This window comes from Lissotriton helveticus, chromosome 5_1 (assembly GCF_964261635.1).
Source record: "Lissotriton helveticus chromosome 5_1, aLisHel1.1, whole genome shotgun sequence".
Taxonomy (NCBI): domain Eukaryota; kingdom Metazoa; phylum Chordata; class Amphibia; order Caudata; family Salamandridae; genus Lissotriton; species Lissotriton helveticus.
In genome coordinates this window covers 783,199,935-783,344,113 of record NC_136065.1, presented here as the reverse complement: position 1 = coordinate 783,344,113, position 144,179 = coordinate 783,199,935, and positions in this window count along the sequence as shown.

The following is a 144,179-nucleotide window of genomic DNA, read 5'->3' as shown; positions in this document are numbered from 1 at the left end:
AAAGAAAAAAGGAATCTTTTATTTGGCAATTTTTCACTTATCCTGAAGAACAAAAGAAAGTAAATGCGCCAAAAGTTACCTGCACGATATGCAATTCGGTTCTCTCAAGAGGAAATCCAAGAAAAAAATATTCCTTTTCCATACATACCATGGTGCGGCATGTCAAACAAGTGCACCCTGTGGAATTTGCACAGGCATCGACAAGAGCCCTGGCCACGCTATTACCATCAGAGGTGGCCAGCACATCTTCTGGTGGACGACCTGTATCTCCATCGAGTGCTGTGATGGACTTGAGACCATATCTTGCAAAGGTGCACATGAAATGCAACGAGTGTGGAGAAATTCTTCTGTACGGAGAGCAGAGCCTCATTCTTACTAAACTAAAAATTGAGAGTCATAAATGCCCCGAGAAAAGATAAATTTCTTCATTTCATTTTGATCCTGTGTCACACATGAAAATGTTGTTGCAAGTTTAAAAAATCAAAAACAACATAACACTTGTTTTAAAAAAAAAAAAAAAGTTCTTTTCAGAACTAACTCATTCTACCAAAAATAGCTCCAGGAGCATATTATAAAAGGGGTTTATCTCCGCTTTTTTGGCTTTCGTTCGTGCGCGACCGTGTGCGCGCACCCGCCTATATATTTCATGAAAACTTTGCAATTGCAACTTATTAAATTTCTTCATAGACCCATCAAAGAACTTATACTACGTCAAAGACACTAAACCTAGGCTTCTTTTTTATTATTATGAAAATTTTCATTAAATGGAGCCGAATGTCTTTTTAAACGTTCGTGCGTGACCGAATGTACACACATTGGTATTTTAAAAAAAAAATATAAAAGGTTTCATACTTTAACAATTGTATGCTTGAATCGAGCTCAGAAGATATATTAAATCCGGATGTATTTGGATTTACTCCTTTTCACGTTTTGAAACTTCGCTGAATTAGACCGCTACTTCCAAATGGCGTACGTGACCAGATACTATCACTGCGTACACGTCCTGAGACGCGCATGTGAAGTCATGTGACTTGAAAACAACACTTCCAATTGGTTCTTAGTAGTTTCTATTCTGCAATTTACACGGAGCACTCCACCCACTTCTCTCACTATCTTTTCTACTCTCAAAAGAGAACAACGTTCAACATCTTTCGAAAGACTTTCTTTTCACGCGATAATGTGAAATACTGAGATTGTTACAGGATTTTCTATCAGATATGTGTTCCCATATCTGTTGAAGCACTAACACCGTGGAAAATTCCACCGATAGCAGTGATATTTTTAACGCCGAGCACCGGCGATTTTTATCACTTAGAAGCCTTCCTATTATGAAGGTTTATCTCCTAATTCTCTGATTCTCAAACTGTGCAACGCGGCTCCCCTGTGTGCCGTAATAAGGTGCTAGGGGCGCCGCGCACACTCTAGTGTGACTAACCATCCATAAATTCCACGGACATCTCTACCCTGTTATCTGCAATTGTGAACATCAAAAGGAGCTGCGCTACGCCCCTGTAAGAGGCCTCACTCCCACTGCTGCAACGGCTTGGCAGTCCTCCAGATGCAGAGGAACAGCCCCTCCGATCCATTGAAGTTCTGTGTGGGTCTCAATACCACTTACGAAATGAAAATAAGCACTGAAGAATATTTATGCTGTAGCAGGAGGAGTACTACATGCTTGCAGAATGCATTCTATTACCTATAAAAAAGTGAAACACCCACGCTACAATCATATAGAATACTTCCTCTAAAGAAGCCTGTGAATAACTTTAAAACATCAGGTTAACCTTTTTTACTCTCTCATCATTGTTAAAGATAAGTATTTACAATACTATATTAAACAATGCCATGGTTGTTGCTTTTTAATTTAAAAAATCTTGCAATCTTTCACAAACCCAATACTCATGGCCTCTTTTTCGTGACAAAAATATTGCAATATTACATACCTACATAGAATAACAGAAAAAACAGAAAACTACAAAGGCCAAACAGTCTACTAAACGCGGATTTGTAACCTATGGGGCAGATTTATGTTAACTACTTCATACCCAGATATGCACCAGTTAATGTGCACCACAGTATGCTAGTGCTCCGTTACCCATGGTGTGCCACATTTGAAATGTGGCGCACCATGGTACAAAAACACCATACATGCGTAACACATCTGTGCTGAAAAAGTAATACATTGCTAGAGTTGCATCGCAACTGTGATGCAGCTCCAGCAAGGCTCACCAATGCACTATATTCACAATGCTGCGTCAATACCTACGCCTGCTTCAAGCACATGCACAGTTTTGAAACAGCATGGGCCTGAAAGTCACTGAGTGAAATAGCATACATTACAGTCAGCCACTTTCAAGACGCATTCCTTCAGAGGAACACTTACCGTTTATTAGAGGTAGATCGTCCGACTCCACCGGAGGACACCCCTAATAAAAAAGACATATATATAAAATGCGGACTAGCCGCTGTATCGTGCTAGCAAACTTTAACTTAAAAATCGTTAGAAAAAACAAAAGGAATCGAGCAAAATCAGTAGGCCACTGATAGGATCTCTTTTTGACCTCGCTAAAATAGAAACATTAGGAACAACTCCTCATGAGAAATATGAAACTAGTGAGAGAAACCGAGCTCGACGCCATGATGGCTGCAAGATAGCTCGGCTCCGCCGCGCACCCCGCCCAAAATAACGACAAACCCTATGCAAATATTATAAATAAATACAACACACCAGCAAAGTAACAGGGTAAAACGTTTTATTAAATAACTATTTACATGGCAGCCTGCTGCAACATGAAAACAACACTTCCAATTGGTTCTTACTAGTTTCTATTCTGGAATTTACACGCAACACTCCACCCACTTCTCTCACTATCTTTTCTACTCTCAAGAGAGAACAACGTCCTACATTTTCGGAAGACTTTGGTGAAATGGCAACCGTATCTCATTCATCTTCCGAATCTGAACAAAATGATCGACTACCTTTAAGAAGAAAAAAAGAATCTTTCATCTGGCAATTTTTCACTTATCCTGAAGATCAAAAGAAAGTAAATGCACCAAAAGTAACCTGCACGATATGTGACTCGTTTCTCTTGAGAGGAAATCCAACAAAAAAATATTCCTTTTCCACACATACCATGGTGCGGCATGTCAAACAAGTGCACCCTGTGCAATTTGCAGAGGCATCGACAAAAGCCCTGGCCACGCTATTACCATTAGAGGTGGCCAGCACATTTTCTGATCGACGACCTGTATCTCCATCGAGTGCAGAGATGGACTTGAGATATTTAACTATATATGGTCTATAACCTATGGTTTTTTCAGTGAATTTTCAAGGTTTTGTAAATGCTAATTCCTAACTATATATGGTCTATAACCTATGGTTTTTCCAGTGAATTTGCTCCGCCGCCCACATGGAGTGGGAGTGAAAAAACCATAACTGTCATTTGAGATGTCATCAGTGATGTCATCAGTGATGTCACTGACCATGTCATGAATGATGTAATATGTGACATCATCAGCAGTGGATTGCGGGTGCGCGATATATAGTTAGTGCAACTAACTATATATGGAATTTCAATGGTTTTGTGTGAGTAAAATAAGGTTTTCTAAATGCTAATTCCTAACTATATATGGTCTATAACCCATGGTTTTTTCAGTGAATTTTCAAGGTTTTGAAAATGCTAATTCCTAACTATATATGGTCTATAACCTATGGTTTTTTCAGTGAATTTCATTGGTTTTTTAAAAGCTAATATCTATAGCTGTAAAATGTATTCTTCTTTAAATCAAAAAATATATTTTATATGTTTATTAATAATTTTTTTTATTATTATGTTTTGGTTCGCTCCCGGTTCGCGAACCGGGTAGCTTTCCGTTAGCTCAATTTGGTGCCGCGACTTGGTACGCGAACCGGTAAACGTTCCGTTTGCGCAACTGCCGCGTTAGAAATCAACATCGTGACGCGTCGCGGAAGCGCGACGTATCGCGTTGTCGCGTAATGCGTCTTATGACGCGCCGCGTTAGCGCACCCGGAAGTGCTCCGGTACGCGAACCGAGGCGCGAAGCACAGCTCCCCGGAAGCGATCCGGTGCGCGGCGCGCAGCGCGTAACGTAAGCGTATCAGGTCATGTGACTTGTTAATAAAACTTTTCATTGGTTCATTTCACTTTTGGTTTCCTAATGATGTAAGGCTAGGTCATGTGACCTAAAAATAACACTTTTCATTGGTTTAGAACTATTTTTTTTCCAAAATGATGAAAGCCCCCACCTTTTTTCTCACTCTGACTTTCAACTTTGAGAAAGGAAGACCTATTTTGCTGAGTAGAAAATGGCTTCAGTAGTAGCTGCAGCTGGTGGACCCCCACCACCACCACCACCACCAAGGAAGAGAGGACCACCTCCACAGTTCATTCCCAACACAGAGGAGGAAGAGGATGAAGAACAGGAAGAGGAATTACAGCCAACACAGTTTTTACGTGAGGAGCCCCGGGTATCTCACCACAAAAATAGTTTCATTTGGCAGTTTTTTTCTTTTCCTGAAGGACAAAAAAAAGTGAATGCTCGCTATGTGACATGCCTAATATGCAAAGAAGATTTATCAAGAGGCACAGATAAGAAGTATAGTTACGGCAACTATACTATGCATCGTCATATGCAGAGGTGGCATCCACTAAATTACAGCAGGGCAGAGATGCGTGACCTCCAAGACAACCCACCAACTCCTGTGGCCAGGACATTGGCACAGGTAACTCTGTCGGGGCCAGAGGCATGGGAAACAGTGCCAAACATTCAAGAAAACTTTGTGCACATGAAGATAGTGTGTATATATTGCGGTAACCTACTCTCATGTGCCAATATGAGTATTAATTTGATAAACAGAGCATATGAAAACCACAAGTGCTCTAAACGCCCCAAAAAATAATTTTTTTTTGCTCCTGTTGAGCCCTTTGTAATGCCTGTTTTTCGTTGTTTCCTCCCCAAAAAAACCAAAAAAACCATAAAATTGTTCAAAAAATCCAAAAAAAACAAAAAATGTTCATAAAAATAAAAAAAATATATAAAACAACAAAAACATTAAAAAAAAGTTCTTTTCAGAGCTACCTCCCCTTTATAAAAAAATTGCTAGAATGTTTAGCACTCTGGCAACCTCTATTTCTTTTGGTTCGCTTCCCCGTTTGCTCCCCGGTACGCGAACCGGGAGCGAACCAAAATTTTTTTTTTTAAAAAAAGAAGAGTAAGTATAAGGGAAGTAAACAGAGAGTAATGTTAAAAGAAAGACAGCTATAGGGAGTAAACCAGAGATACTGTTTAATAGATTTATTTACCGAAGAAAAGATGGAAGAGTGTATAATTGTGAAAAACAAAACAGATAAGGAAGTGAAAGAAAAAAAGGAGAGTAGAAGAATAACAAAGAAGAGTTTCTTAGAGAATATGAGTGAATGTTCAAAATAAGATTAAAACATGTGGAATAACAGAGAGAAAAAACAGAAAGCAGAAAAGAAGAAGTAACAGAAAAAGAATAATTGAAACAGCAAAGAAATCTAAATAACATAGGGGCATATTATCAACATAGGCAATAAAAGTTTTGCAGCTTTTATCAGCAGAAATGTGTCGCTAAAGCCGCTTTTGCGGCAGAAAACTGCCGCTAAAACCGCTTTTGCAGCAGTTTTCTGCCGATAAAAACAGCAATAATTTTATTGGCTGTGTTCATAATATGCCCCTTAGTGTGCTTCAACTACACAGAAAAAGCATAATGAACAAGTAGTGAAAGAGTGATCAGTCAAAGACACTAAGAGTAATAGAGACGGAGTGAGTGAACAAGAGTGAGGAACTATGAGAAGAGAGGGACTGAGAAAAGGAGTGGAAGGAGTAGAGTAAGTAAGTAATAGAGAAAGGAATGAGGGAAGTAGCAAAGGCAGGAAAGTGAGGGTTAAAGAAATGAAGCAGTGGAACTAATAGTAGTTAAATGTGATAGAAATGTAATGAAAAGAGTACAAAACATTTACCTTATAATTGTCGTTAACTTAGTCACTTGTTATTTTTATACTTTCAATCTGTGAAAGAGAGAACAAACATTTGAAAAATATTAAAACATGTATTTAAAAATTAGAAAAGACAAGGGAAAAGATTGAAGGTTAAACAGTTTTTCAACAACTTTGACACTTACAGAAGCTTCTGCTTCTCCAGGCCCCCTACACAGTCCTAAAGATATACATTTTAAACTAACAGTATCTTGATGCAGATGAAGTGAGGCCTATCTTGGAACATGGTGCATCTTTTGCACTGCTGTTGTCTCACAAAAGTGACGCAATGGCAGCGCAAAAGAGGTGCACAATCATCATAAAACTGTTAATAACATTTTAAATGATTGTTTCAGGATGGCAATAAGGTGTGTCCTATCCAGACGTTTGTTTCAGGTGAGGCCTACTCAGGGTTGCAGATCAAATTTAGGCTTGTTGAAGAGTACAGAGGAGATAATACATGTGCAGGCCAACCAATAAAGTTCAGACTTCCTCTGTTTCCCTGGACAGGCCTAAACTTCATCTGCACAATGTGATTCGTAATGTTAGGAAACACAGGTAATGTATTTGAAAAACGTGCAATTTCTTTTGCTCATTTCACAATCACATCACTTGTGTTTCCTTTGGTTAGGTATCTCATTGTGCAGATGTAGTCCAGCATATGAAAGAGTACGCACTGCATGCAACAACTTTGACACTTACTGAAGCCTCAGCTTCTCCATACCCCCTACACAGTCCTAATTATATACATTTTAAACTGATGGTATCGTGCTGGAAATGAACTGAGGCCTATCTTGCAACATGGTGCATCTTTTACACAAAAGTGACGGAACAGCGGCGTAAAAGAGGCACACAGCCTTCATAAAACTGCCCTTAACATTTTAAATGATTGTTTCTAGATGCTGATAAGGTGTAACCTATCCACAGATTTGTTTCAGGTAAGTCCTACTCAGGGTTGCAGATGAAATTTAGGCTTGTTGAAGAGTATAGAGGAGATAATACATGTGCAGGCCTACCAACGAAGTGAGTCATGTCCACTGCACTCTTGAACAAATGTCAGACCTCCTCTGTCACCTGGAACAGGCCTAAACCTCATCTACACAATGTGATGTGTAATGTTAGGAAACACAGGTAATATAATTGAAAAACGTGCAATTTTTTTTGCTCATTCCACAATCACATCACCTGTGTTTCCTTTGCTTAGGTATCTCATTGTGGAAATGTAGTCTATCATATGAAAGACTACGTAGAATGTGAGCACTGTATGCAACAACTTTGACACTTACAGAAGCCTCACCTTCTCCATACCTCCTACACAGTTCTAAATGTACATCATGAATACAAACAGTACAGAATTAATTATACATGTTAAATGGTTTATTTTTGCTGTTCTCAGAATGTATCAAATTTCACTAAAAACAGTGACTTGAAGGTATTCATCATATAACAGCGGGGAAAAAAAAACACAATCAAAATGATTGTGTTTAAAAAACCCATATAACATAACCAATCAGAAATCAGAACTCCTCAAAAGTAACTTACTTTCCATGACGTCGAAGGATGTCCTATGAACAGCTTACACTAGGTTGTGCTGTTTTTATTTTCAGCCCGCCACTTTCTGAAAGAAAACCTCCATCGTTTTGAAAAATATGTTACATACAATAAATGACTTCTCACTCTCTACCACACGTTTCCACAAGGCCAAATCATGTAAGAGCCATTTATAACTCTTGGAATTCTTGTAAGCAAATCCCGTCATTTTCTATTTCCGCAACTTTCAGAAAGAAAACGTTCAAGATCACTTTCACAATCCTGGACTAGTAATATCTTACCCTTCTTGCTCACTCATGTTCTACATTTCCTATGACACTGATACTGCTTACTATGAAGCAGACTTACACTACCTCTATGACTATTACAATTATTTAATTCTCTACATCACTTTTAATCATAAAGCAATATAAAACAGTAGATACAATTATATCAACCCCTAGAATCATTATACGCCAGTTACCTACCCTAAATTCTCTTTTCTGAAAACAGAAAGTAAGAATATTTTTTTTTTGTTTTTTTTTTTGGTAAGACTTTATTGGGATTTGTCAAACTGACAGTAATTGTTCATCACAGTGGAAGGAAGTAGTTCTCGATCAGTCATGGTTTCACATTGTGACACAGCTATTCAGCCGACAACCTTCCGGTCCGGCAGCGAATGTTTGACACATTATATAAGGCAATCATGATACATCAATAGTTGGCAAGACGTCTTACTGTTTTGTGCTTTTTATAACAAACAACCCAAACTTTAGACTCATGCCAATAAGGACAGTCACATTGAATCCTCCCACGCATCCCCATTGTCACTTGTTAGGACCAGGTTCCTATGCTACCACCTCTCCCCTTCCCCACGCCCGCTCCACTGGTATCCCTGGCACTCGATCCCTGACCTTCCCAGTCTGTCCACCCTCTCCCTCTAATCTAGTCTTCCAGGTCTTCATCCTCGTCTGAGCTATCGCCCTCATCCTCCGGAAGCGGATCGCATAGGTCCCCCCTATACTTATTCCATGCCACCCAAATTGCATTCCACTTGCGCGGGTTAGCTCTCATTCTGTACACAGCACGTTCAATAATCATCAGTTTGTCCATCGTTCTACACCATAATGCCAGCGTAGGTAGTTCCGCTACACCCCACCTCTGCGCAATGTCACGTTTGGCCACCATAGTCCCAATAGTGACCCACTGCTGTCTCCGGTGTGGCAGGTCAACCCCCTCCCACACATTCAGAAGGCACAGACGTGGGTCTGGCGGTATTGAAGTGTCAAGGGTCTGAGAAATAGTGCGCATGATTTGCCGCCAGTAATTCGAGATAATAGGACATTCCCAAAGCGTGTGTAGCAATGTTCCTTCCCCCCCACACTCTCTAAGGCAATACGGGGTTTCCGCCCTATGCATTTTGTGTAGTGAGGTCCTGGTGTAATATACCCTGTGTAGTATTTTGAGCTGTATCAGTCTGAACCGGGCTGACACACCCGCCTCCCGCGGCGATGCCAGTGCGGCATTCCATTCTGTCTCATCCATGGATCCTAACTCAGATTCCCACCTTTCCTTCAACTTCTGCAAGGGATCAGGCAAATTATTCAATAACTTACGGTATGTGAGTGAGGTGGCGCGTGTTGGCATGAATTCTGTGAGAAGTCGGTCCTCCAGAGGTGAGGAGTCCGGGAGTTTAGTGCCCGGTTCAATGACCGCCATGAGTGCATGCCGTATCTGTACATATCTGTAAGTCTCATTGGGGCCTAATGCATATTGTCGTTGCAGGTGTGGAAAAGGGACCATTCCCGTAGAAGTCCATAGGTCTCCCACTGTCGATATGCCGATAGTGTCCCACTGAGTAAAGCCTTTACTTGACCTAAGACAGCCCAATTGTTTAGTGTCCCACAGTGGAGTAAGTTTGGTTATGACTCCCTTCCACTCAAGCCGTGTCAGTGCCTTGTGCCATATAGCGACTGTGTGTTTGGTTGGACCGAATAGTTTCTTCGCGAGGCTAGGAGTATAAAGCGGGGCCAGCAAACTGTGTGTTCCCAATTGTGTTCTATCTGAGAAGTATGCCGGGTCATTCTGGGGGATGTGTAACCAGTGATTAATAACTTTGAGTTGTGATGCCCAGTAGTAGAGCTCAATATTTGGTAAGGCTATCCCTCCGTCGTACCATCCACGGTTAAGCTTCGCGTGTGCAATTCTGGGTGGACGTTCTCCCCATAGCAACTCGGTTATCAGCGCCGTCACTTTACGGAAATAGGATGGCGGAACCAGGATCGGGGTGTTTTCTAGCACGTACAGGAGGCGCGGTAATGCCATCATTTTAAACAGCGCCGCGCGTCCCAGCAGCGTAAGGGGCAAGGTTTTCCAGTGTCGCACATCCGCCGCAGACGGGTAAGAGGGGGCGCCAAGTTTAAAACATAGAACATATCCGCGTCACTAGTGACCTGGACGCCCAAGTATTTAAACGAGGTATCAGCTATAACCAGCGGGCAGTTGTTGGGAAGGAGTGGCGCCGGACCTTTCAGTACGTAAATGACTGACTTCGCCCAGTTAATCATGTATCCGGAGTGTAATCCATGCGCATCGCAGATTGCCAGCAAATTCGGGATGCCCGTTTCCGGGCGAGATAGGTAAATCAGCATGTCGTCGGCATACAGGGATACCCTGTCCTCCCAGGCGTCCCCCCACGTTAGACCTTTTAGCAGTGGAGTGGTCCTAATGACAGTAGCCAGCGGTTCCAGCACCAGGGCGAACAGCAAGGGGGACAGTGGACACCCCTGACGCGTCCCTCTAGCCAGGGGGATCGCTCGAGAGATGTAGCCATTGGCTGCCACGTGTGCCACCGGATCCGTGTATAGTAGTTTGACCCACGAAACAAACTTGGGACCAAAGCCCATACGAGTCAAGACCGCAAATAAGTATTGCCATTCCACCATATCAAAAGCCATTCTGGCGTCTAGTGACAGAATGGCCGCCGGTTCTAGCAGTAAGTGGGCTCGCGCCAGCACCCCGTGTACACGTCGGAGGTTTAGTGCCGTGCTTCTGTGTGGCATGAAGCCCGATTGATCCGGGTGGACCAGACAATGCAGGTGTGGGGTCAGTCTGTTCGCAATGAGTTTCGCCAGAATTTTAGCTTCAGCATTAAGCAGTGAAATCGGGCGGTATGACGCACATTCCGTGGGTGATCTACCTGGTTTTGGGACAGTCACTATGGTCGCTACCCGTTGATCCAGGGGCAGAACCCCCGTTTCTCTGCACTCCGCGAACATGGCCAGTAGTGGCGAGCTCAAGGTGTCAGAGACTGTCTGATACCACTCAACTGGAATCCCGTTAGGGCCGAGCGCCTTGCCCGTACGTAATGCACCAATGGCCGCTCGGAGCTCTTCCTCCGTCAGATCCGCCTCCAATTCAGCCATTGCTTCCGAAGGCAAAGTTGCGACTGGTATGGTTTGCAGCGTTACTGCCGCCGCTTCCGCTGTGACCACCTCCAGTGGGGTGTAGACCGTCTGATAGTGTTCAGCCAGTATCTCGATAATCTCGGAGGGACGCGTATGGGACGTTCCCTTCGGATCCTTTAATTGTAGAATGTGTCTGCTGCCCTCGTTCTTCCTATCTAGCCAAGCCAGTAGTTTGTTGGCTTTGTCTCCCACATCATAGACTCTTTGCGCAGTCGTTTCAATGTTTTCCACTGTTCGCTTTCTGAGGAGATCGTTATGTAACTGTTGGCGGAGGTGGAGTGTGTGGCATGTGTCTTCCGACGGGAGCGCCATATGGGCCGCATTAGCTTGCTCCATTTGTAGCTCCAGAGCCAGCAGTTCTGCTTTCTGCTCACATTTATGTCGCGTTATCGCTGCAATCGCCTGGCCCCTGAACACTGTTTTATATGCTTCCCACAAAGTCATTGGGGAGGACACTGTGCCTAAGTTTTCCGCGAAGTATAGCTTGGTCGTTTTCTTCAAGTCTTTACGGACTTGAGGTATCTTGAGATACCCGGGGTAAATGGGGTAGATTCTCTTACGAGCGATCTCTGTGCAGGACAGGGACATAGTCAGGGGGGAGTGATCAGAAATACCTCGAGGTCTAATGCATACATCCTCCACCGTGAGTCAACCACCCCCCAGTGTAAGGAAGTAATCAATGCGGGATAGGCAGTCGTGTGTAGCAGAATAATAAGAGTACTGGTGATCTTCGGGGTGCAGGTGTCGCCATATGTCTACCAACCCTTGTGCCTCAATAAATTCACTAAATCTGGACAAGCCAGGTGTCTGCGTCCGGGTCGGGAACCTATCTTTCGTAGCATGGGCCAACGCGTTAAAATCTCCTCCCACCACTAGGTCTCCGTCCGGGAGTTCTACAAGGAACTTTCCCAGGTCCGGAAGTGCAGCCGCATGTAATGCCGGGGGGATATATACAGACACCACATTAAGGGAGACTCCCTCCCACTGCCCACAGGCTGCTGCAAAGCGCCCAGAACTATCAATCTTGGTAGCCTGTACAATAAATCTAGATGCTTTCTTCAGTAAGATGCCAGTCCCACGGGACCCTGTAGTGAAGTCCGAGTGTGCGATCATGCGGTATCCCCGCCTGTCCAGAGCCCTACTAGCTGCACCCACTAAGTGTGTCTCTTGAAGGAGGACCAGGTCGCAGTGGAACCGCCTAATATGTTGAAGAACCAACCCTCTCTTCACCTTATCCCCCAGACCTCTCACATTCCAGGACATAATCTGTAGCGGAGGCACAGGCCCCACTCCAGGAGCATCTGTCACGTTACTTGGTTGGGACAGTCCTGCCATTGTAAAGCTGTATGCATAAACCCAGGACCTGAAGGGCTTGGTAGTGTCGTGTCTGATGTGCACCTAGTCCCAGGGCGTTCCTCCTGTGCGAGCAGTGGCCGGCCCGGCGTCTTCGAGGCAACACCAGGCCATTCGGTGTGCGTAGTCAGGCCCAACGCGACAAATGTGGATACCAATGTAATCAGCAGAGTCAAACAATACAAACCATTAAACCGCAACAACCCTCCCTTACCCAAAACTCCCCTCCTCCCTGCTTCCCTGCCACACGGACTCAAAACTGCCCGCCACCCCAACTTAGCAGAGTGCTTTAACCCACCCAAGTAAAAGTACAAAGTTACTTGCTCGTCGGGGGTGAGGAGTACTCCAAAGTCAGCGACCCCTCATACCCTCTGCAGGGCCCTCAGTCCAGTGCTCACGGCAGCACAGGCAGCAGCCATAATATCGAAATAGTCTCATACCTGCCGGGTCACTAAATATCGACCTCCAGATCAGCATCAGCATTGTCTCTCAGCGGCGAACTACTTCCGGCTTCCAAGCCGTCACCTTGATTCTCGCCCTGATCCACCAGAAGTCGGCCCTTTCTATTTCGCCCCTGACGGCGGGGTTGTGAGGCTGGCCTCCATCCGTCCAGCAAGTCCCGGGAAATCTCCGGATTGTCAAAGAACCAAGTTCTGTTGTCTGCTACCACCCGCAGTTTAGCCGGAAAGACCATGGAGTATTGGATCTCCCTCCTCCTAAGCTCCTTTTTTACGTCCATGAACGTTTTCCTCCTCCTGGCCACCTCTGCAGTATAGTCCGGGAAAAATGCCACGGTGGAGTTCTGGACCTTCACGGGTGGGGACACCCGCGCAGCTTGTAGGACGGCATCCCTATCTCGGAAGTTAAATAGTCGTGCCAGGATTGGTCTAGGGGATGCTCCCGGTTTAGGCTGACCGCCAGGTACTCTATGCGCCCTCTCGACCGAAAAGAACGTTGACAATCCCCTCGGTTGGAGCTGCGATTTGATGAGGTCTTCCACAAAAAGGTCAGTCGCTCTAGTACCTTCCGACTCTGGAACTCCAAGAATGCGGATGTTGTTCCGCCTGGAGCGTCCTTCCTGGTCGTCCAGTTTGTCCTTCAGCACTTTATTCTCAGCCACGACTGCCTCCATTGCCGTCTGGAGCTCCGAGACATCCTCCACCAGTGATTTTGTGACTATCTCCAGTGATCCCACTTTTTCGGCCATTTTGTGGAGGTCTGCTCGGATGAGGGTAATTTCTGTCGAGATCGAACCCACCGTAGTTTGGACTTGCGTGAGAGCCCGCATTACGTCATCCAGGGTTGCCTTCTTCGACCCCGCAATGTCCGCCGTTCTCGTAGATACATTCCGTCCTTCCGCTGGAGGGGAGGTCGTTTTATCACTGGTGTATCTCTCGATACGTGTCTGGGTCGTGCCGCCCTTGGCGCCTTTTCCTGCCATGACGTCCACTGTAGAGCGCAGCAGGTCAGTTGGCGGGACGGATCAGGAGAGAGGAGGTCAGCCACGGGCCCGGCCCCACTTGCAACACAGCTAGGGCAGACAGTCGGACGTAAAAGGGGGATCAGGATCGCGTCCCCAATGATGGTGGAGATTCAGTCACAGTTCGCCTGTCTCGCCAGGTGTTCCGCCCTCCCTGGTCGCCTCAACCCGCTCACGTTTTGTAGGGTCACAGCTGTGCCACAGTGCGAGGTCCTACTATGGCTCCGGAGTGTCACTGAGAGCGCCTCGTGTCTATTGTGGCCCCGGGCGCTACCATGGGCCCATGCTATGTAATGTGGTAGGCAGCCACGAGTCCACCGGTCGTGTCCCTCAGTACTGGAGCTGCGCAGCCTCACGTCGTAGGCTCAGTGTTTGGTGCTGCTTCACGGCTAAATGCGCGCGGGCGGTGGAGATGGGGGGGGGAGAGCTCCCAGGCACTCCGCAACCCCCGCGGATCTTGCCCACTCCGGCGGCGGTCACGGATGGCTCCTCACCGTAGCGTCACAGCTCCCTCCTCACGGCGCCTCGGTCCTCGACAGTTCCTCCGTCCCTCCAGCAGCGCAGAATCACGTGTGCGCTTCACCGGTAGAGCCAGTGTAGGCAAGGAAGGTCGCTGAGCCTTTCGTGGGGTTCCCTTCCAGTCCCGGCCACTTCCGGTCTGCTACCGCCGGGCCGATCACACTTCCGGTCGGGTGCGCTGGCGACTGGTTTCCCCGGTCTCAGGCCTGCGTTCTGGGCTCGCTGATCCTCGGCCGTAACTCAGCCTCCCGGCACCTGATTTCCGCCCGGTTGCTTGCCGCCTGCACCGCCCGGCTCCGGGCCTTCGGTGCCTCCGCCTGAGGCACAATTCAGCAACGGATTAGTAGTCGGATAGCTAGAGAGGCCGCTTCGTGTTCGGAGCTAGTCCTCTACGCTGCCGCCATGTTCGGCCGCTAGCCACGCCCCCAAGTAAGAATATTTTTAAGTAAAAAGGCAACATTGTATCGTAGTCAAATGGGAATAATTTCCGAAACAGCACATTTTTTTACATTTTCAATAAGCTGTGTAATAAGAGGATCTTGTCAAATGACCATCATGCCATATAATAGCTGCAGTTACAAATGTTCTTCCTAAAATCAACGACTGTGTAGCCACAACATTTGTAATTAAAGTTGAAGACTTACTTTCATCAGGTTTATATAGTTGGATTTTTAAAATGACATTATAATCAAAAGTTTGGACCAATAATCTAGACAGCATTGCAGACTTACATTCCCTCTACTCCATGTTTTGATTGGCTGCTTGAATTAGCTTATAAAAAGAAACAGTTTTTCTGAACTCATTCAAAGTGCAGTTATTTTTCCATGACGTCAAGTGTTATGGTAAGAACACCGTTTGCTTTGGGAAATACTCTGTTGTCCTTCAACTAATCTCTGCCCACCACTTTCTGTAAGAAAATCTTCTTTTTTTCCAGGAACTATTTAAAACTCAAAAATAACTTTTGACTCTGTACTACACTTATCCTCAAGGCCAAATCGTGTAGGAGCCATTAGAACCTCTTGAAATTCCTCAGAGCAAATCCCGAGATTCCTTCTCTAAAATTTTGGTTTTAAAAACACCAGGTAAGAATTTTTAAGGTCAAAAGGCAATTTTTTTTTAAAAATTAAAACAGAATCGTTGCAGAATGACCAGCCATTTCCAGACTTCAAATAAGCTGTGTAATGTCCTGATGTTATTGAAGGACCATCATGATATATAATTGCTGCAGTTACAAAAGTCCTTCCTGATATTGACAACTGCGAAGCCACAAAAATTTTAATTAAAGTTGTCAATTTTGTTCCATCAGGCCTACATCGTTGGAACATTAAAATGACATACTGGCCATATGTTTGTATAAATAATGTTGACATCATTTCAGATTTACATTGGCTACACTCCATGTTGTGATCAGCTGCTTTTACTAGCTTATTGAAGGAGACTGATTTACTGTCTGGCAAAGTTAAATATATAAATCTTTCTGAGTCTACACTAGTAGTACTTGATACCCTACAGTTCTCGCAGTCATGCTGCCATTGATAAGAAAGCCCAAACAGGTGATCTACATCTACACCTTCAGCATGCAATACATCAAGCATATACATTAAAAACTCCTGACAATCTTGCTGAATATTTTGAGAGAATTGTGTTTGACCTGAACATCTGTCTAACAGATTTCGAATTTCAGACACTCTTTCTATTTTTGTTCTATCAGTGCTACATTTCTCTAACACAGAATTTAACAAACTGCAAAATCTTTGATCAGAATTTACCACAATCTCTTCTTTTACATTTTCTAGAGAAAACAAAACATTAACCACTACATTAGCATAGCAGTTGACACCAGAACTGTTTTCAAATTGAAAACCAACAACATCTTCAACAGAATCCTTTTTCTTTCTGCTTATAATTTCAGGTTCATCGACTTTTCATCTTTTTGCTACAACCTCCCTAGTATTGGTCACATTTCTTCGTTTCCGGCCTACCACACGTTTCTCAAACAAAGGATATTGAGGCAAATGTGGCGCATACTCTCTTCTTAACCTATTGTATTCCTTAACACAATCTAGATCCGCACAAATGTTTGTGACATCACACTCAATCAAGTACAATCCCGATAAAGTTCTAACTCGTGACAATGCCACATATGCCATACCCTCCTTGAACACAGAACTGCAAATATTCACCAATGCACTGTCTACACTTAAACCTTTTCGATTTATGGATTGTCACCGCATATGCCAAGCAAACAGGAAACTGCTTACGGCGATCATATAAGTCTTTTACAAGCAAAAATCTAGCAGAACAACGACCAATTAGCTGTACTTCCTCAATGCCATCAAATTTAATTTTTAAAAATTCAATTCCATCTCTATTTCTGTATTTCACAAAATCAACAACATTACCCATTGATCCATTTACCAGACCTCTTTCAACATGTAAATTCCTTCTTAAAATTATACGGCAGTTTAAGCACACATTCAGAGTCTTTTCAAAACCTGCAGTTTTAGATATAGTCTTCTCTAATGAATCCAATTTTGTTTTCAAATTCTCAGACAAAATAATTGTTGATCCCATATGCTCTACTCTGTCAATAGCTTCCAGTTTCACAATCTCTTGGTTTTCTAAATGCAACATTTTGTTGTTGAAGATGGCACATTCTGCAAGAGTTGGCATCAAACATATTCCAGATTTCTTCTCAGTAATTTTCTGAAAAATATTCTCAGGCACAACGTCTTGTTCTGGATATAAATTTGACAGTAATCGTGCATGTAAAGCTTCTTTCCCATGCTCGGTCACTTTTCCAATTCTAACATCTTGTAGAATATTCTTGTAATCTTCATCCTTCGCCTGACGCATATTTTCATGCAGTTCAGCATAATTGAAGTTTAACCATATATTGACGTTGCCAATGCTCCCTAGGCACTTCCTGGTATCTTCATGCGTGAGCATTTTGAACACAGGTTGTCCTTTCACTGGTGTCAGCTGCAGAAGATCTCCGAAAACAATGATGTGTTTGCCACCAAATAACACATCATACTCTGTTTTAAGAACTTCTTGCATTCTCAAATGCACAAAGGCAAGCATGACATTGGAAACCATGCTTACTTCGTCAATGATAAGAAGTTTCATTTTCCTCAAGACTCTTGAAACTTCACAACAAGCATCTCCAGATAACTTGTGGTATTGTAATTTGTTGTCATGCTCCACTGGCAGCATCAGTAGACGATGCAAAGTAATACCTTTAATGTTATGTGCTGCCAGTCCAGTTGGAGCGGTGACAACACAAGACAGCGATGACTCAGTCCTTTCCTGCAAATAACATGAAATTGCTTTAATGAGGAAACTTTTTCCAGTTCCCGCTTCTCCACTCACGTACAGTCGGACAGGCTTCAACGACGTACATGAGCACTCTTTCTTCTTATGACTTAATCCATGATCAATTTGCTTGGTAACTTCGTCATATATTTTCCTCTGCTCAACGTTGAGTTGTCTTTCCAAGTCTTCTAAGTTAACCGCATCCTCCTGAGCATGTGCCATGGCTCTTTCCACTTCATTCATGGCAGTGGCAGCTTCATTTTCGATAACAGTTCCTCCTAGTGGATCCTGACTCAATGAAACAGAACTCTGACTGTCCTGAGAACTGTCTCTGGCAATCTCGGCTGCAATCGTTGCTTCCTGCTCGATTTCCGCATTCAACATTTCTAGATATTTGGGAAAAGCAGGACATTCTATGGTCTCCTTGGCGGCAGTGAAAGAGTCTTTGTAACAGAGGAAATCTCCAAGCAGTTCCTCTTCTGCACGCCAAGGCTTGAAAAGTTGCAAAAGTGCTAAATAGAAAAACTCCTTTTTTTCAGGAGATTCGCCACTCAATTTTCGATGGTTTACCAAGTGGCATTTTCTTTGCTTGACCAGACATCCCTCACTTCCAATTACAGCATACACTCCTTTTTCAATATCTTCTTTGATGTTCCTCTTGAATATGTAATTTTGTAGAACCTCATACAGACAAACATTCTCGAGGTGACTGCTTCGATTTGGATAATATGTATCCAACATGTTGGTCTTCAAAATATCGGTACTGTTCGGCTCCTTTTCCGCCAAATACTCAATTTCCCGCACAGGTTTCAGAACTCGATTACGCGTTGCAGCAAGACCAAGACTCGCCCAAACGATACTCCTGGATTTGGCATAGAGACTTGCTGAAGACAACCGGTCAGAACATTCGTAAGCTCCAATTTCTCGATGTGACAACATCTTCAGACTGAAACTGTACAACTTCTTGCTGAGGCTCTTTTCATGGGAAATGTCCTCCCACATATCCTTCAATTCTGTCTTTTCTTTTTTGGTGATGTAAGATGTCACATACCGAGCCACAGCCATACAGTTATCAGCCACAAACTGTATATCCATGTTAGCATTCCACATGGACAAAATCACTGGGTTGTAGTCGTTGATGTACTTGGACTCTTCGTTCCTTTTCAAATTGTATGTGTTTTTAGGTGATTTCTTCATCACATTATGTCGCAGCGAAGACATCAAACTGTTTACTCTTCCTTTAGAAATCACCGGTCGTGGAAAGCCGAAACGACATTTGGTGTAGAACTTGTCCTTGTTTCTGAATTTACGACGACAGTACTTTCCACAACGATGGCTTTGGAAACGTAGAACTTGTTCTCTTAGGCTTTTCTTCTCCTTTGCGTTTGGAACAGCACACGTAGAATACTGTTGTATGAAACTCATCACTAACTCTTCTGGATCTGTTCCAAATTTAGGTGCATCCTTGATCCACAGCAGCATATGTATATGAGGAGCACCTCTTGCTTGGTACTCCTTTCTCCAGAAGAAATCCAACACCTCTCCAAGAGGTGGATTCTTCTTATTCATGATGAAAGACATCATAGCTTCAAATCTATGATTGAAGTACCTGCATACATTCACTGGATCAAAAGAGCACAGTTCTCCGGGTGTCTTGAATTCGATATTTTCAATGTTTCCATTTGCCTCTCGTAGAAATTCAAGTAAGTCTTCCCAGCCATACTCGGCACAGCTCAGAGTGAGGAACCATGTGGGAGTTCCTACGTTCCTCAGCATACATTTTAAATCACCATGACGACGGTACCAGTACTCATTAGTACCACGCTGACACGCCATGAGATTAATCAGGTGACAATCCAAAATACTGTCTTGCACATTGACTTTATCCATAAAGTCACTTCTAGAGATGTTTTGCATCTGTATACCACTTTTCAAGATGTGGTTCACTGCATATGACAGTCCAGACAGATCGCTTTCAAACAGGAGATGAAACAAATAGGGAATGCATTGTCGAAACCTAGCATCTTCTGCATACAATCGTAAAGTCCGGTATTCAGAAGCAGGAATTTGATGAGGTCGCTCATCATATCTTCCTCCTTGACCTGTTGGAAATAGCTGTGGGAAACACCGAGCTTCCAAACTTTCCTCCCAAACACTAATGGGACTCCCTTTGGCTTGTTTCATTTGAAACAACTCAATAGCATTCCCCATGACTTCCTTGGAATGCAAAGGATGAACACTATAATGTTCATATATTTCTTCACTTTTAGAGGGTTCTACTTTCTCAATTTGATCAGCACACAAATTGCTATCCTCTTCTTCACTTACTTCCTCTTCTGCAATATATACATTCTTATAGTACTTATTATTTTTTTTCAAATACAATGTTGCCTTTTTGACTTTCCTAACATCCACTAAATCTTGCCATATTTTCTTACTCTTTGTCGGAACCCCATTAACTAAGATAACCAGAGGTTCCTCTTCCACTTTTTCTACTCCAATTGTATTAATGTTTTTCTTCAAATCTAGAGGCAAATAAACAACTCTTCCCTTTAATCCTCTCTGTAAATCTGATGGAGGCAATTTCCCTGTCTTTGGCTCCATTCTTACAATAGCCTGAAAGGGATGGATACTTTGAATCAAAATAGATTCATAAGTATTTAAATCCTTCAATTCAGAAGGAATCTCAACCAATTCCAGATTATTATGAACCGCTCTAGCAGGCATCTGGTTTTGATTTAATTTGTTACAACAATAAGTACACACACGTTGATCTGATCCCAAATCAAAACAATTTTCTACCATCAAGTATGTTGCAAAATCCTTCCATTCACTATTATTTTCCCTTTCACTTTTTGCATATAAATCCACTAACTTAGTCTGATTCTTATAATAAGTGCGTCGACAACACACACAAGTGAAATTAGACCTCTCACTTGATTTCACCTGAAACGTGGCAATTTCCTTCTGAAAATTATCTGTACTGGAAACCTGTACACTGTCTTCTAAATTACCCTCTTCTTCTGGGTCAATTTCAACATTCTCCTCTTTACTTCCAAAGTAACAAAACTCAATTTCTTCACAAATATTCTTCACATCTATTTCAGAACCATGCAAAAGAGCAGCGTATAATTGTTTAAGCATAATTGCTGGACTCTTAGCATAATACAACATTCTAACTAATTTCCTCACTTTATTATGATGCACTGCTAGCATCCTGAAATGATGAAAAACACTCTGGCATACTCTCCTGGAAAGACAAGCCAGTGAATGACCATGCAAACCCGTCACTTCTCTCACTCTGCAAGGATCTAATTCTTGCAACAACATCATTTTCTGCTTCAAACTTTTCTTATTAAATGTCCGTACAAAATCACAAAGCAAATTGATGGAATCCTGTTGTACACTGCAAATACTACTACACTTTCAGGTGTACACAGGACCCTTAGGACGTCTTCCTAAAACCTCATTACCTAACACCTCTTCTGTCTCTGTTGTCACAAGTTTTTCTTTTTCAACTGGACAACCATCTTTCACCTCATAAGCTCGACCACTGGTGTCAACTGCATGTACCGAATCATTATCCTGGAAATAACTCTCCTCATTAAAAAATGCCTCACAACTTGAACTATGCATCCATTCTCCGGAAAAAACTTCACAAAAATTACTACGATTAACTATTCTCTTCCATCTACTATTTCTTTTGAAATCATAAATTGCCTTGTTTAGCTTCCTAATTCTATTGATTATCAAAATAAATAACTTTCGTTTAATTTCAAATGCCTGATCAATAACTTTCTCAACTTTTTTTTTTCTCTTATAAAAAACCACTTTCTGTTGACCTTTCTTAATATTTTTTAACAACTTGCCAATTATCCTGTTGCGGAACATTCGTTTACGAATGTCCCTAAACTGTTGTTTCCTTCTACTATCATGCACAGAGTTATCTCTTGCTCTAGCAGTAAAAAATTTTTGGGCCTTTCCTTTCCGTTTAAAATGCTTCTCTTTTTCTGGACTGAAACGTTTTCTGTAGTAATACTTTTTGTTCTACAAATGTTTCTTATGAATGATTTAGTTGTCTTACCCGGTGCTTTCTTGGTGACTTGACGATTTTTTTTTGTAGAGGACTGCTGCAAAAATCTGTGAACCTGCTGTCTTTGACGTTTTGTAGCCTTTCTGATTCTATCCTTAGTCGGCATTCTCTACTTTTGAAATGATCTGCAGTTGAATCTGTGGTAAAATATAATAAAAAATGTTATTAACCACTATTACCAAACAGTAAATCAATAACAGTCGTCAAAAACTTAACACACTACTTGTCATTTTCACTTAGAATAAATTTTAGTGCATAAGCAAATTCAGTATTCACAAATAGTAGCAAAGAAATGGAATGCTTCTACATTTTACCTGTGCTGTTTTATATGTGAATCTGATCTAATTTTATGAGCATATTATACTATTTTATTAAAGACACTACACATAACCTGTTTTTGAAGTTGTGTTTAATTTTAAATGAAACGGTTTACATTTTTACTTTTTATTTCCGTTAAATGTTAAAAATAAATGTTTATAGTTCCATAGGCTCAAGCAGGTCAGCTTCCCACCCTATGTCATACAATTCTGACAAATCGGTATCCTCATCATGTTCTTCATCATCCTCAGGATTTAAATCATCTAAGGGATCTACTTCCACTGACGTTTCAATGACAAGTTCAACGATAAGATCGAGATCAACTGATTGCTCATTATCACTCATGCTTGATGTTGTTGTTATCTTTAAAAAAAAGAGAACAACAATGAGATGTTGCAGAGTAAGACACAAATCTCAGAGACTATAATAGTAAATTTGTTTAACAAGAGTAACATTTTGCAGCTATTATTTAGCCATGTCCAGCGATGCTGAGGAGGTGAGGCCTATGTCCAAGTTTTCAGTGAACAGGACTCATCTCTTCTTAACCTTGGATAAGCCTCACCGACTCTGTGTCCCCTGCACATACTTAAATGTAAAGGGGCAGATTTATGTTAACTGGCACATCCCCAGGGATGCACCAGTTAACGTGCACCGCTGCTCTGCCACCCATGGTGTGCCGCATTTACAATGTGGAGCACCATTGAGTAAAAACAGCACAGATGCGTCACGCATCTGTGCCGCAAAAGCAGCACATTGCAGGAATCACGTCATAAGCACGACATGTCTACTGCAATGCACAGGAGGAAGCCACACATTGCATGGTGCATCACTCCTTAGGCTATTTCAAACAGGCATAAGGATTTGATTCAGCAATGCTATAAAGCTGACTCAGTGAAATCTTCTAAATTTCACTGTGTTAGTTTTACAGGGCTTTCATGCAAATGAATGCCCACCCTGCAACAAAACACCTATATGAAACCTGACGCAGGTTTCATGTGGCACAGGACTTTACAGCATGACACATCTGCCTAGATGCATCAAGTTTTAAATATGTCGCCACATAGCAAATCTTTTGCACCGCCGCTGCATCACAAAAGTGACGCACAGCGGCACAAAAGAGGCACACACCTATCATAAATCTGTCCCTAACATTTTAAATGATTGATTCAGGATGACGATAAGGTGTAGCCTATCCAGAGGTTTGTTTGAGGTGAGGCCTACTCAGGGTTGCAGATGAAATTTAGGGTTGTTGAAGAATACAGAAGAGATAATACATGTGCAGGCCTACCAATGAAGTGAGTCATATCCACTTCACTCTTGAACAAAGGCCAGACCTCTTCTGTGTCCGTGGACAGACCTAAACCTCATCTGCACAATGTCATTCGTAAACTTAGGAAACACAGGTGATGTAATTGAAAAATGTGGAGTTTCTTTTCCTCATTTCACAATCACAACACCTGTGTTTCCTTTGCTTAGGTATCTCGTAGTGCAGATGGAGTCTAGCATATCAAAGAGTACACAGAAGTTCAGCAGTGTATACAACAATTTTGACATTTACAGAAAATTCAGCTTCTTATCTTGTTGGAGATGAAGTGAGGCCTGTCTTGCAACATGGTGCATCTTTTGCATCACTGCTGCATCGGTTTCATGTGGCACGGGACTTTACAGCATGACACATCTGCTTAGATGCATCAAGTTGTAAATATGTCGCCACATAGCAAATCTTTTCCACCGCCGCTGCGTCACAAAAGTGACGCACAGAGACGCAAAAGAGGCACACACCTATCATAAATCTGTCCCTAACATTTTAAATGATTGATTCAGGATGACAATAAGGTGTGGCCTATCCAGAGGTTTGTTTAAGGTGAGGCCTACTCAGGGTTGCACATGAAATTTACGCTTGTTGAAGAGTACAGAGGAGATAATATATGTGAAGGCCTACCAATGAAGTAAGTCATATCCACTTCACTCTTGAACAAAGGCCAGACCTCTTCCGTGTCCGTGGACAGACCTAAACCTCATCTGCACAATGTCATTCGTAAACTTAGGAAACACAGGTGATGTAATTGAAAAATGTGGAGTTTCTTTTCCTCATTTCACAATCACATCACCTGTGTTTCCTTTGCTTAGGTATCTCATAGTGCAGATGGAGTCTAGCATATCAAAGAGTACACAGAAGTTCAGCAGTGTATACAACAATTTTGACATTTACAGAAGATTCAGCTTCTTATCTTGTTGGAGATGAAGTGAGGCCTGTCTTGCAACATGGTGCATCTTTTCCATCACTGCTGCATCGGTTTCATGTGGCACAGGACTTTACAGCATGACACATCTGCCTAGATGCATCAAGTTGTAAATATGTCGCCACATAGCAAATCTTTTGCACCGCCGCTGCGTCACAAAAATGACGCACAGCGGCACAAAAGAGGCACACACCTATCATAAATCTGTCCCTAACATTTTAAATGATTGATTCAGGATGACGATAAGGTGTAGCCTATCCAGAGGTTTGTTTGAGGTGAGGCCTACTCAGGGTTGCAGATGAAATTTAGGGTTTCTTTTCCTCATTTCACAATCACATCACCTGTGTTTCCTTTGCTTAGGTATCTCATAGTGCAGATGGAGTCTAGCATATCAAAGACTACGCAGAAGGTGAGAACTGTATGGAACATGGCTATGTAAGTCAAATAATCAAAATCTAAATTTGCCAAGCACACATGGGGGTGTATTTACAAGGACCTTCCACCACGAGGAAATGTCTTTAATTAAAATGAGAAAAATAACATCAAAGGGACTCAAATGCCTTTTAAATATACCCCAAGCAACCTATGAAACTGTAGCACTACATATCAAGAAACCGAATTGATTTCAAAAATCGTTTTTAAACACCTCATCTAAATCAATTATATACCTACATTCAAGGGGAAATGACTTAAAATGGCCTAAGACACATGAAAGCGTTTTTTTAAGGCCCTTGCACCATTTTTGGGTCACTTTTAACATGGCTATGTTAGTCAAAGAATTAAAATCTAAATTTGCCAAGCACAGATGGGGGCATATTTACAAGGACCTTGCACCACGGGGAAAGGTCTTAAATTAAAATGGGAAAAATAACATCAGAGAGACTCAAATGCCTTATAAATATGCCCCAAGCAACCTATGAAACTCTAGCACTACATATCCAGAAACCTAATTGATGTCCAAAAACGTTTTAAAACACATCATCTAAATCAATTATATACCTACATTCATCAGGAAGTGACTTAAAATGCCCTAAGACACATGAAAGCGTTTTTTTAAACCCTTGCTCCATTTTTAGATCACTTTTAACATGGCTATTTAAGTCAAATAATCAAGATCTAAATTTGCCAAGCACAGATGGGGACGTATTTACAAGGACCTTGCACCACAGGGAAAAGTCTTAAATTAAAATGGTAAAAATAACATCAGAGAGACTCAAAGGCCTTATAAATATGCCCCAAGCAACCTATGAAGCTCTAGCAGTACATATCAAGAAACCTAATTGTTTTCATAAATCGTTTTTAAACACATCATCTAAATCAATTATATACCTACATTCAAGGGGAAATGACTTAAAATGGCCTAAGACACATGAAAGCGTTTTTTTTAAGGCCCTTGCAACATTTTTGGGTCACTTTTAACATGGCTATGTTAGTCAAAGAATTAAAATCTAAATTTGCCAAGCACAAATGGGGGCATATTTACAAGGAGCTTGCACCACAGGGAAAGGTCTTAAATTAAATTGGGAAAAATAACATCAAAGGAACTCAAAAGCCTTGAAAATATGCCCCAAGCAACCTATGAAACTCTAGCAGTACATATCAAGAAACCTAATTGATTTCAAAAAACGTTTTTAAACACATCTTGTAAACAAATTATAATCATACATTCATGGGGAAGTGAGTTAAAATACCCTAAGACACATGAAAGCATTTTTGTAAGACCCTTGCACTATTTTTGCGTCACTTTTAACATGGCTATGTAACACAAAGAAACAAAATCTATTTGTAAAACACTTGACACAAAGCAACATTTTAAATACACAACTTTCTTCATAATTTTCTCCCTAAAGCATACTATTCTCTATCTAAATTAAATGAATCTTTTCTCACCTTAGCAAATACTTTATGAGTTTCAAAACAGTCTCAGAAACACACCAATTTGTCTTTAGCAGAGCAAAAGGTATGCACTCCAGAGTCTGCAGCCATAAAAAGCACAGAAATGCTGTAATTCATCACACATATCTCTCATGTCACCCAATCAAAACTCTTCCCTCACTTTTTTCAAATCAACACCCTTCCCCCCTCTGCCCTTTCTGCCTTTTTTGCATAGCAACCACCTCCTGAAAGACCTCTGATGTTTGCAAGTTCACACAACAATGTTTCAATTGAACTCTGAACTCTCAGTGCACCTGCATATCCAGTGCAATCTTTCATAAAATGATTTTTTCTTGACCATTCAAATTACATCTTTCAAAGAACTCATCCATGCACCCTAACTTTCTGTTTTCAGCAATCAAAATCCACCAATCACTGCTACTGCTTCCTTAACACAGAAACTCACCAGTTTTTTTCATTTTAAACTCTTATTTTTTCAACTGCCATTTCATTGCCACACTTCATCTGACTGCAGCAGAACCTTCTCTCACCATGTTTTCTGTCTGGATTGTTGGACATAGTTACATCTACTGGGCTCAGAGGTATGCTGATAACAGAAATTTACCTAACCTCAATTTACAAAATGTGGAAATTAAGTGGATTGGCAACAGAGGATTAAAATGTCACCAATTGATACCATTGGTGAAAACCTTTATGCATTTGCCTAAACCTGACCTGTTAATTTTGCACTGTGGAGGTAATGACTTGGGCACTTTGACTGGGGTAGGTCTGGAAATGCTTTTAAAGGACACCTTTGAGCAATTGATGGCACTTTTTCCTCAAACTGCCTTGGTATATTCAAATATATGCCAAAGACAGAAATGGAGGTGGTCAAACCAATTTTGTCCACAAATTGAGAAATCGAGGAAGCATGTAAACAAATCTGTTTCAGCTTACATGAGAGACCATGGAATGGGCTCCATGTACAACAATAACTTGCGTTACTACATACAAGATATCTACAGAGGAGATGGAGTTCACTTCTCAGATGAAGGGAACAGAGTTTTCATTCTGAATTTAAGACTGTGCATTGGTACCTACTTATAAGTACCTAAATGTACCATAAACCCAAAAGCTCTTCTCAGAGCTACCCTACATCTGATCACTCACAATTATTATTTTACTCTAACTTTTTTCACTAATTTTCAACAAAGTACGCTCCCCGGAGCGCTACCCGGTACGCGAACCGGAAGCTAACCGCGCGAATTTTTTTTTAAAAATGTTTTTTTTCGCACATATGGGCCTCCTCAGCCATCCTCAGAAAACCTAGGGGGTCAAAATACGTCTACCATGTCCCCTTCTACCCATTCTGAACATTATTTGCCCTCCATCTTGTATCTTAATTCGACCGAAACACAAAATGGTGGACTCCCGTAACGCTGCAGGTTCGCGTACCGGGGCGCTCACCGGGAAGCGCTCCATTAAAAAAGGTGGGAAAGTAATTTACAGAAGAAACCCTGGAGACACTTTCACCAAATATAGATTTGCTCATACTACATACCAATCCCTACCATTTTCACAAATTTGGTTGGAATTCCATTTAGCCATTTAGCCTGTAGACCTCTCTAAATACCCTGAGGTAAATTACTTCACAAAACACATCTGAAGTGTTGGAATTGACAACCAATTAAAATGTTACTTTCATTTTCTACTTTTTTTACCTGACATTTGATTGGTTATGTACCTGAATATATGTAAAAAAAAGAGAGAGAAACACAGCCATTTTGACTACTACTTCCTGAACTACATTGCAAGATCATTTTCACTCACAACTTAAACTTGTTTTTAAAAGGTAAGATATTATTTCATAAATTTGAAAACTTTTTCAGATAGTTATATACTATCCCTCTGTAAGAGTTAGACATTGAGAAAGGCTTGTTTATTTTAATTATGGATTGATTTAGGTTTCTGTGGTATAATTATGAATTTACATAGGCTTTCTCACAGGCACTTTTTAATAGTACTACTTCATGCCTCAAAAGTACCTGTCTGAACTTAAACCCAACAGTGCCCTATCTCTACTGATATATTTATTTTTTATTCAAATTTCAGCACAAAAATGCAAGGAGAACAGAACGTTTCCTTTGAAATTGTCCTAGACATGAATAATGAGGAAATAATTGAACCCATTGACTTGGAATTCATGGATGAATCACGAGACCATGAACTTCTACAATGTGTAGAATCTGTGGATTATTTACTTCATTATGATGACGGTCAAATGTGGGAAGTTATGTTCACTCAACAAGAGGACATATCGGACAGTCAAATGTTAGACGTTCTATTAAATTTTGAAAAAGAATCAGAAAAATAAAATTATATTTAATATTAAAAAATTGTTTGAGTCTTTAATCATTTTTATATGTAATTCATAAACTAGTACCAAATTGATTATAATGTAAAGTCAGACTTATAGTATACTGTGCACAATTCCAAAAATACATTTATATTTAATAATCATTAATACTGCTACTTAAATTAAAAAAAATAAAAAACAACAAAAAGAACAATCAATAAACATACAATATTTCAAAATATCATAGTCTATCATTCTTTTTTCCTTATAGTACGCTCCCCGGACCGCTTCCCGGTGCGCGAACCGGGCGCTCCCCACGCAAAAAAAAAAATATATACATTTTTTTTTTTTGCCCTGCGGGGCCCTTTTAAAACCTCCACATCAAACCTAGGGGGTCAGGGAGGATCTACTATGCCCCCTTATGGTCATTTCCCCCTTTGTTTTGGCCTCCTCTTGTCTCTCGATCCTACCGAGAGACAAGATGGCGGCCGCTCCGGACTGTTTAGAATGTTGACAGGCACCGGAGAGCCAATCAGCTTCGCTTCGCGAAGTTCCGTTACGCGTCAGGTACGCGAACCGGGGCGCTGCCCGGAGCGCGCTTACAGATATATATATTTTTTTGAACGTTAATTTCTCAAAATCCACTGAAGCACATATATTGAGACCTAGCAAAGGCACATCGGGCTAACAGTCCCTACAATTTTGCCAAGTTTCGTGCAAATCCATTCAGCCGTTCGGGCTAAAAGTGAGGCCAACCGCCCTATGGAAATTAACATGGGAAAAACGCGTTTTGGGACCCCCCTTTTTTCTCGGCCCCCCCTTGACGAACCCCCCCAAATTTTCAGTGGCTGCTCAGAAACAAAATGTTCCATTTTCCTGAAAATTTCAGCCAATTCCGTCCACAAACGCCAAAGTTATTAGACATAGAATTTTCACAAATCCCATAGAGAAAAATTCCTAACTATATATACCTACTGGCGACCGCCAGTAGGTAATATATATATATATATATATATATATATATATATATATATATATATATATTCACTGAAAAAACCATAGGTTTCAGGCCTTATATAGTTAGGTATTAGCATTTAAAAAACCTTTAAAATTCACTCAAAAAACTATAAGTTTTAGGGGTGTTATAGTTAGCTGGACATTTCACTCATACAAAACCATTGAAATTGCTCCTATATAGTTAGTTGTACTAACTATATTTCGCGCACCCGCAATCCACTGCTGATGATGTCACATATTACATCATTCATGACATGGTCAGTGACATCATGTTTTTGATTTTGTTTTTGAAGGTGTTTTGGGTGGAAAGGGTTAAATGTGGCAGTTTCCACTATCATCGCATTAGTCGGTGAGGTGCCGATACACGGCAAGATCATCTTACTTCTCACCGACAGGGATGTAATTCCCATTTAGGGATTAGAATCATTGAGATGAAAAAACTAACATTGAATCCCATGTGATTGATCGAAACTGCACACTCTTTTGTTTTGTTTGGTATTTAAGCAGTACGGGCCGTAATAACTCAAAGCATCGATTTGAGTAGAATGATGATTACTCACAACTGTGGTTTAAAATTGTCGGTGAAAGGCCGATACACGGCAAGATTCTGTCTAGATACACCGACAAGAACACAAAATGAATTTGTTCGAGGCACTTCTTAAACAAATTGTAATATTAAGAAATGGCCGCCACATTTGTTGTTTGAGGAATGTCCCTTTTTACTTTCATTACGTTAACAGGAAGTGATGTTTTGTATATATTGTGCAAGGAAAGCACTGGGATGTAAACACTGACAAAGGACACCTGGTCCGAAACGCGTCTGTTTGTCTGTCCGTGGCTGAATTAAACACCCGTTGCATTTACCCCCGTGAGTGCGTTATCGTTTGTGAGCGAAAGGGAGAACAATTGAAGCTGCCATATATATATATATATATATATATATATATATATACACACACTCCTGGTCGATATTCTCCATGAAAAACCAGAGTCGGAGCCCAAATATTTTACGGTGCTGTCAGTTTATTTCAGCAGAGAAACCCAACAGATGTCAACAGTGATGTCACTGACCATGTCATGAATGATGTAATATGTGACATCATCAGCAGTGGATTGCGGGTGCCCAAAATATAGTTAGTACAACTAACTATATAGGAGCAATTTCAATGGTTTTGTATGAGTGAAATTTTTTTCAGTGAATTTGCAAGGTTTTTTAAATGCTAATTCCTAACTATATAAGGCCTGAAACCTATGGTTTTTTCAGTGAATTTCAAAGGTTTTTTAATGCTAATTCCTAACTATATAAGACCTGAAAGCCCACCAGGAATCTCCAGTATGCGCCAAGGGACTGCATTGCAGAGAGGTGTAATGAAGCCACGCCCCTTTTTACACCTCTCTGCAACGCAGCCCCGGGCGTGTTTGCAGAGGGAAACTAATTCCCCTTGCATACTGGGGATCCCTGGGGGCCAACTAGCCCACCTTGAACCTGCAGTATGCGCCAGGGGGCTGCATTGCAGAGAGGTGTAAGAGGCCAAACCCTTTTTTACACCTCTCTGTAACGCAGCCTCGTGCATGTTTGAAGAGGGGGAACTAATTCCCCTTGCATACTGGGGGCCCCTGGGGGCCAACTAGCCCACTTGGAACCTCCAGTATGCACCAGGGGGCTGCATTGCACAGAGGTGAAATGAGGCTATGCCCCTTGTTACACCTCTCTGCAACGCAGCCCCCTGGAGCGTTTGCAGAGGGGGAACTAATCCCCTTGCATACTGGGGGTCCCTGGGGGCCAACTAGCCCAGCAGGAGCCTCCAGTATGCGCCAGGGGGCTGCATTGCGGAGAGGTGTAATGAGGCCACACCCTTTTTTACACCTCTCTGCAACTCAGCCCCCGTGCATGTTTGAAGAGGGGGAACTAATTCCCCTTGCATACTGGGGGTCCCTGGGGGCCAACTAGCCCACCAGGAGCCTCCAGTATGCGCCAGGGGTCTGTGTTGCTTTGCCCCGGAGGGCGGTGGTCTTCGGGGCAATGTGGGGGGATTGGGCACCCCCCACACTTCTTTATCACTATGCCCCCGCGATTTGGTCCCCCAGGGGGGTAATTTTAAAAAAAACATACCGGGTTAAAAAAAAAAAAGAAATTGGCCTTGAGGGTCTTTGTGGGACCACCTTAACAGGCCTAGGGGGTCAGGGTGTTTCTACCCTCTCCCCTTTTTGTGTTCTGCACGTTTGTTTTTCTGCTTTCTTCTGCCTCAGTCTACCGAGGCACAAGATGGCTGCCAACAATTTCTGTTTTGGAGTGTTGACAGACATTGGCAGCCAAGCAGCATGCAGCTCGCGCACACGAAGGTCCGCGCACGTATATATAAATATATATATATTATAGTTAGCTGGACATTTTACTCATACAAAACCATTGAACTTCCCCCATTATAGTTAGTGGTACTCACTATAACTTGCGCGCCCGCAATCCACTGCTGATGTGGTTTGGTGGGGGGTGTGTGATTGCCAAAAAATGTGTGAATAGTTCATTCAGTAGGTATATGAGGTTAAGACTACATGTTATAACAGGGAAGTCTGCTGCTGGTATTCAAAGTGCATGTTTCAGTCTGCATGTCAGAATTTTTTAATGAAAGAGAAGAGGATTTGAGAAGTCACTCAAAATGTGCCCTAATTTTTCTTTCTGCAGCACTAATCATACTTTCTATGGCAAAATATACCCTCTCATTTTGTTCCTTTTTAAATTAAATGTTTTAAGAGTTACCACTTTATTACAATCAAGATGGCTTCAGGTGTGCCATACCTTTGTAATAAGTGGGACTGTTAGCGCTCTAGGAGGCTGCAGTAGAACACAAAGGAATCAACTGACAGTCTCTGTCGTTGTTGGATGTACATGTTTTACTGAGAATGTCAGACTTCATTCTCACATGACTGAGAAAGATAATGTGAATTTACAGAAAATATGCTTTCAGTTTAGCTTATAGATCCCCTTCCAAACCACTGTGGGAAAAGCATTAGATAATAGTTTTCTTTCAAACGTGATTCATGACATCCCAGCAGAAGGCTTTTTCACATGGTAAAATCTCCTTAGAACACACCACAATTCCTAAAATGAATATGGTACCATCAACAAATGGTTTATAATGTAACTAAAGCCCTAAAACCTTCTATTACTGCAATGCTTTTAAATGAGGTGCTATCATGTATATTGGTCCCAAGATGGCTGCCAACACTCAGATCTCACGATGAGATGTGTGGTTAGGCTCCGTCCAGATATATACATTTTTTTCCTTTTAATTTTCTCAGGAACTACTGGAGGGATTTACACCATTTAAGCAAAAGCGTGACCCCCCTTTTTTCTCAGCCCCCATTTGACGAATCCCCCCAAAACTTTCAGGAAAGGAGCGGAGCGGAGCGGGCCATCGTCTTTGAGAAATTCGCGAAGATTCATCAACCGGCGCCAAAGTTATTCCCAATAGAATGTTGCGGATTTCCTATGGAAACTAGGTCCTAACTATATATCCCTACTAGCGACCGCCAGTAGGACATATATATATATATATATATATATATATATATATATATATATATATATATACACATATATTGTAGCTCAGACTCTATCTCTTTCACCATGAAACAGAGTTCAGCACTCCCAGAGTACAGGCAAGTATTTCTTTATTTCGCCATTAGCCGTAGACAGAGATAGAGTCTGAGCTACAATTTTAAACGCGTGTACCATCGCGTCTGAAGCACCCGCTCACGAGTGACCCGTGATTTATGGTACAACAGGAGCGTTGATATATATATATATATATATATATATATATATATATATATATATATATATATATATATATATATATATATATATATATATATATATATTATTGCTCCATTCTTCACGCATTTCCACAGGCACAAAGAAAAGCACTCTCGGGGGCAAGTCCAAACGATTTTATTGCGGACTCACGGTAACCAGACGCGTTTCGGCAGTCGCCTTTCTCGATGGTGATGCGGCCCTCTTTTATGTCTATTACTTTGGTTGACATGGAGAACGGCATTGCAACCGAGATTGGCAGACATATTGGAATGTGCAAATTCATTACCACAATACTTCTTAAATGGACAACATATATTTATATTATCCTTGTTATCAATATAACATCCAAATCCATTGTTTATTACGAAGTCCCCTTAGGACCACAAATAGTTCCATGGTTATAGACAACATCGTCCGGCGAGCCTACGAGAACTAGAGTTCCCAGGACACTCGCGTGACCGCAAAACAAAGCTCACGTTTGTACATCAAGCCCTCCAAAGGGCCATCACTTTTAGTGCTTTTTCTGCTTTTCTTATCTAGCCCTGTATGGGCTTAAATTGTGGCAAATTCTGAATACACATAACCACAGTAAAGTGCCTTCCCCATATCCACCAAAAACATTCTACCATTTTAATTCCAATTATACTAAAACCACAGAAAAACGAAAAAGACTAAACAGTTTGTGCTATCCTCATAGTTTCAAAATTTGCAAAATGCAAAAGTTCATCAATCTCAGATCCGAAGACATAAATGAAATTTCATGAAAGTTCATATTTTAGGCAAACACTTACAGCGTTGTTTTACACAGTAAACCTTCTTAGTTCTATGGAGAGCCCTCCGTTCCTATATCGTATGCAGTTATTCTCCTAAATGTACAGCTAATTCCTCATGGGAATTCAGACCTCCCCCGGTGTTTTCGTCTGTAAATCGATGATATATCTTGATTCTAGTTGCCTCAGACTAATCAACCGATCACCCCCTCGTGGGTTCAATGGTACATGGTCTAAAATAAAAAATCTTAGCTGTGTTCTGTCCCCTCTGTGTTCTACCTTAAAATGGCTAGCAACCGGGTACGTCATATCACCATTCATGATCGCTCTCGAGTGTTCCAGTACCCGTACCTTTGTCTGGTGAATCGTACTCCCAATATATTTGAGCCTGCAGGTACAGACAAGACAGTAAGTGACATCACTGATGTCATCAGTGATGTCACTGACCATGTCATGAATGATGTAATATGTGACATCATCAGCAGTGGATTGCGGGTGCGCGAAATATAGTTAGTACAACTAACTATATAGGAGCAATTTCAATGTTTTTTAAATGCTAATTCCTAACTATATATGACCTGAAACCTATGTTTTTTCAGTGAATTTGCAAAGTTTTTTAAATGCTAATTCCTAACTATATAAGGACTGAAACCAATGTTTTTTCAGTGAATTTCAAAGGTTTTTTAAATGCTAATTCCTAACTATAAAAGGCCTGAAACCTATGGTTTTTTCACTGAATTTCAAAAGGTTTTTTAAATGCTAATTCCTAACTATATAAGGCCTGAAACCTATGTTTTTTTCAGTGAATTTGCAAGGTTTTTTAAATGCTAATTCCTAACTAAATAAGGCCTGAAACCTATGTTTTTTTCAGTGAATTTGCAAGGTTTTTAAAATGCTAATTCTATTAGCGGATAACGTTTAAATATGTTAATATCCTTGTGGGACCACCTGAGCAGCCCTAGGGATCCGATTTTTTTACCGGAGCAAGATGCTCTCCGATTTTGCCGTATTTCTTGCCTCCTACCCCCCTGATTGTGCCGTATTTCTTGCTTCTGCCCCCCTGATTGTGCCATATTTCTTGGCTTCTGCCCCCCTGATTGTGCCGTATTTCTTGCCTTCTGCACCCTGATTTTGCCATATGTCTTGCCTTCTGCACCCTGATTGTGCCGTATTTCTTGCCTTCTGCTCCCTGATTGGTGCCGTATTTGTTGCCTTCTGCCCACTAATTGTGCAGTTTTTTCTTGCCTCTGCCCCCTGATTGTGCCGTTTGTCGGGCCTTCTGTCCCCTGATTGTGCCGTTTTTCGTGCCCCTGCCCCCCTGATTGTATTATCTTTGCCAGTGTTTGTTCGCTGGTGGTATTGCCTTTGCCTGTGTTTCTTTGCTTCCATTATTGTCTTTGCCAGTGCTTGTTCGCTGCTGGTATTATCTTTGCCAGAGCTGTGTGGGCTGTGTGGGCTGTGAGAGCTGTGTGAGCTGTGAGAGCTGTGTGGGCTGTGAGAGCTAAGTGGGCTGTGAGAGCTGTGTGGGCTGTGAGACCTGTGTGGGCTGTGAGAGTGTGAGCTATGTGGGCTGTGAGAGCTGTGAGAGCTGTGTGGGCTGTGAGGGCTGTGTGGGCTGTGAGAGCTGTGTGGGCTGTGTGGGCTGTGAGAGCTGTGTGGGCTGTGAGAGCTGTGTGGGCTGTGAGGGATGTGAGGGCTGTTTGGGCTGTGAGGGCTGTGAGGGCTGTGAGGCCTGTGAGAGCTGTGTGGGCTGTGAGAGCTGTGTGGGCTGTGATGTGAGAGCTGTATGGGCTGTGAGAGCTGTGAGAGCTGTGTGGGCTGTGAGCTGTGTGGGCTGTGAGGGCTTTGTGAGCTGTGAGAGCTGTGTGGGCTGTGAGAGCTGTGTGGGCTGTGAGAGCTGTGTGGGCTGTGTGGGCTGTGAGAGCTGTGAGAGCTGTGTGGGCTGTGAGAGCTGTGTGGGCTGTGAGAGCTGTATGGGCTGTGAGAGCTGTGAGAGCTGTGTGGGATGTGAGCTGTGTGGGCTGTGAGGGCTGTTTGAGCTGTGAGAGTTGTGTGGGCTGTGAGAGCTGTGAGAGCTGTGTGGGCTGTGAGAGCTGTGCGGGCTCTGAGAGCTGTGTGGGCTGTGAGAGTGTGGGCTGTGTGGGCTGTGAGAGCTGTGAGAGCTGTGTGGGCTGTGAGAGCTGTGTGGGCTGTGAGAGCTGTGTGGGCTGTGTGGGCTGTGAGAGCTGTGTGGGCTGTGAGGGCTGCGAGGCCTGTGAGAGCTGTGTGGGCTGTGAGAGCTGTGTGGGCTGTGAGAGCTGTGTGGGCTGTGAGAGCTGTATGGGCTGTGAGAGCTGTGAGAGCTGTGTGGGATGTGAGCTATGTGGGCTGTGAGGGCTGTGTGAGCTGTGAGGGATGTGTGGGCTGGGAGAGCTGTGTGGGCTGTGTGGGCTGTGAGAGCTGTGAGAGCTGTGTGGGCTGTGTGGGATGTGAGAGCTGTGTGGGCTGTGAGGGCTGTGAGGGCTGTGAGAGCTGTGTGGGCTGTGAGAGTTGTGCAGGCTGTGTGGGTTGTGAGAGCTGTGTGGGCTGTGAGGGCTGTGAGAGCTGTGTGGGCAGTGAGAGCAGTATTGGCTGTGAGAGCTGTGTGGGCTGTGAGAGCTGTGTGGGCTGTGAGAGCTGTGTGGGCTGTGAGAGCTGTGTGGGCTGTGAGCTCTGCTTCTCTTGTGTCTCGGTCTACCTAGCACAAGATGAATGCCAACACTTCCTGGTTAGAAGTGTTGACAGCCAATGTGCATGCTGCTTTCCTGTGAAATGCATGCTGATTGGCTGCCACTGTCTGTCAACACTCCAAACCAGGAAGTGTTGGCAGCCATCTTGTGCCTCGGTAGAACCAAGGCACAAGAAAGCAGTGAAACAAATGTCCAAAACACGCAAAGGGGGCAGGGTAGAAGCACCCTGACCCCCTAGGCCTGCTCAGGGGGCCCCACAAGGCCCCCCCCAGGCCAAAAAAAATATATATATATTTTGAAAAATCGCGAGGGTACGCGCACCGTACAGAGTACAGTAAGCTTATACTGTAAGCTTACTGTACTCTGTACCCCCGCGATTTTCCCCAAAAAACAATTTTTTGGGGGCCTGGGGGGCCTTGTGGGACCCCCTGAGCAGGCCTAGGGGGTCAGGGTGCTTCTACCCTGCCCCCTTTTTGAGTTCTACAAGTTTGTTTTTCTGCTTTCCTGTGCCTCAGTCTACCGAGGCGCAAGATGGCTGCCAACAATTTCTGTTTTGGAATGTTCACAGACAGTAGCAGCCAATCAGCATGCAGCTCGTACTCTGGAAGGTACAGAGTACAGTAAGCTTACAGTGCACTCACGTGTGCCACCTATAGATATATAATTTGAACAAATTTGATTTTCTCAACAACTACTGGAAGGATTTTCACCAAATATACAAAAGGCACTTCTGCATACCAGGCTCTTCCATTTTGCCAAGTTTGGTGTAATTCCATTCAGCCGTTCGGGCTGTAGCCTTGTCTAAAGGACCTATGGAAAATTGCATTGGACTCAATTTCACATTCAATTTTCTCAAAAACTACTGGAGGGATTTACACCAAACATACAAAAGGCACTGCTGCATACCAGTCCCTACCATTTTGCCATGTGACAGTTGGCATATATCAATGACTATACATGAGAGTCTGTGATTGCGTAAGTGACTGTATGGATCAATGTGTACTTGTATCAGTGATTGTAAAAGAGAGTAAGTATGTAATAGTATATGTTTGAATAAGTAAGGTTATGTGTGCATAACTGTATAGATGAGGAAATGGGAGTGTGATTGATTCTTTTCATTACTGAGTAGATTAGAGAGTAACTCCATGGATGAGTGGCACTGTGTGAATGTCTGTATAGGTGTATGAGTGCATATGATAGCGTTGTATTGATGAGTGATTGTGTGTATGAGTGATTGTATGGGTGAATGAGTGGATGTGTGTGTAGACTTATGAATCAGTGAGTCTGTATGTAGAAAGTGGTATTGCTGTGTCAATGGTTTCAGGAATGGTAGTCTGTATTGAACACTGGATGTATAAAAGGTTAGATTAGAGTTTGAGGAGGTGCATCGTATTATCACATGGATGATGTCATCAGTGATGTTATCAGTGATGTCATTTGAGATGTCATCAGTGATGTCATCAGTGATGTCATTTGAGATGTCATCAGGGATGTCACTGACCATGTCATGAATGATGTAATATGTGACATCATCAGCAGTGGATTGCGGGCGCGCGAGTTATAGTGAGTCCAACTAACTATAACGTGGGAATTTCAATGGTTTTGTATGAGTAAAATGTTCAGCTAACTATAACTGGTGTGAAACCTATGGTTTTTTCAGTGAATTTCAAAGGTTTTTTAAATGCTAATTCCTAACTATAACGATTGTGAAACCTATGTTTTTTTAGTGAATTTCAAAGGTTTTTTAAATGCTAATTCCTAACTATAACGATTGTGAAACCTATGGTTTTTTCAGTGAATTTCAAAGGTCTTTTAAATGCTAATTCCTAACTATAACGTTTGTGAAACCTATGGTTTTTTCAGTGAATTTCATAGTTTTTAAAAAAAGTTAATTCCTTTGTATATCGACTTTGTTACCTACGTTTTTTTTTCTATTAGCTGTTTTTTATAACTATTAATTATAATTATTATTTTTTTTATTATTATTTGTTTACTGTATTTTTCATTTTTTTAATCATTTTTTCCTGGTGCGCTCAGGGTGTGTGCACCGGTAAGCTTACCCGTATCATTTTGACTTGGAGCGCTCAGGGTACGTGCACCGGTAAGCTCACCCGAGAGCGCGGCGAGAGCGCTATTTCTGCGTTCGTAAAAAAAAATATCAATGAAAACTAAATAATAATGCAAGACATTCAGTACAATGCTTATAAAAGTAGTATTTTTGATTTTCGGAATAAAAATGATTTTGCATTTCCGTAAAGCTACCAAAACGTCACTCAGGCATGCCACGTAAGCGCCCCCGGAAGTGTCTACGTTCGCGCCGCGTAAGCGCCCCCGGAAGCGCCTTCGTTCGCGAAGCGTAAGCGCCCCCGGAAGCGCTCCGGTGCACGCAGCGTAAGCGCGTCAAGTCATGTAACCTTAAAATAACACCCATTTCCTTCACTTCTTCTTTCACTTTTGTGACTGCAAGACCTGTCTTTTTCCTGCTCAATCTTTTTTGGATTATCATGGCTGCTAGACCCAGCAGTAGCAGTGAGGACTCAGATGGGTTCATAGAGGAAGAGGCTCCTCAGCCTAGAGTAAAGGAGCATTTCATATGGAATTTTTTTTCAATACCTGCAGACCAAAAAAAAGTAAATGCTCCAAAGGTGGAGTGCCGAATTTGTCACACTGTCCTGTCAAGGGGTGACCCTTCCAGGAAGTACTCATTTGGAAATTCCACCATGATTCGGCACGTCCAGAGGAGGCACCCTCAGAACTATGCCCGGGAGAGTGTCAGGGCTCTGGCACGAGAGGCTCCAAGGGATGGTGCTTCGACTTCAACTGGAAGAGCAACTGTATCGGTGAGGGGGTGACCAGAACAGCTGATCCCAAATATTCAGCCTGTTTTTAATGAAGCCACAATCAAATGCAAACATTGTGATCAACTACTTTGTTATGGTGAACAAAGTATTTTGAACATTGTTTGAGCAATAGAGAACCACCGCTGCCGTCCCCAGCCCTAATTTTGATTATTTTTTTGCTCCTTTTGAGCAGTTTGCCATTCCCTGTTTTTGTTTTTGTTGAAAAAAACGAAAAAAGAAGAAAAAAAGTTCTTTTTAGAACTACTTCCAATTCTCAAAAAAGAGCTGTATTCTTAAAAAAAGGAAAAAAGAGTAACTGAAGTGGAGTACAGTGAGAGAGGAGAGGAAAATGAGTGAGAAGGCAAAGAAAGGGACGAGAGGGGAAGGGAAGTGAAGTAGGGGGACTGAAAGAAGGTGAGTGTGGGGAAGGAGAACGAGGAGAAGGAGAGTGAACATGGGGAATGAGAATAAGTGAAGAAAATGTTGTAAAGGAAAGGGGGAGTGGAAGGGTAAGAAAAGAGCAGTGATGTTTAGGAAAGAGTGGAGATACAGACTGGATAAAGACAAGTGAGTAAGGGAGTGAAGAGACAGAGAAAGTGAAAGAAAAAGTGAGAGTAGAAGACTGAAGCGTCACTTTTACGCCGCCGGTGCGTCACTTTTTGTGACGCACCAGTGGTGTAAAAAATGCACTTTGTTGAGTCATATTTACAAAGTGACGCATCTAGGTAGATGCGTCACTTTGTAAACCCCTGCGCCACATTATACCTGCGCCAGGTGTAATGTATGCAAAGGGGGCGTATTGACGCAAGGAAGGGTCGTAGAAGTGACGCAGTGAAATCTATGAGATTTCACTGCATCACTTTTAGGATGCCGTTGCGTCAAAATCTTGCGCCTGCCTCACAGCAGGTGTAAGACTGACGCAGGCCCTTTCTACTTTATTTTTTTACTCTATTTTTTTACACTGTTTTTCGCCGTGGTGCGCTCAGGGTGCGCCTACCGGAGAGCGCACCTGGGAACGCACCCAGCGCTTACCCCGCAAAGATTACAAAAAAAAATAAAAACTTTTTTCGCCCTTCAGAGTCCTTCTAGGCCCCCCTCTGAAAACCTAAGGGGTCAGGGGGTATCTACCCTGCCCCCTTTTAATTATTTCCCCCTTTCTTTTTTACCTCTTGTGTCTCGATTCTACCGAGACAGAAGATGGCAGACTCTCCGAACTGTTTAGAATGTTGACACCCGACAGACAATCAGCTTTCCGCTCGCGCACTCCCGTAGCACGCCGGGTGCGCTCCCCGATACGCGTACCGGTGAGCGCTCGGAGCGCGCCTATACATATATATGTGTTTTTGAAGTTAATTTTCAAGAAAACCACTGGAGCAATTTTCACCAAATATAGCAAAGGCACATCTGCGTACCAGTCCCTACAATTTTGCCAAGTTTAGAGTAATTCCGTTCAGCGGATCGGGGTGTAGACTTGTCAGACCGTCCTATGGAAATTAACATGGGGAAAACACGTTTTGGGACCCCCCTTTTTTCTCAGCCCCCACTTCACGAATCCCCCCAAAACTTCAAGGGAAGAAGCGGAGCGGAGCTGGCCAAAATTTTGGAAAATTACACACAAATTCCTCAACCGGAGCCAGAGTTATTCCCAATAGAATGTTGTGGATTTCCTATGGTAGCCAATCCTAACTATAACTACCTACTGGCAACCGCCAGTAGGTAATATAGATATTTGGTACGGACTACCACTGGTGTGCTGACTGCATAAGGGGGAGGGAACTCAAGTACCTGCAAGTATTTACACAGGAGGAGCCTATTTGGGAGGGGCTCATTACAGTGAAGGGCGCTGATGAAGGCTATTGCCGAAATGCATTCGCCGCCGCTGGGACAGTTGAAATAAACGGCTTGAATGCTCCTGACTCCCCTTGTGGCCTCTGATTCTTTCCTGGAAGAATGTTTGTGTGATATATGCTGCGCCAGCCAGAGGCGTGGAACAGAAGGCCCTGCAGCATCAAGTGACACGGAATGTAACTGGTACAACGCTGCTTGCAGCCACACAAGGTCGAGGGATCGACAATTCCGGAGTCCGTCACAATTCTCAAGACTGGAGGAGAGCAGATAGAGATATTTTACCTCGAGTGGGCATTTAGTCTCACATTTGACTGCCCCTGCTCTGCAATTCACTTGGGAGGACTGGCTGCAGCAGATAGAGGGGACCCGGGGCAGACACCGTGAGTTTCACTGCTCTATGAACACCCGGCCCTCCTGCAACAGGTACTGACCTACCGTTTTTTCCAACTCCCCCACGCCACCTACCATGTAACGCCAAGACTGTGCCTGCTGGGATATGGAGTCCGTGATATTTGGTACGGACTACCACTGGTGTGCTGACTGCATAAGGGGGAGGGAACTCAAGTACCTGCAAGTATTTACACAGGAGGAGCCTATTTGGGAGGGGCTCATTACAGTGAAGGGCGCTGATGAAGGCTATTGCCGAAATGCATTCGCCGCCGCTGGGACAGTTGAAATAAACGGCTTGAATGCTCCTGACTCCCCTTGTGGCCTCTGATTCTTTCCTGGAAGAATGTTTGTGTGATATATGCTGCGCCAGCCAGAGGCGTGGAACAGAAGGCCCTGCAGCATCAAGTGACACGGAATGTAACTGGTACAACGCTGCTTGCAGCCACACAAGGTCGAGGGATCGACAATTCCGGAGTCCGCCACAATTCTCAAGACTGGAGGAGAGCAGATAGAGATATTTTACCTCGAGTGGGCATTTAGTCTCACATTTGACTGCCCCTGCTCTGCAATTCACTTGGGAGGACTGGCTGCAGCAGATAGAGGGGACCCGGGGCAGACACCGTGAGTTTCACTGCTCTATGACCACCCGACCCTCCTTCAACTGGTACTGACCTACCGTTTTTTCCAACTCCCCCACGCCACCTACCATGTAACGCCAAGACTGTGCCTGCTGGGATATGGAGTCCGTGATATTTGGTACGGACTACCACTGGTGTGCTGACTGCATAAGGGGGAGGGAACTCAAGTACCTGCAAGTATTTACACAGGAGGAGCCTATTTGGGAGGGGCTCATTACAGTGAAGGGCGCTGATGAAGGCTATTGCCGAAATGCATTCGCCGCCGCTGGGACAGTTGAAATAAACGGCTTGAATGCTCCTAACTCCCCTTGTGGCCTCTGATTCTTTCCTGGAAGAATGTTTGTGTGATATATATATATATATATATATATATATATATATATATTCACTGAAAAAACCATAGGTTATAGACCATATATAGTTAGGAATTAGCATTTACAAAACCTTGAAAATTCACTGAAAAAACCATAGGTTATAGACCATATATAGTTAGGAATTAGCATTTAAAAAACCTTATTTTACTCACACAAAACCATTGAAATTCCATATATAGTTAGTTGCACTAACTATATATCGCACACCCGCAATCCACTGCTGATGATGTCACATATTACATCATTCATGACATGGTCAGTGACATCACTGATGACATCACTGATGACATCTCAAATGACATCACTGATGACATCACTGATGACAACATCCAGTGACTGTATGTTTCTGTAAAGTTAAAATATGTCTTACATATTGAAGAATGAGAGGATGTATAAGTGTCTGGATGAAGGATTTAGTAGGTGCATGACTGACTGTATGAGTGAGTGATTAAAGGTGTCTCACTGAGTGCATGGGTTAGTGACTAAACTGTTTTAATTTGTGCATCATTGTGTCTGTTGTTCTGTAATCTGCTGCATGTGTTGATCATTAGCTATATGACTAACTATATGGGTTATTGATTGGTTGCCCAAGTATTTGTATGGGAGACTGAGTGTGTGTGTGGGTGGCTGGGAGGTGTATGACTCTGTGCATAGATGTGTGAGCAGTTGATTCACTAGATGTATGGGTTCAAAAGTGCACGTGGAAACAGCTGTATGGGCGGTTGACTGTGTGCATGAGTGTATTGGTGAGTGAATGGATATCTCAGTGCTACATGTCAAAGTAAGTACATATGTAAAACACAGTACATGTGAGAGTTGACATATATAAATAACTGTGCATAAGAGCCAGTGAATGTGTGAGTGGCTGTATGGATCATTGTGAACTTGTATCAGGGATTGTATAAGAGAGTAAATATGTGTTAGTATATGTTTCAATAAGTAAGGTGGGTATAACTATATAGTTGAGGAAATGGAGGTGTGATTGATTCTTTGCAAGACTGACTAGGTGTGTGAGTAACTCCATGGATGAGTGACAGTCTGTGAGTGTCTGTTTACACTGAGTGTATTTAAGGTTATATTAGAGTCTGAAGAGGTTCATCGTATCATCACATGAATGATGTCATCAGTGATGTGATCAGTAATGTCAAATGAGATGTCATCAGTGATGTCATCAGTGATGTCATTTGAGATGTCATCAGTGATGTCATCAGTGATGTCATTTGAGATGTCATCAGTGATGTCACTGACCATGTCATGAATGATGTAATATGTGACATCATCAGCAGTGGATTGCGGGTGCGCGATATATAGTTAGTGCAACTAACTATATATGGAATTTCAATGGTTTTGTGTGAGTAAAATAAGGTTTTTTAAATGCTAATTCCTAACTATATATGGTCTATAACCTATGGTTTTTTCAGTGAATTTTCAAGGTTTTGTAAATGCTAATTCCTAACTATATATGGTCTATAACCTATGGTTTTTTCAGTGAATTTCAATGTTTTTTTAATAGCAAATATCATAAGCTGTCGAATGTCAAGTACGTGGTAAGTGAAAACATTTTCGTGTTTATGCACACTGATCTGCTTTGAATGGTGCCCCCCCCCTCATTTCTATTAGGAGTACTCTCTCTTTGCAGATAGTGAAAGGTAGTTAACGCAGGCCTTTGCCCCCGTTGTAATACGTCGTGCCTGCTTCTCTCTCCATTTGATTGATTGTTATCCAAGCATTTACTGTTTTAGAATTGGTTCTCTTTGGTTCATTCTCTATTTACAAACAAACACAGAGTCGCAATACTGTGTTTAGTCTTTGCAGATAACGAAAAATCGTGTAAAAAAAAAGAAAAGGAATCGAGCAAAATCAGTAGGCCACTAATGGGATCTCTTTTTGACCTCGCTAAAATAGAAACATTAGGAACAACCCCTCATGACAAATACAAAACTAGTGAGATGAACTGAACTCCACACAATGATGGCTGCAAAACAGCTCGGCTCCGCCACCCACCCCGCCCAAAATAACGATAAAGAGCGGCTGCCATGATTGGTTGCGGAATGGCCACGACGGAGCTACGAAATGGTGGTGCTCTCATGCTAACCCCAGCTTCAGTCTGAAACATCCAGAAACACTGTAGACTACCAATTCGATCAGTTCCGGTAGCGCCCCAATGTAACCCGGTAGAGAAGAACTAGCCCTCCCCTCTTTGACTGATGGTTCTTGTTGCCTGTCCCTTCTGTTGTCATTTAACAGAACTATTTAGCCTGCTGAAAGGGGTTGTGTTCCGACCGCTGGTTGGTGGAGACATTTTGACTATATTCTGGACCTGCGTTGTCGCGTAATGCGTCATATGACGCGCCGCGTTAGCGCATCCGGAAGTCATCCGGGGCGCGACGCGCAGCGCGTAACGTAAGCATAACAAGTCATGTGACTTGTTAATAAAACTTTTCATTGGTTCATTTTACTTTTCTTATTCTAATGATGAAAGGCTTGGTCATATGACCTAAAAATTACGCTTTTTATTACTTCCGAACATTTTTTTTTCTTAACTATATGTTATAATGTTCCAGGCTAATGTACTTTCCCGGAAAATTTACAACTGTCCTGCAAGTAAAATGTATTCTTTTTTCGAGAAAAAGAGCGTTTCTTCGTCCCATGACGGAGCCGTTGAGCAAAAGAGGGTCGACCTGCTGTCTTAGTCGCCGATACGCCTGAATATGAGATTCTTATCGATCACTTTATGTTGCAGGAGTAGAAAACACAACAGCCCTTGACCATTTATCTTTACTGCGTTCCTGCGTATTATACCTTTTACCCTTCATGTAATTGGTCTGCTTTATTTCACTTGCCTTTTAATGATTCTAAAACAGTGACTATTATTAAAAACTTTACCAATGTATATACTACTACCATGTTTTCTTTTAAAAACCTTTATTGTGAAAATTTCATTATACAAATACGAGCCTATAACCACATGGGCCGGCCACGGAGCAAACTGTAATCGTATATGATGAGTAGACATTTACACTGTAGAGGAACGTAACGGGCGGGCCATTAGGTTGCAAGAACTAAGGTGTCTAACAGTTGCGGAATCGGTGGACGTACATTTTATAATTAAAATACGACAGGGCCAGTTACAATAAAATTATCTAGATATACATTTGCGGGCAAGTACCATGGGTGACGTTAATTCGAACTTTCAATAGTACAGTAATCAATAACACATCAGAACTTAATATCAATAGGGATGTCGAAATATTCAATCAATTCTCGTCCCCGCCCGCCATATGCTTCAAAACTGCATACGTATCTCGTGATTTCAAGGTTCTGCAACCAGTACACAACAAGGAGTTACGAGTCCCATTTATTCCGGCGCCATTTTGGGCGAGGACGGGCAGGTCCAGGATATAGTCAAAATGTCTCTACCAACCATCGACTATGATGATGTTCATATGCTGTATTTATTAGAGTAACACTCATCTGTCCACATGAAATTAATTTGCCACAATCTAAACATGTCATTTTAATCTTTCCAAAGTTCTAAATATTTGTGACCATTTCCCTTGCCTCTGATGCTGTCAGTGCCACTTCTTTGATGAATGTACTGGCAGGTCGGGGGTTCTCCTCCAAATCTCTCTTTTATGCAGCACTATAATTAATTGGTGCCACCTCTCCATATGACGATGCATGGTATAGTTACCATAACTATATTTTTTTTCGGTTCCTCTGGAGAGTACATCGTGGCAGATGAAGCGTGTAACGTACCGGGAATTTACCTTTTTTTGCATGTACAGGAAAGGAAAAAAAAAAATCGAGCGTCCGAGTTCTAAAGTGTCCCAGGGCCATTTTAGTAGACCAGGCCCAAATCCAAAGAACAGGCCGCCATTTTGAGAGTCCTGTTGCAGCCGCCTGTCGCTGTAGCATCAAGAGCGGCGGAAACTCAGCTGAATGGCAACTGAAACGGTAAAGGGGCGCCCCACTACAGCAGACGAGCCTCCACCTAGGAAGGCCCGTTCACGCCGCCCCCCCCCACCTTCGGGCACCCCACGCCGTTATTCGGAGCAGTATTGTAGGATGGCCACACCAGTGCGGAAACTTGCTAGACATCACCTCGGTGGTAACCGAATCTCAGCGCCTTCTGGTGTCTTCTCTTCAGAAAATATTCTTGCGCTACCTTTGCCCCATTCGCACATCGGTCCGCTACTGACGGCATCTCACAGGCTAATGGGGCGCCCCACGCCGAGTTTCAGCATTGTAGGATGACCACACCAGTACAGCAACTTGCTAGACATCACCTCGGTGCCATCCGGATCTCGGCGCCCCACTGCAGATGAAGTGCCTCTCAACTATGAAACCACCACGGTGCCATCCGGATCTTGGCGCCTTGTGCTGGTTCCGGCCTATTCACACATCGGTCCGCTACTGGCGCCATCTCACAGGCCAACGGGGCGCCCCACGCCGACTTTAAGCATTGTAGGATGGCCACACCAGTGCGGCAACTTGCTAGACATCACCTCGGTGCCATCCGGATCTTGGCATCTCAACGCCTAGTGGTATCTTCCATACAGAAAATATTGTTGCGCTGCCTTTGGCCCCATTCGCACATCGGTCCGCTACTGACGCCATCTCACAGGCCAACAGGGTGCCCCACGCCGACTTTTACCATTGTAGGATGGCCACACCAGTGCCACAACTTGCTAGACACCACCTCGGTGCCATCCGGATCTTGGCATCTCAGCGCCTTGTGGTGTCTTCTATTCAGAAAACATTGTTGTGCTGCCTTTGGCCCCATTCGCACATCGGTCCGCTACTGACGCCATCTCACAGGCCAACGGGGCGCCCCACGCCGACTTTCAACATTGTGGGATGGCCACACCAGTGCACCTTACTAGACACCACCTCGGTGCCATCCGGATCTTGGCGCGTTGTGCTGCCTTCGGCCTATTCGCACATCGGTCCGCTACTGACGCGAACTCACAGGCCAACAGGGCGCCCCACGCCGACTTTCAGCATTGTAGTATGGCCACACCAGTGCTGCAACTTGCTGGACACCACCTCGGTGCCATCCAGATCTTGGCGCGTTGTGTTGCCTTCGGCCTATTCGCACATCGGTCCGCTACTGACGCCGCCTCACGTGCCAACGTATTTTCTCCGCATTTTATACCCTATGCCGCATAACAGGTCATGTGACTTGTTTATAAAACTTTTCATTGGTTCATTTTACTTTTGGTTTCCTAATGATGGAAGGCTTGATCATATGACCTAAAAACAACACTTTTCATTGGATGAAAACTTTTTTTTTCCCCAAACGATGAAAGCCCCACCTTGTTTCTGGATGTTTCAGACTGAAGCTGGCGTCACCATGAAAGCACCACCATCTCGTGGCTCCGTCGTAGTCATTCCGCGAGCAATCATGGCAGCCGCTTCCCACCAGAAGCCTGCAGGAGTCGGGGGCCCCCAAAACTTTTGATGAATCCTCAAGGCGGAGGGGACGCTTTCGAGAATGGGGTCCAAGACCTAGCAGACAAGCATCCGATTTCCAAGGTGTCCCAGGGCCATTTCAGTGGACCAGGCCCAAAAAGGAAACAGCCTGCCGCCATTTTGAGAGTCCTGTGACAGCCGCCTATCGCTGCACCGCAAGAGTGGGCGCAACTCAGCTGAATTGCGGCTTTTGACACAGTGGACCAAAAGCGGATGGAATGGCAACTGAAACGGTAAAGGGGCGCCCCACTACAACAGACGAGACTCCACCTGGAGAGGCCCGTTCACGCCGCCTCCCCCGGGGCGCCCCACGCCGTTATTCGGAGCAGCATTGTAGGATACCAAAACCAGTGCGGCAACTTACTGGACATCACCTTGGTGCCATTCTTCTGCTGCCTTGGAACTATTCGCACAACAGTTTGCTACTGATGACCCACCCCCCGCGACGCCCCACGCCGGATTCCGAAATCAGTGAAATCTGGACGTTGTGCTGCGTTGGGACTATTCGCACAGCCGACCGCTACTTCGTTGTTTTTCCCTAAAAATGTTTATATGTTATTACTGTTTTTGTTTTCTTGTATATATTTATAAGTTATTAAAGTTTTATAATCTTACTACTTTGTTGGAGTGCTATATATTTTTAATGTGACACATAATTGTAAAAACTTTGATGTACAAAGAGTCATCCCTGGAATCTTCCGCTTCAGGCTCGGTCCCCTCCCCAATCACAATACAGGATGGTTTTCAGATAATAGGAACGCGTCTGCTGTGACGGATCTCATCGAGTGTGGGCCTTGATCTACTATAACTCCTTTGAAGAGGGGTGATTCTTTACAGCTGGGGCCATAAACTACATCTGCAGGGCTAGCTGATAGCCTAGGACCGGCCTGGACAATCGGACACAGAGGAAAAGGAGTGTCAGAGGGTACGGTAGTGAATAGGGCGAAAGGGAGGTGTCGGGCGGGCACAGGGTGTGATTCTCAGGGAAGAGCAGCGCAGATGGGGGGTGGTTTATTACCCATGCATAAGACAGAGAGCGGGGGTGACCACTGCCTGGGGGAGATGCTTGCGAGGGTGGGGAGCCATGCTAAGGATCGACAGCGTGCAGAGAGTGCGTCTGGTCAAGGCATCTAAAATGACTGCCGTGCACGACAAAAGTGTGGCATTTGAAAAAAGGCAAGATGGCGCAGACAATGTTTTTCAACACTTCCTGATTTCCTTCGAATCGAACGTTAACAGACGTTGGGGCATATTACCAAAGTTAAGCGATATTTATCCCTAACGATGCTTAGCAACGAATTTTTTACCGCTAAGCATCTTCAGAAATTATCGCAGATAAACCTTGCTATTATCAAGGTTTATCGCAAATACGATAAAAAACGACCGCAATGCATTAATATCGCTGAAAACTCAGCGATATTCATGCATTACCGAGCTAATGCTCTTAGCCATGTTATCCACCTCCCATTGGATAACATGGCTAAGAACTGCTCAGGGCAGGTGGTAGCTTTTGGAGATATTCGCGCTTATCGCGAATATTTCCAAAAGTTGGTAATAGTAGATAGCGATGTTAGCGACTGTTTCCAGTCGCTAACATCTTGGCATGCCCACTTTGCATGTCATTAGTGATAAATATCACTCACATGCAAAGTGGGGCCCAAGATGGTCGCTATCTCCTACTAGCCGTCGCTAACTGGTGTTAGCAACAGCTAGGTAATACAGAGATAATTTTATCTCCGCGAAGCGGAGCGCTGTTACAGATATATATCTTGTTTTTGAACGTTAATTTCTCAAAATCCACTGAAGCACATATATTGAGACCTAGCAAAGGCACATCGAGCTACCAGTCCCTACAATTTTGCCAAGTTTCGTGCAAATCCATTCAGCCGTTCGATTATTATTATTATTATTTTTTTGCCCCGCGGGGCCCTTTTAAAACCTCCACATCAAACCTAAGAGGTCAAGGAGGATCTACTATGCCCCCTTATGGTCATTTGCCCCTTCGCTTTGGCCTCCTCTTGTCTCTCGATCCTACCGAGAGACAAGATGGCGGCCGCTACGGACTGTTTGCAATGTTTACAGACGCCGGAGAACCAATCAGCTTCGCAAACCTCCGTTACGCGAAGCGGAGCGCTGTTACAGATATATATCTTTTTTTGAACGTTAATTTCTCAAAATCCACTGGAGCACATATATTGAGACCTAGCAAAGGCACATCGGGCTACCAGTCCCTAATATTTTACCAAGTTTCGTGCAAATCCATTCAGCCGTTCGATTATTATTATTATTTTTTTTTTTTGCCCCGCGGGGCCCTTTTAAAACCTCCACATCAAACCTAGAGGGTCAGGGAGGATCTACTATGCCCCCTTATGGTCATTTGCCCCCTCGCTTTGGCCTCCGCTTGTCTCTCGATCCTACCGAGAGACAAGATGGCGGCCGCTACGGACTGTTTGGAATGTTCACAGACGCCGGAGAACCAATCAGCTTCGCTTCACAAAGCTCTGTAACGCGTAAAGTCCGCTAACCGGAGCGCTGCCCGGTCCGCTGTTACAGATATATATCTTTTTTTTAACGTTAATTTCTCAAAATCCACTGAAGCACATATATTGAGACCTAGCAAAGGCACATCGGGCTACCAGTCCCTACAATTTTGCCAAGTTTCGTGCAAATCCATTCAGCCGTTCGGGCTAAAAGTGAGGCCAACCGCCCTATGGAAAACTCAATGTTAAAAGCATGTTTTGGGACCCCCCTTTTTTCTCGGCCCCCCCTTGACGAACCCCCCCCCCCCAAAATTTCAAGGGCTGCTCAGAAACAAAATGTGCCATTTTCCTGAAAAGTTCAGCCAATTCCGTCCACAAACGCCAAAGTTATTAGACATAGAATTTTCAAAAATCCCATAGAGAAAAAATCCTAACTATATATACCTACTGGCGACCGCCAGTAGGTAATATATATATATATATATATATATACAAACAAAAACGCTGGTAGTCCTGATGAGCAGCACACGAGGAGCAAATAAGGTTACCAGCCTTCGTCACAGGTATGGGCACTTTTTGTACGGTTGGTACATAGTGCAGCCTGCAGCTGCCTGAAGCGTTTAAAAATAAATCTTCTTCAGAGGCATTAACCCACAGGAACGTGCTGCACTCACCCCCATGATTGATAGATCTGTTTTGACATGCCCCCGATGGGGCTGCTTCAATAAGACAATGTCCAGTGCATTGTGGGGGTTGAAGTGTATCTTTATTAAAATTAAAATTTATGTGCACTAATTACTGTGAAGATGAAGCCCGACATGGGCCCCTGCCGACTAAAGTGTCCTTAATCCTGAATTGTCCCTCCGTATTGAGGAAGGTGTATCCTTTCCACACGGCCTCCTTGGAATCTTGGGGTGGTGCTTCCTCCGCGGCCGGGATGCCGCCAAATTGATGCAAAAACACCGGTAGTCCCGATGGCATGGCCACTCTTTGTACGGCTGGTATATAGCGCAGCCTGCAGCCGCCTGAAGAGTTTCGAAATAAATCATCTTCATCTGCATTAACCCACAGGAACGTGCTGCACTCACCCCCATGCTGTATATATCTGTTTTCGGTACAAAAGGGGGTGGTGATGGACGGAGCATCTGAATCAATCAAACACTCACACCCAGTCAAAAGATCTGGGTTTAATCCATCACCGTTCTTTAGCCCACTCTGCCACCCCAGTTCAGACATGGCTATATGCAAATCAGTCTGACCCTGTGCCTCATGGGAACAGTCCAGCCCGAACTGCCAAGCCATGTCTTCCGTGGACCGGAAACAAGCTACCGATGACCGGTTTCTGGCATTCCAGCCGTCTTCAACCCGGCTTGCTTGAATCCAGTGGCAAAGTGAGCAAGGGACTCACGTCTGAGCATACCCTGCCACACTTATGGCGGCCAAAAGCGGTACAAAAGGGGGTGTTTTGACACGCCCCAATGGGGCTGCTTCAATAAGACAATGTCCAGTGCATTGTGGGGGTTGAAGTGCGTCTTTATTCAAATTAAAATTAGTTCAATAGGCAATCCATGTTTTTCATTTTCCGTAACACCTCGCTTAAAAAACTCACAACCCCATAACATATCAATGTGGAAGATAGCGTTTGCAAATAAATCAAGGCTGGTCTTACTTGTGTAAATCGGCAATTTTTTAAAAGAAGTAAAATATATCTAATTCTTAATCCATTATAAAAACCACAAATAAACATACAATGCAACAAATCCTGGTCTGAAAAATTATCACATGAGCAAGGCTGTAGGGTCCCTGCCTTAGAGAAAACCATGTGTATTGTAAGGGACCAATGAATACAACTTAGTCTAAATCTAGATAAAGGAAAATGATGATGCAGATTATTAATGAAAGATCAAAAAGGTTGATCTAAAATCCCTGGACTTATAATCACATAATGTCTACACACAGTTTTTCGGAGTTCATCTGATTACCTTTCCAAGCTTTTCCAATTTAAACATTGGATTTTAATATCTTTCACCTCCTTAGGGTGCAACTGCCTTGGTGATTAACATGCTTAGGGTGCCCTAGGGCAGCGAGCTCTTCAGACACATAGCTTAGCCATGGTACATCTGTGGCTCTGTCTAACTTTATAAAATCCTCTAAGATGATTTGATTTAGATTGGTCTTGGGTCTTCACTATATATTTAACCACCATATCAAGGGGGCTATAGCAAAACTGTCTGTAATGTAGCCCTGTCTTGGTTCTTCATGCACCAAGAAGGCAGGGGTACTAGGGGGAGTGACTAAAAGCTTGCATAAATATTTATTTTTAGCCACTTGTAGATCGTTACACTCCTTGTAGCCCCAGACCACACTGCCATACATGGCCATAGGGATGCATTTCTCATTATAGATTTTCTAAATCTGAAGTAGGAGTTTTCTCCCTAATCTTCTGGCAAAATCCAATGTAGCTCCTATTGTTCTTGAGTGCACACTGTGCCACCCAAGTGCCTTTTTCATCAAATAGCACACCCAGACATGGGTAGGTTGCTACATTGGAAAACACCCCATCTCTACATATAAGTGATTTATATGTTTTTGGGTAGATCTCGCAGGCAGCTATAAAGAAGTGCAATTAGTAAAATTCTCCTGCAGGACGAAACAGTCTATGTCCATGTTATAATAGCTGGTGACATGTGTACAGACTTCTTAATGAATACAGGTATAATACAACTATGTTGTACGCCGACAGTCCTGACCTACCCATGTGATAATTCTAGTAAGAATCTATACATAGACACTGTTTTTGCTATTTTGCAAAAAAAGTCTGCACTTTAGGATATGTTTTTGTTTTAGAACCGAAAATGGGTGCGATCGTACTCAGCACGCAGCACTTTATACAGTCTTGAGATTCATAGAGAATTGATGAGTAGTGGTATTTTAGATATTTATGTCCTGCGCCAGTGGTTTTCGATTCATGCTAGCACGTGTCACTTTATATTTCCTTGGTACGGTAATACTATTGTGATCTATTTATATCTGACGCACTTTAGAACTTTGTCTTCTATGGATGTTAGTCACATTTGCATCTATCACTTTAAACATTTTAGGTACTGTGGGCATATTATCAAGGACAGGCAATACATTATCGCCGGTTTTATCGGCAGGAAACTGCCGATAAAGCGGCGATAATGGCCTTGATAATATGCTCTATGAATTCCAATCGAAGCCCATGTTAGATGTGAACACATCTAACATGGGCTTCGATTGGAATTCATTGAGCATATTATCAAGGCCATTATCGCCGCTTTATCTGCAGTTTCCTGCCAATAAAACCGGCGATAATGTATCGCCTGTCCTTGATAATATGCCCCTGTATGTATTGTTGCTATTCGTGTGTTATTTCTTGCGGCTTTTTATATATTCTAGGCACTGTAAATGTTAGTGATTTGTATCTGTTATGGGTTTTAGATTGTTATCTCTTACAGACACTATCGAGTTATATCAGCACTTGTCATTTTAAACATTTTCAGTATTGTGTCGTAGCTATCTTGTATGCTACTGCTTTTACTTTTGAATTCTGTCTGCATATATACCTATATTTTAGAACTGCAGTATCAAATACAAAGCTATTTGTCGTCGAGACATATAGGGCTGGGGGATCCAGCGGGCTATAGAAAATATATCATAAACTACGCTACCCAATTTCATAACCTATAAACAAAATTCTAAACTATACATGGACCCATTTATGAACCTGATATATTTTGGGCCTACTGAATCAGGTGGTCAAATAAATCTATATATACATTATTTACAAACTATAAACATTTTATACATTTGCAGAAAGAATATTGTCATTAGAATAAAACCCAACCATTTAAACGACCACCATAGGCGACGTGATCTAGCTTAAAGGTAACCTATACTTCTAAATAAACAAGACCAGCTTGTTTGTCAAAAGTAAGATTTTATTTTCTAAATTATGGTATATAAGTTGTAAGTTTTATAATTGAAATTTATTTGCAATAAAGCAAGCATGATGGTAAAGAAATTGAGAAAAATACAATTTAAGCAATTGAATCAGTTTAAAGAAATTATATAAAGTTTAGCATTTCTAAAACCTATTTCCCTTACTGAGCTAAATAGACAGAAATTAAAGTAAAGTTCTTTGAGGATTCTTACGTGCTCCACGCAAAGTCCAGCAGCACATCACCCTCATCGGAAAGTCAGAAAGCAGCAGCCAGCCCAACCCTAAGGGCATGACTTTTTATACCTTTCTACGCTAACTAAACTAGCAAAGGAAAGTTTTCAGAATTACTCGACGTCCCATTGGCTGAGAGTGACAAGTGACATGTCACCCGATTCTTAAAAAGTTCCACAAAATCATGTCTTACAAAGACCATTGTCTCTTCCACGTGAAGCCGGAGGCTTCCTGCGATTGCAACTTTGTAATAAGACATCCTCGCAGCTTCCATAGTTTTACAGCACAACTTCCGCGGATGCCAAGTTAAGGACTGACAAAAAGTTCACTTTCGACCTTGGCCATGTCCGACAGAATGATGTCAGCTCATCAGTTTTTGCTTTGTGAATGCAGCTTCAATAAACGTTTTAATTCAGAATGGGCGTCTCGTGACTTTCTGCAGAATTATAGATCAGCTTTTATTTTGCGGCTCAAATAGCTAGGCCTCAAAAGCAGGCAACTTATGATTTCTAGTATAAAACAAACACAAGAAAAGTATTAATGTAAGAAATAAAGTATATTCTGTATCCACCCCATGGTTTACTAATTAATTAACCCACCCCATTAATCAAAATGTTACCTAGCCATTGCAAACAAATAAAGCAGCGTTTATATTTACCAGTCTCCGTTTTTCAATGAGACCCATATGCACCTAGAATAGTAGAAATGACATCACACAGACAAGGAAAAGCAAAACAAGCACATGCTTATTTTAAGTATGCAGCAGTTAGTAATGACAAAAACGAAAACAATAAATTATTTTATTATTTTGCACGAACAAAAAGATGCAACATTTATGCACGTTTATGAGCACACATGTTAGTCCCCCCACGTGTAAAGTTTAATCTAGGTTATATTAGCACGACATATCACAAATCATTAATAATTTTATTCATGTTATGGAAATGTGACTTTGCGAGTTTAAACAAAATTTTGTTTTCTATCTCGCTCCATCAACTCCCTCATCTGGTGATTAACAAATCACCACACCAGTACTCAAAATTTTTGTAAATTTAATTTATAAGAAATCGATTCAAATTCATTGTATTAGTAAACCTAAAAGTCTGTTTCAGCATAATCCTTGCAATTAACATGACGCTCTCTATGTAACTCCTGCAACTCAATCTCCCTTTCCTCTTCTTTTCTGAGTTTATAAATTCTCTTCTTTTCTCTCAAATGCTTCTTTCTTTTATGTAACAAACAACCTACTTTAGTCAAAATAAAAATGAATATAATTATAATCAAAGGTGCCAGAATCTTGCCAAGAATTGAACTTCCGATATTATGAAACCAGTTTTTAATTGCTTGGAACCTTTTTGAAAGTTTCCCAGTAAAATCTTCTTCTTCTAAAGGAATTATTTCAGAATGCATTTGTGTAATATTCTTAATATACATTTCAATATTTTTACTTTCATCCGGTATATATGTACAGCAATGTTGGACATGTAAAATGCCACAGACTCCTCCCTCTTTTGCTAGGAGTATGTCTAAAGCAAGACGATCTTGAATTACCATAGATCTAATTGCAATAACTTCAACATTCACTAATTGAAATCCATCAGCAGTGTCAGTTGATAATCTATCAACTATAGTGGACAATTTTCTGATTCTCCCTGCATTTAGGGTTATACCAACAAAAGGTATTACAGCTTGAAAAATATCTCCCAGAACTTCAGTAAAAGTTTCTCTTTTAGCTCTATTTACATAATTATGGATTTTAAATAATCCTTCTGAATCTCTGTCAACATGAAACACTTTAGGAAAAACAATTCCCACATAACAAGTTCCATACCAATGGTCTGGAAGGTTGTAGTAGGCTTTGTCACCACAAACAAAATAAATTCCAGGAAAGATAGGATCTTTTCCACCTTTAAATCCCCAACCTCCCATAATCTGATAAGTATCTTCACAGTTGCTTGCACCTACAAAATAATTATCAAAAAGTGTGTTATCTCTTCTAATGCAAAGCTTTCCACTAACAGGTTTGTCTATGTGAATTGCAATATTTTCAAGCATTTTGCCATTTAGTTTCTCATCCTCTTTTTGCCAGAATGATGACTTAGTCTGCTTGACTAATTCATTTCTCTTATAAATTGCTCTTCTCTCCTCAACCATATTCAGAAATTTCTTCCCTTCAGCACTTAATTTACATGTTAGATTATTCTTGTAAGCATACTCATAAGTGAGTTCATTAGTAACAAGGAAATATTCTCTCAATTGTTTAGCTTTCTTATGCTTATTTAAAGCATTATCAATCTTGATATTAGCAAAAATCTCATCATAATTTGAATAGTAATATTCTAAACGACCAGTTTGATAAAATAAACTAGTTAATACACTACATGTAACAGCATAAGTGAGAGGAAGCATATTATATGTTACTCCCTCAGAAACAGAAGCCGGTAACTTAACGCACACATAACAATCCTTTGCATCCATTACCTTTACATATTCACTCAAAAGCTTTGTGAAAGTATTACTTGAAAAATCACCTATTGATTTATCTTGATGAATGTTAGGCTGATGATCAATAACCTTTGCAGATGCACTATGTTTAGTTTGGCTAATTAGAGCTTTGCTTGTTATGTTAACTTTGTGTAATTCTCTATTCATTTCTAAAGGTATGATCACAGCTAGTACCAACCAGAGCAGAATTAAAATGAGCAGACATACCAGAGTCATCTTACAGCATCTTTTAAAAACAGAGCATTTTGAAGTGCTCTCCTTAATGTAAGGCATTTTTTGGTTAGTTTTAGCCTCAAAAATAAAAATAAATTTTAAAAATTTATATACACCCCCCTTTTAAAATATATTTTTCTTTTATGACCCTAAACAAGATTTCTTCGACCTTATGTCATACATAAGTTTTCTTCTACTAGACAGATTTTCTTCGACCTTGTGTCAACTAACAGGATTTCTTCAGCCTTATGCCAATTTAATAATTTTGTACTTCAATCATTGTCACTAATTTCTTGGATTTCGTTTTCTTCTTCACTACTATCATATATGTCTATAACAGGTGGAATTACTAAGTAAGTCCACTCAGGAGACTTGTATTTCTGGTTTGGTCTAATTATTCTCTTCCCTTTTCTTGATATCACTTCTATTTTCCTCCCAACTCCAACTTCTTTTCCAGGACTCTTTTGACTACTTATTTCTTCAACTTGTTCTATTGGCTTTTTGATTAATCTCACTCTCAACCTTCCACCAGGCCAGTAGTCTGCTTTTCTCACGTACTTTTTCTTTGGTTCAGAATTATTTGATTCTGATTTCCAAGTCCTTTTCTTTCTGTTTTCACTTCCACCTTCCACGTCACTTTCTTCAGTTTCGTAGTCTGAATTTTCAATTGACTCAGGAACTTCTCTATACGGCAATTTCACTCCTTCAGGAACTTCACTTTGTCTTCCATCACTGGTACTCGGTAATTCGTTCTCTTCCTCTTCCTCAATTACCTCTAGCTTCCCAGTTTTCGGATTTTTGTTCCTTACTTCAGAGCTTGTTCTCTGCCTTTCGATATTCTCCTGGTCTGAAACTTCTTTTGGTTCAGCTTCTTTGTCTTCTATATAGACAACCGAATCCTCAGTTATCTTTCCTTTTAACAGATTCTCTTCACCTTCAGAATCTATTTCAATTATTTCTAAGTCTTTTCTTGTCAGATTTCCATTCACTGGCACAGTTTCCAGATGTCGACTTTCTTGTCGATCTTCAGAATCTGGAATTACTTCACCTTCTGTTCTGTCTTCTGCTTCAGAATCAGAGTCATCTGTGGTATCACTTTCAACATCAGAATTCTCAGGAGTTGGTATTGGAATAGTATGACTTGGATGAATCCAGCGCTTCAATCCTCTGCACTTTACAGCATTAGTAGTGATCAAGATTACCTGCCTAGGTTTCTGCCATCTAGGGGATAGACAATTCCTCCTCCGATGTACTTTCGTTCTGACCCAGTCTCCAGGTCTCAGATCATGTGTCAAAACTTTGTCATTTGATTGTGCTTCAGTTCCCACCTGATTAGATACAGAAGTTACCATATCAGATAACCTTTTACAGTAATCCAAAATTGCACTGTCATTTATGCTTAACAGTTTACCTACAGGTACAAAAGCTTGCCTCATAACTCTTCCCATCAAAATTTCATGAGGACTCAAACCTGTCTTTTTATCTGGTGTACTTCTTATTGACATCAAAACAAGTGGAAGAGCATCAGTCCACTTCACTCCTGTCTCTAGACACATTTTTCCAATTCTGTTTTTGATAGTTCCATTAATTTGTTCAACTACACCTGATGCCTCTGGTCTGTATGCACAGTGTATTTTCTGCTCAATACTCATAGCTTCGCAAATTAACTTCAACAGTTTGTTATCAAAATGACTTCCTCCATCACTCTCAATAGTGACTGGAAAACCGTACCTTGGGATGATTTCTCTGAGCATTAGTTTTGCTACTGTAATTGAATCACAATGTCTTGTAGGAAAAGCCTCTACCCACCTTGAGAACAAGCATACAATTACAAGTACATATTTCAAACAGTTGTGTAAGGGCATTTCAATGAAATCTATTTGTAACCTGGTAAAGGGACCACCTTCTCGACCAATTATTCCTGTCCCCACCACTGATTTTCTGTTTGGATTCATTTGTTGGCATGACAAACACCTTTGACAAAAAGATTCTGCAATTGTTCTGAATTTGGTATTGAACCATGTTTCTCTAAAAAGTCTGACCATGGAATCTCTTCCTAAATGTGCAGGACCATGATATAATCTGGCCATGTCAGAAATCAAACAATTTGGTAAAACTACTCTGCCATCTTTGTAAACCCACACTCCATCTTCATCACGTGGTCTACAATCTGATCTTAACCACAGGTCTTTTTCTTCATCATCTGCTTCATTTTGTAAATCTCTAATCTCATTCCATGTTTCTACAACAGTTGTTAGCATTAATGAATTTGAATCAGTTTCTGTACTTCTATTCCGATTGTAAGAATAATTTTTTCTTGCGCAGTACTTTGCTGTTTCATCTGCGAAGGCATTTCCTTTGGAAATATAATCAGTTCCTCTAGTGTGTGCTGCACACTTGACAATGGCAATTTCTTTTGGCAATTGTATTGCTTCAATTAATCTTCTAATGAAAACTGCATTTTTAATTGGTGATCCTGTTGATGTCATGTATCCTCTCTGTGACCAGAGTTGTCCATAATCATGCACAACTCCGTACCCATACTGACTATCAGTAATGATGGTAACTCTTATATCTTTTGATATTTCACATGCACGAATTAAAGCAATCAATTCAGCCACTTGTGCTGAACGAACTCCTTCAAGACATGATGCCTCTTCAACATCTTCGACTGTACAAACTGAGTATGAAGCTTTCAAGACACCACCTTCGGATCTTAAGCATGAGCCATCTACAAAGTAGACAAAATCCGATTCAGGCAAAGGTCTGTCTTTGATGTCTTTTCTTGGTTTTGTGCAGAATTCCATGACATCTAAACATTCATGTTCTGTCTCAATGTCATCAACAATCTCAGAATCAGGCAGTAATGTAGAAGGATTCAGATTCAAACATCTTGAAATCGAAACATTATCTGCTCCCAGTATGATTTTCTCATACTTTGTCAATCTGCTACTTGTTAAATGTTGAGTCTTACCTCTTGTCAGTAATATTTCAACTGAATGAGGCACAAAAACTTTTACAGGAAATCCCATAATGATTCCTTCACTTTGTTCAAGACTGATACTTGTAGCTGCCACTGCTTTTAAACAACCTGGTAATGCTTTTGCAATTGGATCAAGAACTGCAGAGAAATATGCAATAGGTTTCTTTAGGTTTCCATGTCTCTGAATTAACACAGATAATGCACATCCTTCTCTCTCACTGCAATACAGTTCAAAATCTTTCTCATAATTTGGCATACCCAAAGCAGGAGCTTGGCATAAGCTCTTTTTCAAGTTTTCAAAAGATTCCATCTCAACATCATTGAGAATAATTGGATCTTTTACATCTGATTTGGTCAGTCTTTGTAGTGGTTTCGCAATTACTGAAAATCCACTTATCCATTGTCGACAGTAACCTACCATTCCCAGGAACATTCTGACCTGTCTTTGTGTTCTTGGCGGTAACATTGCTTGAATCATTTTTATTCTCTCTATTGTTACTTGTCTTTTTCCTTTTGCAATTCTGTGACCAAGATATTTTACTTCCTGTTTGCAAAACTGTAGTTTTGCTGGGGACACTTTATGTCCTTCTTCTGCAAGGCGATTTAACAGAATTATTGTGTCTGTTACACAATTTTCTCTTGTCTTTGCAGCTATTAACAAATCATCAATATACTGCACCAACGTAGACCTACCTGGTAAGTCTAAATCTTCTAATGATCTTTTTAACAGTTCGTTAAAGATTGAAGGACTTTCTGTATAGCCCTGAGGGATTCTTGTCCATCCAAGGGTCTTACCTTGGAATCTGAAAGCAAAGATTTCATAACTGTCTGGGTGTAGAGGAACAGTAAAGAATGCATTGCAAAGGTCAATGACTGTGTACCATTCAGCATCATATGGAATCTGAAATAGAATTACTGCTGGATTTGGAACCACAGGACAACATGGAATAACAATTTGATTAACCTTTCTCAGATCTTGTACGATCCTAAATGTTCCGTTAGCCTTTTTAACTCCCATAATTGGTGAATTACAAGAGCTACTCTTCATTTCTTTCAATACACCTTGCTTGATTAATTTTTCAATTACAGGTGTAATACCTTCAATTGTCTCTGTTTTCATTTTATATTGTGGAGTGTTTGGAAATTCTATTCCCTGCTTTAATGCAATTTTAACAGGATCTACGTTTTTCATCAGACCCATCTCATTCCCAGTAAAATCCCATATTTCAGATTTCACTGTTTCTTTTAGCTCTTCAGGTAAATCTTTTTCTTCAAATGCAGGAAACAATTTTGTTTCTTCTGCTTCCATCATCATCATTGTCATTCTGTACAAACCATCTTCTTCCATTGTTTGTAATTCAACTCCTTCAGGAGAACAATATATTCTGCAATTCATTTTACATAGGATGTCCCTACCTAATAGATTTACTGGACTACTATTACAAACCACAAATCTGTGTTTGTCTCTGTAATTTCCAATTTCAACTGGTACTGGATCAGTTAAGTCTGTTTTAATTTGCTGATTACTTACTCCGACAACTTGGATGGTATCCCCAGAGAGAGGTAGGTTTTCAATTTCCACTGATCTAACAGTAGAACGGGTAGCACCAGTGTCCACTAGAAAAGTGATGTCTACATCATTAACTTTCCCGTTTACATAAGGACCAGACTGGTCAACCTCAAGAGTGGCTCCAACAACACACTCTTCCTCCTCTCTCGGGCACCGTCAGCAATAATCATCAGAATCACTGTCTTGGCTTTCTGTTAATAAAAATTGTTGTGACGCATTTTGCATTTGAACCCTTTGCTGCTTTTGCTGTTTTTGTGGTTTTATTACCTGTTCACATCCCTGAAATCCCACGTTTGGATTATATTTTTGAACTCCCCCACAATTCGGAAAAGGTGGTTGTGGCAACTGGTCCTGACGATTATTCACCTGTTGTTGTTGCTGTTGTTGTAATTGTCGCTGAATATTAAATTCATTTAACCCCTGTTGCATCTGTAGCTGTTGCTGCACGTTAACACCATTCTGCATCTGTGGATTCAATAAGGGAATCTTTAAGTTTCTAGGAGGATGAGGACACTCGTCCCTCCAATGTCCAATTTCGCCACAATTAAAACAAGGTAATCTTTGTTTCAGCTCTTCTATCTTTGGGCTAAATTTCTTTGGGAAATTATTACCTTTAAACTTTCCTTGTATCTGGTTTGTATTTCCAGTTTGAACAAAATTAGTGTTCTTATTTCCCATGCTGGCAATCTGTTGCTCAGCTACCTTTACCTGTGCCCACATGGCTTTCTCCTTTAGCTTTTTCTGTTTTACTTCTAATTCATCGCTACAATATTTTGCTTTTCTCAGAATATCATCTATAGATAGTGCTTGCCATCCGACAATACTAGTTCTGATCATTTCTCCAATTTCAGGTTTTAGTCCATAAACAAATCTATAGATAAAATGACTCATGTCTTTCTCATCTAATTTTTCATAACCACTGTATTGTTTAAAGATTAACAGTAGTCTTTCATAAAAAGAATGAACTGATTCTTTTGTTTCCTGCTCTGTTCTTTCTATTTTAACCCAATCAACTTCTTTGGGTGGAATTTTGTTTTTCATCCAAACAATTACTTTCTCATAAAAATCCATTACGAGTGGATTTGGGGCACCTGTTTCTTTAATTCGCTCAGGTTCTGTTTTTGGCCAACTAATAGATATTTTACATTCTGTCCAAAGATCAGATGGAACAACAATGTCAAAAAATCCATCCAAATCAATCCACAGAACTTTTGACACTTTGATAAATCTATCGACTTGCCTGTACCACTCAACAGGTTTCTCTCTTAATTTTGGAAAGTCATTTGTGAATAACAGAATGTCCTGTCTCGACCATGGGACATGAACATATCCTCCACCTGCAACTTCTCTCATTGGAAATTGTTTTGACATTCTTTCTAATCTTTCATCTTCCTTCCTTTTGGTCCATTTAACTCTCCATTTGTTCAGTTCTCCTAGCTTTTTGATATAGACAATCAAATCTTTAATGTGAACTATTCTTCCCATTGAGTTCAAACTCTCAATGTCGCTTTCTGAGAAATCTAACCTATAATGTTTTGCAAAATTCTTTTGTTTACTCACATCGATTTCAAGTTCTGCAGCTAGATCCTCTAATTGATCATATTTATTTTTCATTTTCCATTGAATACTTTTGCAAATGAATAATAGTTCATCATCCCGATAGTAATTTAAACTATCTGGGCCAATTGTTCCAATTATTAATTCTTCTATATTCGCTTTTAATTTGGCCACATCAAGCTTTGGTGTAGTTACCCTGACTTCAGGACTTCCTACATCTGACATAGCACCCATTGGTGTTTTTGGAGATAAATCCTCATTAAAGGTTAAATCAGGCATTCTCGATCTAGAAGTGTTTAATTCTGTCAATTCTGAATAAGATTTTTCAGCAGGCTTTTGAATTTCTGTATTTAAAGGAATAGTTAATCCAGTTTTGTTTGTATTTCTTTGATCAAATACAGGCTGAACAGGACCTATTGTTACTGGAACTGTAACAGCTTCCATGCCTTTTGTCATTCTTTTGATTAATTCTTCTTTAGACCTTAAGTATTCATTATAATCATCATCCTCAACATTTCTTGTCTCTCTTGTATAATCTTTTGGAGGTTCCCTTGCTCTTGGTGTCATAGAAAAATGTCTACCCTCATTTCGAGCATTCTCGAATTCTGATCTTCTAGGAGTTTCAGTGATTTCACAATTATTTGGATAAAGTTTAGGAGCTTCAATAATTGGAGGTGCACTCGGTGAAGTTTCAGTAGAAACCACCGGAGTAGACCATGATCTAGGAGGTCTCAAAGGCTGATTAGGCTGTTTCTTTCTAGCAGTTGTATATATTTCTTCCATGATTGCATCCTCAGATTCACTTTCCATAGATTTTCCTGTAGGAGAACCCATTACCATTTCATGAATTAAATATAATCCTTCACTCATGTTTCCCTGTCTCCACATTCGTAATCTATCTTCATGAGTTTCTCTTTTCCATGATGGATTTTTAGAAGGTCTTTTAATTCCACTAGCTTCTCTTTGTAACTGATACATTTCGTCTTCCCACTCAACTAAAGCTTCAAATTGAGTTGGTCTCGGTTTTGGAACAAGAGCATTCATTTTCTCTCGTAAGTTTCTTAAAACTCTTACATTAAATGAACCATCATCAGGCCAAGCCAAAACACCATCGTTTTTAGTATAACGTTTCCAACTGTCGAACCATAAGACAGTATGATATCCGTATTCACCTTCCATGTACGCTGCAGGTGTTTTATACTTATGAAGTAGTTTACCACCTCGCGTTTCGATTTTCTTGTCAGGTGAAAATAAATTCTTAAATTTCTGAAATAATGTTGTCTTTTTCTCAACATGTTTAAAATGATAACTCATTTTTAAAAGTAAAATTTAATTCACAAAATTGTTCGTAAAATATTTCCGGGATGTTCCGCAAAACAACCAATCCGTGCGCGAAACACACCAACAAGCCAATGGCAGTTGAGCTGCGTCACTTTTCAGCTCGACCAATAATTTTGGAGATTTTCCTAAGGACCAATCAGCTCACAGGCCGTCAGAGACTCAGGAGCCAATCAGAATATAGCTTGTGACGTAGGTCACCCAATCCCAGCGCGGCTCTGTGACGTACACAGCAGCTGCGGTTTCTCGTTTCTCACTCCTGGCGCTTACCCCTCCTTCACAAAATCTTTTCACAGCGCCATTTTAAGAACACTTTTCAGTGTAAATTAATTCTTAACAATGACTTATAAAGACAACATCTGTTCGTTTCACTATTTAGGATAGTTTACATACATTCGAGTATCCACACTTCGGAATAGACGGCGCTATTCACACTAAGGATAATATTCAATTGTCAGTAGAGTAACCTTACCCCACCCTTCTAACACGTATAATTATGAACTCGCTTTGCTCTGAACCCACCGCGAAGTGAAAGTTCTAAGAGTTCCACTTGAACATAAAATACAACTCAAACTCGCACTTTTACACGGAAAATTCCCTAATTTCAAACACACACGAAATCCGTACAGGACTCTCACCTGTTTATAGAAATCATGCACCGTTAGCAAAATAACGACGTTATCCGTACAGGGCTCTCACCTGTTTATAGATATGAAACATGTACCCGTACAGGACTCTAACCTGTTTATAGATAATCATGCACCGACATTAAATTTTACCCTTCACTCAAGCTCGGATATAACTAATACTCTCATCACAGTGAGTTTTATGGAAGGCGCCTTGTCCCTATTCTCATGCTGCTTTGATTTCTTAGAAAATCCTCACTATACAAGATTCAGACCTAGCCCTAAAACTGTGCTGCTCGGCGACAACACTATGGTACACGGCGATACCTCTTGTGATACTCGGCGATATCACTACAAACGAACAGATGGCTTGCGTGACTAATTTCTCGCCACACAATCTATACCGGTATAGCTTACAGATAGGCACGAAAAACGAACTTAACAAGTGTTAAAACATTAATCCTATTTGCATACCATGACGTAATCCTTAGCAACCAACATGTTACCTTGGTTACCCTTAGCAACCATCAATTTCTGCTACCAGATAATTGATCCAGCGGGCTATAGAAAATATATCATAAACTACGCTACCCAATTTCATAACCTATAAACAAAATTCTAAACTATACATGGACCCATTTATGAACCTGATATATTTTGGGCCTACTGAATCAGGTGGTCAAATAAATCTATATATACATTATTTACAAACTATAAACATTTTATACATTTGCAGAAAGAATATTGTCATTAGAATAAAACCCAACCATTTAAACGACCACCATAGGCGACGTGATCTAGCTTAAAGGTAACCTATACTTCTAAATAAACAAGACCAGCTTGTTTGTCAAAAGTAAGATTTTATTTTCTAAATTATGGTATATAAGTTGTAAGTTTTATAATTGAAATTTATTTGCAATAAAGCAAGCATGATGGTAAAGAAATTGAGAAAAATACAATTTAAGCAATTGAATCAGTTTAAAGAAATTATATAAAGTTTAGCATTTCTAAAACCTATTTCCCTTACTGAGCTAAATAGACAGAAATTAAAGTAAAGTTCTTTGAGGATTCTTACGTGCTCCACGCAAAGTCCAGCAGCACATCACCCTCATCGGAAAGTCAGAAAGCAGCAGCCAGCCCAACCCTAAGGGCATGACTTTTTATACCTTTCTACGCTAACTAAACTAGCAAAGGAAAGTTTTCAGAATTACTCGACGTCCCATTGGCTGAGAGTGACAAGTGACATGTCACCCGATTCTTAAAAAGTTCCACAAAATCATGTCTTACAAAGACCATTGTCTCTTCCACGTGAAGCCGGAGGCTTCCTGCGATTGCAACTTTGTAATAAGACATCCTCGCAGCTTCCATAGTTTTACAGCACAACTTCCGCGGATGCCAAGTTAAGGACTGACAAAAAGTTCACTTTCGACCTTGGCCATGTCCGACAGAATGATGTCAGCTCATCAGTTTTTGCTTTGTGAATGCAGCTTCAATAAACGTTTTAATTCAGAATGGGCGTCTCGTGACTTTCTGCAGAATTATAGATCAGCTTTTATTTTGCGGCTCAAATAGCTAGGCCTCAAAAGCAGGCAACTTATGATTTCTAGTATAAAACAAACACAAGAAAAGTATTAATGTAAGAAATAAAGTATATTCTGTATCCACCCCATGGTTTACTAATTAATTAACCCACCCCATTAATCAAAATGTTACCTAGCCATTGCAAACAAATAAAGCAGCGTTTATATTTACCAGTCTCCGTTTTTCAATGAGACCCATATGCACCTAGAATAGTAGAAATGACATCACACAGACAAGGAAAAGCAAAACAAGCACATGCTTATTTTAAGTATGCAGCAGTTAGTAATGACAAAAACGAAAACAATAAATTATTTTATTATTTTGCACGAACAAAAAGATGCAACATTTATGCACGTTTATGAGCACACATGTTAGTCCCCCCACGTGTAAAGTTTAATCTAGGTTATATTAGCACGACATATCACAAATCATTAATAATTTTATTCATGTTATGGAAATGTGACTTTGCGAGTTTAAACAAAATTTTGTTTTCTATCTCGCTCCATCACTGCCTCTGCATGGTAGCTGGCAGAGTCACTAGCCAATTTTTTTACATAACAACAATGAGTAAGGAAAACTTAACAATTCTCTCTTTCATATGCCAATGGCCTGAATATTAAACGAAAAGCCCAGGCATTTGAAAGTTGGCTTAGAAGACACAATCCGGATGTCATTTTTTTACAGTAACCCCATTTCGATTTCGCATCTGGTGCGAGTAAAATCTTTCAGAAATTAGCTGGTTTCTAAAGTTCAGTGAATCCAGGATGTGCACAGAAGGGAGTAGGAATTTATATAGGAAAGCATGTACACTTCCTAGTAGAAAACACTCAAAGGCAGGTGAGTGCTTATACATGGAACTCTAGATCAGTCAAATCTAAGCTTGTCCACAATCTATGCCCCAGTTTTTGATAATCCTCAACCCCTTCTACAGCTGAAGCAGGCACTCTCGTGTAGTCCCGGCCAGATTATATGGGAAGGCGATTTTAATTTTCTTCAGAACCCATCAGTCAATTCCTCTAAGAATGCTTGAAAGCAAAACAAGCCACAGGTAGCTATGGCCCTTGCTAGCTGTAAACAGTTTTTAGATTTGATAGATCAATGGCGCTGTCAAAATCTAGGAAAACAGGACTTTTTATGCTTCTCTGCAAAGTATAATAGGGCCTCCAGGATAGACTTCTTTTTAACCTCGTATGGCTCAGGGTTAATACATATGATCATATAGCAAATACATTCTCAGACCATGCTTTAATTGAGATAGGAATAGAGGGAGCTGGCTCACGGGTGAACACCCCTGAGATGGTCTCTAAATAAACTGAACTTGGAAAATGAGAGGTGGTGTAAAGAAATAACAAACAAGATTAATATATTTTTTTCCAATAACAGAGACTCAGTACCAATAAACATAGTGTGGGACGCATTTAAAGCTCTTTTATGGTGGATAAATACTTTAAAAGAAATTCTGCAGCAAAAGGCTATAAAGGAAGAAAGATTAAAAATTGAGGCCCTCTATGCACAGGCAAAAAATGATCATGTGAAACACAGAAATTTTAAAACAAAACAGGAGTTGCTGCAAGTGAAATCGCAGATGCAGGATTACTATTATCAACTGGGAGATCTAGTAGTAGGACATATCTTCAGAAGACATATGAGGAGAGTGAGTACACTGGGAAGCTGCTTGCATGGCAGGCAAAGGATAAGCAGGTAAAGAATAGAATTGAAAGTATTCGAGATATCTAAAACACAATTAACAGAAACTAAAGATATTGGAGATGCTTTTCTGACACATTACAGGGGAATCTATCAGTCAAATCTACAAACGTCACCGGAACGTATTTCAGGTTTTCTTAATAAACTCCAGATCCCTTTACTGCATGATGATATAAGAATATCATTACTTAAGGAATTCTCTATTGAGGAAGTTGAATTAGTGATTGGTTCATTAAGCAACTGCAAAGCGACCTGGGAGGTCGGTCTACCAGCAGAATTATGTAAAAGATTAGCTTCAACTCTTAATTTAAGAAATCTTAAAATAAGCTAACTATCTTTTGAACGGGGGAGAACCTCCGGCCTCTTTACACACAGCGGTAGTAGTCAGGGTTTTGAAGAAAGATAAAGATAGAGAAAATGTCAATTCTTATAGACCTGTTAGCCTCCTTAAAGTTGACTACAAGATTTTCACAAAACTTCTCACAAATAGACTCAATAGGATTGTAGGCTCTCTTATTTACGTAGATAAATGTGGATTTGTGGCAGGGAGACAGCTTTTGACAAATACAACATTTTTATTAGAAGCTCTGGATTACTTTCACAAGAACAATATCGAAGCTCATGTGTGGTTTTTAGATGCTGAGAAAGCCTTCGATTTAGTATCCTGGGATGTTTTTTTATTATTCTAGAAAAGTTTGGCTTCCCAGAAGGTTTTATACAATTGATGAGAAAACTCTATGAAGGCCCTCAGGTACAAATTTTGATTAATTAAAAAAATGTAGGTTCTTGTCGAATAAATCGGGGTACGAGACAACGTTGCCCCCTCTCCCCTATTTTAGTCGCCCTTTTTATTGAACCTCTGGCAATAGCTATTGGTCACAAAACTTCTCACAAATAGACTCAATAAGATTGTAGGCTCTCTTATTTACGTAGATCAATGTGGATTTGTGGCAGGGAGACAGCTTTTGACAAATACAAAATTTTTATTAAAAGCTCTGGATTACTTTCACAAGAACAATATCGAAGCTCAGGTGTGGTTTTTAGATGCTGAGAAAGCCTTCGATTTAGTATCCTGGGATGTCTTTTTATTATTCTAGAAAAGTTTGGCTTCCCAGAAGGTTTTATACAATTGATGAGAAAACTCTATGAAGGCTCTCAGGTGCAAATTTTGATTAATTAAAAAAATGTAGGTTCTTGTCGAATAAATCGGGGTACGAGACAACGTTGCCCCCTCTCCCCTATTTTAGTCGCCCTTTTTATTGAAACTCTGGCAATAGCTATTAGACAAAAAAGGCCTCATACCACACCTCTGCAAGACATGACAATATAAAACTTTATGCTGACGATATTGTTCTTTTTTAACTCAAGGGATCATACCCAAGAGGAGATCCTAGCAATCTTTTCGGAATTTCAAGCAAAAGGTGGATAAAAAATAAATAAGGCCAAAACAGACATTATTCTTTGTAATTGTTCTATTGACACGTTCCTTCTCAATTTTAGGCCAACATACAACTCACGCCCGAAGAGATACTTAGGAATACATGACAGAAAAAATCGAGGAGTTGTTTCAGCTGAATTTTATTCCCCTGATACAAAAGGTCAAGCATCTTTTAGCACTGTGTAATCAATTACCATTATCAATTTTAGGTAGAGCGGGGCTTATTTGAATGTCTATTTTACCATTGTTCAGCTTTTTATTTTCACCAGCTCCGTGTGCACTGCAAATGGGTTTTTTCAAGGAGATAGATAGTTTGTTTTAATCTTTTTTATGGGCTAATAAGACGCCAAGATTAGCACTAAGCACTTTAAATTTTCCAAAGTAAGAGGCAGGATTGTCCCTTCCAAACATAAGTGAATACTATTTCGCAAACTTTGCGCACAACAAGCACAGATTTTCTACTCATTCGGACACCTTGGAAATAGATAATTTTTTTATGAATAACATTTTAACAGAATACAAAATTAAGGACCCAACACGAATAGTGAAAGATCCAAAGAAAGTATGTAAAAAGTCCTCCAATGGATTCTTAAACAAGGAGCTCAACTGTTAGCTTTCTATAGGATTCCAAGAATAAATGGTATAACAACTTTGTCTGTTCTCTATTTGGGGAGGTTAAACTACTGCAGCTCAGTATATTGAGAAAGTGGGTGGAAAATAGAAACAGGCAAGTAAACGACTTCCTAAACCTGGGGTCTTGGAAAGATTAGCCTGAGATAGAGACAGGGCTCCTACATTCTAAAGATATGCTCAAATGGTCATATATTAAAATAAAGCACTTTCTAGGAAATACAGAGGTGGGAACTTTAACAGCAACCTCAGGAGTAATTGAAGCTCTAGCAAACCCTGAAAAGCGGCCAGTAAGTGCTTGGATAAAAATCTTTAAGGAGAGTACATTGATTGTTATCTATGAGAAAATACAAGATAAATGGCCTAAAAAAGAAAATATACAGATCCCAAGAACAACCTGGAGGAAAAGGAACAGACTCAATGCCATAGCTATCAGGGGAGCTAATTTTAAACGCATGCAGTTTTATTCTAAATGCTTACTCTATAGAACCCCTTCATTCCTACATAGCATATGCCTCCAAGTCGAAGACAGATGTTTCCGTTGTGCAAAAATAGGAGGAAGCACATGGTCACATATCTTTTGGGATTGTCCCAAAATCAAGAACCTAGGGGGAGAAATTGAAAAATACCTTAGAAGTACCATAGGCCAATCTATAGCTATTGATAATTGTATTGCAGTTTTTGGATGTTCCCCAAGTTTAACAATAAATGATACGCAAGATGAGTCTTTATATATATCTGCCCTAGTTGGAAGAGCGCTAATTTTACAAAATTGGCGAAGTAAAAATGTACCTTCATTCTATGCATGGAAAGCAAAACTGGGTAAAGTTAAAGAGTTAGAAAGACACTATGCACTAAGAACAGGATCTCTTAGGAAATTTGAGAAACGTTGGGGACTTATAGGAAATAATTGATAAAAAAGATTTGGGTATAAATATTTATCGTCTTAGTAACCGTATTGCATCTAGTCTGAAACAATGGTCTGATACAAATCTCTGGGTCTAGGTTTTTGTACATCATTCTATAGTTAATGTATGCACATGTCCCTATATATTTGCGTACTGTATAATGGTGCATTCTGTAATATCTGTTGACGTATTTATAAAAATCTGTGTTTTAAATAAAATAATAAGTCTATTGCCAATAGAAGGACGTATTCAAGTATTCTCGATGTGTTGTTAAATGTAAGTTATTTTGAGGACGTATGCACATTGCACTTTATCTTGTTTAAAGGCACAAGTGTCTATAGTGTATCTGTATCATGATCTGAACTGTCAATAAAAAAATTATACAAATAAAATAATATAAGTAAGTTCATACATTGGTCCACTGTTCCCATACCTTTTCTAAAACCGAATGGCAAATCTGAGAGAACATTGCTTTCTTCAAACCTATAGCTTAGAAAGTCTAAAATCTTTTTTGCTGCGGAATCTAATAGTGAAATTGGGCGGTAGCATGCTGGGTTATCCCGGCCCCCTTTTTAAAAATAGGCAAAATTACCTCCTATGACCAAGAATGAGGTAGACCTACCATTGTGGCTGCATTGAAAACCTTGCTTAGAATTACTGCCCATGTGCCTGGATCTGATTTATAAAGATCCACCGGTATCCTATCAGGACCTGGGCCTTTCCTTGCAGACGCATCCTCAATCGCCCAGAACTTCATTCACGCTAAAGTCTAAAGAGAGCGGTGCAGTGCTAGGTGCCCAGAATGAGTTCATGTGTTCAGCGGTTACCTCTGCATAGATCTGAAATGACTTACTCATCTGTCAGCTGGAATAACATACTCTGTTCTCATCATATTATTATTCTTTAAAAAGGGACTATTTGCAACCTTCCAAAATTTGTTTAAATCCTTCCATGCCTGTTCCCTTATATCATCTTTCCTTAGCTTCAAAGTCTTATTATACGTGTTCCTGCATAATGTAATCAGTTCTTGCTCTCTGGGCTTAGTCTTTAATGCATCCATAAGTGCTTTATGAATTTTGGAACAATCTGTATTAAACCATTTGCCTCTGTAATAGCATCTGTTCTTCCTTTGCTAGTTAACTGTTTTGTGATCCGCTTTGCTAAATTATCGAATGCCTCTAGGACCTTCTCGGGCTCATTATGTGCCCTCCTTATACAACCTTATTTTACAGGCCTGATCCGTGGGCTGGAATTCCCCGTTTGTAAGAAACTTTACCTCAGTACCCTGAAGATACATTAAGCCCTTGGATTCTGCAGTAATTGGGTTGTGGTCCCTATAACCTGTCCAGAATTAGCTCACTTCCCTTATATTTTGCAGTAATTGGGGGAAACTCCTTTATAATCTATTGTTGTGCAACTCCACCTCCCAAAAAAGGAGGGTATTATCTCTGCCTCCTTCGAGTGTTCTAAACAATACAAATTATTGCTAGCGAGAAGGCTTTTTAACCGAGTGCCTTGAGGTGAGTGTTCTAAGTGAGCCATGGTAGCCGGGTTATCCAATGCCTCCCTGTCTAGTATATAATTTATGGGGCAACGATGTATATTAAAATCCCCCATTATGATCATTTTGTAGGGAGTATGTCTATCCTGTGCAATATCCTATATAAAGCTTTCTAGGGTAACTAAATGCTCAGTATAATTTCCCCTACACAAGAAATTGCAAAGGTTTATAACACCAGGGTAAGACACCCGGGGGAGGTTAGTTCAACTGCTAGCAGGTATGGGGGTGAGCTAGGCAGACCCTTAATAGTACAAGTCAATTTAAGCGATATTAAAATGAGCAGGCCCCCCCCTTGCTAACTCGAAAGTGGAGGATGATGCAGCCTTAAAAATCCGCAATGTCCCAGGTTTCTTGCAATGCGATAATGTGACCAGATTTTATTATCGCAGTCCACTGCTCGTCAACTTTTTTTGCCCTCAACCCCACATTAAAATGCATATGGAAGGGTCTGTCACTTTGTGATCACAATCAGGCCGAGTCGAAGTAGGCAGCTGAACTGGTGATGGGGAATTTCTATTGGTCCTCGCATCAATAGATACTGGGAGCCAGTCAATACTGTCAACATCCCTTAATGGGGCAAATATATTTACAAGGGGAATGGTCGAGTTTAACCTAGTATACCTTTTTTGACCTTGCATTAGCATCCCTTGAGACCGACAAGGTATGGTAACCCAGGTACTAAGATAAGGAATCCCACCAGGATAGAAAAAAAGAGAGCAAAAGAACTTGATTCCAGTAAGAGAGTCTGATCTCGACTGGCTAAGAAACATAGCACTTGAATGTAGGGGGTGAGTCACTTTAACCACAACGCAATACCCAGATCTATCTTTGCTTGTAGCTTCCCCCACCCAGCCCACTCTTCTAGCCGTGATAATGAGGGCGGAAATGGCACAACCATTTATTAGTGATCTATCCAGACAATGTGTAACCTTATCTATTAAATCTATTGTAGTCTCCTTGGCATTCTCCTGAAAAGGTGGCACACCAACCAGAACGGACACTAGGGGGACTGATTCAGGGGGCAGGTGTAAAACATTGGTAGTCTCATTCAGCTGACTAAAGGAGGTAGGTGGTTTGGGGCCATGCGTCTCAGTCCCCAGGTTCACCTGGGCAGCATTTGGAACTGTCCCTTGTGGTCTGTGCAAGACTCCATCACAGGAAACTCCTTCATCCCTGTCGCTTTTAGAGTAACTTGCACTTCACTGTGGACCCATCTAGTTTGGAGGTTGATTATTAGACCCGAGAACTGACTGTTGTCTTGTCCTGTACATTAATTACATACTACAACCAGTTTGCGTACCCAAACTAGATGCAGGCCTTGTAGCCTCTGGTCCATCCAACTGAGTGGAACCCAACACTCCCTTTGACCCTACCGACTTCGCCCCCTTACTATCTGCTAGAGGGCTAGAAAGACACTTGTTAGACCGGCCCAATTATAATTCCAGCTTATCCAATCGTGCAATAATTGAAGATTAAAATATCCTCTATTTTTTTAGAAAGTATGTTCATAGTTTGGCTGAATCACCCATTAGCTGGGTCAAAGATGGCTGGTTCCGCTTGTTTTATGGCAGGCTGTGCAATTCTTTTGCCTCCACTTTTCTTTTTTACGGGGGGTTCCAGCGTAGGTGCACCCTCCCCTTGGTTGCCCTGAGTTTCTTCAGCCAAAACGGTGGCAGCTGGTGAAATAGGCATAGACTCACTCTGCACGGTCGTTAGGGCCAAGCCATTTCATGATACCGGACTCTGGGGCAGATTAGTTACTTCTAAATATATTCTTCTTTCTGTCAGGGCAATTTCATTAGACAAAACATATGCTGCCCGGCCCGGAATGAGTTAAGAGACATTGCGACTGCCCCTGCACCTGACTTTGGCGTAGTTTGCTTCCTCTTACCCATTTCTTATCAGCAAGCCATCGAACGGTGACTCCACCACAAATGCACCAATAATAACACCTTCCAACCATAAGTGCTGGGATGCTAAGATTAGAGGTATGGCCCAGCCCGGCCTCCTCTGGGCTCTGACGGGCGCAGACGGGCATGCGCACTCGTGTCCCACGCTGCAGGAGCCCGCAATGATTTTTAGAGGGCCTTCTGCCGTTGCTGGTGACGTGGGTGGCAACAAGCCGCTTGGGAACCTGGGTCTTGTGGTCCTGACCCAGTGCCGGTATAGCAGCAGGTAGCGAGTGTGAGAAAGTTCCCTCCTTCTTGCATTATCGGTGTAAGCGGCCCAGGAGAGGTATGATCCAAGTACTTCCTCTTAGTGGAGAAAGTGACGATTTAAAATACGAATGAAAACCCTGATAAGTTCACCTCCGCAAAACGGTGGGAGTGCGTCCTCCACCTCGTGTTCCTCAGTGTAGTGCGTTACAGCGAGGAAAACGAGGTGGAGGACGCACTCCCACAATTACACGGATAACGATTACATAACGGACAATTGATGTGACTACAGTGTGTAACCAGTTTTTCGAATGGGTGGAAACACCCATTGACGATAGCTGTGGATGCTTGTGTACTTACGATAAAAAGTCAACTGTGACCCGATTCTGAACCTTTACAACAACAGTTTGTGCTAACCGCTTGAAAAAGTCTACGGGTAGATGAAACACGTGTTGGCAAATTGGCAGATTTCATGCTGAATGTATTAAGGGGCTCATTAGGATGGAGGACGGACTTGCGTTTGTCCGCCACCCTAGAGGAGGAGGGACCGTCCGCAGGGGCCGCGGCAGTCCCTCCAGTGCAATTAGGATGTGACCGCCAGGGTGGCGGTCACATTCTCTATCTTTAACATTGTGGCGGGTGCAGCTTCAAGCTGCACCCGCCGCAATGTTAAAAATGCATGCACCGCATTTGCGTGCGCAAAGCGGCAGGCACTGCGCGGTGCCTGCTGCTTTGTTCACGCAAATGCAGGGGGGTACCATAGGTACCCCCCATGTGCAACCCCCACCCCCCCTTCACCCAGGGGGCCGGCAACGGGCCCCCGAAGTGAAGGTCCGTATGCTTTTTCACGGCGGAAAAGCCGCCGCGGAAAAACATACATTTTACACCATCCTAATATGGCTGGCGGTGTCTGATAGACACCGCCAGCCATGTTAGAGCTTTTCCGCCGCGGTTGTAAGCCAACCGCAGCGGGAAAGCGGCGGACTGAAACCAGGACCCACCAGCCATCCTAATGTGGCGGTGGGTCTTTGGTGGGTCCGCAGAGGATTTTCCGCATCCGCCGGGCCGGTGGTGGCTTCCGCCGGCCAGGAGGATGCGGAAAATCCTCCATCCTAATGAGCCCCTAAGTACAAGAATAAAATTGCCAAGTTGAAGAATTTGACTTTTGTGGACTCTGTATGCTGTTTGATCTCATGGACTGATATTATTTGTTAAGAGTTTTATATGTGCTATTGGATACTTGGAATTTCTTTACTTATCCAGTACCTAGGTGATCATTCATACTAAAGGGTGTGCTCATTAGTACTCTATGTTCTTAGGTTTGCATACACATTCGTTTTTCTTTTGTGTGACTAGCATCTCTTGGTAGTAGGTGTAATTGAGCCAAGCTAGCACCCCAAAACTAACCACAATGTCTAACAAGAATTTATTCGCACTTTACTACTGTGCATGTGGATACTTTTTTCTACTTCTTGATTGTGTGGTGCTTTCTCATCAATTGGGAACCATTACCTCCAACCTATTTGTAACAAAAATACAATCTCTATTGCATTTTCAAACTGTTCTAGCCATTGTCCACAAGTCCACCCTCAAGGTCGCCACCCACTCAGAAGACACCCTCAACACCGCCGAACACCTGCACTTCCGGATCCACACCGACCCCAACACCACCCTCAGAGGAACCGTCATCTACAGACCCCCCCGGACCCCGGGCTCAGTTCAGCGGCTCCATCGCCGACCTCGCCAGCACCCACGCACTCGCCTCTACGGACTACATCCTCTTTGGGGACCTAAACTTCCACCTCGAGAACAATAACAACGCCAACTCCGCCACCCTGATCGACAACCTCGCCAACTTCGGCCTCAGACAACTCGTCACCACACCTACCCACGCCGCCGCCACACGCTGGACCCCGTCTTCAACACAAGCACCCATGTCCCCTTCTACCACACCACCGAACTCCACTGGACCCACCAACCCAGACACCGCAGCCTGCAACCTCAGACAGTGGATCGACGACTGCCCCAACACCTTCACCCAGCTCAAGAAACCCTCCAACAGCCACGCCAGCAAGAGAGCCACCTGGTTCACCGACGAACTCCAGACCTCCAAACGCGCATACCGGAAACTGGAGAAAATATGGCTCCACAAATGCACACCGGACAACCACGCAGCCCACAAGGACACCACCCACAGACATCACCACCTCATCAGATTAGCCAAGAGATCCTCCTTCAAAGACCTCTTGGATAACAACGCACACGACAGCAAAGAGCTCTTCAGCATTGTAAAGTAACTCTCCAACCCCAGTGCCAACCACATCCCGCCCTCACAAGAACTGTGCGACTCACTAGCCATCTTCTTCCTCCGCAAGATCGCTGAAATCCACATCAGCTTCAACACCACGACCGCCCCGTCTTCGCCAGACTCCACCTCCCCTGTGAACACTACCAGCGTCACCCGCCTGACCTCCTGGTCCAACGTCAATGACGACGAGACACGCAAGGTCATGAACTCCATCCACTCAGGGTCTCCGTCAGACCCGTGCCCACACCACGTATTCAACAAAGCAGACGCAGCCATCGCACTCCAACTACGGAAGTTCATCAACATCTCCTTCGAAACAGCGACATTCCCAGAAAGTTGGAAGCATGCCAAAATCAATGCCCTCCTCAAGAAGCCCAAGGCGGACCCCAAGGACCTCAAGAACTTCCGGCCCATCTCCCTGCTCCCGTTCCCGGCAAAGGTCATCGAACAAATCATCAACAAGTAATTGGCCCGACACCTGGAAGACAACACCATCTTGGACCCATCGCAGTCCGGGTTCAGACAAAACCACAGCACCGAGACAGCCCTCATTGCCGCCACAGACGACATCAGGCACCAACTAGACAATGGGGAAACATCAGCCCTCATCCTCCTGGACCTGTCGGCCGCCTTCAACATGGTCTGCCATCGCAGTCTAAAGACACTCCTAGAAGCCGGAATCCAAGAGAAGGCCCTTGACTGCACCAAGTCCTTCCTCTCCGGCAGAACACAGAGCGTCCGCCTCCCACACTTCCAATCCGAAGCCACCAACATCATCTGCGGCATCCCTCAGGGCTCATCATAGAGCCCGACACTGTTCAACATCTACATGGCCCCCCTCGCACAAGTGGCCCGCCATCACGACCTCAACATCATCTCTTATGCCTAACGACACCCAGCTCATCCTCTCCCTCACCAAGGACCCATACACCTCTAAAACCAACCTCCATGAGGGAATGAAGGCCATCGCTGAATGGATGAGGAGCAGCCATCTGAAGATGAACTCAGACAAGACGGAGGTACTCATCTTCGGACCCACCCCCTAAGCCTGGGACGACTCTTGGTGGCCGACCACACTGCAAACAGCACCAACACCCACCGACCATGCATAGGATTCATCCGCGACTCCTCCCTCTCCATGTCTAAGCAGGTCAACCCCGTCTCCTCCTCCTGCTACAACACCCTCCACATGCTCTGCAGGATCTACAAGTGGATCCCAACCGGAACAAGAAAAGTGGTGACACAGGCCCTTGTCAGCAGCAGACTGGACTACGACAACACACTCTATGCAGGAATACCAGCCAAACACCTACGATGACTACAACGCATCCAAAAGGCCTCCGCCCGACTGATCGTCAACGTCCCCCGCCGCAGCCACATCACCCCCACCTGAGAGTCCTTCACTGGCTCCCCATCAACAAGAGGATCACCTTCAAGCTCCTCACCCACACACACAAAGCTCTCCACAACGCCGGACCAGCCTACCTGAACAGCAAACTCAGCTTCTACACCCCCACACGCCAGCTCCGCTCCGCCAGCCTCGCACTCGTCGTTGTCCTCCGCATCCAGTAAACGACCTCCGGTGGCAGATCCTTCTCCTACCTCGCCGCCAAGACCTGGAACACCCTCCCTACCCATATACGGCAGAACCAAGACCTACTCGCCTTCAGAAGACTCCTCAAGACCTAGCTCTTCGAGCAGTAGCAGCACTCCTCCTCCCCTCAGCACCTTGAGACCCTCATGGGTAAGTAGAGTGCTCTACAAGTACTCTGATTGATTGATTGATTGATTGATTCTATATTCAGGAACCTATTCCTGAAAAGTATTTAATGCTTACCTGTGCCAGGCTTGCTTGGTTCTAAAAATAAAACAACAGTGTATTTTTATACAAAAACAATTGGCCTAGAGTTCAGTTCTTGAGTGTGTGAATGTATTTGCTGACTGAGTGTGTACATCAAAGGCTTAAATCTGTCCTCTGATACTGCCTTACTGCTCGACCACTCTACCACAAATAGAGAGTAAGGTTCTATCTAACTTTAACCTCTGCCTACCTCTGGGGTCACCTGGACTCTATATGCACTATACCTCATTTTGGTGTAGTATGTATTTAGCCAGTTTCCTACAGCGAGGTAGAAAATGGGTGTCCTCCACTGCGGTAGCCTGCGATTAATTTCAAAGCTCCTCCTGGCGCTGCTGGTGACGTGGGCGGAAACAAACCATTTGGGAACCTGGGTCTTGTTGTCCTGGCCCTGTCCCGGTATGGCAGCAAGTCCTGGAATGGGTGTGCGAATGGGTTTGAGAATGTTAGTGTGGAAGTTGGAGCGGGTTTATGAAAGGTTATATGGGAGAGTGAGTACGAGCGTCAGAGATTCTGTGGATGATGTAATCAGTGATATCATTTGAGATGTCATCACTGATGCCATCAAAGATGTCACTGACTGTTGGAATCAATGTGTCTGGATATATTTCATGGCGGCCATCTTGTGGATATTATTCATTGCACTAAATTTCAATAGTTTTTGCATATGGTGACCATTTGGATATTTTCCTCCACCTATGGCAGACAACAAATGCAGATCTTTTCATACCAATAACATAATTAGTATAAAAACGTTGTAGTGCATATGCCCTGTATCGAGTATGGATATCAACTAGGGACTACTGAAAATCCAGCCCATCATCCTAGCACATGGCAGCCATATTTCACTTATCGACTAGCAACAATTGTTGCCCATAACAACAATTACCATCACTCCTAGAACAGGCTTAAAGCATTTATCTCAATCTAGATCAATTAAAAGGAAAACAAATTATGCATTCCAAAGCATTCATAATGGAGTTCAAAATGTACAAATAACATACAGGTTCAGAGTTCTTCACTAAATTAAGCCCTGAATGAGCTTTCATCTGTTCTCACTAGTTATTGCCATATTTTCATTACAAACAATTCATCATTACTGTACGCAGTTCAGGTATGATTTGGGCCCTCAATATTGTTGGTCGCCTAAGTGTGTTATCAATCCCTTTTCACTATTGAGGCCTCTAAGCATCTTGGACTGTAAGTTGAAAATATATCTAGTCTCAAGACTTCTCAATGCCAAGATCTTATTGCCTCCCCTACCTCATAGAGGGACTCTGCCTAGGCAAAAATATTTTTATTTGAGTCTCTATTGGTACAATAATGTAATTCAAAATACCTAGCCGCTGGAAATGTTGGATTCTTGTTAGTAACGGCATGCATAGGTTCTAAGATACGCTCTTTGGAGGGATGTGCTGCGCTGTCTATCTGGTGTTTATTGCATGGACACAGCAGGCAATGTACAGTGTAGTCCATGTTGCAGATCATGGTATATTTTATTTTAATGTGTTTAATCTGCCCTGGTATCTTGTACTTTGTGACTGAATCTGCACGCTTTGCATCTTGTGCATGGGAAAAATCCTCCTATTTCTACAATAGATTTATTTGTTTTAGAACCAAAATGGCTGAGCACCAAAAGATCCTTCAATGAAGTTGATGGGATCGAATTCTCGATAAAATACATTTTTGTCCTCATATGTCCAATATAATCTTGTAAATATATATTCACATAGTTAGAATACACTATAATCATTCAGCAACCTATGATTTACTTTATACTGGTTTAGCCCTATTGAGGTAGGAAGAGCCATGTCTGTTTCATTTCTCCGTGTGCAAGTGCGGTTTCTCTGAAATCACGTGATTATGCTTTCTACTCGAAACTGTGGCATTAGCTAAACCATTTACGATTGTAGCTAGCTGGTAGCTCAAGGAAGACTCAAGGTCGCACCTGCCTTTCTTGTGGGATGGGCACATTCTAGCTGATCCCGTTCCCGCCCTCCCAGGCTCCAGATAGACAGGGAAGCACCTCCCTGACCTGCCCCCGGAATAGCTTAGGCCTTGGTTGCTACCAATCAATTGTGCCTTATATGAGTATTCCTCTTGGCTTACTGGCAAACTGCGTGTCATCTTTAACACATGAAACGTATATATGCTTTGTACTTCGAACATGTAGTCAGTCTCCTCTGCGCACCTTCGAGGTTGTGTAGACTGGGGCTCCCCTGTCAGGGTCTGTATTTGATAAATAAATTATTGAACGTTCTCCATTGCCAACTGAATTATTATTTGTCCTTAATCTTATATGGGTTATTGGTAAGTGTGACCCGTTAGAATAAAATTTATTCCTTCAAAGTGCCGAGTCAGATGGTTTAGTGGAACAATGTGTCCAATGTAGGGGCCTGTGTTCGACCTCATGGAGACAGGTTCAAAACTTCTGACATTAATAAAAAAGAGTACCAGTGATTTAGGTAGCAATAAACATCTGTTATTCAGCGCCAAGATACCCTTAGGTGAACATGCGCTTTACAAATACACATATTATGTTATGTTTTCCTATGTCAACACCCTGGATTGGCTAAAACCTGCCTCTGCGGCCATATTTACTCGCACAGTGCAGAAGCACTTCCACATTTTGTGAAACATTGACATAATTTGAACCCCTAGGTATCGGTCACCTAAGTGTTACCCTGGTGCAAAAAATCCCTTTGTGAATCAGACCTGTTTTAAATTCCTCATATCAAAAGGGATAGTACTTTCTGCAATTATTATATGAACTAAGGACCTCATTTATGAGGCTGTGCGTCACTTTTATGCTGCCAATGCGTCACTTTTTGTGACGCACCAGCAACGTAAAAAATGTGCCTTGTTGCACCACATTTACAAAGTGAGGCATCTAAGCAGATGCGTCACTTTGTAAACCCCTGCGCTACATTATACCTGGGTCAGGTATAATGTATGCAGAGGGGGCGTTCCCCCGCAAAATGCCTCATAATAGTGGCGCAGTGAAATCTATGAGATTTCACTGCGTCACTTTTAGGACGCTGTTGCGTCAAAATCTTGCGCCTACCTCACAGCAGGCGTAAGACTGACGCAAGCCCTTTCACATGGGGCTTTCCCCATGTGAAAGGACGCATTGCTGGAGTTTCGTCACTCTTGTGACACACTCCAGCAATGCGTCACTTTTGCGCTTACAGATACGTCAGAAATACTGATGTATCTGTAACTCCTTGCGACATGATGCGTCATACTGTAAATATGACGCATCATTGGTGTCGCAAGGAGGGCGCAATGAAAAGTTTCACGCAGCAATGCGTCACTTTTCATAAATGAGGCCCTAAGTATTTACTGGGCCCATGGTTGCTGTAGTAGGTATTTTGTGTATTAGTCTCCTAATAACATGCTTCAAAAATGAACCTTGTACTAATATTACCTTCATTATTTGATTCATGCTAGATTAAGATTGAAGGGGGCACTGGGTTTGTAGTGGCAAGTTTAGTTATCGAAATAGCGCACTATGTACTCTAAAAGTATACAGCAATATTGCCACATAACAGCTTAGCAATTATTGGTGGGAGAAAGAAGGTGACAACTTTGTGGGATACACTCATCAATGAATCCTAAAAGCCCTTCCAACTCCAAAAATCCACTATCCCTGAACCATAAAATCACTCACTACCCCTAACTCCACCCATTCCTGTAACCTAAAAGCCTGTTTCCACTCCTAAACCCAACCCATCCCATACCCATTAAAACACCGCAGCACACCCAAACTCCACCCATGCCTGAACCTTAAAAAACCTTACCACCCATAAACACCAGCCAATCATGACCCATAAGAACTCCTCATCACCCTAATTAGTCAACCCTGAACACTAAAAAGCCCTTTTTAAAACTAAACTCCACCCTTCCCCTCATCATCCTAAACTCCATCCCAATCTGAACCTTAAAAACTGTACACTACCCCAGCCACAACTCGTAATTGTACATTAAAAACCCTCACCAGTCCTAAACTCCACTCATCCATGAACCTTAAAATCCCTGAACCCCCTTACACTCCACCCATCCCTGATACCTCAAAACACCTCACACACCTAAGCACTAGTCATCAATCAATCCTAAAAGTAACTCTTATCATCCCTACACACCACCCATCTCTCAACCTTAAAACCCCTTTTGATGCACAAATGCTACTTATTCCTGACTCCTAAAAAACCCTCATCATCCTAAACATCACCCATCATTGAACGCAAAAACTCCACAGCAGTCCTAAACTCCACCCAAGTTTAATGTCATTTTGGATTTTTCATAAAATCATCTTTTCTTTAAAATGTTTTGTTTAACTTTCTATTTTTTTATTTCCTTAAAATGTTCTTTTTTTAAATTGGTTTTCCATGATTTGGTTTCCTCCAATGTGGTTTCTCAGTTTTCATTAATTCAGACACCACTATGCTTCACGTTCCTTATGTCCATCATGATACAAGACTGAAGTGCTGGTTCTAACAAATGTTTATAATCTGAGCCACAGTGCATTCACTTCTGCCTTGTTTTTTATATACACTGTGGTGGCTATGCTTCAAAGATATGCACCTCAATACATCTCATAGATAGTATATCACATTATAAAAACGTACTTCCACTTCATTTTTGGGTGCTCCCTTGGAGTCAAATACTCATCTACCTTGAGTATCAAACTCCCAGACTTACCAAGTTTGTCCAGGTACCATTCTAAGCCAAAGACACCAGAGCATACCTTATAATAGTTACTTATTTCCTGCGTGCATTAGGTTCTGTTCCCATAAACATCCTGTATAAGCATGGGCGTAAAATCCGTTCCGCTCGCAGATTTTCGGCAAATTCGCAATCCGCGAACTCTCGCGAATTTGCCGAAAATTCGTAAATCCGTGCGAAGCGGATTTTTTGATTGGTCGCACTTGCCAACTTAAATACTATACAATTTCGCGGGAGTAAACACTTGCGAACACGTAGATGCTGCGGGCAGCGACAATCTCGCAATTGCGAGATTGCAAAATTTGCAATTTCGCACAAGAAATCCACCAGCAGGCAGCATAGACCTTGAAAATTATGATTTTTATCAGAATACCTTCTCAGGTTGACATTTGCCTGCACTTTTTTTTGCAAGGAGTCCATTTTGGGGGGGGGGGTGGGAGGAAGGAAGTGCCCCACAGTCCCCAACTTCCTGTTCCTGTCCAGCAGGCTCCTCCCAGTGCTTTCTTCATGTGCTGGTCACTTTGATTTGGATCTTGACCTGGAAGGATTACTTTTTGTGGATGCTACTGGATATTTGGATTTTTGCAAAACTGAAAGCACTCAGCAGGTGCAAAAGTTCAATCTTATCATTAGTAACCATTCCCTGTAGTGCTTCCTGAGGGGCCTCTTCAGAGTTCAGTTGCCTACTTGCAACTATTCTATGACCCTGCTCTGACCCTCACAGCAGGCTCAGAGAATAGCTACAAGTATACATCAAAGGTCCTATTAAAAAAATTACACTGCAACAGAAAGCAATTAAAGATAAGGAAGCAGGTGCCAGCCTGGAAGTTCAAATTCAGTGACACATTAATCAGCCCCTAATTCATTCATGTCAGTTGAGGCAGGGCAGGTGTGCTTTTCCCCCCATAATCCACAGTGATGAACTAGAGGGTGGCATGGGTGAGCCAGAGGGTGGCATGGGTGAGCCAGAGGGTGGCAGTGGTGAAACAGAGGGTGGCAGTGGTGAAACAGAGGGTGCTGTGATGAACCAGGCGTAGAAACAACATGGTCGCGACCGTTGCTACCCGACAAGTAAGTTCGCGTTTGCGAACTGGTAAAAAACCCTTGCGAAATGGCAGAAACACTTGCGAACACAAAAAAAAGGAATCCGCAAAATTCGCGAGAGTTTGCGAATTTTGCGGATTGCGCGTCCGTAAATACGCAATTTCGCGGATTGCCAGTTTGCCAAATCCGCCCATGCTTAATCCTGTATTTTATGTTAAAAGTTCTGAAAGTGATGTCACAACACAAAAGTCCCAATTTTGTAATCGCAGCTGTAGAGTTAATCCAAAATCAATCTTTATACCTTATACAACACAGCAGCCGACGCACGTTTCGCCCTCCTGGGCCTCCTCAAGGCTCGCTACTAGAATAATGTCATCCTTATACCTCCAACAAGACCATAAAACTCACGGTAAATGTGTTGCACAAACAATTCCCTATGTTATTGTATCAAAGTATCACAGAGTTCTTCCAGTAGTTTTGGGTTTCAGTATAAGTTCCCGTAAATGATTGTTTCTCTTATATGTGCACCGTCCCTTCCGATTTCAGTATCCTTCACGGAACCAAGTTAAGTTCCATCGTATGTTCCGACAAGTCCCACAAGAGTGTCTGCATATCAGCTTCCCTAAGCTAATAAGATGTGGGGAACTTAACATGGTTCCATGAACATGAATGAACATGAGGAAATTGCAAAACAAATGGGCCTTTTGTAGTCCTCATAGTCCATCCATGCTAGCTAGCTATCGCATTTGTTCTTATTTTCCTACACAAACTAGTTTGCATATCTGTGTAATACCATGACTCTAGGATGTGTTATCTTGAATAGCATTTACCTCAATGTAGTACTTAACATAATTGTGTCCTTTGAATGCAATCCTAATTGAGTCCTTTTAAGTCCACTAAGATTCCTATCTTTACTAATTGCGTTATACCTGACCATGTGTTTTATTAGTAATGATCTCCCAAGTGTTCTCAATCGGTAACTTTCGTTTCTGTAAAAACCTACTATTCACCTCTGATCATTTTTGTGTTTTCTGCTACTAGAAATACTGTGCATATTACATTTTAGCCAATACACACTGGCAGTACACACCGTCTGCCCGATTGTAGTATCCTTAAAATCACACTAATCCGACGCCACTCTGCAGGCTTAGTGAAACGATAGCATGACATCTATCCAAAGCAGCCCTTTACTCCAATAGGCTGCGTCTTCCCCTCACGCCTATTGCGAGCTACAGTAGAGGACGCCACGCCGTTGCCTAGCAACCTTGACGTTCCTTGACGTGGCGGCGTCCTCGAGGTAGGAAGCATTTTTAACCAGCTCCCTCCTAACAGCGCCCTTCATTCACTTTGGGTTCCGATGGCCGAGACTGCGCTCCGTCCATCTCTGTGATAATTAGACTGATCGGTAAGCTTCATGCGCTCTTTCATGGATGTGTGCTACTTTGATTAGAACTTCGCTTACATGCCTCTTATGGCCTCACGCGCATTGACATCTCGGCCTGCATCGCATTGCATGCCCCTTTTGATAAAGATTCGTGCCTCAGCAATTGTCCTCATTGACTTACGCGCTCTTGCGATTCCCAGCATTGTTGCTTCAATGTTTAGGCATATAGACAATTACCCAGCGCAATCGATTAAATTACTACTTGGACATCGCGTAAAGCAGCGTAATACACACCCACTCTTCTACGGATTGCTTATAATCATGAATCGTGCAAAATTTATTAATCAACCTTTGATCATTTGCCACTCCCAGCCCCCCTTTTTAACCATGCCAGACTTGCAGACCCACCCTGCGCGTACTACTGTACCATTATCTAGAGCCCGTGGACCCCAGCTTTACCCAGCATTTATTAGTTTAATGTTATTATCACACCCTAGGCATATCCTGATGATATTTTCCGTAATTTCACAGCGGACTGTAAGATAATTAGCTACATTGCACCAGGCGACACTGAAATTGATCTTCAGGCCCCTGGGCCACCGTTCCTCAGGTCCTAAAATTTCATGCCTGACAAGGTGAGTAAATCTCGAGCCCCTTTTAGAAGATCAACTAGTTGCATCTTATCTTATGAGCCTCTCTCACACGCACCTTGTCATTTACTTGCAGACAGTGTACATATAATCTTCTCATCCCCGTCTTGAAAAAGACCTGCTGTGACCACCAACAGGGGCATAGAAGGGTCGAAACGTCGACGCATTCCTTAGGTCCAGAATGACCCGGTTTCCACATTAGGGAAGAAACTGTGGATTCAAACAAAGCTCTGGCCTCCTCTAAAGAAATAATTTTAGATGAAACCCTGTTAACACTGTATATATTGTTCACTTTGTCACCTTTTCACTATGCACAACTGTCACTAAACAGTATTTTGTACATATTTTGAGTTCACAATCTTTTTTGATACAATCGTATAGCTTATAACCGAATGATGAAATTCAGATAAATATTGAGCGCAAATTGAATGAGTACAGTTTTCCTTTCCTTTGTGTGTTGAGAGAGCATATTCTATAGTATATTGCATGTAATGTATTTGTAAATAAATAATATCAGTCCTACCCGACAGAACCGCTTTTTCTTTAAACGTCTTAACTACCCAGGTTCTGAGGGGCACAGGGTTACCCCATTTTTGGAACTAATGCCTTGTTACAGCCAAGTTAAAGATAGATCTGCATGGCCTCTGTTGCTTTCATCTGAGACATTATCTCATAAAAGAAATGAACCATAGAGACTATCATCAGCTGCTTTGCCACTTCCAAGATCCATAACTCAGAGTCTGAGTAGCCATGCAAAGCGAACCACTGGGGAATTGTTATTGTAAATTACGGGGATGTCGAAAAACCAACTCTCAGGTGGCAGAGGCGCAGTAAATAAGGAAGAAATATCCTGCCCTTTGATCGTCCACTCCAGGCTGATACCATGTCCCTCTACCTCCTTATAGCTGTGCAGTACCGCATGTCCCTGAGAGATTCTTTACTGAGACAGGGCCAAGGGAGAAGGAATGGAGGAACTGATTCATTTCAAATCAATTTAAATCAATGAAAGAAAGATAGCACCTCACTTAACAGGGCCCATCTGGGAGTTAGAAGCAATTCCAGGTATGGTCCACTGCTCGCAAAAGAAATCGCCTTTCTCTCTCCAAAGAATGCAGAGCCTGCACAGATGAATGTTCCCCTTAGATAAACAAGGCTATTTGCTGCAATGAACGTGGACAAAGATAATAAACAGAAAACTGTGGGGCCAGGTTGCATGGTGCAAAATTAGTGCAGTGCAATTTTGCTCTGATTAGATTAAGAAAAAAGACATTTGCACAGATGCAACGGATCCAATTCCAATTCAATCTTTATTTCGATCTGTTAGATCATCAAAGATGTACAAATAATCACAATCATTATAAAAACATTAATTATAAAATTCGACTGGCAATGTATAAAACATTTCATCAACAAGAAACTAGGAATCATTGGTAAAATAAAGTTGTTATGAGTCCGTCTCCGCATTCAAGATGCGGGTACGAATGAACCACATTGCTGTGAGATATTTTGCCAGTGCAAAGACAGTTAGGGGTGACACATCAGTTTTTAAAATTCTATACGCAGGGGAGAACTGTCTGAAACCCAAGTTTTTGAGAAGGGGGACGAGCCAGTGTTTTCTGATACTTTGATAGGCTTTGAAGAACAGAACCACATGTAGATCGCTTTCTTGAGAGTGTGCACATGCCGGGCATTGCTTGGTAGTTGGTGGCGATGACCAAGAGCTAGTAAAGGACCTGAGGGGTAGTGTGCCGTATCTCCACTGGAGAAATAACTTCGATGCATTATAGGCCTACTATACTTTGGTCAAATTTTGATTTCCCAGGTATGTTCATCCTATTAGACAGTGTCTTTAGCTCAGTTCTTTTTCTAGGCTACTGAAAAATTATAACATTAAAAAATTAAAAACTGCTCACTTCAGTTCAATAATCATGGAGAATGGTCTAAAAATATAGGTTTCCATAAATAGTTGCAATCACTTTACTGTACACTAACATGAGGGGTCTGTTGAAATTAGAAATATAAATCTTTACAATGATCCTAAACAGAATATTAAGCATAGGAATCATTCTTAACTTGCACTTCTTGTAAATAGAACATATTATGTAGCCCAATTACCTTTCAGAAAATACATTTTTATACTAAAGATCTTATTACGAGTTTGGCTGTCCTCCGGTCAGCTGCATCCCACTCCGACAGGATGACCACCAAGCCCGTAGTGCGCTTGCCCGCTGGTATTATGAGTGTAATCCATGGCGGGCGGTGCTGCAGTGGTCTCACGGCGGTGGTCTGTTAGGCTCATAAGAGAGCCTTAACAGCAGACAGCCACCATGACACTGCCTGCAGCATATTCATGCATGCCACACCATGCAGTAACAGGGGTGCACTTCCAGGGGAGCACAACATGTGCCCCCCTGCATGCACCCCAGGCCCAATAGCAGCTGTTAGGGCCCCTTTTCTTGCATTTATTTAATTCTTTATTTATTTTATTTGCAAAGTTTTTTATAGCTCTGGCTGGACCCGGAGGTATGAGAGTGCTTTACATCAGGATCAGTGAGTTACAAGTTAAAAAAATACATCAGTTACAGGAGCCAAGTATAACATAGGAGAAAAACAGTGAATATACAACAACATGATATTAGCGCATAGCATAGCCAAGACACAGGTCAAATGGGGCATGGAAGGTAGGAGGGAATGGTAAAAAGGGGTAAGGAATGCATAATCGGGTCAGGCAGACTGGCAAGAGGGAAAGTACTTAAAAAACAGTCACAGTAAAAGATATGCAAACTGGCAGGGGACCAACAATCATAAACATCCTGTGAATCAGTGATAGTATAAGATTTGAGAAGAGTAGGAGACCAAAGTGGGGGGGACTTGAGGAAAAGAACAGACAGGTGAACAAGGAGCAGTCCAGCAACAATGAGGTAAGGTCAAAACCGCCAAGATTGAGGACCCAGGCCTTGGGAACCAACAGCATCAACCCAAAATGGCGGAACACACAAAAATCCAATGCAAAAAACACAAAGCAGCAGACTCGAAGGCTTCACGCAGGGTCAGATGGGGGAGGTAGCCAAATGACCACGGAGGGAGTAGAGCAGGACCCCGCTGATCACAAATCGGGTCGTCGGCGTACACACACCTTGGGCTCCAGGGGCAGCAGCATTGCCATTCAGAATGCTGCAAAGACAGGGTAAAGTCAGATTCAGGTGCCAGGCAACAGCCCAGTAGAGGTGGAGGCAGCAGCGGTAACCAGGAGGGAGTGCCTCCCAAAAACTCAAGAAGCGAAACAAACTGAGGCGCACCGGTCAGCAGCACCGCAGTACTCACCGCTGCCTAACTCCCGCCGGGAGAAGCAATACTCATGCATCTCTGTCATCGCTAGGGAGGCGGTGCAAGAGGACAGGCAACCGCGGCGAAACCTGGAGGGTAGGAGACAGTTAGGAGGGGAGATCGCCAGCGGAACCCCTACCTAGGCACCCAGGGATGTCTGACACCCTTTTCATGGCGGGGTTCACCGCCATGATATAGGCAGTGGGCATTCAAATCGGCACCGCCAGTATACTTCCGGTAATTTCCAGAACAGCAAGGCTGCAGAGATTGTGGGGATCTGACCACCACATTCATAACACAGCAGGCTGACCACCAGTGTGGCCTGGAGGCCCATAGGAATGAATGGCAATTGCCGAATCGGTAAATACTGTTTCGGTAAAATGGGGAACACATTCAAGGGTGCCAGGGTGTCACTTTCACACCCTGTTGCACCCCTGAATCGTGCTTGTTTGCACATGTGACACACATACATGCCCTAAGGGCATGTATGTCTGCCACATGGCACAGTTGAAAATGCACAGATTTGCATTTTCAAAGGTATTTGTTATTTACCACCAACTTATAGTTGGTGGTAAATAACGAATCGTTAAAGCACATGAGCACTCATAAATGGGCTTCCTACATGCCATTTACTGATTGGGTAAATACCGAATCGGTAAATTGTGATTCGGTAAATACCAAATCGGTAAATTATGATTCGGTAAATACCGAATCGGTAAAAAACGATTTGGTATTTACTGAATCAACACCTACACGGCAAATGGCTCAATACCGGTCGGTAAGCCTGAAATTTACCGAATTTCGGGTTTACCGACCGGTAATGAGCCACCTACATCGGGCCCTAAGTGTCTACATTGTAACAAACAGTAGGTTAACATATTTTTCTGAAGACAAAATTGAATATGGCCCAGAAGCATCTAAGCAAATCCAGACATGGGCAGGTTTGAGAGATTATGGACCCATAATTAGAATCTGGTTCCTTTAGTCCACAGCACTGTTTTTTAGAAACCTCCTCTGCCAGGATGCTTTCATATGTCATTTTGCAAACACCTGAGCCACCACTTCCAGAATACCAGAAGGATCACAAATTAATGTCTGGGGTGTGATCTAAGACTCAAAAGAAACAAAGCTGACCAAGCCTAGTGTGCCTGAGTATAAGAGCAAGAAGATTAGGGATGCAAGAATGTGCCTTTTAGAACACAAGCTGATTATTCAGTACCTATTCCCTACAATGCTATCATCCCTTACTGCCTGTGTCATCCAAAGAGGTGAGTGCAACTCTGAAAAAAATTGCCTGTCACTCACAATGGCCAGAGTGATAATTAGAGAAAGATATGGTAGCCAATACACACTCCACTGTAGACATTACCAAGCCTACTTTTACTATCTGATAATTTACACTGCATTTTTTACCTTCCTAGACTTTACTATGTTTTATAACTTGGAATAATTCAACTTAAATATACAAAGCTTCTCTTTATAATGTTTATTTTTGACCCTGCATAATAAAAGGGCATTATGGAAAAAAACACCCCATGTGATAAACCTGTAATGCAAACATAATAGATGTATAAAAAAGGATTATATCACTCATCTCCAAAAAAGATGGTACCCATCATTTGTCACAAAAGAAGCTCCCGTCACAATTTCTCTTAAACAAATTGACGTTAAAGCATCTTTTTAAAGGAATAGCATCTACTAATGAACTGATATATAAAGATCTCTGTAACTGTCGTATTACTGCTTCCAAGAAAACACTGCCATCTAACTCAGATCTCTGGTAGGAACATGTAATAACAAATGAAAATACCAACAGAGAATAAAGAGCAAATATTTCAGATAGCATTACAATGAAAACATTATTATTCCTAATAAATACATAATTGTCTTCAGTTACTTTAAAACAATTTCTGCAAAAAACTCCAACTCAATCACAAGCCAAACCCTCAAATTCCAAGTAAGCCAAGCAATCAATTAAAGGTACAAAGTCCCTTAACCTTGACAGACTTCAATTTCAATTTCATAGAGACACCTAAAATTATGTGGCTTATTTGAAATCTAAATTTCCATAGACCAATACGAGCTAACCGAATCACTAATCCTTCTACCAAAATGTTTTAAACCTCACTTTTGTCCTGCAGCTTCACTATTCTGCAACCACTGAGAGTGTTGGGCCTAGCCAAAAGCAAAGCAGCAAGTTTTTCAAAGTGTCTGTTAAAAAAGTCCCACTATACTCCTAAAACCATGCATGCATGTGCCTGAACCTTTTCCTAGTCGCATCATATGTAAATGAATCATACAAATACATGTATACCAGTATTTTATACCTCTACCATCTCTATAGGTATAACACATGTGAGAATAGATGTGCAAGCAGACACATCCTTGAGTCATAAGACGAGAAATTCCTTTAAACTTGACAGACGGTACTTTCAATTTCAGAGAGACACCTAAAATTATGCACATATTTGAAGTGTAAATTACCGTAGACCAATACGAGCTAACCTAATCACTAATCCTTCTACCAAAAAGTCTTAAACCTCACTTTTTGTCCTGCAGCTTCACTATTCTGCAACCACTGAGAGTCTTGAGCCTAGCCAAATGCAAAGCAGCAGGTTTTTCAAAGTGTCTGTTAAAAGTCTCACTATACAACTAAAACCATGTATGCATGTGTCTGTACCTTTTCCTAGTGGCATCATATGTAAAAGAAACATACAAATACATGTATACCAGTATTTTATACCTCCTCCATTTTTATAGTGCATACCTAGTTCTTGAGTATAGAGATGTAATTCTCACAATATTCCTGAAAGCAAGCATGCTTGTCTCGGTACCTTTTCCTAGTGGCATCTTGAGGTTCCGTAAATTCTGAACCCATGTTTCAAATGTCATGGTTCCGTTACGATTTGGGTAACGAGGAACCGTAACCGATGAGTTCGGCAAGTACGAGTGATTTCGCTACGTTACACACAAGGATTCGCAGTATATTTGAAGATTCCGTTCTAAACCTTGGTTTCCATTTTGTGTATGGCAGCCATTTTGTGGTTGCCCTCACATAGGCCGATGACTGCGGCCGAACGAGTCTTTAGTACACGTACACTTTAGCTGACTTCTGAATGACCTCAGCGAACTGACCCTGTTGCCTGAAGCCGACCTTGTTAGGCCAGTTCTTGCCCGCTAGCTGATCAAGATTGAGGATCAAAGCGCAGGACATCGTAAAGTTTTACTACACACAAATATGTCTTCTCCTTCTCCCACCTGTTTCCGTTTCTTTCTTTATGGCCTATTTATGATATGGGTTGTGGTCCTTTTTATTATGGGTTCGTTCAGCCTGTCTTAAGTAGAATGTTGGGTTTGTCCGATGATTGATCATGGGCCGGGTAATTGAAAAGTGGGTTTTACCGTCATGCGATACCTCTGGTGTGGATACATGTGATTGGACAGTTCGTAAATATAAGGTATTTGTCTGAAATGTGATTTTTGGCATAAAAAGGGGTGACTTGCTTTGTAAAATTGAGCAGTCTCCTGAGAACTCATACCGTGATGATTTCTAGGACTTCTGTTTCTGGCTGCAGTCAATAAATTCGATCTTTGGCGTCACCACGAAGAGTCCCGTGTCTCTGTGCTCTAAGACAGGTGAACCCGAAGACTTTGGGCGTGCCCCTGGCGCCGCTGGGTCTTAAATAACCCGGTTCTTCAGTTGGCGCCCAACATGGGGCGACATCAAGCGGTACCGGTCCAAGCCTGAAGATCTGGAGGAGCTTCGTGAGGAAATTCCGGAAGAGGCCCCCCACTTCATCGACCCCGGTATGTCGAACGTGGACTGAAGGTCTTTGCTGCGAGGTTTCCTGCTTTCTAGACGGCTACGAAGGATCGCTGCCCTGACTGTCGCCCTGTCTTAGACCCCCCTTTGTGCAGCTTTGTAAGGCGAGACGATAGACGGGTCTTCTGGTGACGTGACTGATACCTCAGTTAAGTATAAGTGGGTCGCTCCCAGTCCTTCGTTTTTGGTTCTTGGTTCTTAGTTTGTTTGGTCCTTAGTTTTGATTTGAAAATTGCAGTTTCCAAAGCAGAGGGACTCGTATATTTGCGAGACTATCGTTGTAGATAATCCCTTGAAGTTTGAAGCTAGATTAGTGAGCAAAGATGCCTAGTCTTAGCAAAATTAGGAGAATATTTTGTTGTGGTTGTAACAGGGATTCCCGATTGGAGGATTCATGTCCAATACCTCCAGTTGGAACTCCGACTTATGAACTTTATTCTAAACATGGCGTGGGCCCCATTATGTTTAATAAAGTATGGGTCCGTTACACTAGGAAATAGGGGGTTTTACGATGGCCCCAACATGGTAGTTTTGATACTGAGATTTTAGATTACCTAGAAACAAAATTGTTTAGGAAGAAAGCCCGGCCGGCAATGTTTGACTCCTTTCGCCTTTGGCGTAAAGAAGCCAAACGGAGAGAAATTAAGCAAGCTAAACGAGATAGGAAAGATAGGAATATGTCAGTACTACAGGCTGCTAGGCAGTATAGGGATGATGGAGAGGAGCGAGCGAGTGAAGTTTCAGATAGGCAGCGTTGTATGGCCATGGATAAATGTTATCCGGCCTTGCCATCTCCTCCTCCGAAAGCGACTGAAGATCTTGAAAAAGACCCCTTGATGTCTCATTTACTGAGATGACCACCTCCTTATGTGCAGGGTGCTACTGCACCTCTATTACCTCTGGTTGTTCCACCCTTTGTTGTTCAACCTCCTGCTGTTGTTCAGCCACCCGGTACTCCACAGATGGCTTTACCTCCTCCTGCGCAACCTGCTCTAGGGTTGCAAGCTTTGCTACCAACTTTGCCTCAAACTCCTTTGCCTTCTGCTTCTGCATCTGGGACTTCTACTGTTCTTGTTCCTACACCTTCTTTGCCTCAAAATACTTATTCTCCTGTTCTTATGTCTGTTTCTTCTCTTCTGTTCGAAAACGAATGACAGAGACTGTTTCTAGTTTATTGTCTCCATTGTTTGGGTCATTGAATATTACCCCTGTTTCGGAACGTAGGCAGAGTCGTAGTCAGCTTCCTGGTTCCGAGGAACGGGCTGTATTGGATTTGTTGGCTCGTAAATGGATTATGAATGCCTCAAGGTATAGTTTGCCAGCGGTTATGGATGTTTTCTTTCAGTGGGAACCGCCTAAGCAGAGGTATGTTTTTAATATGATGTGTATGTGTATGTTTCTGCGTCGGGAATGGGAAGATAATGATTTGGGTTTGATCCCGCAGGAACTACTTGATGTTCAGTCGGATTTTGCTAAAGGGATGATAGTGGAATCTGATATTACAGATGCCGTAGAGACGATACTGGCTTTTAGATCTAGCCTTCCGCCTCAGACATTGCACAAACCTGATTCCTCTGTTAGGAGGAAAGCAAGACAGTATCCCATGAGAGAAGTTCCTCCTGTATGGAAGGAAGCAGTTCAGGCTGATGCCGGTCTTAATATTGTTGCTGCACCGGCTAATTTTCAGCAAGTCCCTTGGAAGAGAGCAGAGGTCTTGGCTCTTAAGCAGACCTTACCTGATCCTCGTAAGAATCCTGCTGGCTACTACAAAGAATTGTCCCAGACAGTAGATGCCTTAATCTATAATTTAGCCGACATCGACATGTTGATGGGTAATGTAGTTCCGCAACCTTTGTGGGCGAAGATTCGTCATGAGAATCATGCGGCAGAATTAGGAGATACTTGGGCGAATATTATTGCTGCAGATGTTAGACAACAGGGAGGTGCTAAACCTGAACCGTTGGTTACGGAATTGCCAGGTAGAATCATTAATTTAATGAAGACGATGATGCCTGCTTTACGAGTGAATTGAGATAAGTTAACAGCATGCAAGCAAAGAAAGACGAGAGTGTGTCTGATTTCTTCACTAGATTTGAAGACACGTTTGTAGACCACAGTGGTCAGGATATGAGTACGGAAGGTGGGCAAAGATTGTTCGTAGATAAGTTTGTCTTTAACTTACTTCCTGAACTGTGTAATAAGTTGAAATATTCTGAAAGTTCTTGGGCTGTTTCTTCGTCGGCCCAGATATTGGTGACTGCACAGTACTATGAGAATAGGGATAAGGATGAGAAAGAGAAAGTAGAGAAGAAGACAAAAGACTTAAAAACAAAGGTTCTTTTGCAGCAGGCGTATCCGCCTCGCTCGAATCAGCAAGAATGACAGCAACGCCCACAGTTTCAGCAACCTCCACAGTTTCAGAGAATATCACAGAAGCCTGAGTATTTTCCTCCAAGACCACCCTTGGGTTTGAATCAGTGTGCGTATTGTAGGGAGGAAGTTCATTATAAAAATGAGTGTCCTGTTTTACGACAGCGTGCGAGTGGTATGCCGGCCCCGAGAGGCCGTGGTGGTTGTCAGCAAGTGTCAAGAGGTAGAGGACGTGGTGCGTTTCCTCAGAACGAACGTTCCTTTCCCCCACAAAATTCTATGAATTACTTTGATCAACAGAAAATTGCATCTGGTCAGTCGACTCAGTACTATGCTGATGACTATTATATTGAGAGTGAGAATGCTGACTATAATGATTGCTAGGACAGCCATAGACAAAGAGAGGGAGTAGTGTCGGTTCCAGTAGATCAGAGTGGGCCTTATGTTGCAATAGTTACATCAGGTGTGGTAGCGCCTTTTCTTTTGGATACCGGTGCAGCGAAGAGTTCTATCATGCACTCTAAACTCCCTGGCACACTTTTGTCTGGCTTAACGAATGTTTCGGTAGGATTCTCTGGCGCCCCAGTTCGTAATCCAGTTTCTAGTCCTTTGTCTCTTTCTATAGGGCCGTGTGAATTGGAAGCACCTCTCATTTTAACGACAGGTTGTGGTGAGAATTTGTTAGGCTTGGATTTGTTGAAAAGATTGAATGCGACATTGCATTGTTCTCCTTCGTGAGTACAGCTTACATTGGGTAAGAAAGTGATCTCTCCGATGTATTTGTCTAAAGATCGTCTTCCACCGGAATTGCGTTTCTCCCTGATACCCTTTGGGCTACTGGTCCTAATGATGTGGGTCTTTTGGAGATTCCACCTTACGTTGTAACGCTTAAAGCGAATGTCAAATTGCCACGTATCCCCCAGTATAGGATTTCTAGCGATGGTAAAAGAGCGCTTTTAGCAATCATTTATGATTTAATTGAGAAAGATGTGATTGAAGAAACGAGAGGTAATGTGTGTAACAGTCCGGTTTTGCCTGTCTTGAAGCGTACTGACTCTTCTCAGCCACCTATCTACAGGTTTGTGATCGATCTTAGAGAGGTTAACAAGATTGTCGTGCCACAGTTTCCAGTTGTTCCAGACATTACTGCTTTACTGACCATGATTCCGGCTTCAGCTGTCTGGTTTTCGGTTATAGATCTGAAGAATGCTTTCTTCAGCATTCCAATTGCCGAAGAGAGTAGAGATATTTTTGGCTTCTGTTTAGGAGGCCGAAGCTTCCGGTTTAAACGCGCTCCTCAAGGCTATTGCGAAAGTCCTTCCATTTATAGCCAGGCTTTGAAAACTCAGCTTGATACTCTTGCGATGCCTGCTGGTACTGCTCTTATTCAGTATGTTGACGATTTATTAGTGGCTGCTGATGATGAGGAAACTTGTAAAAGAGCTACTTTTTCTTTGTTATGACATTTGTCTGACTTGCATCATGAAGTGTCACCTTCAAAGTTGCAGTATTGTCGCCAAGAAGTGACCTACTTAGGTCATCTCTTGTCGAAGGAAGGAAGAAGGTTGACCCCAGAACGAATTCAAGCGATTGCTCGAATGACTGTGCCAAATACGCAGAGAGAGGTACGTGCTTTTCTGGGTATCACATCGTATTGTAGACAGTGGATTCCGAATTTTTCTTTGCTGACAAAACCTCTGTTGGCATTGACTTGTAAGGATATACCGAATCCTCTTCCTTGGTCTGACGATTGTCAGAAGAGTTTTTCTGAATTGCGTGATGCATTGTGCTCTGCTCCAGTGTTGGGTACTCCCGACTACAGTAAGCCTTTTACACTGTATGTCCACGAGAGAGAGGGTTGTGCATTGTCAGTTTTGACTCAACAATTTGATGATAAGCAGCGTCCATGTGCGTATTTCTCGTCGACTTTAGATCCGGTAGCTCTAGCGTTGCCAAGTTGCTTGAGAGCTACAGCGGCAGCGGCTGTTTCTATCCGACAGTCTGCTGGATTGGTGATGGACAATACGTTGGTTGTGATGGTTCCACATGCAGTGGATACTTTATTAAATCAAACAAAGACTCAACACCTTACTAGTGCGAGGTTGTCGGGTTATGAATTGACGCTTTTGGCTAGTCATGTGCATATCAAGCGGTGCAATGAATTGAATCCAGCGACATTGTTGCCGATTTCTGTGGATACAGATGGTCAGGAACAGCATGATTGTTTTTTGAGGACGGAAGAGGAAACGAAGGGGAGAGTCGACTTGAAAGACACTCCTCTTTTGGATCCTGATGGTACGCTATGGGTTGATGGGTCATGTTACAAGCTCCCGAATGGTGATACGACTGCAGCATATGCTGTAAAGACATTATGCACAATTGTTGAAACCTCACGAGTGAGCCATAATTCGGCGCAAGCAGCAGAGGAGATTGCATTAACGTGAGCGTGTATTTTATCTGAGGGAAAGAGAGTGAATGTGTACACCAATAGTCAGTATGCGTTTGGTGTTGCCCATAGTGTTTGACACTTGTGGAGAGAAAGAGGATTTCTCACGTCGCATGAGACCAAGATTCAACATGGGCAGTTGGTGAATGAGCTTCTGGAGTCACTTACTTTGCCGAAGCAAGTTGATTGTGAAGTGCAGTGCTCACCGAAAGGTTACGGATGATGTTGGTCGTGGTAATGCGTTTGCGGATGAAGTTGTGAAAGAAACAGCAAGAAATGTGATGAGTCCAATGTATGTTGCAGGCCCTGCGAGATGGATTGGTGCAGCTGGAATGTGTGAGGATACGATTGAGAGTGTGAAATCAATCCAGGCTGAAGCTACTGAAAGTGAAAAGAATGTGTGGAGAGAAACTACGGGTAGATTGGATTCGACTGGTTGTTGGGTTGAGTTATCAGAACACCAAAGATGGATGTTGCCGGATGCGTATGTGCTTGCGGTGGTTACGATGGCACATGGTTTGTCTCACATTAGTGTGAAAGGAATTTTTTAAGTGGTTGGCTCCAGTGTGGCAGAATGCTGGAATTCCTAAATGTGCTGAGAATGTGGTCAAGAATTGTATGGTGTGTCTGATGTATAATCCTGGCAAGGGAACTCCAACTCCAGCAGGTCACGTTGCGCCTCCGACGTATCCGTTCGAGGTTCTGCAATTGGATTTTACCCACATGGAAAGGTGTAACAACCTGAAATATGTCTTTGTAGTTGTTTGTGCCTTTTCTAGATGGGTAGAGGCATACCCCCTAAAAGACAATACGTCCTTGTCCACAGCTAGAGTCCTGCTCAAAGAATATTTCCCTAGGTTTGGATTGCCAAGGATGGTGTGGAGTGATAACGGAAGTGAGTTCGTGGGGAAGATTATGAAAAAAGTATCTGAGGGTTTGGGCATAAAACAAAGGTTTCATGCTGCAAATCATCCCTAATCAGCTGGATCAGTGGAATGTTACAATGGCACTTTGAAGCTAAAGTTAGCCAAAATTCAGGCGAGTTCTGGTCTCCAATGGCCCGATGCTTTGCCGTTGGCACTTTTGTCAACTAGAACTACAGTGCATTTCGGAATTGGCCTTAGTCCATATGAAATTATTTTTGGTCGCCCGGCGAATGTGTGGGGAGTGCCGAGGCCAGTGAAGTTTAGTGACATCGAATATCCTGTGTTGGTGGACTATTTGTATGATCTGACGGCTAAATTGCGTGTCTTGCATCAACAGGTTCATGATAACTTGCCACCAGCATCTGTGGATCCAGGTCATACCATCAATCCCGGTGACTGGGTCCTGGTAGAGAACTTTCAGCGGACCAAAAACGAGCAGCCCCGCTGGACCGGCCCCCACCAGGTGCTCCTGTCAACAAGAACTTCGGTGAAGGTCTTCGGGAAACGAAATTGGGTCCACGGCATACATTGTAAGAGGGTGCCTTTACCTCTGCCGTACGACCAGCGGATCAGTGATGGTATTGGTGACTCAGAGACAGAACAAGTGCCGAAGTTCATGCCATTTAGCGATGCACATCTAGTATGGACAAAGTCTGAACGAGAGGACGACGACATTTTGCAAGCAGCTGTACCTCCGCATCTGAGATTGGACACCACTGAGCCTGAACTTTTGTTTAAAGATCAGACAGTGCCTGGTAAAGTCCGTTATAGTTTGCGACCGAGAAACGATAGACAAATTAAAGCATAATTTTTCTTTTGTTTTTGGAGAACTGCACTCTCTCATCCAAGAAACTGTTTTGGTCTATTTTTCTTTTTTGACCTGCCATCCGAGCTCAGCTGTAGGGTCGCGGTATAAAGACTTGGGATTGCAGCCGTGTAGACACAAGGTCGACGGTTCTGGTTGGTCTCAGGGCGTTCCCATGACTGATAGAAGCATTCCTTAGCGGAAGAAAACCAACTGCCGCGAACAGCACGGTTAGAGGATGGAGTTTTCTGGGACAGAGAGAGCTGCTGAGAAAATGAACTTTAAAATGAAACTGTGTAAATGAATGTATAGCAAATGTTTTCTGATAACATGTTGTGGGCTTTTGGCTGGGTTCTCAAACAAACTTACTGACACGGGAGTTCTAGGTAACGATGGCTTTATTGTTTTATATTGTCTCCTCTTTTGTACTGGCACTCTGTAAAATGGTAGCGGGTTGTCGGCGTCCTCAGCTGCTTGATTTGCCGCTCCCTGTCGTCGGAACTCCCGTGGCCTTCTGGGTGTTGTAGGCCTTGAGTCCGCCGTTTTCTCCACTCCCGTCAGGAACGCCGCCCAAAACAGAAAGAAACCAATATTAGGCTATGGTTTAAGTGCGTACTCGGGGTAGGGGAGTGAGGGACCACACGTGCTCTTCAAGACTAGGGTGCCGGTAATGTGAGGGGGGGGTTTGGTGCACCGAAGGTCGTTGGTTGGTGTCACGGAGGTTTACCCCACTTACGGCCCGCCCACCCCGTGAACCGTCACCGTACCTGTTCTAGCCACACTTCATGTGAAGTGTGGCTGGGCGATGCGCCTTCCCGTTGGCCTCCCGGCTTGTCGCTGTAGTCACTGGTCTTTCTCCTCTCGGCTCCGGTCTCCGTCCTCTGCGGTGCCTCTCCCGCCTCCGCTCTCTGATGTTCTGTGCACGTCTCCGCTCCCGACCTCTTCCTCATCTCTCCCGACTCCTCCAGCTGATGTTCCCCGCTCGTCTCCTCTCCCGACCTCCTCCTCTGCTTTCCCGACTCCTCCTCGACTGCAATCTCTGTTTCTCCGTCCTCCGTCCAGCTCCACTCCGCTCCTCTCTCACGCCACCACTCTCCGACTCCTCCGGGTGTAATACACACCTGAGTCTGTTTAGGGCGTTCTTTTACCTCCAGCAGGTGGGTGGGTCCAGGGTCTAGCTCCGCCCAGTTAAAGCAACACGGCTCCTCGGTGTCCTGTAGGGGATGAATCCTGTCCGCAGCCGTTTGCCAGGTATCTGTGTGCTGCACAAAAAGAGGGGACACAGGTAAAGGTAAGCCGGGAGGGTCCGAGTCCGGGTCCTCCCCGTCACACATGTGTTCTGATGTTTTTAAGCATGACGTTAGCATTGGTGGGTTGGATTGTTTTCACTACCCAATTGACTTCTGCACCCACCTCCCAACCTATGTCTTTTTCTACTGCTACTCCTTTGCATTCCTTTCATGTCCTACCTGAACACGAGCAAATGTGAAGGTCAGAATTTGTACATAACACATTCATACAGCTACTGCACCAACATAAGTTGGTAGTGAACATTACTAATTGTTGTGTGTGTGGTCTTATGCCACATACTACAGGTAGAGTTGTTCCCTATCTGATTCTACTGTTTAGTCAGAATGGGTCGATATGGGCTTTTCAGACTATGTTCATTTATGCCCTGGAAGTTTATCCTCTGCATTCCATGAGAGATAACTTGAGTAATCAAGCCTTGGTGAAGGGAGTTATGAATATGAGCAGAGATATCGATACGTACAGGACCATTGCCAAGGAAGAGTTGGCGGCTTATGTTGGATGGAACACGACCGGTTACAGTGTTAGTCTGAGTGAAAGGCAGAAACGAAAGAGGTCACCTCCGATTTGGGTCGTACCCCACCGAGGTCAATTGTGTCTGCAAGGGAGTGGCAAAAATCCGAAAGCTCAGCTGGGGAAGAGTGTTTGTACTCAGACGTATGTTTTTACGTATCAATCTTCCCCGCCGTTTTTGGCAGCTAAGGGCACGTATTTTGTTTGTTACAACAGAGCATATACATGGTTGCCCTCTGATTTTTCAGGAACGTGTTATGTTGGATACTTGTTGCCTCCTACGTATACTGCTGCTGCAGATTACCACAAGACAAGAGTTGTTAGAGGTGTCTTCGATCGGGAAGATACCGCTGGGCAGGAAGTGGAAGACTTCTTTAAGGGTTTCTTACCGTTTTGGGGACCTATGGCTAACAGTAGAGGCTTTCGGCAATTGACGAGAGTGGTTGAATCCACCATAAACGAAACTGCCGGTGCCCTTAGTAATCTGACAGCTGAGCTTCAAGCGGATCGCCTTATGACGTTACAGAATCGTATGGTTTTAGACGTCATACTCGCAGATCGAGGTGGAGTATGTAAAGTGATCCAATCGAGTAGCTGTGTTTTTATCCCAGATAATGCTCCGACAGTTTACGAGGCCATTTCCAAGTTACATAAGATCTCTGAGTCTATACATGTGGACAAAGGAGATTGGTCGTTAACTGGATGGTTTTGAGGACTATTATCAGTTTGGGGATGGAAGCTTCTGACGATCATTGGTGTGGCTTTAGCGATTCTTTTCTCGTGTTATCTTTGTATACAGTGCGGTCCTGCCATATGTGGCCTTTGTGCTACTATGTGTGTCAGGGGATCGCCTGCCTCGGGAGATACACAGAGGAACAAGATAATGTTTCAACAGAACTTTGGTGATCTGATGAGAATTGACATCGACTCTGATATAGACTGAGTGATTGCCTATGTAAGGGCAAAAGGAGGGTCTGAGGTTCCGTGAATTCTGAACCCATGTTTCAAATGTCATGGTTCCGTTACGATTTGGGTAACGAGGAACCGTAACCAATGAGTTCGGCAAGTACGAGTGATTTCGCTACGTTACACACAAGGATTCGCAGTATATTTGAAGATTCCGTTCTAAACCTTGGTTTCCATTTTGTGTATGGCAGCCATTTTGTGGTTGCCCTCACATAGGCCGATGACTGCGGCCGAACGAGTCTTTAGTACACGTACACTTTAGCTGACTTCTGAATGACCTGAGCGAACTGACTCTGTTGCCTGAAGCCGACCTTGTTAGGCCAGTTCTTGCCCGCTAGCTGATCAAGATTGAGGATCAAAGCGCAGGACATCGTAAAGTTTTACTACACACAAATATGTCTTATCCTTCTCCCACCTGTTTCTGTTTCTTTCTTTATGGTCTATTTATGATATGGGTTGTGGTCCTTTTTATTATGGGTTCGTTCAGCCTGTCTTAAGAAGAATGTTGGGTTTGTCCGATGATTGATCATGGGCTGGGTAATTGAAAAGTGGGTTTTACCGTCATGCGATACCTCTGGTGTGGATACATGTGATTGGACAGTTCGTAAATGTAAGGTATTTGTCTGGAATGTGATTTTTGGCATAAAAAGGGATGACTTGCTTTGTAAAATTGAGCAGTCTCCTGAGTACTCATACCGTGATGAGTTCTAGGACTTCTGTTTCTGGCTGCAGTCAATAAATTTGAACTTTGACGTCACCACGAAGAGTCCCGTGTCTCTGTACTCTAAGACAGGTGAACCCGAAGACTTTGGGCATGCCCCTGGCGCCGCTGGGTCTTAAATAACCCGGTTCTTCCATCATATGTGTTAGAAACGGGACCTCTGGCTGGCCAAGGCTTGCGCCAAGGTCAGTCAGAGACCACCATTTCTAAGGTCAGGGGAAGGGAGTCACACACCAAGATAACCCCCGCTCACCCTCTAGGTAACGTGGCGCGAGCAGCAAGGCTAATCTCGGAGGCGATGTGTAAAGCGTTTGCGCGCGCACCCCAGCAGCAACACCCTAGGCCCACCACAAAGGAAACTCCACACAAGGTTATATCAAAAATAGCCTTTGTATTATAATAAAAACACATTAGATAAGACACACACTTTACAATGTGCCAACAGGCACGGGCAAGATTTACAAGGGATTATGTACAGGACAGGGGCACCTGGACCACTGTCAGGGGTATGCACTTGTTAGAAATAATATTTGTAGGTATAACACTTAGCACATAAACATATAATGAATGTAGCACACAAAATAGTTACATGTAGCACACAACCAGTAACTACTGGTAAAGAGTAAACACCTCCTACGCCACCCTAAACACTGTAGGGAAATCACGCAGGGAACTAGGACCTTAACATCAGGACCTATGGAAGGAAAACCTATCACCTAAGCAAGTCACATTTAGCAAAGGGAAGGAAACCTAAAATAATCACCTAGGCAAGTCACATTTAGCAAAGGCAATAAAACATCAACATTCCTCTAAGCAGGTCACTTTTAGCAAAGGGGAATAAAAACAAAAGGCATTACCTAAGCAGGTCACTTTTAGCAAAGGTAACGACATAAACAATCCACTAAGCAGGTCACTTTTAGCAAAGGGGATAAAACATAAACAATTACCTAAGCAGGTCACTTTTAGCAAAGGTAAAAACAAACATTCCTCTAAGCAGGTCACTTTTAGCAAAGGGGAATAAAAACATAAAGAATCACCTAAGCAGGTCACTTTTAGCAAAGGTAATAACAAATAATTGCACATGAAACATTACAACACATTCAGAGGTGCAGGTAGGACGTTTGCGCAGAAATCAAATTAGCAGTAAATCATAAATTGCGCAGGGTGCACATAGCACAACACTAGAATTGTCCCCCAGGCCAACTGGCCTCGCAAGGGCTGAAATGCCCTGAGTCTCAATGTCAGGGGAGGCTGCGCAGGCAGCACAGCACAAAAGCCTAAACGTAGCAACTGTCCACTAAGTGCTGGACAGTTGTAAATAGCAGGTAGGCAACGTTGGAGCCACGTTGGCTCAAGAACACAGGTGAGGGAACACATCGTGGGAGCCACGGGGCTCTAACCAACTCGCTGCCTGTGTCCCCCTAGAGCCTCTCTGGCTCGCAAATGGGCACTAAAGAGCTCAGCGCTCTAAAACAATGATGGGGGCGATGCCTCTCAGGGCTCAGAACAATGAATGCCCCCTCGAGCCTCGGGACTCGCCAACAACTATGGCCGTCGTTGGAGCCTCGCTGGGCTCGATGAACAGATTGCCCCCAGGAGCCTCTGCGGCTCCGAACAACAATTGGGGGCGGGTGGAGCACCTAGGGCTCAAAACGGTACTGCCTCCGGAGAGCTCGTGGCTCTAAACAAGAATGCCCCTGAGCCTCTCGTGGGCCCGTAAGAACTGCCTCGATGCTCGTCGGAGCGGCCCTCTGCCAGCTGGGGCCGCTAGGGAAACAAAGAGAAACGGCCCCCCGCACTCACCGGACCTCCTCGCAGTAGCGCGGGGCTCCTCTTCCCTCGGGGACTCGGCCGGCTGCTTCCTTTCGCGCTGCTCGGCTGCGGGGCGGGACTTCCGGTTGGCCTCGAGGGGGCCGCGCTGTGATTGGCCGGTCGGCCAGATACTTCCGGGTCGCCGCGGGCAGTGCGGCGGCTCGTTTCAGGCAGGCAGGCGGGCTCTCAGTATCCGAGGAGTGGGCTCCCTCGCGATAATTCAAATCTCCACGGACGGGGCAATGCCTGGTGGGCACCGGCGTCCGGATTAAAGATAAAGCGAGGTAGGCACTCGCTATGCCAAAAAGCGGCAAAATAAACGGGCAGATGCCGGGTGGGCACCGGCTGCACAAAAAGCGCTCCCAAGCGCTAAGAGTAAAGATAAAGCGCTCCCAAGCGCTAAGAGTAAAGCAAAGGCTCCAGCAGGGTCTGGAGGCAGGCAGCGGGGCAGGGCCAGAGCCAGCACACTGGGTCTCCAGGCAGGGAGACAAGCCAAGTGGCGGTCCTCCTGGCCCCAGCAGCAGCAACAGCCCCCTCTGGCAAGGATCCAAAAGTAGAACAACTTCTGTGGGGACACAGCCCCATTTTTATACAGAGAAATCCTTTGTTTGGAGGTGCAGGGTGGGGGGAAACCAGTTGCAGCTGGCTTGGGAGTACCCTTGATGGCCCAACCACCCCTTTCATTCACTGGGGAGGCTTGGGTCGTTAGACAAACCACAGGGGGGCGGAGCCAGCATTGTGTGGGGAAAACCCCAGCCCATCCAGGACACAGGTATACTCCTCCCACACATCACTCATGCTGATCTCACACTCACCACCGGGCAGACCCATCCAGACTTCCTGGAGCCTGGCATGCCAGCCAGCTCCAGCCAATCACGTTGCAGTACCCTCACTGCACACATACATCAATGTCCAGAAGTAGCACTTCCCTTCTAGACACATACATGCCGCAGACACCATCTTGCAGCATTCGCTCCCACGAACTCACACATACCAAATTCGAGCCTGCACTCCCCACACATCAGGAACTAACATGGACACACACATTCCCCATGCATTCCTATGGGAGGGCAGGCCAGCCATACTACACGCACGCACTTTACTCTGGGACACAGGGAAAAAGTGCGCCAAGACCCAAAAATCACTACCACAGGGTCACAAATAAATACAAAAAGATTAGGGGTGAACCTGCCCTAAGGCCCAAGTCCAACACGACCCCCTTCCAGCCAAAACGCAGGGCAGACCAATCACCACCGTGATGGACTTCCCTGCTTGGGGCGATAAAACAAGGATGCGGGCCCACAACTGCAGGGACACCCTCCTGTTTTACGCCACGGTGAACCCCTGGGGTTCTTTCTAAAACTACTGTAGGGACTAACTGGGCTACCCCACTGGTACTCTCCAGCTGCCCTCGGCGAGGACCAGGCCCTAGGCCACCCAGGTACCACTGGTTCCTGCCTACTCACAAAGTGGGGGGTAGTAACCCCTGGCACATAATAGCCATGCTCCACTCTTCCTGTCTGCAAGACAGGGCTAGACTGCCACTGGTTCTCCAGCCTAGGGTCTACAACCTTAGGTGGACCAGGAGTCTCAGGGAAGGCTCTCCTCCCCCTACCTCTTCTTCTAGGGTTCCTCCTCCTCCTGCGGGGGGTTCCCTCTAAACAACATTCTCCCAACCTAGGGTTTAACCCCTCAGGTTGCACCGGGGTCAGAGGTGGGCTCTCCCACCCTCGGCACCCCCTTCCAGAGTCCTGCTCCCTCCCAACCGGGGCGGTACCTCTGGAAAAAGAACTGGTCAGGACACTGATTACAGTAGTCCCACCCTTCAGGTCAGGCGGATCCTGAACCTGGCCTTCCAACCTCTGGTCTAAAACTTTTGGTGGAACCAATGCCTGGCACTCCAGGACTTCTGGGGGCTCACATACTATCCCCCAATCACTCCTTTCGCTGGACTCCTGTACCCTCCCTACTGGAGCGGTACTGCCAGACTCTAGAACCATAGAAGCTCCGCTTACAGATGCTCCAGGTCCTCTACCCACTAGGAGATCTCCCTCAAGTGAACTAACAGGCAAGTCTAGGTTCCCATCCTGGTGTTCCCTAAAGAAACCATCCAGGCTCTGTGACAGGGCTTCGGGCGTCTGGGGACTCTCGGTCACACACTCACTCCCGCTCCACTGAGACAGGCAGTCAGCCCCTACACCCTTCTCACTAACCAGGGACCTAGCTGGGCTACTCTCACCCTCCTCCACCACACTGGGCTGGAACACACCTGACCCACTATTGTTGGAATCACTCACTAGTGACTCTAAAGAACCTCTCGCACTGTCCCAGCGATCTGCTTCCTTTGCAAGGTCCCAAGGACAAAAACATTTCAACTCCAGCAGGTGCTGGCGCAACTCTGGACAAACAACACTGAGCAACTTCTCTTTGAGGAACATATTCACCACACCGTCCACCTCATTGTCCGAGTTAGCCGTCAGCCAATCCCACATTGCATCAGAACAGTCATCCACAAAATACTCCCAACCCTGGTGAGGTGGTTTCCTAAGGTTCCTGAACCTCAACCTATTCTCCTCCTCTTGGGAAACAGGTACCATACTCGGGGAACTGGGAGTGGGACTGTCTACACTAATATTTAAATAGCTGCCACCACTGGATTCAACCCTCCCTGGGGAATCCAGAAAACCACAACTGCAATCAGGGGATAACCTATCCTCTAAGGCTACCTTCTCCCTGAACAAGGCCCTTTCAGCCTCTAGCTTGGCGTGCTCCAACCTGAGCTGTTCCATCGCTAGCTGATGCTCCCGCTCTTCCCTCCTATCTAACCAATCCCCTGGGGACAGGACAAGGGATGGGGCACTGACACTGGACCCAGCAAGGGACTCCCTATCTATGGGGTCCTCACTATCTGCTGATATCCATCCACTGTCATCATCATACAACTCACATTCTTCAGGGCTCCCAACAGACTCACCATCCTCATGACGTGCGGCCCGGGCCCTATCTCTCTCACTGTGCTCAAGATCCCACTGACCCTTTTGCCATTGGATCAGGCTGTCCCTAAGCTGGGACTGAGTATCCGACTCACTCACCTCCATGCCTCCCTCTTCACAGAATCTGACCATCTCTGACCTACTGTACCTAAAAAGACAACAGAGATCAAAAACAGGCTCCATTTTGGCGGACGTTCTCAAGAAGAGTTTGACACAGGCAACCTGGGGGTCTGAGCTTAACAGGAGTACACAATTACAAAAATTCAGCAAGATTCCTATCTCAGAGAACTTGCACTCCACTGTCCAGTGTAACACAACACTCATTCACACACACCCTCCCCTCGGACCGGTAAGGCAGTTTCTACCACCCCTGATTTTCCCAACCTGACCACAAGTGACACAGGTACCAAACTCTGGAAGCAGGGCGGGGAACAAATGTACTGGACAGAAATTACAAAATGACACCTTTCAGGAGAAGCAATACTGAACTTCCCTAAAAACAATAACCCCCAAAATGTGGTTATCTAAAATTGCAGAGTTTTGTAATGTGGCCTGTCGCCACTGTGGTACAGCGCAAACGCAAGTCCAATCCGCACCGCTAGCCACCAATGTTAGAAACGGGACCTCTGGCTGGCCAAGGCTTGCGCCAAGGTCAGTCAGAGACCACCATTTCTGAGGTCAGGGCAAGGGAGTCACACACCAAGATAACCCCCGCTCACCCTCTAGGTAACGTGGCGCGAGCAGCAAGGCTAATCTCGGAGGCGATGTGTAAAGCGTTTGCGCGCGCACCCCAGCAGCAACACCCTAGGCCCACCACAAAGGAAACTCCACACAAGGTTATATCAAAAATAGCCTTTGTATTATAATAAAAACACATTACATAAGACACACACTTTACAATGTGCCAACAGGCACGGGCAAGATTTACAAGGGATTATGTACAGGACAGGGCCACCTGGACCACTGTCAGGGGTATGCACTTGTTAGAAATAATATTTGTAGGTATAACACTTAGCACATAAACATATAATGAATATAGCACACAAAATAGTTACATGTAGCACACAACCAGTAACTACTGGTAAAGAGTAAACACCTCCTACGCCACCCTAAACACTGTAGGGAAATCACACAGGGAACTAGGACCTTAACATCAGGACCTATGGAAGGAAAACCTATCACCTAAGCAAGTCACATTTAGCAAAGGGAAGGAAACCTAAAATAATCACCTAGGCAAGTCACATTTAGCAAAGGCAATAAAACATCAACATTCCTCTAAGCAGGTCACTTTTAGCAAAGGGGAATAAAAACACAAGGCATTACCTAAGCAGGTCACTTTTAGCAAAGGTAACGACATAAACAATCCGCTAAGCAGGTCACTTTTAGCAAAGGGGAATAAAAACATAAAGAATCACCTAAGCAGGTCACTTTTAGCAAAGGTAATAACAAACAATTGCACATGAAACATTACAACACATTCAGAGGTGCAGGTAGGACGTTTGCGCAGAAATCAAATTAGCAGTAAATCATAAATTGCGCAGGGTGCACATAGTACAACACTAGAATTGTCCCCCAGGCCAACTGGCCTCGCAAGGGCTGAAATGCCCTGAGTCTCAATGTCAGGGGAGGCTGCGCAGGCAGCACAGCACAAAAGCCTAAACGTAGCAACTGTCCACTAAGTGCTGGACAGTTGTAAATAGCAGGTAGGCAACGTTGGAGCCACGTGGGCTCAAGAACACAGGTGAGGAAACACAGCGTGGGAGCCACGGGGCTCTAACCAACTCGCTGCCTGTGTCCCCCTAGAGCCTCTCTGGCTCGCAAATGGGCACTAAAGAGCTCAGCGCTCTAAAACAATGATGGGGGCGATGCCTCTCAGGGCTCAGAACAATGAATGCCCCCTCGAGCCTCGGGACTCGCCAACAACTATGGCCGTCGTTGGAGCCTCGCTGGGCTCGATGAACAGATTGCCCCCAGGAGCCTCTGCGGCTCCGAACAACAATTGGGGGCGGGTGGAGCACCTAGGGCTCAAAACGGTACTGCCTCCAGAGAGCTCGTGGCTCTAAACAAGAATGCCCCTGAGCCTCTCGTGGGCCCGTCAGAACTGCCTCGATGCTCGTCGGAGCGGCCCTCTGCCAGCTGGGGCCGCTCGGGAAACAAAGAGAAACGGCCCCCCCGCACTCACCGGACCTCCTCGCAGTAGCGCGGGGCTCCTCTTCCCTCGGGGACTCGGCCGGCTGCTTCCTTTCGCGCTGCTCGGCTGCGGGGCGGGACTTCCGGTTGGCCTCGAGGGGGCCGCGCTGTGATTGGCCGGTCGGCCAGATACTTCCGGGTCGCCACGGGCAGCGCGGCGGCTCGTTTCAGGCAGGCAGGCAGGCTCTCAGTATCCGAGGAGTGGGCTCCCTCGCGATAATTCAAATCTCCACGGACGGGGCAATGCCGGGTGGGCACCGGCGTCCGGATTAAAGATAAAGTGAGGTAGGCACTCGCTATGCCAAAAAGCGGCAAAATAAACGGGCAGAGGCCGGGTGGGCACCGGCTGCACAAAAAGTGCTCCCAAGCGCTAAGAGTAAAGATAAAGCGCTCCCAAGCGCTAAGAGTAAAGCAAAGGCTCCAGAAGGGTCTGGAGGCAGGCAGGGGGGCAAGGCAGGGCCAGAGCCAGCACACTGGGTCTCCAGGCAGGGAGACAAGCCAAGTGGCGGTCCTCCTGGCCCCAGCAGCAGCAACAGCCCCCTCTGGCAAGGATCCAAAAGTAGAACAACTTCTGTGGGGACACAGCCCCATTTTTATACAGAGAAATCCTTTGTTTGGAGGTGCAGGGTGGGGGGAAACCAGTTGCAGCTGGCTTGGGAGTACCCTTGATGGCCCAACCACCCCTTTCATTCACTGGGGAGGCTTGGGTCGTTAGACAAACCACAGGGGGGCGGGAGCCAGCATTGTGTGGGGAAAACCCCAGCCCATCCAGGACACAGGTATACTCCTCCCACACATCACTCATGCTGATCTCACACTCACCACCGGGCAGACCCATCCAGACTTCCTGGAGCCTGGCATGCCAGCCAGCTCCAGCCAATCACGTTCCAGCACCCTCACTGCACACATACATCAATGTCCAGAAGTAGCACTTCCCTTCTAGACACATACATGCCGCAGACACCATCTTGCAGCATTCGCTCCCACGAACTCACACATACCAAATTCGAGCCTGCACTCCCCACACATCAGGAACTAACATGGACACACACATTCCCCATGCATTCCTATGGGAGGGCAGGCCAGCCATACTACACGCACGCACTTTACTCTGGGACACAGGGAAAAAGTGCGCCAAGACCCAAAAATCACTACCACAGGGTCACAAATAAAAACAAAAAGATTAGGGGTGAACCTGCCCTAAGGCCCAAGTCCAACAATATGTAAAAGAAAAATACAAACACGTATACCAGTTTTTTATACCTCTAACATCTTTATAGGTATAACACATGTGAGAATACATGTAAAAGCAGACACATACTTGAATCATAAGACTACAAAGGCCCTTAACCTTGACAGACGGCACTTTCCATTTCATACAGACACCTACAATGATGCGGCGTATTCAAAATGTACATTTCCATAGACAAATACAAGGTAACATAATCACTAATCCTTCAACCAACAAGTCTTAAACCTCACGTTTGTGCTGCAGCTTCACTATTCAGCAACTACTGAGAGTGTTGGGCCTAGCCAAATGCAAAGCAGCAATATTTTTGAAGTGTCTGTTAATTGTCTCACTATACTCCCAAAACCATGCATGCATGTACCTTTTCCGAGTGGCATCATATGTAAAAGAAACACACAAATACATATATACCAGTGTTTTATACCTCTACCATCTTTATAGGTATAACACATGTGAAAATACAAGTGCAAGTACAAATGTACCGCAATCACTACACCATAATGCACTTTCAATTATGCGGCGTTCCACATCTGCACCTTCCCACACACTCGTACAAACTACCATAATCACTAATCCATCTGCCAACGTATACATGTTACTTTGCACAAACTATTTCAAATATCATTTCATTACAATAAAACAAACTACAACAGACATCCGTACATTTGATACCATATTTCAAACATTACACTAAAAAGAGAAAAGCCCTGCCTCATAATACATAACACACCTTATATATTTCTTACTCACCTTTGAAATAGTTTTGCAGAATATCAAGTATCACAAACTAATTAAAGATTTTCTATTGCACACAATACATGTAATGCCGCACTCTCAGCACCGTGGAACCAGTAATGGCAAACTTCCCCTCTCTTTCTGCACACAAATACATGTTAGTAGCAAATCACATTGCTTCCTACATTATTTCAAATTGTAAAACACATTTCTATTGGTTAGACATGTTAACCATTTCTAACTATCTTCAAATAGTGCTCAAACTGGTTCAGTAATTTTCTGAAGTCGCGATCGCCGCGGTACCTCGCTTTAGCGTAGAGATGGAGCCGCGAACCCTTACAAAAACCTATTCCTATAATACTAGAATACTTTTTTAACAACACACTAGTTCTACACATAGAAATGATTTGGAAAACATTATTTAGTAACATATTACTTATATTTAAAGTTTCTATTTCACATTTTAAATCCACTGTTAAGTTTCAACCCTTGCCCCATTCTGCTGAATCCTAGTTTCCATAGTAACACTTTCTGCAACATTCAACTGTACTGGCAGGTCACAAGTTCAACTTCAGCACACAAGCTTACTAATGCAAACAGCAGGTGTGGTTGGCTTTTGCAAAATATTACCTTTCCCTATCTACTGTACATTTCAAACATTTTTTTATAACTAATCGGAAACATGCTTCTTTAGTGAAGTCACATGCATCCTATTTGTGAGTCTACAATTTTCATGAACAGCAAATCAGTTATCTGCTTTTTCAAAAACAGCATCTTCTCCGCCATTTAGATACCTCTCATTCTACCAACTGACTACTTCAGCTACAGACATCTTTTCATTACTTCTAGACATCCCTTCAAGATGCGTTCAGTATGGATTGTAGGGCATAGGTATGTTTTCTGGTGCAAAAGGTATGCCGAACAAAGAGGTGTTGACAAAGACCTAGCTTTGCCAAATGTGGATATTAAATAGATTGCACAGGGAAGATTAAAGTAGCACCAATTGATGCCTTTGGTTAAAACCTTTTTGCATCTCCAACCCCCTGACCTCATGATTGTGCACTGTGGTGGCAATGACCTAGGCACATTGACTGGAGTAGGACTGGAAATGCTCATGCAGGATACCTTTGCAAAATTGATGTTGCGTTTCCCTCAAACTGTCTTTATATGCTCTGATATATGCCAAAAACAGAAATGGAAGTGGTCATATTAGTTCCGTCCACAGATTGAGAAAGCTAGAAAGAATGCCAATAAAGCTATTTCTACTTACCTCAGAGACCATAGGATGGGTCCCATCTATAACAACAATCAACGTTTTGATATTGATGACATCTACAGAAGTGATGGAGTACAATTCAGAGATCAAGGGAACAGAGTTTTTCTAAAAAACCTTAAGCTGTGCATCCGCACTTACATGTAGCTACAAAAAACCCATAATGAAAACAAGCGCTTGTTTTAGAGCCACCATATAACACAATAGGGAATCTTAGTTTTTTAAAAACATAAATACTCTTTTAAAAACATTTTGTGGATTCGCTAACCCGTCGCAAATCTGCAAAAGCCCAAATTCAATGAACTACAACACAATACATTTTCCAGGTTTAACATTTAATTGTTAATTTTTATATATTTTTACGAACTCTATCAATTTAAATTTAATATATGTTTACAAACTCTATTAAATTTGATCTTAATATTAACTTTAATTTCACTAACTCTATGAAGCAAGTTCACACATGCAACACTACCTTCTAAATTATATACTATTAATTTATTTATTTGAGATAGATTTGCAGGGGGCCACCCTGAGAGCTGCGATGGGGGCACGGCTCCAAACATGAGAAAAACAAAAATACCCCCAGTCTTACTACTCAAATTCTGCCCTGAGGACGCCATCCCACAAACAACAAAGACATTTATTTTTTAAACGCTCGCCCCGTCCCCCTGGGAATTTTTCACCCTGGGGACCCCATCCCCCGGGGCATACCCCCATGTAGGAGACCACAGGGGGAACCCCAATGCCTGCACCATCCCTGCTGGCTCTTAACTCCCTGCAGGAGCAAGCATTGCTTTTGAACAAGGGGAGCTGCAAACATGCAGTTCCCCTTGTCCAAAAGCAATTTGCTTCGGTTTATCGAACCGAGAGCAGGTTTTCTGCTATCACTGCACAATTCGTCAATTGTAAAGTACATTGTTAAATCGTTTGGCAAACCAATCTACCAATCTATTTATAAAGCATATCTTAAAGTACGCTCAAAAAGAGGTTTGGCCACCTGTTTATGAAGTGACTTGTGCATTCATTCTAGTGTTCATCTTTAAGAACAATTAAATGTAAAGTATAATCAACTTTGTTGACCCTTACAAGATATCAGTTTTCAATGAATGGGCAAATATAGCATTTGTAATTCATAAAATATACCATAAAAAAGTTGATTTGATGGGTAAAATCAGCATTTAAAAACAGTCATTACACAGTGTTCATATGAGAAAGGGCATTGTCCCATGTGTTCCACTCTGCTCTCACTCTTTCTAATTTTCAAATAGATGAGCCGCAGATGGATCAATTGTCCATGAGGTATACCAGTATTGATCTTCTTTTGTCATGTCCCATACATCTAGTTTGTCATTCGATGGTTTCTCATGAGAATTCCTGCCATTATACCTTGATGTTCTTCACTAATTGTGGTAGAGACGAGCCTCCGTTCATTTTTTATTTTTTTTTTACTACAGATGAATATGTAATACTGCATCTAAGTTATGGCCAAATGGTTTTTCAGTGCCAATCGCTAGAATTAATCTTGACTCTATTCTTCATGGGTTGAGGGTTCTGTCTCCACCTCTTTCTTTGGATTTCACAATTTTAATTCCAGAGTACTTTAAATGCTGGAAATCACTTGAGTTTAGCCGTAGGGTAGGTAAAATCTTTGTTTTTGATGACTCGTAACTGTTGTAGGACTCTCAATTTTAACTTGCTGATGGTGCTTCCTACATATTGTTTTCTGCAGGGACTTTCTAATATGTATACCACAAATTTGGATTTGCATGTTATGTGATCCTTGATATATTCAGTTTGGCCATTTTGGAGTTGATACAATGTTCCATTTTGACCATGTTCACACGCTCTACATTTAGAGCATTTCCAGATGCCTGGAGTGTTCAGCCAAGATGATGTTGTTGATCTTTTTGGTTCTAGATGACTTTCCGTTAGGATATCCCCCAAGGATGCTGTTTTTCTATACGTGATATTTGGATGAGGAGGCAATATCCTTTGTAGTGTTCCATCTACCATTAATATTCCCCAGTTCTTGTGGATGATGTTCTTTAATTATCTGCTCTGGCTGTTAAAATCTATCTTCTTTTCTGCATCTTTCTTGATTGTCTCTGTTCGATCGTAATAGATCTCCTCTTGCCTTCAAGGTGACTCTAGCTTTTCCAGTTTCAATTACAACCAGGGGGTAACCTCAATCTAAGAAGCAATCACACATTTCATCTACTTGAGAGTTCATGTCTGATGTTTCAGAGCAGTTTCTCTTTGCTTGCAACTTCTCTCCATAGGGTATGCTCCATTTAAAATGTTGCGGATGCCCACCATTGGCATGCAGAATGCTGTTGCATGAAGTGGGTTTCCTATGCATTATAGTGCATATCCTGTGACCTTTGATGAAGACTTCAACATCTAAAAAGATGATATTTTATGCACTTATCATAGATGTGAAAGATAGATTGCATTTGTTCATGTTGAGTGAGCTTATGAAATCTTGAAAGTCAGTATGGTCACCCTCCCATATTATGAAAAGGTCAACGATTAATCTTGACCAACATTTTATGTTTTGGGATTTCTGAGTTTTCAGAACTTCCATTTCCCATACTGCAATCAGTAGGTTAGTGTATGTTGATGCAAAAGATGTCCCCATGGTGGATCCCTGTCTTTGCAAAAAAAGAGTTCGCCTTTGAATAGAAAGATGTTGTGTGTTAACCAATATGTGAGCATTTCTATTAGCATTTCAGAATGCTCAAAATAAGTTATAGATCTTGTCTGTAGAAACTGTCTCACAGCAGCTATCTCATTAGAGCTGAGAATCGATGTATAAAGTGATGAAACATCGATTGAAGCCATAATGCAGCCATCTTCCCATGAGATTTCCTTGATTCTGTTCAGGAAGATATCAAGGAAGCAGGATGTTGACTCCAACAATGAACCAATGGAGCTGACTATCGGTCTACCTGGTGGATTCATGGTTGACTTATGAATTTTCAGAAGAAAGTATATTGTTGCAATGAAGGGGTGGTCTGTTTTTAAGTACAAATATTCCTCAAAATCACTAAGGTTGTTGTCTTTCTATGCATGTAGCATTTGGTGGTATTCTTTAGTCCAGATTTCTATTGAGTTTGCTTCAAGTTTTTCATACTCAATTGTCTGTTAGCTTCAGTTATATAGTCATTACGATATTGGATCACGATGTATCCACCTTTGTCAGAGGCTTTGAATAATATTTCTTGGTCATCTCTCAGTTCTTTTAGATATATACATCCTGATTTGATGGTATTATTTCATTTTTCTACTTTTTAAAACATTTTTTTTGCATTTATCCAATTCTAATTTGTGGTTAGAGTATATATATGAAGCTGTAGTGGGTATGCAGGTATATTTCCCCATTTGTTTAGTTGATGCTCGCATTTGAATATCAAAGGGATTTAGTTTTATACAGTGCATTAAGGTCACCTGAAAAGATTAGCATTGCAGAACAGTGTAAACAGCTTTATATCTGCTCTTATATAAACTCCATCAGGAATCATTTTTTTTGTTTGTTGTTTAACTCGCTACCTATCAATCTGCACAACTACTATCCAGGCACCACGTGATTGACAGTAGTGAGTATCATCCATGGAAGAACTAGTTTCCATATTTGTCAATATTCAAAATCAATACAGACAGAAAACAGACAGTTCTGTATGCATTTATCTATAAAAATAAGGAAAAAAGAAAACTGGTATCTCTACTTATAGCTTGATGAATCTTCAAGAGACTATTTTTTAAAATGTCTCATCCACCTCAGCTACTTCCTGGAAAGGTTCGCAGTGCTGGGTCAAGCAAGGGCTGAAGAAAAGAAAGTGTCCCAAACACACACCTTTTTCATTCATTATTCCATAGGAAAATTGAATAGAGATATGGCAAACAAAGCAATTAGTGTGTGCCAGTGTGAACCAACACATTTCTCATTAAGTGTGAGCCAGCCCAATGTGCCCAGCCAGGGTACCTACAATAGCTTTATTCTTTGGGGTCCTTAGCATGGAGCCCCAGGGCCCTGTGGCCCCAATGGGGTACCCCCCCTGGAAGCCAGACATTTCTTTATCATAGGTTGGTGGCCAGGTGCCTACCCAGGTCACCCACAATGTAGGGGGTTATTAAGGGTGCAGGTGGTTCCCAAGGCCCCCCCAGCACCAGCCAGCTCCCCAGTCAGAACCATACTGAGGATTGGTGGGAAGCAGCACCTTTTCTTTGCTTCAACCCAGGAGGGAGCAGCATTATTTCAGCGCTCCTTTCAGGCAGGAGCAAAGTGGAGCTCCGGACAGGTAACAACAGTGTCATAGGGGTAGGATCCTCAAGACACTGTGAAGTATCATGCCCTGGGAGATGGGTGCCCAGAGCAGATAACATCACAGCTCTCTTCCCTTTCTCAAGAAATTTAGCCCTGGGGGACGAGGTCCTTTGGGCCCAGAAGCGGCTAGGGGACAGAGGCTGCGCACCCCTTCACTTTTTTTGGAATTGGTCCTAGGGGAATGGGTCTCTGCGGCCCAATAGTAATTAAGGGTGTGGAGATTCATGCCCCTCACCCCTGTATTCAGTATTCGGGCCCCAGAGAATGGGGTCTCCAGAGCCCAATAGAGGTTCAAGGTCATGGCCCGCATGCCCCCTTTAATGTGCATTCGACCCTGTGGCATCCCCAGTTTCAGGTGTGGCTTGGGGAAAGGGGCTCCAAACATACCCATCTCCAAAAATCTTTTAAAATAAATACCCTTGGGCCCTGGCTCACCCCGGGGGTCAAATTACTTGTTTTTGTATGTGCCGCGATCCAGAGGGAGCCCTGCAAGAGTCCCGTGGGATGGCAGCTTTAAAAAATAAGTATCTTTTTCATTTTGGCACTGGGGGATCTCTCTAGAACAATCCACAAGGGCTAGGGGGCAGAGCATCCCATCCTGCCCCTTATATCTTTTTTTTAATCTCAGGACAGGCAACTAAGTTCCTGAATCATCTCATGGCTGCTGCAATATTTTTCTTCATGTCATGGCCGACCAGCCAATCAGAGCGCTTGATCCATTGGAGCCTTACTCCCACAGAAGCGAGTTGGCCCTAGGGGAAAAAAGTCCCCCAAGCCAATCAGACCACTCTTTTTTTATTGGGTTCAAGGGACTCTCACAACACAACCTCAAACCCAATTGTCCATATTAAGCGTGGGTGGTATACTCCGCTCCTCTGGTGGAGTTTGCAGAGTTTTGCCACCCTGGTGCTCCATTTGGAGAGCAGAGTTAAACCTACTTCGTCTACCAACAGCGGAGCAGAGTTTTACAAGCTTAGTTGTGATGGACTATAAGGAGAGAGAGGCGCCAGTATGACTGCAGGGCAGAGGTGGTCTCTCTGTGCGCTGCAGGGCACAAGTTGTCTCAACCTAGCAGTATTCACACAGACAGGAGCCTCAGTCTGAACTCACTGAAGCAGAAAACCGGTGCCCACAGCCGATGCAGAATCTTTATTCTCTCCACTCCCAGAAACATGCCCCGTGCCTGATATCCAGAGCTAGTAGTACTTGTAACCTTAGCCAACGCAGGGATTTATTTACCTACGGGTCTCACATGGGCTCTTGCCCTGACCTCACAGCCCTCGCCACAGGCACATCTTAAGGATTATGGGGGCCCTGGGCCAAAGGTATTTTGGGGGCCCTGGGGCAAAGGTATTTTGGAGACCCCTGTTAGGAACAGTTTTGAATTTGTGAGTTTCAGCTCTTTCAAGCCTTCTTTGGCCAGGTCACTGGCAGTACACAGGCACACTTGTCCAAATTCAAATGTGTTTACATCTAATATTCAGGGATAGTTATGTGTGTTCAATATTGTAACACAGCAGCAGCTCTCTAATATTATTCATGCAAATAATCTCTGTGAACCCCATCCCATTTCTCATATGCGAGTTTCTGCTCTGCTCTCATCTGAATAAACTTTTTTATATAGATGTTGCATGAAAAAATAAACACAACTATTCTATGCAAAACGTGGGGGCGCTAGAGGGCGCACTTGCTGAATGGCCGCACCTACGTGAGGCTCCAGCTGCCTGGCGTCACTATCCTGCATTTCTCCTGTTCCCCTGCACACACCTGCCCGAAAATCCCCACGGAGGGGCGGCGGGCCACTCTCCACAATCGGTGCAAGTTTGGCTCCACTACTCCATTGTGTCCCGGAGTTACGAGCTGCGGAGCCCCCGGCTGCGCGAGCCTTGCTGAGACGGAGCCTGCAGCCGGCGCTTGGACGTGCGCGAGCCCGGGGACCCCCACGAGGCAGGTAGGCCTCTGGCACTGAGTGGGCGACGCGACCGGCTGTGGCGCTGGGACTGCCGGCGAGCGAAAAGCGGTGGGATACCTGTGAAGCACACTGAGTACTGCGCGGGAGGGGAGACGGTGTAAGCCTCCCGCGAGTATCACGCTCTTAGGCGCTCCGCTATTAACTTTCTGGGCGCATTGTTTTGGCGCCATTGTGGACCGGCTGCACGCGCTAGCGGGGGGTCAGCGCGGCCGAAGGACTGCTTTCCCGCCTCCTTCACGGCCTTGGGGACTGCCTGTGCTTGTTCCCTGGTGAGCGGCCGACTCTATTGCGGTGACTGCCTCTTCCCCTCTAGGCGCTACGCCTCTAGATGTGCTTCCCGCGCTGGAGCGCTGGTGAATTCTCTCATCCTGACCTGCACTTCTGAGCGCTCTGACCAGCCCCGCTGGGAATCACTGTGCCGCCCTGCATTGACTGGCGCCCTGGCTGCAGGTGACAAACTGCTGTGCCACATAGGGTACGAGAGCTGTCTCTCTTTCCGCCTCACCTCCGGCGGCGGTGCACACAGCGCATAGTCGCACTACTCACACAATTTGCTGGCAGCATGGGCAAGCCTGACAGTCGCCAACCCAAGCTGCAGTTTGACAGCGCGGCGCAGAAGAAGACGACGCGGCACACGGGGGACACGGCGCCACCTAGAAGCCCGATTGCGGAGGCCTCGACGTCGCCCCCATTGACCCCGGATATGGCCACCATACTGCAAGAGATGCGCCAGGGCTTCGCGACGGTGGTCGACAAGGTAGACCGGCTGACGTCTAGGATGGATGGCATAGCCCAAAAGATGGACGTGCATGAAGAACGTATAAATGAGGCGGAACGCAGGATCTCGGCTGCTGATGACGCGACTACGGCGCATGACACTCGCCTGGCTAGGATGGACAATGTACTGAGGGTGATTGCCGCCAAGAACGAGGAGTTGGAGGCGAGGAGCCGGCGGAACAACGTCCGCGTCACGGGCATTCCCGAATCGACCAACACCGGGAAAATGGAGCTCTACATCGAGAAACTGCTGACAGCGACGGTGGGGGAGGACGCGCTCTCGAGTCAATTTATTGTGGAACGTGCACATCGTTCCCTTGGTCCTCAACCCAAGCCCGGAGCCCCACCGCGGCCCATCATAGCACGCCTACTCAACTACCGGGATCGAGATGCGGCACTCAGAGCCGCCAGAGCGAACCAGAACCTAACATATGATGGCGTGCCCTTCTCCATTTATCCAGACTTTACCCCGGTAGTCCAGGAACACCGACGGAAGTTTCTTGCCGTCAAACGGAAACTGCGGGACTTGAACATTGACTATGCTCTCCTGTACCCTGCCAAGCTGCGTGTTACACACCAGGGTACGCAACACTTCTTTCTCAACCCGCAACAGGTTGAGGACTACCTTAAGACTCTGCCCAAACGGCCCAGGAGATCTGCGGACGCTGCGGACTTGAATGCTTCTGACGTTGAGTAGGCCGCAACTGACTCTCTGCAGCTGCACTTCTTGCATTTCACTGATTTGCCTTCACTTCCCTCCCGGCTAACGGGGACTCCTTCAACGTGGTGGTGGCTGCGGCCGCCTATGGGGTGCCGCGGGCGAGTGTTGGACTGCAGGTGGTAATGTATGCCAGGCCCCCACCCCCTTCTTCCCTCTCTGCTCTGGATGGCGACTCCAAGGGTGGACTTGTACGGAGTGGGATAGCTGGGGGTGGCGGTACGTGCACCTCTGATGACCTCTACTGGGTGTTCCCCAATGACCTTTACTTGGATTCATGTTTATTGGATAGTTTTGAGTATTTTCTGTGTTTGTGGGTGGGGGGCGGGACTAGGGTGCTGGCTGGTTGGGGTGGCTTCAGTGGGCGGGGGGTGGTGGGTTACTTCTTGGAGGTGTCGACCTTGCAATAGGCGAGATGCGGCATCTGTTAGAGTAACTGGTGACATTAGCATTGTATGGTTCTGTATTGAGGAATGTTTGCCCTTTTTCCAGCTGCGGCTGGCTGTTGAGGCTGTTGGGGAGGGGGAGGGGTGGGAGAAATGCCGGGATGGTTGTTGGGTTTTTGGTTTTAACATGTGCATGCGATGTTCTGTGCTCTATTGTCTGCCCTATGGAGGGCTTCTTAGACATAACTGGGGGATGTGGGGTGGGGATGGGTGGTTTGTGCGTTATTTGTGGCTGGGAGGTGGCACGATCGACAAAGGCGTTTCGGTGCTGCGCCATTCTGCTATCTTGTGGGGTGTCGTTGACCTGGGCCGATTGGCCAATGGCATGTTGTTTGCTGAACATTGTTTAGCTGTTTCCACTCTCTGCTGTTGCTACTGTTCATTTACCCTCCTACATGGCTGATACACGCCTAAATGTAGTCACTTGGAATGTGCGAGGGCTGGGGGACCATAGGAAGAGGAGGCACATCTTGAGGTACCTAGATCGCCATGGCATCCACATTGCTTTCCTCCAGGAAACACACTTTGCGCCCAACAAAACATGCGCATTTGGGAATAGGTGGGCCTCTCATTCGATATTCGCCAATTACTCCTCGTATGCAAGAGGTACGGCCATTCTAGTTAAGAGGTCCACACCATTTCAGCTGGTGGGCTCTAGGGCTGATCCACAGGGGAGGTATTGTTTGTTATGGGGCAGGCTAGGGCATATGTCGGTGACATTAGCATGTTGTTATGGGCCCAATTCAGATGACCCGCACTTCTTCACATCCTTATGGGCTGCGATAGTTGAGACAGGGCCACAGCACCTCATGTGGGGAGGAGATTTTAACGTGACACTGCGCCCCTCTTTGGACAGGTCGCACCCTGCCCCACACCATTATACCAATGGGTGAGAAGTCCTTAGTGCGACCATTGCCGATAACAATCTCGTTGATGCCTGGCGCTCGCATTGCGGGACGAGACAGGAGGGTACACACTTTACGGCACAGGCCGAGTCGTGGGCGCGGCTTGACTACTTCCTCCTAACCTCACAACTGTACACGGCGCTTACACACGCGTCACACCTCCCTAGGACATATTCCGACCACTCCCCTGTTCTTATTACACTGACCGGCTCTGAGCTAGGCCCCCCAGTGACGGCGTGGCGTATGCAACCCTCTATGCTACTGGACTCGGTGTTCCAGGATGAGCTCCGAGAGGAATGTCTGGATTTCTTTAAAAGAAATAAGGACTCTGTCCAGGACGTTGAGACCATATGGGACGCCTTTAAGGCCACGCTCCGGGGCTTATGTATTTCAAAAGGCTCGGGGGTACTCAAGAGTATACTGGCTAAATTGCGCTCCATAGAAGATGACCTGCGTAGTGCTGAGAGCCGCCTTAGGGCTAATCCTGATGGTGCAACCCTTGCAACCATTCGTGTGAAATTAACGGAGTTCTCCGAGGAGGCTGCTCGTGAGGTGAAGTTTAGGAACAAGTACTGGGTGGCCAGGCGATATGGGGAGGGCGAGAGACCTGGAAAAGCTCTGGCGGCGACGGTCAAACTGATGCGATCGCCGACGGTCATACTGGAACTGGAAACGGCTGAGGGATTGGTTCTCAGGGACACTACCCAAATCCTGAATGAATTTGTGCAGCATTACGGTACGCTGTACACCTCTAACGGGACTGGCGGGCTCACACTAGACGACTATCTGACTGATGTCTCTTTAGGGTGGTTGAGCGATGCACAGCGAGAGTTCTTGAGCGCCCCCTTTGAGCTGGATGAGGTCAGAGAGGCTATCATGGGCATGAAATCGGGTAAAGCCACTGGATTAGATGGTATACCCATTGAGTTCTACAAAACGTTCATTGACTTCATGGCGCCGGTACTGCGGGAGGTCTATGAGGACGCGCTGGAGGTGGGCCATCTACCGGCCTCCATGAGAATTGCCCTTATTACGTCACTGCTTAAGCCTGGGAAGCCCGCCTCGAGCTGCGATTCCTACCGACCGTTGTCCCTCCTAAATTGTGACGTTAAAATTCTCGTGAAACTGATTGCAACGCGCATCAGCCTCCTACTGCCGACTCTGATACTACCCGATCAGGCCGGATTTGTGCCTGGAAGGGCGACGTCACACAATCTCCGCACTTTTTTTTTGGTGTATGATTCCGTTCATGAAGACCTCCCGATGGCGGCTATTTTTTTGGACGCCACCAAGGCGTTCGATTCGCTCGAATGGATTTATGTGTTCAGGGTTCTTGAGCGAATGGGATTCCCGCCTGTGTTTATCTCCTGGATTAGATTACTGTATACCAGGCCGGAGGCCAGAGTCCTCATTAATGGGAAATTGTCGTCAGCCTTCCCGATCTCCAGAGGGACGAGGCAGGGCTGCCCCCTGTCCCCCCTCCTTTTTGCCATAGCCACTGAACCTCTAGCTGCCAAACTGAGACAGCGGCATCGGGATAGTGCACTGCGTTGTTTTCAGAGACAGTTACTCGTCTCTATGTATGCGGACGACATTACCCTTTATGTTCGCCACCCTAGCGATAACCTGCACCCCATACTTAGGGAGTTCATACGATTTGGTGCCCTTTCTGGCATCCAGATTAACTGGAAGAAGTCATGTATCTTCCCCCTTACTGCCTCGACAAGTCCGTTTCCGCTGGAGTTCCCTCTTGCATGGTGTTCGGGAGGTTTCAAATACTTAGGCATACATGTGGAAAGAGGCAGAGAGGAGCTGATACGTGCCAATTATGGCACTGTAATGGACAAGATGCGTGACAGTATATCTAGATGGATCACACTCCCCCTCTCCATGGCGGGTCGTGCCTCATTGATTAAAATGGTTATACTCCCTCAGCTGTTGTACCTCTTCATGAACATTCCGTTTCACCCCGGATCCCATTTCTTTCGGTTACTGCGTTCGGAAATGCTCCGCCTAGTATGGGGCGGTAAGACACCCAGGCTCAAGTGGGATATTCTAGTCAGACCATTCTCCCAGGGGGGTTTCGGAATACCTGACTTTGAGCTTTATTACCGAGCTGCTCAGGCCCATTATGCATACTTCTGGATACGCCAGCAGAGGTATATGCCGCAATTAGCGGCCGAACACTGGTTGGCCCATCCGATCCCCATTGAAGGTGCCCTCTACTCCCGGGTTGAGGGTAGGGATAAGACTCCTTCCACGGTGTCCAGCACGGTGACGGCGTGGCACTCCATTGGTGCTATGCTTGACCTGGACTTTCTTTATGCCCCACGGCTGCCGCTAGCCTATCACCCGAAACTGCCGCTCCTGCAAGAGGCTGGCTTTCAAAAACTGCTTGGGAAGCTAAACGTCAATACATGGGGGGACCTGTATCTGGACGGTGTCTTCCGGACTAGAGATCAGTTTTACGGGAGCATACAACCCACACCTCTTGACGTGTTTTACTATGTCAGACTCAGACACGGGTTACAAGCCATAACGCCTGACTTCCCTTGCGAGCCCTCAGTACTTCCTCCCCTGCAAAACATGTTGCTTCTTGATAACCCTATTAAACTGGTGTCCACACTGTATAAATCTGTTAGGACTAACATCACCTATAATGATCTGCCCGCTAGGCGTAAATGGGAACAGGACCTGGCCTTCGCTCTCACAGACACCCAATGGGATTTTTGCCTGCAACAGACCGAGCGCATCTCCTCTAACAGCCGTTATAGGATACTTCATTATAAATTCCTACACAGGCTATATTACACTCCAGCGCGCCTCCACAGGTTCCAGCTTAGGCCTACTGATACATGTGACAGGTGTGGGGCTCCAGGGGCGGATTTCCTTCACCTTGCCTGGGGGTGTGCCGAAGTGAACTTATACTGGTCTCAAGTGTTTACGGCACTATCCAAAATGATACACATGACGGTTGATCCATCCCCGTTGGTGGCACTTCTGGGGTATGTTGCGCCTCTCCAGGCGGCTCACCGTAAATATGTGGCGCTGGCTATGCTTCTGGCCAAACGCAGGGTGGCCTGTAGATGGGGGAGAGGAAGGGCGCCAAAATTTAAGGACTGGATGAGTGACATGGTGTACTGCCAGGAGCAGTTAAATACATATTCCGAGCTACTGCCGCCCACTTCTAGGCCTACTGACATCTGGGCCCCGTTACAATGCTATTTGGTAACTGACCCGCTAGAGGGTGATAGCACTTGAGGTTGAGTTATTGAGATATTAAGCGGTTGTTGTTTCTTGATCTCACATTGACACTCCTGGTCTGATGTATCAGGCATGATATGTGCGCTGCTTGTTGCTCCTGCCCCCCCCCCCTTTGTGCTCCCTGGTCACCCCGTTTCAATCAGAACGTCCTCCCCCAAGTCTCGCGCGGCCTACTACCTCTGATACTATGACCCGCCTCGCACTTGGCTTGTAGTTGTGTAGCTCTGCTGCCCACGTGCCCCTCAGGATTTGTTATGCCCGATGTGCCTGTTTTCCCCCCCCCCCCCTCCTCCCCCCCCTCCTGCTTGGGTTCGGATAGACATTGCACATGTTACTGTTCATGTTTAGTTTACGGTATAACTTGAAAAAATGCAAGACTCATAGATTTCGCTGTACTGACGCTGCATTTGCCACTCTGATTATGCTGGGGCCTGGATTGTTGTCACATTCATGCATATCTGCTACGATTTATATTTCTGTATGCATTGATGGCGGCCGGCCTCCGGGTTGTTGGTAAGACGCTGTGTACTCCTGGAAATGCTAAATAAATGTTTTGCACTTTAAAAAAAAAAAAAAAAAAAAAAAAAAACTATTCTATGCAAAACGTCTGTTATAGACTCTCACACATCACCAACATTAGAAATAAGTTCAGAGAATAAACGATATTTGAAACAGTCTCTTTGAGAATTATTCAAGGTCATCAGTGTGAGACTCTGCAGAACAGATCTGGCTCTCTCAGGGCCCCCCATAAATGCTGGGGCCCTGGACCAGAGCCCACTTTGCCCATGCCTTTAAACGTCTCTGCCTCGCCAGCCCAAAGGTGAGCCCTGCACTCCATCTTCAGCATCAGAGGGCCCCCAGCAGGACTGCAGGGAACAATCCTGCTCCAATGACTCTGACTCTCTGGATCACTAAACAAGGACGTGAACGTAGCGTGATCTTAACTTTTTTACGGGCACTGGGCAGAAGTGAGGGCATCATGGCTGGGTCACCAGAAATGCAGCAGGAAGCAGACAAGCAGTGTACCTCATGTCCTCCTGCGCGGAGCGGGAGGGATTGTCCAGAGCCCTCAGTTGCCACTACCAACAAACTGTACCGAGACTGAGATCAAGGTGAGGAGTCGTCATGCGAGGAGCAACACAGAAGGCTGCGAGGTGAGTGTTTTTTGCCTAAGCTAAGCTTCTTTCTACTTTGCAAGAGCCGTGGTCCTCTTTATCTCCAGCAAGTCTGGACAATCGTTATTGAGCTATCTCACATTTAATTTTAAAGCAAACATATTTCAGAGCGGGGAATTTTAACTGAAAAGCACATTTATCAGCACAATTATAGTTAAATAGAATTGGATTACAGGGGCTTCAAATTTCACTAATCACGAAATGCTTTGCGACAATGAATGTTGCCTGTTTCGTAGCAACGTACAAAGCACGACAGGTGTCAGGAGACATCTCTTGCATTGTGAGTCTGTCAGTCACTTGTTAAAAGAACAGCAATATTGTGTGCCTGCAAAAAAATTGGAAAAGCACATAAAAGGTGTGAGAGAGCGCCAAACAGAAGTAAAATTTGTAGGGGTGTGTCATATGTACAAGTAGTTAACACCCACATATATAGAGGATTGACTAATCATATTCAAATGCAATGTAGGGATGAGAACTAATGTACTTGGTATTAGAAATACATGGAGAGCTAATGTTAAGAGTTTTGAAAATTAATAATGCCGTTTTAACATAGGGATGTCGTTTGATGTGAAGCCTTTCACTAATAAGAGGTGTGTTTAATGAGATCACCCTTGTGTATTTAGTTCTGCTTTATTAAAGTTCATAGTGTACCTTTTACACGTTATAAAAGTGCTTGAAGTAGAAAAATGTATTTGCTTTAAAGATGGAGGCTTAAAGAACGAAAGAGATGTTCATGTTAGGATGATGGGCCTATAACCGTGCAGAAGCCCAGTTCATGGAAATCGTGTAGGCCTGATCGAAAATGTCTTGCTTAGCATTAAATCGTAGAAATGTTTTATGAAGAAAGCTGCCTTTAGCTAAAGTCAATTGCAACATTAAGAATTTGTGAGCCGATTCACATGCATTCCTTTGCAGGTGCCGGACCAAGTAGATAGTGGAGTAGAGGGGCCCATTGTGTATGAGTGTAAGGATGGTAGACTCAGACATGGAGGAGTAGTCGAAGAATTTAAGGAAGCAACTTGAAGCGAAGGAGAGTCTGGGACCCAAGGACGTTTTAACGGACAAGGATGGAGAGGTGCCATAATGGAAAATTCTGAAAACCAACACCTTCGAGAGGGGCGTACCGGAAGGCGTGTCGTCCGCATTGTTGGGTTTTGTATTAGGCACAGCACCCGAGGGGAGAGGCAGAGCAGATGGGCTGAGGAGCGAGAGGGAGCAGTTGGTTGGCAGAGAGCTTAGCTGTGACTGTGGAGTCTCTAGACTAAATAGTGAGAAAGTGAGTGAATTTCTTTGGAAGTCACCACTGCTGACACCTTTATTAGGTTGGGCTATTGTTGAGTAGGGATGACACTTAGTATAGTGTAGGGACAGATTAACCTGAATTTATACCTTTTTTAAATGCATACTAAAACTCAGGTTATAGCAATTCTTGTTAGCCTGATGATCCTTGAATTGATTCTTGTATTATTCCTAAGCCGTCTGAGACTTTTCCGTAGGATTATGTTTGTATTAGTGCCTGTTTACCTTCTGAACCTTTTGCTAAGGTGTTTATACCTTCAGTTGTTTTTGGCTTTGTAATAAATCTTCAAACTTAGTCCTTAGTCGGTGGTTCTTTGGAGGAAACAATGGGAATCATTGAAATTTGATTGACTACTAGTGGATAGATTGCCTAATTCATTCTATGACAGGTAAAAAGGTCCAGTCGACCTATGACGGGATTCTGGAGGATGGTAATCTGACTCTAGAAGGAAAATCCCGCCTTTACAGGTGTATTTTTCAAATCTCCTACTAATGTTTATGAGATATAAAACTATTTTAAACATAGCAGTCTAATGACAGAGTCATTCCTGTCCCGGGTAAATGGTGAACAATTGCAGCCAAAAGCAATTTATTTCTCTTTTTAAAAGTAAAACGATTCCCCGTTACCTCAAAAACGATGCAGTGTTTGTTCATGCAGTGCTTCGCAAAATACATGAGAAAAATCAGTGCAGGGGGAGCGGAATTCCACTGAGAGGGGGATGGGGGGTCAACTAGGTGAAATTCAGCATAGTACAATTCCGTTCGCTCCGCCCACCCGTAGCCAGATATAAAAATATTTTTAAGCCTTAACTTTTTCTAAAAACAACTGAATGGATTCATACCAAATTACAAAAAGCACACTTTCTGGACAAGGCTTCAACCTTCTGCCAAACTTGCTGTTATTACTTTCAGTGTTTTTTGCTGTACCCATCATTTTCTCAGTCCCAGCTTGACAGGTCACCCCGAAACTTTCCATGATGAACTATGCAAAAAAAAAGCACTTTCTGGGAAAGTTTTGTGAAGATTCTTCAAACTACGCCAAAGTTATTAGCAAACCAAAAAAAGGAAAATATTTATTTGCTGGAAAAATAAACTTAAACTGATGGTATAGTCCATGAAGAGCTGTCCATATTACAAAAGCTGTGCAAAGTAGGGGCTCACCGCACAAGGTGTTGGCTATGGTAGTAGGTGCTTGGGGACCTAATAGAACTTGGGTGCAGGCACGGCCCGTGCCGGGCATTATACTGGGGCGGTGACATCAGGCAGGGGAGGGTTATGGTGGGGGGTTGTAAAATGCGGGATATGGACCATTAGAGGTAAGTACCGATAAAAAAAAAAAAACTAATTTCGTTGCCCACGCTGCATCGCCAAATGTGATGCAGAGTGGGCAACGAAATTCATTTTTTTCCCCGGTACTTACCTCTAATGGTCCATATCCCGTATTTTACAACCCCCCACCCTGACCCTCCCCTGCCTGACGTCACCGCCCCAGTATAATGCCCAGCACGGGCCGTGCCTGCTTGAGTGCCTTCTCAATGAAGAGCTGGGCACATGGTGAAGGATGTGTGTAGGATTGACTTGTTCACCTAATTGGTGTTTCAAGAGCTTGAGCTCTCAATGAAGAGCTGTGCACAGAGCAATGGCTGTGCATAGTAGGTGCTTAGCCACCTAATAGGTTTTGGATGTCTGAAAGGAGTAGGCTGTTTATAAAGAGTTTTTCACCGGGTGAAAGCTTTGGGGCCCATTAGGATGGCGGGCGGATTGCCCCCGCCAGGCTGGCGGTAGCCACCGCCGGCCTGGCGGGGGCAATCCGCCCGCCATCTGCACCTGAATTCCCCCCCCCCGATATTAGTATGGCGGGGGGACCGCGGCGGACAGAAATACCGTCCGCCGCTTTTCCGCCCCGGTCGCCTTGCGGCCGGGACGGAAAAGGATTAATATGGTGGTGGTGTCTATTAGACACCGCCAGCCATATTATGATGGGCTTGGTGAGATGCCTTTCCGTGGCGGCAAACACATGCGGTCTATACTCTGGGGGCCCACTGCGGGCCCCCAGAGTGAAAGAGAGGCGGGGGTGCACACGGGGGGTACCTGTGGTACCCCCCAGCATTTGCATACACGAAGCAGCAGGCACCGTGCGGTGCCTGCCACTTCGTGTATGCAAATGCATGCATGCATTTTTAACATTGTGGCGGGCGGTGCTGAGAGCACCGCCCACCACAATGTTAAAAATGAGGGATGCGCCCGCCACTGTGGCGGGTGCATCCTAATGTCACCATCGGGGCCCCCGCCCTTAAGGCAGGCGGTCCCTTTTTCCAATGGGATGGCGGGCAGACAAAGTCCGCCCGTCATCCAAATGGGGGCCTATGTGTAGTAAGTGCTTGGCCAACTAATAGGGCTCATATACCTAGAGGCAATGAGCTACAGTCTAATTATTTTATATACACATATATGTTTATGTGAATTATATTTCACATATATCTTACATGATTTTGTGCATTTATTACTTAATTGCATATTTAAAGGATGTACTGTTTTTTAAAGTAAACTGAACAGCAGAATGGACAATATTTTCAGTGGTGTCATCAATGATGTAATTTGAGATGTTTAGTAATGAAATATGTGAAGTGACAAGCAGTGCATGGCAGAGGAACAAGTTATAGTTAGTTCAGCAAACTCGGACTGCTGAATTTTACAGTTTTGTGTTTAAAATAATTTTTCTTTAACTGACATTTTCACCTAACTATAATGTCACTTTCACCTTTGCATTTTCAGTGAATATCAAGGCGTTTTAAAGGTAAAGAAAGATATTAAAAGACCTAACTATAATGTCAAATTAACCTTTATGTGTTTTTTTCTAAGTGAATTTCTTAGGCTCTTTTAATGCAAAGTAAGATCTTAATATCCTACTGAACAATCACATCTCTTTAAGCTTTGATATTTTCAGTGAACTTCAAGAGTTTTTTTTTCAAAGAAACATATGATCTTACTAACATACCTAACTATACCTATTAATGGCCTTTGACAGTCAGGCTCTGCGCCCAATTCCCCTTGGGGCAGCCAACTCCTGTGCATGGCCAGGGAATGAGAGTGTTCATCACAATATAAAGGGGTGTTATTTTATTTAATGCCAAACAACAGTTTTTTTCAATTGGTCACCCCACTATTGTATGAAGATAAGCCTATTGGTTTTTCCTAGGAATGGCCACATCTATATACAAGGCAAACCAAATGGCTTTGTCAAGGGGTCATCAAATCAACATTTCAAAGCAATGTAATGTAATTATTGGATATTTTAACCAATATAATCCAAAACCATATTCAAAGGCATTCATTTTTTAGTACCAAGCACTGCAATGTTTTACAATAAATATTTAAATAAAGCATATTGTTAGACCGGACATCCTTAGTGTGGTATTCTCCCATACTTTACCACCGCTAACCAATGCTAAATTGCTTGTGCTCTCTCCCGAAAAACATGTAAAAGTTGGTACATTTAATTTACCTATAGGTCCCTAGTATATGGAACTTCATGTATCCATGGCCTGTAAATTAAATGTTACTAGTGGGCCCGCAGCACTCATTTTGCCACCCACTAAAGTAGAACTTTAAAAAATATCTCAGGCCTGCCGGTGAAGCCTGTGGTGCAGTTTTGAACTGCCTTTTTGACTAGGCAAAATAAACCTTTGCCATGCCCAAACCTTCATTTTTTAAATATATATGTAACCCCCAAAGTAGGACCTAAAGGATCATATGGCAGGTTGCATTGTATTTAAAAAGTTGGAAATGTGGGTTCAGGTTTTACATGTCCTGTTAGTGAAAAACTCCTAAAGTCATTTTTCACCACTGTAAGGTCTGCCTCTACAATTGAGCAACACTGGGATACTTTATTACTTTTACCAAGTGCTTGCCTTAGATTGAGAGAAGGTAGAGATTTCATGTTTGCATGAAATGAATTGTAATTTAAAGTCCTCTAACAGTAAAGTCAGATTTTAAGTCAAAATTCAGAAAATGACACTTTTAGAAAGTTTATATTTTCTTATCCGCATCATTTTGAGTCTCTGCCAGTGTCATGGCCCCATGACTGTGAATGGCTCTCCTAGATAGTGACACACAAGGGGACTAGGCAAGGGTAGGATGGGTCATCTTGCTATGAGGGTGGGGTGTGCAGCTGTTACTTGCTCCACTTAAACTTCAAAGGGCTTGCCTCCAGGCTATACAAAGGAACGTGTCACTAGTCTTTTTTCACCCTGGACTTCTTGGCGCATTGAAAGGGGAAGGAAAGAAGTTTCCAGAACCAGATGTGAGGATAAGACACAATGTTCCCCCACACACAAATGCTGGCCCCAGGTATAAATAATGGACCTAAAGAACAACTCTTCAGAAGACTTGTGGGCCAATGGAAGAATTTGGAAGGAGTTCCCTGGTGCCACAATGACTGCTTCATTTCTTGAAGGACTGCCTACTTCTTGAAGGTCCAGGACCTTTGTTAGTGTTACTTCCCCAATAACGCTGACCTGCAAAATTTTCCAACAAAATGTATTGCAGGAATGTGCTGCAGGTGCTGTTAAGGTGGAAGACTGCATGTCAGGCTCTCCTATGAGCCTAACAGCCTACCTCTGTGAGACCGCCGCAGCACCACCCTCCTACCATGTATTACACTTGTAATCCAGCTGGCCCACTATGGGCTGGGAGGTCCTCCTGTTGATGCAGCTGTGGCAGGCCAACAGGAGCACTGCCAAACTCGTAATACGGCTCTTAGTATTTAGAAAATGCATGTCCTCCTAATGCACCACAGCTGTGTAGAGGTATTGAACATCTTATAAATCTTTGTATTCTGGAGCAACTCTGTGTGTAGATGACAGTAGACTTGGTTTCATTGTGATACACATAAGTATTTTGATACTGCAGAAAAAGCTTTCAACAGGGATTCTATGTACCACATACTATGTAATTATTGTAAGCAGCATTGGGTTATAGAAGAAAATCGTTTCAACATGACAATTTCGACTTAACATAGAAGACTGTGTGCACCAGGTACTATCCTATGTATGTGTGCTTGTTCTGCTTCAGGACATGGGCTAACTGTACAATTTTCACCATTGTATGAACTGTGCAGATAGTGTGCAGACAGTAGAATATTTAGTAAATTAAAAGTTTAAAAAAAAATAAAGATATATTTAAAAATACATAGAAATAACTACTCCAACACAATTTGCGCTGAGAATGTCAACTTCTGAGTTTTTATAACTCACATATACACATATATTTCCACTATAGTTTTCATAGTTTTTGTACACATCTTTACATAAACTTCATATTTCTATTTCAAAAAGACACTAATCTGTTTTTCCAAAACTGAAAACTATGTGTTGTCAATATGTACATCCATTTTTAAGGTGTGAGATTGCTTTTGTGGAGGCTCGCTAGTGATTCATTCTAATCTGTTGTATAGAGATGTTTTTCATTTGGTCAGTTAATATTGAATGCTAATCTTTAACAATCTTATATGATAAAGTCAGTACAGTATGTATATTGCATTAAATATTTCATTAACAAACTTACAGCTCTTGAGAAATACTCACAATAGTTGAACAAGCAATCCCCTGTGTGAATTACGAGGAGGCTGTACTTCTTTTTCATCTCACTGATCATACATTTGAAATAAAGCTCATCAGTAGATCTGCAGTTGTGAAGAAAGTAAGACATGAGAAGTGTTGCTTAAAGTACAAAAACAGTTGATGAATTGTTGCATTTGTGATATTAAGAAAGTTCTGTTTTTATGATCAAACAGGATTCTCTTGTGAGACACCCGCTAGAACCCAAAGACGGGAAAGACATCTCAAGGAAGGATTGTGATTGGTTCATATGGATATCTTTATTTAGAAAAGAAAGATTCCTTGCTTGTTTCTTCATTTGCACATTGGGTTTTGCTTTGGTTAGACCTTATTGGCTCCCCTCTGACTTTGTTGATTTTCTGTGATCAGAATCTGATTCAGATGAGAACCCTACTCCTGTTTCTGCAAGTCAGCCACCTCAGCCACCCAGGGAGTCCTTGGTCTGGCAATTATTCAGATGGGGCCTGGGAAGAAAGTGTCTTGCAAAAATGTAATTTGTAACATAGGCAAAAAAGATTTCAGCAAGGGCACCCGGAACAAGCAATAGTCCATGAGAAGCACTGAGATTGGTGACATTTGAGGGCTTGGGCTGAGTTAGCCCGTGCTGTGTGCTCCAGAGCTTGATAACTTATCAGGGGTGTCTGCAACTTTTCAACTTGGTGAAACAGTGTCTTTTAGGTACTCACTGCTAAACAGATAAACACAAATTTTTCTAACTGAAACAAGCGGGGTGCAAGTGCCTCTTACAAGATCATAAATATCCAGGATCATAAATGCCCACGCAGTAATTTTTTCTACATTTTTCTCCTGTTCATGTTTTGAAGGAGATATTGTTTTATTTACCCATAGTTTCTTGTTTTTGTTTAAAAAAATAAATAAAAGTTAGCAATGTTAAAAAATCACAAGCAAATACAGTTGATGAAAATGTTACTTCAAAATGCTCTTTTCAGAGCTACCATATAATTTCATTATCTATGTTGTTTGTACTATGTACTCTTTTTTTCCTCCTTGATGACTCTGGCAAGAGTTAGGTACACAGTCTTCTGCATCACCTCCGATGGAGCAGTGTGTGCTGCTTTATGCTCATGAATATATTGCGATAGCGGACTTTTATAATTGAATTTGCATTTTCACTTAACATATCCTGTTGTAAAATGTATATGCACTGAATTTTCCGCTACCCCATTTTATACAATAATAATAATAATAATAATAATAATAATAATAATAATGCCATTTCTAATGTGCATGGCTACTTCACTGCAAGTGTTCCAGTGCTAGGAGGCTGAATATGGAAAAAGAGTTAAGTACAACAGGAAAAGCTAGACCCAAAAAGCCAGGTTTCCAGTATTTTCCTGAAAATCAGTTCAAAGGTGGCTTGCCAAAGTTCCAGAATTAATGAGTTCCAGGTTTTAGAAAGAAGGTGACTGAAGGCACAACCACCTATTCTGTGGCATGGAGGTCAATTTGGCCCTGGCTAATCTCAGATTATTGACTGAAGCATGGGGAGTAACCATAGTCAGCAAATAAGCAGGACCATGACAGGAAAGAGCAATAGAGTTAATGGGGCGATCCTGTGTCCCTGAGAACCTGGGTATTAGTAAAATAGAAAACAGTTGGCTCTGTCGGGTAATACAATCACTGTGATTTATGTATTCAATACAGAGGCAATGATGTATCTTAATTCATGAATGAGTGGAACACAATTTTTTATAAGAATACACCAAGAAAAGGAAATTTTCAACAACAGAGTTGATTTACTCTTTTTGTTATTTCAAAGGGCATTGAGTATAAATACAGCGGTCACAAACACAAATAAATTGCAGGAATACGAAGGTGACTGTTGTGAAAAAGTGACATGGGGTGACTAGCGAAGTCAAAGGTGCACTATATACAAGACATACACAAGTGACATGGATAGGTTCAATTAAAGATTCCTGACCTGTCTTCTGATTATTAACATGAATGCAAGACCCAATAGTGTTTTAGAATTAAGGTCAAGACAACTGTATAGACATGTGTGGTAATAATGTCGACCCTCGAGACAACGCAGTGATATGCAGCACAACGGGTCTTCTTCAGCACTGTAAAAATGCAGGGTGGACAGCCACAAGAACCGATAATTCAATCAATGAAGTAAAATTGAAAGCTGTGATCCTAGTAGGAGATCAAAAAGTAGAGGCAATCCAATAATGGTATCTAAACGAGCGAGCGATCAATTCAATTAGTTTGGGCCCCGTAAACATGGAGACAAACAACATCTGGTAGGATTCATAATGTTAGGAAAACGCTCAAAACATAGAAGATCTCCACCAGCAGGTTGGAGTCTTAAACATGGGCAATGAATCAAAAAACACTTGACATCCACCAGCTGGTTGGAGTCGTGTGATGTAGATTTTTCTTAAGTTAATGCCACCAGGGAAGGTCGGGTACTTCAGTACGGGTGCATCTGTCTGCAGTCAATCGGTTTATCCACACTATGTGTGGGAGGGTATGCTCAGACGTGAGTCCCTTGCTCATTGCACCATCAGGCTGTGATGCCAGAAACCGGTCCCCGGAAGCTTGTTTCCTTACCAGTATAAGAATTGGCTTGGTAGTTTGGTTTGCCCTGTTCCCATCATGCACTGGGACAGGAACAGACTAATTTGCATATAGCCAGGTTCTGAGCTTGGATGGTGCATTGAGCTAAAAAACGGTGATGGATTAAAACCATGATCTCTTGACTTGGTAAGAGTATTCTGCATCATTCAGAAACTCTGTCCATCACCACCCCCCTTTTCCAAAATCGGTTTATCCACACTATGTGTGGGAGGGTATGCTCAGACGTGAGTCCCTTGCTCATTGCACCATCAGGATTCAAGCAAGCAGGGCCGAAGAAGGCTGTGATGCCAGAAACCGGTCCCCGGAAGCTTGTTTCCTTACCAGTATAAGAATTGGCTTGGTAGTTTGGTTTGCCCTGTTCCCATCATGCACTGGAACAGGAACAGAATAATTTGCATATAGCCAGGTTCTGAGCTGGGATGGTGCACTGAGCTAAAAAATGGTGATGGATTAAAACCATGATCTCTTGACTTGGTAAGAGTATTCTGCATCATTCAGAAACTCTGTCCATCACCACCCCCCTTTTCCAAAATCGGTTTATCCACACTATGTGTGGGAGGGTATGCTCAGACGTGAGTCCCTTGCTCATTGCACCATCAGGATTCAAGCAAGCCGGGCCGAAGAAGGCTGTGATGCCAGAAACCGGTCCCCGGAAGCTTGTTTCCTTACCAGTATAAGAATTGGCTTGGTAGTTTGGTTTGCCCTGTTCCCATCATGCACTGGGACAGGAACAGACTAATTTGCATATAGCCAGCTTCTGAGCTGGGATGGTGCATTGAGCTAAAAAACGGCGATGGATTAAAACCATGATCTCTTGACTTGGTAAGAGTATTCTGCATCATTCAGAAACTCTGTCCATCACCACCCCCCTTTTCCAAAATCGGTTTATCCACACTATGTGTGGGAGGGTATGCTCAGATGTGAGTCCTTTCTCATTGCACCATCAGGATTCAAGCAAGCCGGGCCGAAGAAGGCTGTGATGCCAGAAACCGGTCCCCGGAAGCTTGTTTCCTTACCAGTATAAGAATTGGCTTGGTAGTTTGGTTTTCCCTGTTCCCATCATGCACTGGGACAGGAACAGACTAATTTGCATATAGCCAGGTTCTGAGCTGGGATGGTGCATTGAGCTAAGAAACGGTGATGGATTAAAACCATGATCTCCTGACTTGGTAAGAGTATTCTGCATCATTCAGAAACTCTGTCCATCACCACCCCCCTTTTCCAAAATCGGTTTATCCACACCATGTGTGGGAGGGTATGCTCAGACGTGAGTCCCTTGCTCATTGCACCATCAGGATTCAAGCAAGCCGGGCCGAAGAAGGCTGTGATGCCAGAAACCGGTCCCCGGAAGCTTGTTTCCTTACCAGTATAAGAATTGGCTTGGTAGTTTGGTTTGCCCTGTTCCCATCATGCACTGGGACAGGAACAGACTAATTTGCATATAGCCAGGTTCTGAGCTGGGATGGTGCATTGAGCTAAAAAACGGTGATGGATTAAAACCATGATCTCTTGACTTGGTACGAGTATTCTGCATCATTCAGAAACTCTGTCCATCACCACCCCCCCTTTTCCAAAATCGGTTTATCCACACTATGTGTGGGAGGGTATGCTCAGACGTGAGTCCCTTGCTCATTGCACCATCAGGATTCAAGCAAGCCGGGCCGAAGAAGGCTGTGATGCCAGAAACCGGTCCCCGGAAGCTTGTTTCCTTACCAGTATAAGAATTGGCTTGGTAGTTTGGTTTGCCCTGTTCCCATCATGCACTGGGACAGGAACAGACTAATTTGCATATAGCCAGGTTCTGAGCTGGGATGGTGCATTGAGCTAAAAAACGGTGATGGATTAAAACCATGATCTCTTGACTTGGTAAGAGTATTCTGCATCATTCAGAAACTCTGTCCATCACCACCCCCCTTTTCCAAAATCGGTTTCTCCACACTATGTGTGGGAGGGTATGCTCAGACGTGAGTCCCTAGCTCATTGCACCATCAGGATTCAAGCAAGCCGGGCCGAAGAAGGCTGTGGTGCCAGAAACCGGTCCCCGGAAGCTTGTTTCCTTACCAGTATAAGAATTGGCTTGGTAGTTTGGTTTGCCCTGTTCCCATCATGCACTGGGACAGGAACAGACTAATTTGCATATAGCCAGGTTCTGAGCTGGGATGGTGCATTGAGCTAAAAAACGGTGATGGATTAAAACCATGATCTCTTGACTTGGTAAGAGTATTCTGCATCATTCAGAAACTCTGTCCATCACCACCCCCCTTTTCCAAAATCTGTCTGCAGTCAAACCAGAATGACAGAAAAGCAAGCAGGGTCTTGACAGGAAAGGAAGACTGTCGCAAGATCAATAAAATACTTCAGAGGAAGATTTTTTATTTTTCTTCAGTACAATACTTACCTCTTACAATTTCCACTACTAGACTAGGATGAGACACTGCCCTCACCAATGATACCTTGCATGAAGATTATTGGTGTGTAGAGCAGAGTGTAAGGAGACGCTGCCTGTGTTTTCACACCTTTCCCAGGCTTAGTAGCATACAGAGAAGGGTGTGGATGGCACATGCCTCCTATGTAAGACCTGGCTATTCTATACTAAGTATAACAAGTACTGGCCTCCCCACAGACACGTCTGCTGAGGGTAATAACCATATTTTTTAGTGTGTGTCCACTCACAACTCTCCCAAGCCTGACATATATACGGTAGTATGCTGGGAACCTTTGTCTTCTGCACTAATACTTATCTCTACAACAACTTGGATATGAGTTCAGTGTAATGAACCAGTGGGATCTTTCCTGCTACCTCTCCTTAGAAGGATATGTAGTGCTTTATGGGAAGGAAGTAATCTCTCTACCAACAGATCTTACCAGGTTAAGAAGTGTCTCTACTAGGGCTTGGGAGAAATGTATCTCTCTAATCTTATCTCCTCTCATGGTGAAAGGTATCCATTGTAGGCTGTGGGGAGAGACTACCCTGTTTCCTGAGACAAGTCTCTTCCATGATAATTTGTCAAAACTGTGGATTGCACCTCCAGTATTACTAATGTTAAATTTCTTTATTCTTCTTGCGTGATAAAACACAGCCAAGCAGCCAACACTTTTCGTCCAGCTAAAGTGGACTTCATCAGGGCTGTAAGATTATACAAAACCTAGAGTGTCTAGTAAGTACAATACAGTGGATACCAACTGAACATGACATTGATACATGTTCACAGTTCTAACACAAATATTCCAGTTCAGGAATACACATATAACACTCACATACAGATATTCACATACATGGAATCCATATGTTATTATTCACATATAAAAAACACCATTACAAATATTACATGCACAGGGACAAACCTCCTATATATACTGACTCCATAAAACATGTTGCTAAACAGCCTAATAGTATAGTGATCCATTATCCGGATGAAGACGTACAACTCCCGCACGGACCCGTGCTTCTACTTACATTTACAGAGCATTCAGGTGTATATGAGACATACCCGTCTCTTTACACATCGCCTTACCTACGGACCACACCCACAAATGCCGCCATCCACTTTTAACGCTGATACTGCGTTCCAGCCCTGATGAGTCACAGCCGCTACACGCCGTGACGAAACACGTGTCGGCTTTATTATTTATCACGAACAAATTTTACTTGGATGTACTGACCATTCATTACGCCATTAAAGTCCTTGATATCAAACCAGACGAATCCTTTTTTTTTATCTTATTTGACACCATTGCTTAATTAAGGTCCCCACCAGGGTACCACCCAGTTTTTTATCGTGTGCACAGGACTCCTTTTGTATACTTTGGAACAGGAGATACGTCTCCCTACCTTTGCAGGGGCTGGTTTTTCGTTGGGTTTGTTCCCCTGACCTGAATGCGCCGAACTTTTACGTTTGTAGCTACAATCTTAATCTAAGGAACACGCTGAGCGCCAGGACTTCCTTACACCCATTCAAACCTATTCTCCCACGTTGAATAGTATGGTGATGTGATGTAGGAAACATTTACAAGAAAGACCAAAAGAAAAAGTAAGACAGATTTAAGATAAATAGACTATAAACTAAAATGTCATATCATGAAAAACTGGAGAGCCACAAAGAAAATGTTTTATTTACCGTTTGGTGTTTTGCCCGAGTTTAGGCCATACAAGAGTTATAGTACGGACCAATCAGGTATTCTTTACATTTTACTTATCAAGTTTAGCATGTGTTAGCCTGTGCCGTGACCTACTTTGTTTCGCCAAATTGTTTTCAAGGGTGGTTGAAACTTTAAATATAGAGTCATGAATTCAAGGACTTCTTTAGTACACACGATTCTTTTTAAACATATGTCAAAAACTGTATTCAAGTCCCTCTAGGCTAAGATAAAATACTCAGTTATAGATAGAACACAATAGAATGAGATGTAGACTTGATTTGGTTTTATACCTCCCGGTGGGTCTCAAAAATATCTCAGGTTTTATATATTTTTTTAGGCACAGGAGCCAATTATTAATGATATACCCTGGATACAGGAGAGTATAGTTCGAATGCGGGGAAACATATTGGAAAAACACAGCATGGTTTCAATTCCTTACAGAGATAGGAATTTGATTTTCAAAATTGAGGTATGTTTTTTCAACTTGTTTCAAGGAATGCTACATATTTTTTTTAAAAATGTGGGCACTAAATTGTATTGGGCACTATCCTTTTACCATAGACCATACTTCCTCTAATTCTTTCTTTAAATTCTTAGTAATTTCTCTTTGTGGCTCTACAGTTTTTCATGATATGACATTTTAGTTTATAGTCTATTTATTTTAAATGTTTCTTACTTTATGTCTCTCTCGTAAATGTTTCTTACATCACCTCACCATACTATTAAGCTTTACACCAACATGTTTTATGGTGTCCCTATATATTGGAGGTGTGTCCCTGTGTATGTAATATTTGTAACATATGTATGGTGTTTTTTATATGTGAATATTAACATATGGATTCTATGAATGTGAATATCTGTATGTGAGTGTTGTATGTGAATTCCTGAACTGGAATCTTTGTGTTAGAACTGTAAACATTTATCAATGTCGTGTTCGTTTCCCATACGAATCGTACCCTGCAATGTCCCCCGTACGTACGACGAAGTACGATTCGTACCAGGAGCCGTACTCCGTACGAGTCGTACAGAGACCGTACGACTCTAATCTCCGTGCGATTCTCCCTCGGAACCCACTGTACACGACATCTGTACGGTTCGCGGCTGGTTTTTACGACCCAGAAAGTACGATACGTGTCGGGAACGCACCGTACAACCCTTTCACTACGGAAGCTGAAAACAGCCGTAAAAGCAGAGTTTGCGCCAAAACAGGTACAGAACGGCCCCCCGGGTACGGTCCGTACACCCCATGAACACAGGGATACGCACCGTAACCCTGTGATCATGGGGTGTACGCACCGTACCCCATGTACAATGGGTGTACGCACCGTACCCCATGTACAATGGGTGTACCCATCGTACATGGGGTACAGTGCGTACACCCATCGTACATCGGGTATGGTGCGTACACCCATCGTACATGGGGTACGGTGCATATACCCATCGTACATGGGGTACGGTGCGTCCCCCTCATGATCGCAGGGGTACGGTGCGTACCCCTGCGATCATGGGGTGTACGGACTTTACGCTGTGTATGTGTTTGTGTGCTTTTCCTTACGACTCGCCCTTACCTGACGTGGACCGTACGAATCGCGTCCTCATACCCCGGTCCGGATCGTA